The sequence below is a fragment of the Ahaetulla prasina genome, chromosome 3 (assembly GCF_028640845.1).
Source record: "Ahaetulla prasina isolate Xishuangbanna chromosome 3, ASM2864084v1, whole genome shotgun sequence".
Classification (NCBI taxonomy): Eukaryota; Metazoa; Chordata; class Lepidosauria; order Squamata; family Colubridae; genus Ahaetulla; species Ahaetulla prasina.
The window spans coordinates 34,358,667-34,502,845 of record NC_080541.1 but is presented as its reverse complement, the minus strand read 5'-3'; the positions used below and the strand labels follow the sequence as shown (position 1 = coordinate 34,502,845).

The 144,179-nt window shown below is 38.0% G+C and overlaps 1 protein-coding gene across 2 annotated transcripts; it reads right to left on the bottom strand.

Moving 5' to 3' along the window:
- Positions 1–50,227: 50,227 nt before the first annotated feature.
- TRIQK (triple QxxK/R motif containing) lies at positions 50,228–124,187 on the bottom strand. 2 transcript variants are annotated; one of them, XM_058176993.1, is made up of 5 exons: positions 124,076–124,187; positions 121,528–121,572; positions 100,555–100,634; positions 65,678–65,763; positions 50,228–54,291 (listed from the first exon to the last, which is right to left on the bottom strand). In XM_058176993.1, exons 3-5 carry the CDS (start codon positions 100,613–100,615, stop codon positions 54,178–54,180), a joined length of 261 nt encoding a protein of 86 aa, XP_058032976.1. In that variant the 5' UTR covers positions 100,616–100,634; positions 121,528–121,572; positions 124,076–124,187; the 3' UTR covers positions 50,228–54,177. The 2 variants fall into 2 exon arrangements, with proteins under 2 accessions (XP_058032976.1, XP_058032977.1); XM_058176994.1 differs by lacking the exon at positions 124,076–124,187 and adding an exon at positions 123,861–124,047.
- Positions 124,188–144,179: the final 19,992 nt, after the last annotated feature.

Sequence of the window (144,179 nt, the reverse complement as noted above, 5' to 3'; positions counted from 1 at the left end):
TTAAGAAAAGCACTGCCTAATAATGAAATTTTCATTACTTCCTGCAATGTATAATTATGGCACTAAACTGTTAGCTATAACCCAGATCCTTTGGGGGGGAAATTTATTGAATAATCTGATTTTAACTCAATTGTTTTTTCCTGCCCCAAATTCTTGCTGATGAATGAATCCATTAAAAAAGAAAAAGAAAATTAGAGAATGAGTCACTTACTAAACATAGAACTGGAATGGAATAGTTGATACAACTGTAGAAGTAATAAAGGGGTTTGATGCATGTCAATAGATCTGGCTATCAAAGCAAAGGGCAACTTTTGGGTTCATGAGGTCAGCTGGCCTCCCCAAAAGGTAGGGTTATATTTTAAGCTTAAGTCACTGTTGGCAAAAAGAGCAGATCAGATGCCATTTGGGGACAGAAGGACATTTGGTTTCATAAAAAAAAAAAAAATAGCATAGCTATCGGGGTGAAATCAAGCAGGTTCTGGAGAACTGGTAGCAGAAATTTTGAGTAGTTGGTAGAACCGGCAAATACCACCTCTGGCTGGCCCCAGAGTGGGATGGGAATGGAGATTTTGCAATATCCTTCCCCCAGGAGTGGGAGGGCATGGGGATTTTGCAATATCCTTCCCCTGCCACATCTGCCAAGCCATGCCCACAGAACCAGTAGGGGGGAAAAAATGCATTTCACCCCGATAGCTAGGCTTCAGATATACGCACAAAGGTAATTTAGCTTATAATGCCAGAGTTTCAATTCACAGCCTAACCTTCAAAAAATTAGACTGATATTTGAGAAGCTGATCTTTATGCTGAACTTTTGCTTTAAGGGTGGGATGACTTCAGTATATGATGGGGAGGGGAGTTGACACTATTAGTTAATTTCCCCCACTGGCACTGCCCACTTAATCTTTCCACTCTTCCCTCCCCGCATCCAGAGAATCAGGATCTCATCTTATCATTAATTCAAAACCAGCCTCTCATGTTTGTTTAATGGTAGCAGTGAGGCATCTGTTATTGGAAATCTTGCAGCATCTTATTGAAGTGATTCTGTAATTCTTCAAAGGCATTGTATGGTCCCCATATATCCAAAGTTTGGCAGCACCCTTCTCCTTCGATATTATCCTCAGAGAGGCCGTATGAATAATGCCACAACTGTCTTCAGGTTCAAGATGGAAAATGAAATGAGACACTCTCCCCTTTCATCTTGATCAATTAAATTTTAATATGTTACAAGATGAGATAGCAGCAGGTTGCACTATTCGGCTTAATACGCCTGTTCAAAATTCCACAGTAGGTTGTGGGTGAGAGCAGGAGGAGAGGAGCACATCCATCTACAGCATGCAGAACAATTTTCTTTTCAAACCTCCTTTGCCATTATGTGGCATTTTGTTTTGCGCAAGGCTGTGTTATGAGAGGCACGCTGTAAAAATGCAAAGATATTGCCAATAATTAGGGGGCTGGGTAGCCCACAAATCTTCTCAATTACACTCTTGTTTCCTTGCCAGTTCTCCATGTTCTCTTCTGAAAGAGTGTTTACACAGCCTTTGCATGCAGAATGAATAAAAGGATGCCCCACCCAGCTTTCCCAATGTACAGGCTTTATTAGAAAGATATTCATTTTTCATATTTAGATACTTTGCACTGGAGGGGAAACTGGAAGGCTCAGTTTGATGTGTCATTAGTTGATAGTTCATCCGCCCAACATTTGAACTTGTGCCCAGTTCTAGAACAATTAACTTTTAGAAAGTAAAGGTTTTCTAAATATAATTCTAAATGAATGATTTTTTTTCATTCATTTGATTTACTATAATATAATAACAAATAGCTGTGCAAGAACAGATGAAAAGATGATCTAGGCCAGCATTTTGCTCCTAGATGGGCCAATCACATGCCCTCGGAAGCCCCCAAGCAGTGATAGTATGTGATGAGAAAAGAAGCACCCTCTCATTCATAATATTAATTCCATAGCTTGGAACAAATATATCACTTTGTTGCTGATAGCCAATAAAAACCTTATCATTCATGCATTTTTCTAATCCTCTTTTAAAGTTATCCAAGCTGATGGCCACCTCCATACCAATTATACATTGTGTGAAATATTTTTCCCCCAGCATTCCACATCAATGGATGCACTTCAAATTGTAGTACTGTAAAAAGCTATACATACATACATATATAGATGATATATACATATATTTATATATTCAAATCATACATATATTACATACATACAGGTCAGTACATGTATGTATTTGTGTCTTCCCCTAAGTCATGTCTTTCAACATAAATTCAAACATACTGTAAGTTGTGTCACCCCTTGATTACTTAGTCCAGGGGTCTCCAACCTTGGCAACTTTGAGCCTGGTGGACTTCAACTCCCAGAATTCCCCAACCAGCAAAGCAAAGCTGGCTGACAAATTCTGGGAGTTGAAGTCTGCCAGGCTCAAAGTTGCCAAAGTTGGAGACCCCTGATTTAGTCCACTCTTTTCTGCAGCTTTGTTTTTGAGATGTAGAGACCAGAAATAGAAATAGTACTCCAACTTTAGCAAATCAAGAGCTGAAAAACAAAGTTTTCTTATTGGTTCTGAAAACTGGAATGTGTCTTTCATTTAGCACATCAACTCATGATAAGATGCCACTCCCTGTAACCTGCCACTACATCTGTTCAGTACAAAAGCAATGCTATTCAGGATGTGGTTTAAGGCGGTGGTCTCCAACCTTTCTGGCTCAGTGGACCGGCAGAGGCGGTAGTGGCGGAAAAGGGTATGGTTTCAAAAACGAAACTTTTTGTGTGAATAGCTACAGCCCGGTACGAGATCACGGACCGGAAATTGGGGACCTGTGGTTTAAAGCAGGGGTCTTCAACCTTGGCAACTTTAAGCCTGGAGGACTTCAATTCCCAGAATTCCCCAGCCAGCAGGAATTCTGGGAGTTGAAGTCCTCCAGGCTTAAAGTTGCCAAGGTTGGAGACCCCTGCTTTAAAGAGTTCTCAATCAAATGTTCCTCCTGCCTTAAGGATTTCACATAATTTGAGCCATATTGGGAAAGTGACTGTTTTTTGGGGGGTCGTATAGAAAGTTTTAAGAGACTCGAATAAAGCAATATGTAATCTCAAAGAGCTCCTTCTGTTTTATGATTACAGGGAACAATCTTCAAACTAGGTACAAGCATATTCTGAACTGCCGTGTTGCCCAGCATCTGGGCCACACACACACACACCCCGCAAGACCTGCAAATGACATGTTTCAATTTATAGGTGAGGTTTCTTGCAACTGCCTTAACATGGCCAGTGACAACTACTGTAACTGTTTTCCTAAATCATAAAAGCATCAGTTGTCATGATTAAATTGGTTGGGGGGGAGAACTACTCTTCTTCAAGAGTCCTATACCAAGAATGATACTTGAGTTCAAAGACAGCCTGTATCTGTTGAATTCAAAGAAAACAGTGCTGTTTTGACAGGAGAAATAGGATATCTACATATCAGTGTCATACCATTAAACGTGTCAGGTGCTGTTAGACCATTTCATTCATTCAAGTGCTTTTCCTTTTATTGCCTGCCCTATAACAAGATTATGGAAATGATTTGACAATACTCAAGCTGTAGCTATAGATACTAGTTCAAAGTAAATAATAGGAGCATTTTATCAGAATGGCTGTCATTTTCCAGTTGAGGGAGGCAAGTGTTTCTTAAATACATCCCCCCCCCACTATTTGTATGCCTTAGGTGAGCCATTTCTAATTTGCATTGATAGGTGGCAGTTGCTGCTTTCTTCCTACACACATTAACAGATGAAAAGTATAGTAATTTTGGGACAGCACTTTGCAAAAAGGGACAAAATGGATTGGTTTGAGATTGCAGCCTAGTAAGAATGGTTTTTGCAGGAGATTATTGGAAAATGTGTTAGTTATGCAGTAATTTGATATATAAAATACACCTTAAGCAAAACTAATTGAGGGCAGGAAAAATTCCTACAGACCCCTCCCCCCCTGCTAAAATTCTGTTTAGATGATGTTAGATGATTAGCCAATTCCTCAATCTATTGGCCAAATCACTATATCTACAAAATGCCGCTTTTGGGAATGTGGAAGGTTTTTTTTAAGTTTAGGAATACATTCGGAGGAATGGTTTATTACAGTGTTTCTCAACCTTGGCAGTTTTAAGATGGGTGATTTAAACTCCCAGAATTCCCCAGTGAATTCTGGGAGTTGAAGTCCATCCATTCTGGGGAATTCTAGGAGTTGAAGTCCACCCATTTTAAAATTGCTAAGGTTGAGAAACATTGGTTTATTACATCTATCCTCAATCTAGTATCTACTAGATGTGCAGCTATGTTCCTCAAGAAAGGCTGCAGATAATCCAAGATATCTGGAGGGCACCAAACTAGAGAAATTTGGCTTTAGGCTTATGGGAAGGATAATTTTGGTTCCATGAAAAAAAAATGTACAATTTCCACATATTCAATTTTTTTTAAGTCTTTATTTGTGGCATTGTTAAAGATAATTATTGACATTATTTATATAGAGGAATAGAATGATGGACTAAGAAAAACACATAAAGGTATGGTTATTTTATTTAAAGCCATGCATGTTATTTGAACTGAAGGCATCCACTTACGATATTGTAGATGAAACAAAGGGGCAATTTCTACCAGTCTGAGAATCTTACGTAAATGTAAGAATCATGTAGAATGGTTTTTTCAAATCAGATACATTTGAGATACATTGTGATTTGCCCCAATACAACTGGAAGACCAGTTTGGGAAAGAAGAACATAGGAAAGAAAGGAATGGTAGAGTATCAGGTAGCACAAATAGTTCTCTACTTACAACAGTTCATTTAATGATTGTTCAAAGTTACAACAGCACTGAAAGAAGTGACTTATGACCGGTTTTTCACAATTACGACCCATGCAGCATCCCCATGGTCACGTGAGCAAAATACAGATGCTTTGCAACTGGTTTCATATTTATGATGGTTGCAGTGTCCTGGGGTCATGTGATTCCCCTTTTGTGATCTTCTATCAAGCACAGCAATGGGGAATCCAGATTCACTTAACAACCACATAACTAGCTTAACAAATGCAAGGATTCACTTAACAACAGGCAAGAAAAGTCATAAAATGGGGCAAAACTCACTTAACAAATGTTTCACTCAGCAACATAAATTTTGATTGTGGTTGTAACTCAAGGGCTACCTATATTATCAAGAACTGGAGTTTCTGCAAACTAAGGATCTTGTAAATTAAAACAACCTCAGTCTAAATTAGCATACAACATACATTGCAAAAAAAACATTTTAAAATGCTGTGTTTGTCATTCTAATTCAGTGACGTTCTATCCTGTACAATACAGCAGCATTATTTTCCTTTTATACAGAAGATGGGGAACATATTTAATCCATTTAGAGAATTTATGGCATGGGCAAGGTTCCAGCTTGGATTATTATGCTTTGTAGTCGAGTTTCATAGCTATGCTGCATCATTCATCAAATACCTGAAATTTTTGGAGTATGTCATTAGCATGTTGTGCAGCATTGCCTTTTACAGTCTTTTTTTTTAAAAAAAAATTGATGAAAGTAATTGAAAGAGAAAGTGCAACTTGTTATGTCTACCTTTATCCCCTGTATGGGTCTCAAAATTAGGTTTTCCGATTTGGTACAGGGTTCAGTTGCTTGGTATCGTATGGACTGAATGTTCTCATGAAACAGGCCACCTTAGAAGCAACTTCACAATCTTAAGAGCCAGGGTGTTGAAGTTAATACCTGCAGGAATTTAGAGGTAACATTGTTATAGGGTTGTTGTTTTTTAAAAATGACATTTTCTATACACAGGAGACCTTGAACTAAAACCCAGCATTCTATCCTATTCCAAGAAAATTCTAGAAAAAAGAAGTGAAACTGGTCAAAATTCTACTCAGTAATAACTTACCCTAGAGAGACAATTGTTCTAGAACTGTGTGTAAAATTCTCTAATGTATCTAATGAGCAGCAAAATTGAGGCAAACCCTTCAACAGTGTCTCAAAGAATTCAGCATTTCGCACTAAGTACCATTCAACATTTTTCTAAGGGTTTTTTGGGGGGAGGGGAGGGGAAATGGGGTTAAGTGTAGAAAGGCTGGCACAAATAGTAAATCATGCTGGCAGCCTCATCACCATTTTGAATCCTCTATAATAGTCTGGACTTAATATTGTTTCAGGACATTGTGTGTTAGCTATTAGCAAGAGGGAAGAAGGAATAGTGATTACCACCAGCAAAAGGGAAAGTAATTAGAGATAATCTGGGTTTTGTTTTTTAAGAAATGAACAAGAGAGATCTTGGAATTGTCAGATGGATGCTAATAGGCAAAGGGATATGTATGTATACCCCATACAATGGGAAGCAAAGCTAAAAAAAAAGAAGAAGAAAGAAAGAAAGAAAGAAAATTCTATAAATTGGATGGCTACCCCCAAATCAAAAACTTTCCTGTGGCCCCACGTACAGGCAAGCCAGTTGGCATGATGAGATGGGGCTGAGCAGAATGGAGTTGTCCTTATTAAATCAAGTTCTAATACACGTGGAAGTGGTTGCTACATGCCTGGAAAGAATGGAAATGAATAGGTGACACAGTTATTAAATGCTTATTATTCAAGTACTGGTACAAAGAACAAACTGACAACCAGGCAACAAAATCCTGTCTTTTAGATGTACAGACACGGATCCAATTGACTTTGCAGAAGGCTTGCATGCTACTAAACTTTAAACCACATGGCCACTTTTCTTGTGTTTAAAAGAAGCAGAAAATAAATGGGCAATTTGAGCAAAAGTTTTTCTTTTAAGTAAGTGTGGCCTATTCGACAAAAGCATACTTTCACGGATACTATCAAAAGTGTGTTAAAAGTATCTTTGTTGTGGAGCCCACATATACTAATGAGCTTTCCTCAACCGGGTGCCTTCCAAATGGATTGGACTTCAACTTGCATGATTCCCAGCCAAGATGGCCTTTGATTAGAATGATAAGAATTGACATGTCTAGATGGAATCAAGTTGGAGTTGCACACTTTTCATTCTTTTTAACAAGCATTTTGCAGAACAGCAGATTTCTGTCTGACATTCAACTCAACTCTCACACACTTATTCATTATCTCTAGGGCTGACCTTTTATTCTTAAGAGCTCGAGGTGAGGGGGAGTCCTTTTCCATGTTGCCCTGGCATCAAGTAGGTCAAGCTGACAAATACTGAACAGCATCTCTGAATTGGGATTGGTTTTGCCTTCTTTTCTTTAGAGCTCAGAAGCCTAGCAACTCAAGGTAAACTGCTCCAAACTCGATTGCAGAAAATATGACTTCAGTAACAGAGTGGTCAATGCCTGGAATGCACAACCTGACTCTATAGTTTCTTCCCCAAACCCCCAAAACTTTAAGCTTGAACTGTCTACTGTTGACCTCACCCCATTCCTAAGAGGGGCGTGCATAAGTGCACCTGCGTGCCTACCGTACCTATCCTAATATTCCTTTTTACTTACTCTTTTCATGTATCCAAATTATGTTTATACTTTTATCTGTTAGTAGGTCTTTGGTTATTCGGGTTTTCTCCCACGTAAAATTGGAAGTGTCTTGGCGACGTTTCGACGAAGTCTCATTCGTCATCTTCAGGCTTCAGCTTCGTGCTTCTGGGAGCAATGTGTGATTGCAGCTATTTCTTCCTTTTTAACTGCTAGTAGGGGTTTGAACTGATTGGGTGGGAGCTTGGCTGTGCTCTGATTGGATGGGGTTTTTTTGTGGTCTGATTGGCTGGGGGTGTGTCCTGTTTGGATGGGGGCTTGGTTGTGCTCAGATTAGTCTGAGTTGCAGGGGGATTTGAGCTGGTGAGCTGCATTGCTGTTGTTTAGCTTTGTGTTTGTGGTCGTGCTACATCTTCATAGTGGGTGTCAGTCTGCTGCATGTATGGATTGGAGGGGTTTGAAATGGCTAATGTTGCAGCTGCGGTCTGGCTTCTAATCCTGTATCTTATATATCTTATATATAAAATACAAGATCTGTTATCTTATATATGATTGACACATAAATAAACAAACTCAAACCAATGTATCTAACCATTTCTTTATCTTTATTACTTTGATTCATTTTAACCATGCTCCAGGTCAGCCCTAACTTGATAAATAGAATAGAATAGAATAGCAGAGTTGGAAGGGACCTTGGAGGTCTTCTAGTCCAACCCCCTGCCCAGGCAGGAAACCCTACACCATTTCAGACAAATGGTTATCCAACATCTTCTTAAAAACTTCCAGTGTTGGAGCATTCACAACTTCTGGAGGCAAGTTGTTCCACTTATTAATTGTTCTAACTGTCAGGAAATTTCTCCCTAGTTCTAAGTTGCTTCTTTCCTTGATTAGTTTCCACCTGTTGCTTCTTGTCCTTCCCTCAGGTGCTTTGGAGAATAGCTTGACTCCCTCTTCTTTGTGGCAGCTTCTGAGGTATTGGAACACTGCTATCATGTCTCCCCTAGTCCTTCTTTTCATTAAACTACAAATTAAACGTAACAGTCTGCATTTCTTGCCACCATCCACATCCCTTCCCAAAATGATTCTAAAACCTGGTGTTTCTCACCTTCGTGGGTCTTTTTGTTCAAAATATGCCTCAGGAAGAACTGGCCATTTTGCAACAATGCCAATGGATCCAAAGGCCAAGTCTTTTAAAAGGAAGAGATAGCAGTTCACAACAGAACAAATACTGTCTCGAGGTAAAATGCTGGCAAAACAAGCACAGGACTTTTAAACCTCATTCTTTGTAACTTAACTAGAGAATAAACAGCACCGCTATTATTCCATTATCTAACAATATAATGAGCATAAGTACCTCTTTCATTACCCTAGTCAATAGGAAAGGAACCAATGTGACTCAGCTTTAATTGAAATTTGAAGCATAACTCTTAATGAAGAGTAAATATCCTCTTGTGCCCAAAGTAATGATCTGCTCATGGTTTTCACTGTGGGGAGATAGACATGTATTGATGCTTGCATTAGAAACCATGGGATGAGGGCTGCAAACAAAGGTAGAAAAGCATTTAACCATGCATCGCCATTTTTATTGGTGCAATTTTATACATGCCTTTATTCCCATGGGTGACTTGCTGAGCTCAGGTAAACGAGAGTAGCTTTACTCTCAGGTAAATGAATACAGGAGCAACCCAAAGGGAGTGTAGGAAAGATCTCATTTCTCTTTTTTGAAAATAAAGCAGGTGCTCTTTCCCATCTTCAGTGGAATCTCTCTCAGTTTCAGTGGAAATAAACCATTCCTTTTCACTCTGAGATTGGAGAGACGGAAAGGAGGTAGATTGGGAATATCAGACAAAGTTTATATTTGAAGGAATGCAGATCTCCTGGCTTTCAGACTGCCCCCACCCACCCCCAAAAAACCAGGCTTTATATCCAAATTAGCCCTAGAATACCACCATCCATTGGCTGTGATAGAAGTGTAAGCATGATCCTGATTCCAGTTGAGATGGATGGCCCATGTTGTCAACCCTGAAGCTGACCTGCCATATTGGAGCTACTCTTTGAAGAATTCACCTGCGTTGGAGTTTTGCTTGCTATGGGTTTATTACTTGGAACCCTGACACAACTTTTATATCCAAGGGATACTTTCCTACAATTCCATCATCTGTCTGGATAATGATGAAAAGGTTAAAAAAAGGTTGTTGAAATACAGTGTAAAAATACAGATATTCATGGAATTGTAGAATAAAATAGAGTAGAGTAGAGTAGAGTAGAGTAGAGTAGAGTAGAGTAGAGTAGAGTAGAGTAGAGTAGAACAGAACAGAACAGAACAGAACAGAACAGAACAGAACAGAATAGGAGTAGAATAGAGCAGAGCAGAACAGAACAGAACAGAACAGAACAGAACAGAACAGAACAGAACAGAATAGAATAGAATAGAATAGAATAGAATAACAGAGTTGGAAGGGACCTTGGAGGTCAACTTCAGACAAATAGTTATCCAACATTTTCTTAAAAATTTCCAGTGTTGGAGCATTCACAACTTCTGGAGGCAAGTTGTTCCACTGATTAATTGTTATAACTCTCAGGAAATTTCTCCTTAGTTCTAAGTTGCTTCTCTCCTCGATTAGTTTCCACTCATTGCTTCTTGTTCTACCCTCATGAGCTTTGAGAAATATATAAATATAGTATTACATATAGTATTATACTTATATAGTGCTTATATACTATATAAGTGTAGTATTACATTTGGGAGGGGACTTCTTTGTGCATAATTCATAGTTTAGAATATTTAAAATGGAAGCAGCAGGAAAAGTTAATGTGTGTAAATTTCATAATAGATAAAATGCATACAGTGTAATTCAAAATTTAAATATTCCATGACCATCCTCCTAAAATGAGAACCATGAGCCTTTAAGTGCATTTGTGTGTGTGCATGTGTGTGCCTGTGGACATACATAGAGACATACAAGAATATTTTGTGGGATGGGCCATCGTCCTTTCTATTAAAACTCTTGGATTTAGAAAGCTATGAATTTGCCTTACATTGGCAAAAGTATCATAAAATACCACTGACTTTTGATTTAAAAATTACACTTATTTTATTTATGTAATGAATTTTAAAAATGAAATACAAGTTTAAAATACTGCATAAAGTTAAAATCCTTATACTAACATTGGCTGAAATTTTTGTCTCCTTTGTTTTTTTAAAAAAAGATTACAAACTGAGTGTAAGAGAATGCTAATCTGTTTTAACATCCTGACAAATTCATATCAAGATGGGTGATCCCAAAAATAATCAGGACCAAACCTATTTAGAACTTTACTGTAAATAATTAAAACTGTAAATAATGCTCGAGGAAAAAAAATATATGTTTATTTTCAATAATAGTGTGAAATTATCCTGGAATCCTACAATACCAATTTTAAGAAATAGAAGACATTTTACTTATTTTTTTTCCTCCAACTTGAACTTAATATACTCCATATTAAAATTCTTCCTTCAGATGCTACTTCCTTTAGGTAATTAATTAATTCAAATTATTAGATAATTAATTCAAATAATTTATGTATTAATTCAGTGCCCTTGAGGAAAAGCTTATGCTGTTTGCAAAAGTCATAAATCCTCCAGGGCAGATATAAGAATACAACGGAAGGAGGAGTGATAAAACTTCACTCCTCTCATGGAAAGATGATCTGGTAAGCATTTAAAAAAAAAAACACCCTGCAAATGTATTTGATTTATTTTGTTCTAAGGGAAAAAATGCTAACAAATTCCCATACTTGACAAGATATTTAATTTTATACCTTTAATGTGGCCAATTATAGTATTCATCCATGATAATTGCTGGATATTAGGGCAAGAGTTTAAATAGAATAGAATAGAGTTCAATACAAAACCAGGATTAACTTGGAGAAGTAGGAAACTTTCCGGAGTTACAAGGGAAAAAAATTTCCCCAACTTTCCCTGTCTGGAAACCATTTCTGTTCTCATCCAATGCATATAGGTCTGTTTGTGTCATTATTAAATGAAATAATGCTTTTTACTAATTACTTTGTGCAGCTATACCACTGAAGGACATTGTTAAAAAGAATACATTTATCAGAATGCTTTCTTGGTTTTATAAAACTTTCTTGACATAATGGAGTAATCCCTAAAGCTAACCACTTTGCCATTTAAGATTGCCTCTCCTTTGGATCCCTGGAACTAATCCCAGAGGATCTTCTTTCATTAATATCTATAAAATAAAGAGTACTCAAAACAGTTTTAGTACAGATTGTTTATTTAATATATATATTATTTATTAAATTTGTCTGCCACCCATCTTACACCCACAATGTAACTCTGGGAAGCTTATGTGCTTTGAAAGGTTAAGTTGATGGGCTATATGGCACATGAGAGAGACAGTGAGAGACAGTGATTAAATAATAGAATAGAATAGAATTTTTTATTGGCCAAGTGTGATTGGACACACAAGGAATTTGTCTTGGTGCATATGCTCTCAGTGTACATAAAAGAAAAGATACGTTCATCAAGGTACAACATTTACAACACAATTGATGGTCAATATATCAATATAAATCATAAGGATTGCCAGCAACAAAGTTACAGTCATACAGTCATAAGTGGAAAGAGATTGGTGATGGGAACTATGAGAAGATTAATAGTAGTGTAGATTTAGTAAATAGTTTGACAGTGTTGAGGGAATTATTTTTTTAGCAGAGTGATGGCCTTCGGGAAAAAACTGTTCTTGTGTCTAGTTGTTCTGGTGTACAGTGCTCTATAGCGTCGTTTTGAGGGTAGGAGTTGAAACAGTTTATGTCCAGGATGTGAGGGATCTGTAAATATTTTCACAGCCCTCTTCTTGATTCGTGCAGTATACAGATCCTCAATGGAAGGCAGGTTGGTAGCAATGAATGGAGATTTATTGGAAATCAGAAGTGGAATATTGCAAAATTGTTTAATATCTTTTTTGGATAAATCCAATCTACCCATAAAAGACTAAATACCAATCCTGAAAATAAAAAGCTACCAAGAAATTGTTCTTAGGGCATTTTAAAATGATTACACACCATCAACTCAATGTTGACACTTAGTGGCCACATCACATGACACAATTTGTCCCAAACCTGATCCTTCAGGTCTTCAAATGATGCACTCATCAATGCAATAATTAAGTCTATCCATCTTACTGCTATTCTTCTTCTTGTTGTTCCTTGCATTTTCCCCATCATTACAGCCTTCTCCAGAAAAAAATTGGCTCTTCACATAATGTGTTATATATGAACATTTGACCCTGGTCATTTATGTCTGGTCATCCGTGCCTTCTCACAAGAACTCTGGGTTGATATGGTCAATCATCCACATGTTTGTTTTTATCCACTAATATGATATGCTAACCTTTCTTGTATGTTTCAGAAGTCAGTAATCTCTGGACTAAAATAGCATAATTGATGTTGCTTGTGACCTAATTTTAAAAACCTTCTGCAAGGCCATTGGTAAAAGTTATCTCTTCTTTTCCCACAGCTTGTTGCTAGTGTGTGAAGGAAGGAAGGAGCTATCAGAAGAATGTGGTAGAGACAGAGGTGGGTTTCAGCAGGTTCTGACCAGTTCTGGAGAACCGGTAGTGGATATTTTGAGTAATTTGGAGAACCGGTAGTAAAAATTCTGACTGACCCCGACCCCATCTATTCTCTGCCTCCCAATTCCCAGTTGATCAGGAATAATGGGGATTTTTGAAGTAACCTTCCCCTAGAGTAAGGTGGGAATGGAGATTTTACAGTATCCTTCTCCTGCCACACCCACCAAGTCACACCCATAGAACCAGTAGTAAAAAAATTTGAAACCCACCACTGGGTAGAAAGGCTCTCAACACTAATGATATATAGTATTATGCAACCAATGTTATTGGATGAAACATTACTAATACCCACTGACCTTACCTTGCAATAGATAATAATATAAATCATTGGGATGGATCACCTCCAAAGAGGCGGGAGAAAGTGTCAGATCAAGATTTTCTCATATCTCCTTCTCTTTTTGACTCTGAACTTAACAGCTCCTTAAGTTGCCCCACCAGTATGCAGCCCATAATTAATTGCCTCCTGAGGAACTGTAGCATTTGATTGGAGAAAAAAACAATTGCTACCTCCTATTCTAGAGCATGGAATATTCTACTGTTCCTGGCTGCCATCTTGAAATTCACAACTTGTTCCACTTCAGGAATGGAACATTAAAAGAAATTCCTTGGAAGAAAAGGCATTGCTGGAATTCATTGAGTGAGGTGTAGATAGATAAATGGAATGGGAAGAACATGTGTCGATAATACTCAGGAGGGATCTTCACTAAAAACCTAAATGCTATATAAGCTGCCCAGATCATTCATTATTTCAGACTGAAAACATATCCACAAAGCCATAAGTTCTACTTTGCAACCCATCAAAGAACTGTGCGGATGATCAGATATAAAAATAATTGTTATACCTGAAATGCTACAGAAGAACCCATGTAATTCCTGCACTCCCCATTCTACAAAAAGGAGAAATAAAATAAATTGCTCACATACATGAATACACCAATGTTCTCCATGTCAGACATTTTTTCCTGTTAATATTATCGTTAATTTGATATTTTTAAAGTCAAAACTCAGGATGGCGGCAATGCCAGTATGACTAAAACTTCAATCCTTGCACTACAAGCGAATTGCCATGCACATTAAAAAGAGGCAGGGATTCAGTTGTGCATTGTTTTTTATATATTCCAGTGCTGAACTCAACATCTTTATCACAGAAATCTTGCTTTCCAAGGTTCAAAATCAAAACCCTTTCAGAATAGAGAGACAGCTTATCGCTTCTTTAAAAAAAAAAACCTAAGAGATTTACAATCTGGTATAAAGTTAGAAGTTTTCCATTTATGATTTAGTTTCTGAACGAAGTGTGGACATTTCTCCATGATTGTTCTCTAAACCATTTAGGATATTTAATATACTGATTTAGTCCTATTACTTTTACCAGTAATGCACATTTTCCTAGTGGGTTTTAAAATTATATTTCACAAAAATCCACAAGCTACCTTTTTGTTGCTACTTTTAGAATTCTGGTAAATGGCTGTCAAATATTCCCTCACAAACTTCAAAAGGAGTGTAGACAATAGCATCTCATAGAGGGCTCAGTTTTTAACAATAGGAAGAAAGAGAAAAACGGAGAGATAAAAGGACTGTGGGCCGCTAGCATAAAATGATATTATATGAGGCAAAGTTGTTTCTGCAGAGAAATGTTCTGAATAGATTTCATCATTCTTGATACAAATTTGTTTTTGTGACACTTTAATTATGAAGAAACTATGCCTGAAACACATAAAATGAGCTGAAACTGCCATAGACTTAAGGCTATCGTATTTCCATATGACTAAACTCACTATTCAAATTAAATAGCTTTTTACTGTGGTTGAATAAAATGAGTACTTTAAAAATGAAAAAAAAGAGAGAGAATATGCAAGTGCAAATCACAGTCTAATCATTTTATTTAATATTTTTTTGAAAATCACAGCTGGTGAAAATAAGATGCCAAGAACCTTGCAAAGATATTGAAAATATTGTTTCCCCGTACACAAAATACTTTATTTGCAAATGTACTACAATTTACCATAGAAATAAAGTGACAAACCCTTTATTAAAAGAAGGGGACTGACAGAAACTTACCTTAGCTATAAATATCACATTCTTATGTATTAAGCATTAGATGTACCATATAGTCCAGTGCAGGGGTCTCCAACCTTGGCAACTTTAAGACTTGTGGACTTCAACTCCCAGAATTCCCCAGCCAATCATAACTGAATTTTGCAGACAGGCTCTTTTTCTGTATATACTTAGCTTCAGTAAAATACTTTGCAGCTACAGTCCTTTAAATTTGGGGTGGGTGTTGTTTTTTGGCAACACACAAAAGCATGCATTATTGATTAGGAGATTAAAAAAAAATCTTCCTCAGTTGCTCTGTGGCTTTTTTGGTGAAAAAAGAAAGTGCAGGGAAGACATGCATCAAACAGATAGGCTGACTCATGGTAGATATGTTTCTTTAAGGCCTGCTGGAAATTCAAGATAATGATGGAGAGCGGCAAAGCTTGGGTACCCTTCTTTTTTAATATATATGTACCCCACCTTTGCTATTTTTACAAATAACTTACGGTTATTTGGCAAATAACGCCATCCACCTTCTAGTTTCCTCACAATAACAAAAGCTCTGTGAATTGGGTTGGATCAAGAGACAGTGAGTGGCCCAAGGTCACTCAATTGGCTTTCATGGCCAAGGCAGAATTTGAACTCATGGTCTACTGCTTTCTAGCCTGGTGTCTTGACCACTAGACCAAACTGGCTCTCATTTTCCTTCTTCATTTCCCCAAAGTACTGCAACTAAACGTTAGAAGGTAGAGCAGTTCGTGACTTTTTCCACTCCTTCCATACCTGTTATTTTACAAAACAAGCCAACATATTTAGTTCAGCATTCAATACCATCATTCCAGACATTCTTCTAACTAAGCTAAACCAGCTACAGGTACCGGAACAGACTTGTAAGTGGATCACAAGCTTCCTAAAAAACAGGAAGCAGCAGGTGAAGCTAAGCAAGATCTCCAATGATCCATCTGTTAAGCTACTGAAGTTCGCAGATGACACAACAGTGATTGGTCTCATTCGAGACAATGACGAATCCGCATATAGACGAGAGGTCGAACGACTAACCTTGTGGTGCAACCAAAACAATCTGGAACTGAACATACTCAAAACCGTAGAAATGGTGGTAGACTTTAGGAGAAACCCTTCCATACTTCCACCTCTCACAATACTAGACAACACAGTATCAACAGTAGAAACCTTCAAATTTCTAGGTTCTATCATATCGCAAGATCTAAAATGGACAGCTAACATCAAAAACATCATTAAAAAGGACAACAAAGAATGTTCTTTCTGCGCCAACTCAGTAAGCTCAAACTGCCCAAGGAGCTGCTGATTCAGTTCTACCGAGGAATTATTGAGTCTGTCATTTGAACCTCTATAACTGTCTGGTTCGGTTCTGCAACCCAACAAGAAAGACACAGACTTCAGAGGATAATTAGAACTGCAGAAAAAATAATTGCTACCAACCTGCCTTCCATTGAGGACCTGTATACTGCACGAATCAAGAAGAGGGCCGTGAAAATTTTTACAGACCCCTCGCATCCTGGACATAAACTATTTCAACTACTACCCTCAAAACGACGCTATAGAGCACTGCACACCAGAACAACTAGACACAAGAACAGTTTTTTCCCGAAGGCCATCACTCTGCTAAAAAAATAATTCCATCAACACTGTCAAACTATTTACTGAATCTGCACTACTATTAATCTTCTCATAGTTCCCATCACCAATCTCTTTCCATTTATGACTGTATGACTATAACTTGTTGCTGGCAGTCCTTATGATTTATATTGATATATTGACCATCAATTGTGTTGTAAATGTTGTACCTTGATGAACGTACCTTTTCTTTTATGTATACTGAGAGCATATGCACCAAGACAAATTCCTTGTGTGTCCAATCACACTTGGCCAATAAAAGTTCTATTCTATTCTATTCTATATAGTAGCATACTTTTTCAGATTGCATCAACCAACTTTCTACCAGTGTATCTGCAGTTATGGTAAAAAATTAAGTCAAGATGGCACTTGCAACAATGGGATTGAAGCTCCGGGAAACAGTGAAAATATGAGATGGAAAGTCAGGATGGATTCACTCTAATTCACTTAGATAAAAGAGGGAGTGAAGGGAAGACTGACAGGTTTCAAGATTCTGTTACCCAAGCACATATCAATAAAATACAGTTCAAGTTAAAATTATGGAATCTGTTTCCTGACCTGCCATATTTTGAACAGTTAATATCAACCTAGTTTTTGGTCAAATCTTCAATCTTGACTTTTTTATTACTGTAACTTCTGAACACCCCTGTGGTTTCCATTTCTTCCCACGACAATTTTTTTTAGAAAAATAGCTTTTTAATAGGTGCATATCTCGAAAGCCCTTGGCTGTAGACTCAACCAAGAAGTTGAGAAAAACCTACCAGATGTTTGCAGTGATAAATGTTGTCAAATATAAATTTGTTTCTTTTAAATTTTAACTTTTTAATACTGTTTTATGTTTCAATATTTCATTGTATGCTGGCCATAGTCCCTCTGTGAGAGAGATGGGAAATTCCAAAATATAATAATAAATAAATAAAGCAGGTATAACACATGATATGGCCATATGGTCATCAGTGAGTATGGTCAGCTCAAGACCCTTTTTATACAAATAAGTGTGTGTGTGTGTGTGTGTGTGTGTGTGTGTGTGTGTGTGTATTCAAGTATAATAACAGTCCTCAACAGAACAAGCCCTGAAATTCAATTATTTTATCAGTACTTTCAAACATAAACAATAAAATAAGCACACATTAATCAAAGATATTGATCAACTCCAAATGATAGCCTGTGTGAATACATAATTGCATCATAAATCAATCACCCCCTGTATGAAGGTACAAATTCAATACTGTATGCAAGAAGCAGCAATTATGTTTCTAAATGTTGGACTAGGAATGGAAATAATTTGGGGTCAAGCAGCCTGTTACAAAGAAATTACTTATGCTATAACAGTCTCCTGATACTAACTACAGTTCATCATCTTTCCTCTGTCACAAAACCTAGCACACTCAATGCCTGCATATGATTTAGGCAGCTTTATATGTTTTTGGACAAGAGATGTTTCAGCCTCACTGCCTACATTAAAAGATTAATGTTTCCAAAGTGTTATTATTTTGTGCAAAATATTGACATATTAGTTGTGTTTACAGAACTGGAACTTAAAGGGATAATATTATTTGGACATTTTAACAATAGGTGCCACAAGGAAGAACAAGTCTTTATGCAAATCAGTTGTAGCTTTATGTAATCCATGCCTATCCTTCATGGAAGATGTTGCTCCAGCTATATAAAGAGCCACATTTAGCCATGGGAATAGAATCATGTTTGGAAGCACGTTGTGGTGTGTACATGTCCCTTGGCTGAAGAACGAAAGTCAAGGTATGAAGCAGTGCATTGATAGGAACACGAGTAGTTGTATGAAGAGAGACAGTGAATGGAGTTTAGTTAGATTATTTTACTTCTTAGCACTAATTTACTACTTACTCCCTGCCTGTGCTCTGCATAACTTTCCTTAAACTGAAAATAATTCATGTGTTAGATAAAAATGTATGCATATATGTTTGTTTACACCCCTAGCAAGATCAGATTTAAGTAATCCTTGTTCAAGAAATACATTTTCTAATTGGCTGTGAGGTATCCAAGCAACATTGCCCAGGTGCATAGATCCAAATATCAATATTTTCCCTCCAGGATGATCCTTGGAGAGAAAACCACTACAATATCGGCTAGACTGAGATGTAGAAAAACGTAATAAAGGCAATGACAAATCATTTCCATACAGTTGCCAATAAGAGTCTATGGACATATCCACAAAGCTATCAAGAATTTACCTTTCAAGCCAAGAATACATTAGATGTAGGTGTAAGGGGATTCCCTTGTTGATGTCCCACTAAATATTTTGAGGCCAAGATCAATGGTTGTATAAGGTAGGTTACTTTTTTATTCTTAAAACAATAACCAAAGTTACTTGCAAAGTCCAAAAATTTAATAGTCCTTCAAAATTAGATACTTGGAAAGGAATGAAAAAAAAATGAAAACATTACAGAAATGCAATGAACAGTCAATTTTATTAGACTTTCCTTGTTCTCTTCTGATCCTTTTCTTCTTCTATAGATATATCTATAGAAATAAAGATCTGCTAATATTCTAACAGTAAAATAAAGATAATTCTCAATTTATGACTACAGTTTGGACCAGAATTTCCATTGTTTAGCAAGGTGGTTTTTAAGTCTTTTATGACCTTTTTGTTACCGTTAAAAAGAACCACAGCATTTGTGAATCATGCAAGTGTTAAATGAATCCAGCTTCCCTCACTGAGTTTCTTGTTGGAAACTAGCTGGGAAGACTGTAAATGGCAATCACATGGTTCCAAGACACTGCAAATATTGTGAATACATGCTAGTTGCCAAACACCAATAGTTGATAAACAAATGGTTGTAAGTTGACCACTACCTGTATATACAAACATCACTTTGTTTTTTGATCTTTTGAATAATGAATTTTGTGGACTTTGTGAAAGTTTACTATTCCTGCTGCTTGGCTCTCATGATTTTCTAGATTCTAGTTTAGTTCACATTAAGGAACTTTAGGTATGTGTCTTTAACAACAAGAGCAATGTTAAAAATGTTAAACATCAGGTGAAATATGTCACTAGCTCACACCTCTTGTTTTTTATTTTGAAAAGTACTAATTGACAGAATTATTCAAAATCTTTTTTATTGTTGTTAATTTGCATGGGCTATGCATCTGTTTATCTCTTGGTGGAAATTTTTAAATCATTGCAATCTACAATTATCTCAAATTAGGTATGGAGAGTTTCCAAGAATAAATATCCACTTGGGCACATGTCATTTTCTATATTTTTAAAGATAATATGTTGGTGCAGAATGGGTGGCTTATTTGAATAATAAATTTTAAAAAACTAATTTAGAAATAATTATGAACATTCATTGCATAATAACCTTCCAGTTTAGCAAGGAGAGATTCCAAGAACATAGTAGTTACTTAGATTTGATTTTATTGAATACATTTTCTAATATTTGTTTGTTTATACATGTACAGATGAGCATTGTGGTACAGTTTATAGATGGCTACATTCTCTATTCTTATGTCACTGTCATCCAGCTTAGTCAGTTTTTTTTTTTCATTTATTCTTCTACATTAAGTACAACATATTCTGTTGTGGAGAAGCTATTTTCTGATCATTTCCCCCCCCCCCATTTAGAATGTTTATGAGGGAATATACCTCATAAATATTTTAAATAGAACAATCATTTATCAGAATTCTAAAAGCAACAATAAAAAGGAAGCTTGTCAAATTCTCTGGAATATAATTTTAAAACCTATTGGTAAAGTTAATATTATTAAATCAGAATATTAAACATCTTTAAAACGTTTTAGGAAAAAACTATTGTCAGAAACAACTACACTTCATTCAAAAACTAAAACCATATGTGGACAATTTCCAACTTTGTACCAGAATGTAAAACTCTAATGTCTTTCTTTTTTAAATAAAGCAGATAAACACTCCTTATTTTGAGTGGAATTACTAATTTTGAACTTTGGAAAGGATAGGATTTCTCTGATAAAGATGTCTAATTTTGCATTAGAATATAAGATAAATGTGTACTAAGTTAGACTACGGAACCATTGAACTTCCGTAGTTGAAGTAGGCAATCCTGAGCATCTGTGGTTTCAGACAAGTGAAGCCTCTACTGATAGTTTATTTCTACCTGGGCAAGAACAAAATCTGGCACTTTATGAATGCAAAGCAGGTACTCTATATTCGGGGCATCTTGGATTTAGCTTGTTTCAGTTACAGTTTCAATGTAACTCAGGGGTAGTCAACCTTTTTATACCTACCGCCCACTTTCATGTCTCTGTTAGTAATAAAATTTTCTAACCATCCACTGGTTCCACAGTAATGTGCCGTGTATGGTCGTCTGCTCATGCCTCTCGCGCATCGTGGATTGGGTTGGGGGGGTGCCAGCTACCAGCTCTGCTTGTCTGTTATAGCTGGGTGGTGTGGGGGGAGATGCGCAATCTATTCTGGGATGAGGCTCTTTTGTTTGCGGTCGCACTATAGCGCCATTTCACTTACATAACGTGAATTAAACTTATGCGCGGGCGATATAAATAGTATATTTTCAGAAATTTAAATTGTCACGGGGAATTTTATGAAAACCTAATGAAAATGTTTTTAAATAATGCTATGAATTTTTTTTTAAAAAGTCAATTAAATTTAAAAAAAAAAGGAAAGTGCTTCAGTATCGGACAAAACCCCTACCGCCCAACATGAAAGCTGGAATGCCCACTAGTGGGCGGTAGGGACCAGGTTGACTACCACTGATGTAACTTATGTTTGATTTTCTGGTATGATGGCCTAGTAGTGAAGACGCTTGCCTCCCACTCAGAAGGTTGAGAGTTCAATCCTAGGGTAGCAGCAGATTTTTCTCTCATAGGGAGTAAAGAATATCTCTTGTGAACTGATGTAGTATTCAAAAGGGCATCTGGCCATAAATACTCAGCTCCATCAAGTCACCCGATTCTACCATAAAATAAGGGATTACAGGATGGTAAAAAGGAAGTTTAGATTTGATTTTCTTGAATTAATTGTCTAATATTCGTCTTTGTTCATACATCTATAGGTGAAACATATAGGAAATCCCTGGAAATGTGGAATTAAGACAAATAAGGCATCAATAGACATAATAATAATAATAATAATAATAATAATAATAATAATAATAATAATAATAATAATAATAATAATAATAATAATAATAATAATAATAATAATAATAATAATTTAATTTATAGACCGCCCTTCTCCCGAAGGACCCAGGGCGGTGAACAGCCAGTTAAAATACAGGAAAACAGACAATATTAAAAACAACCCTTAAAAAACCCATTCAATTGGCCAAAACTAAAACACAGTTACACCCTATAAATTACTAAAAATTTAAAACCCCAATTAATCAAATTAAAATTTTAAAAAATCAAGCCAGTCCAGTGAGACGGAACAAATAGGTTTTAAGTTCGCGGCGAAAGGTCCTAAGGTCAGACAATTGTCGGAGTCCAGGGGAAGCTCGTTCCACAGGGTAGGAGCCCCCACAGAGAAGGCCCTCCCTCTGGGGGCCGCCAGTCGACATTGTTTGGCTGAGGGCACCCTAAGGAGTCCCTCTCTGTGAGAACGCACCGGTCGCTGGGAGATTGAAGCCGGCAGAAGACGGTCCCGTAAATATCTCGGTCCTAAGCCATGGAGCGCTTTAAAGGTCATCACCAAAACCTTGAAGCGCACCCGGAAGACCACAGGTAGCCAGTGCAGTCTGCGCAGGATAGGTGTTACGTGGGAGCTACGTGCTGCTCCCTCAATAACCCGCGCAGCCGCATTCTGGACTAACTGGAGTCTCCGAGTGCTCTTCAAGGGGAGCCCCATGTAGAGAGCATTGCAGTAGTCCAAGCGAGATGTAACGAGAGTATGAGTGACCGTGCATAGGGCATCCCAGTCCAGGAAGGGCGGATCAGGCGAACCTGATAAAAAGCTCTCCTGGAGACAGTCGTCAAATGGTCTTCAAAAGACAACCGTCCATCCAGGAGCATGCCCAAGTTGCGCACCTTCTCCGTCGGGGCCAATGACTCGCCCCCGATGGACAGCCGCATCTGCAGCTGACTATACCGGGGTGCCGGCATCCATAGCCACTCCGTCTTGGAGGGATTAAGCTTGAGCCTGTTCCTCCCCATCCAGACCCGTACGGCTTCCAAACACCGGGAAAGCACTTCGATAGCTTCGTTGGGGTGGCCTGGGGTGGAAAAGTACAGCTGTGTGTCATCAGCGTACAGTTGGTATCTCACCCCAAAACCACTGATGATCTCACCCAGCGGCTTCATATAGATGTTGAACAGGAGAGGCGAGAGGATCGACCCCTGCGGCACCCCACACAGGAGGCACTTTGGGATCGATCTCTGCCCCCCTGTCAACACCATCTGCGTCCGGTCAGAGAGGTAGGAGGAGAACCACCGATAAACGGTGCCTCCCACTCCCAACCCCTTTAGCCGGCGCAGCAGGATACCATGGTCGATGGTATCAAAAGCCGCTGAGAGGTCTAATAGGACCAGGGCAGAGGAGTAACCCTTATCCCTGGCCCTCCAGAGATCATCCACCAATGCGACCAAAGCCGTCTCAGTACTATAACCAGGTCAGAAGCCGGACTGGAACTGGTCTAGATAGACAGTTTCATCCAGGTACTGGGGTAGCTGACATGCCACCGCACTCTCTACAACCTTCGCCGTGAAGCAAAGATTGGAGACTGGACAGTAATTACCTAAAACAGCTGGGTCCAGGGAAGGCTTCTTGAGAAGAGGTCTCACCACCACCTCTTTCAAGGCAGCAGGAAAGACTCCCTCCCGCAAAGAAGCATTTGTAATCCCCTGGAGCCAGCCGCATGTCACCTCCTGTGTGGCCAGCACCAACCAGGAGGGACACGGGTCCAGTAAACATATGGTGGCATTCAACCTTCCCAGCAACCTGTCCATGTCCTTGGGAGTCACAGGATCAAAGCTATCCCAAACAGCCTCAACAAGACGGGCCTCAAAACCCTCACCTGTATCTACCCAATTTTGATCCAATCCGTCCCGAAGCTGAACGATTTTGTCGTATAGATAACCGTTAAACTCCTCGGCACGCCCTAGTAATGGGTCCCCCCGCCCCTCCTGTTGAAGGAGGGAGCGGGTCACCTGAAACAGGGCGGCCGGGCGGTTATCTGCCGACACAATGAGGGAGGAAAACGCTTCGCCTCCCTCAATGCCACTAGGTAGGTCCTACTATAGGACCTACCTAGTGTCCGGTCAGCCTCGGAGCGGCTGGATCTCCAAACACTCTCTAGGCGTCTTCTCCGGCATTTCATCTCCCTCAGCTCCTCAGAAAACCAAGGAGCTGCTTGAGATCAGCGCCGGGTCAGAGGCCGCAAAGGCACGACACAGTCCAAAGCTCCAGCCACGGCCTGTTCCCAGGCCGCGACTAGTTCTTCAGTCGTGCCATGGGCCAGATTCTCAGGAAACAGCCCAAGCTCTGTCAGGAACCTCTCAGGGTCCATCAAGCGCCTGGGACGGAACCAACGTATTGGTTCCATCTCCCTGCGGTGGTGGGTGGCGGTCAGAAAGTCTAGATGAAGGAGGGAATGATCTGACCATGACAAAGTTTCAACAACTAAATCCCTTAAAATCAGATCATTCAACCACTGGCCAGAGATAAAAATCAAATCTAGGGTGCCACTTCCGATGTGGGTAGGGTGGTCAACTAATTGAGTCAGGTCCATGGCCGTCATGGAAGCCATGAACTCCCGAGCCGCCGAAGAGCCCGTGCCAGTTGATGGCAGATTGAAATCCCCCATGACCAACAGTCTAGGGGTTTCAACCAGCAATTGGCACCCTCCCTGACGGGTTTCCCCCCCACCCATCCTCCCCCCCAACCCCAACCTGTCAATTTCCCTCCCCCCTTTAAAATCCCCATTAAAACCCCCTTAAAAAAAACGATTAAAACAGTTTGTTAAAAATCCCCTAAGCCTCCTAGATTTAGCATGCCAACTCTCGGGGTTCCAAAACCCTTCCTCAAGATGGACCCTCGATAATATTTTCTCACCATTCAAGAGGTGAGAAGGTACTTATATGAGGCATAAGTACTGAAGTGGCTTCCAAATCATATTAATAGTTTATATTCTGAACATACGGATCAATTGAACCACTCAGTTCTTTCAGCTTCTGTTAGCTGAATAAACGTGCTGTCCTCCATTAGAACAAGAGGTATTTTGGAAAACTTCAGGAAAAGCCCAGTTATGATCTCAATGATTTACTCCTTTGATCACATTCAGCAACAAACCATACAGTCTTCATCTAATGAGTTAATTTGGACAAGGTGTCCTTGTTAATATTAAATAATTAAAACAACTGAATTTTGTGTTATTGTCTTCCTGACATCTCCTCTAATGCTGACAATCCATAGAAATCTAATGGGTGGCAACATATGCTCTAGATGTCTTTGTAGAATATGTACAAAATGAACATTTGTCTCATGAATGAAGGCAAATATACATATCCCAGGACGCATGCTGGAGCCCATCTTCAGGGGACTTCTATGTTCTAGTAATGAGAAGTTCTCTGAGAATGGGCTCCAGCATGAGTCTGAAAGCTCTGAAGACTAAACCTCTGGTCCTGGTGACCGACCCAGATTTGATCCTGAATGTTTGGCTATTGCCCCAACTTCTGAATCTCTTCCTTTACCGCACATAAATTATTGTGTATTTTTAAAGCCTTTTTCAAGATCTTTGTTTTTGTTCAGATTTTATGAGATGTTTGATATTGTTGAAATGGATGGGTTTTAACTTGGTTCATTTTGCACCTGGCTATCCTAATGTCAGGGACGTGGTGGGTCAGTGACTAAGATGCTGAGCATGTCGATCGAAAGGTTGGCAGTTCAGCAGTTTGAATCCCTAGTGCCGCGTAACGAGGTGAGCTCCCGTTATTTATCCCATCTTCTGCCAACCTAGCAGTTCGAAAGCACGTAAAAAATGCAAGTAGAAAAATAGGGATCACCTTTGGTGGGAAGGTAACAGTGTTCGGTGCACCTTTGGTGTTTAGACATGCCAGCCACATGACCACAGAGACATCTGGCTCTTCAGCTTTGAAACAGAGATGAGCACCCCCTAGAGTTGGGAGTTACTAGCACATATGTGCGAGGGGAACATTTACCTTTACCTTATCCTAATGTCAAATATCTTAAAGACAAGGGTATCTTGTAGACACTGTTAGCACTTTGACTATTGTTTTTTTATTATTATTACAACTAAAGTTCTGAGAGATACTTGTTGAGTCTAGACTGAAAACTGGTAGTGGATCTCTCTGATTTAAATCCAACATTTAACCACTACCCTAAGAGAAACACATTTAGCTTCTTTATCCATTTGGCCAATAGTGATCAACAACTGGGATTTGTGGCATTCATGTGGATGTGAATATCAAATACTTCCTTCCAGGAATCCTGTCACTTAAAATAGTACTGTCAAAAGCACTTGGTCCCCAAGAGATTTAAATAATTGGACTTCATTCATTCAAAAGACTTTTGAATGGCATAGTTTTTAAAATAGCACTCGCAGGCAAACAAATTACACATTGAAACTGATTTTATTTTTTAATGAGTTTCCAGGGATGATAACAACCATCCTGTCTAAGCAGCAGAAGCTGATATCTCAGCCTTTTAAGGTTCAAATGACAAAAGGAAAGAGCAGGACAGAGGAGCAGAATATAAAGGGATTGATGTCAAAGTTCACCTACTGAACACCTGGATGTCAGAGACAGATATAATGATGTGCCACCTGCTTTCCTTCCTCAAGAAATATCTGCTACAAAATGCCTCCCATTGTTGGTCTCCCTACATACCTGGCAAATTAACCAAAAACCGATGCCTCACAGCCTGGAGGAAAACAATAATGACACACAAATGACCTTGCTTTGTGTCAGAAAGGCAAAACAATCTTCTTGGGAAAACCTAATTAAAAGCAATTAAGTCATAGCCAAGTGAAATGGGTAATGCTCAGGTTGTATTTGCATGACATGGCTACCCATGTTTAACTGAACTGCTATATACTGGCTTAACCCCCTTTTGTGGGTCTATGCAAACACCCTGTGAATTGAACAGGCTGAACTCACAAAACAAATCAAGATAAAATATAATTGTTCAAATGCTATACAAATGATTACCCCCTGCTTGTGTTAGCACTGTGTTGATTGAAAGAATAGAACTCAGTTGTTGAGTAGGAAAAATTGTGAAATGTAATAGAATTTACTTCCAAGCTAGGTGAGAACAAACAATCTGTCCAGAATAGTGGTATTTTTCTCTCCTATTGGCAATGTCTCATATCATGTCTCCACTCATATCAGTGGAAGTGATGCTTTCTTGCAGCTTGTAAACATAAAGTATACACCAGTTTTCCCATACCTGCCACTTTCCAGATATGTAAAACCAATCTTTCTTAACTACAGATATGCAGAAACAGGAAGGAAAGAGATTTTAAAGTGATTCCCTTGCAAAGAGAAAGATAAATATATCTAGAGGAGCAGAAAAAGTAGTTAAGCAGAAGTTGCACAAGGTCACAAAAAATGACTGAAATGAAGCCATTCTTGGGAATGATTACTCCCCAAAATTTAGTTATGTGTTTTAGAATTAATTTGAATGTTGACTTTGTATACACAAAATAACAAGGCACCAGTGCTATCTATTATATCAGCTGCAGCAAGAGCCATCTTTCTTGTTTAACTACTCAAGCCAATACACATCAGCAAAAGATTATCTAAGACACAGGTGTCAAACTCGTCATGTTGCCATCACATGACATTTCGTGATGTATTTTCTCTTCACGGAGCTGGGGTGGACGTGGCCTGCGTGTGATGCATCCAGCCTGCGAACCGCCAGTTTGACACCCCTGATCTAAGATGATGCTCAAAACCCTACTTGTATGACATGGAACATAGAATGATAGGTTGAAACCAACCTTGGAGGTCTTCTAGTCCAACTCCTTGGTTGAGTAGGAGACTATACCACTCTGGACAAATGGCTGCCCAGTCCGTTCTTAGAAACCTCCAGTCATGGAGCACCTTCTAGAGGCGAGTTGTTCCATTGATTATTCTAAATTATCACTTAATTTTTTCTTTAGTTCTAGGTTGGATCTCTCTTTAATGATCTTTCACCTTCTCTTCCAGCCCTCAGGTGCTTAGAGAATACATCAATCTCCTTTTGTCTGTGACAGCCAGTCAAGTACTGGAAGACTGCTATCTTACCACCACCACCCCTCAATCTTTCTCTTTGTTAGACTAAATTAGCAGGGATATCACTAATATCAGCCTTCCTACACTCTCATGTCCTCTGCAATGAAGTGATTCTCTTATGCATTGGATGCAACTGGGGGTCACACTCTATCAAATACCATACAATTGAGAATGCAGGCACCAGAGGAACTGCAGCCATGAGATACTATACACAGATGGATATGCACTGAGCTTTTCCATATGACAGTAGTCTCTTAGCAGGAGGATTGATGATGGATAAATAGGTTGAGTGGCAGCAAAATATGTCGCCAGTGATATTAAGGTTAACCTGTGGCCATAAGATCCTTTTGCTAATATAAGAAAAAACACAAGATAGAATGCCTTTTTAAAGCAGCAGCCGATTTTTGTCATAACATAAAGTCTGGCCCCCAAAAGGGAAAGACATTTTGTGAACAAATATATTATCTTGTATTTAATATAAAACAGAAATCCAATTTGAGGAGTTTATAAAAAACAAGTTGCTCTCCTACTGAGCACATTTATACACACAGCTTACTGTGCCCTTGGGTTAAAAAAAGCAGGAGTATGTGTACGGATTTAATAAAAATTAAGGGAATTAAATAAGCTGCATTTTCACATGAACTGTTTTATGCTCAATGTCTCAATATTTATGCAGCATGTTATTGATTTATTCTCATGTCAAAATTCAGGCTTTGTATCTTTCATTTCATCCAGTGTTTCAGGTCTAATACCCAGGAGAATGATACACCCACATAATTTATGATGTGGCAGCCATTATATAATGAAAATGGGGGTAGGGGTACCTTTAAATTAAAGATAGCTTTAATTTGCAATTGTAATACAGTGTAAAAAGATTATTACATGGCAGTTGCATGCTGAACGAGATCTATAATTTCAAAGTGAAGAAGGTCTACTGTGAATGTGACATGAGAGAAGCAAAATAGAAAAATCAAATCAAGTTATGAATATATAATTTCATACCTCATAAACTCTTCTAGACAATTATCAATTGATTTGTTTTAGAACAAAGCCTTTTAAAACTAGTAGAGATTGCCCCAAATACAATAGTTTGATGTAGCGTAGTGTAAACCTCTATTGTATTGGTGAATTTACAAGTGTTTGTAAATCAAAGTCTTTCTTGGGTAAAATAATGTTATTTATAATAGCCTCAATTTCCATTTGTGTTTAGGAGACTTTTGAAGTTTGCAATTCAATATATCTGAAGGTTGCTAAGTGAGTGTGTAAATGTAGGTCATATATGAGAAACAGTTGCTGTAGGATATGTACAATATTGTGAGACCAATGGCTATAGCAATAGCACTTAGATTAATATATTGCTTCACAGTGCTTTAAAGCCTCTCTAAGTGGTTTACAGAGTCAGCATATTTCCTTCAACAATCTGATTCATTTTACCGACCTCGAAAGGATGGAAAGTTGAGTCAACCTTGAACCGGTGAGAATCGAACTGCTGGCAGTCAGTAGAATTAGCCTACAATACTAACCACTGCACTGCTATGGTATGGTTATAGTTGATGTTGGACAACAATTTAAAGGTACAGGATATCCATTCAGCCATGGAGATTGTTATGTGACTTTGAACATATCACTTTTTCTCAACTCAACAGGGTTGTTGTAAGAATCAAATGAAATCTGTTTCCAGGTATGTCTGGAATATTAAGATTACTAGAAAAAAATCTGGATATTAATATAATAGGTAACAATGAAGGATACACCAATGAAGGCTCATAATTATCACCTCATAATGAAGCTCATAATGCTCATATGGTAAATATCAGAAGGTATTTGTAAAATATGACAATCCAAACTGGAAAGAATTCATACTTTTTTCCATCTGCCTAATGTTTAGGGAAATAGGTTCATTAAATGAAAATTATTTAATTCACATTTCCTGTACCAATATGCAAACAAAACTGTTATTTGTACTTCTTTGAATCGTGCAATGTAATTTTCCAATCAAAATTTATGTGATTATTAGTAAAAAGAGCAAACATGTATAATGAGAAAAATGGCAAAACTGCATATGTTAAGCCAAATTACATAGAAAAAATGTACATGTTTGTAAGAATATAAAAAAATACAAAATTTAATGGAGATTGCATCAAATGAACACACATTAGGAGAAATGAGAAAGCATAATTCAGTTTTACCCATTTTCTCTTAATGGTGCTCAAGATTGTGTCCATCAATTATTTCTTGATTATGATGCTTCTGTTATTTTCTTTTTCCAATATATATTGTAAACATTCTTATTTCCACTTTCCTCCTTATCAAATTCAGTTGTCAACTAAGCCCAGAAGTGCTACTGTCAGCTGGTGCTTCAATTAACACCTTATTAACTTCCAGCCGTTCTACCAGGAGCCCTGGGCTTTTCCTTTTCTTTTCTAATTCAAAATTATAAATCACATCATACTTTTAAAAGGTACCTTTCCGAGAACACCCCAGTTGGGCAAACTGTACCCAGCTATTGTTCAAACCGGTATGTCTGCTTTCTCCCTTTGTAAAGGAAGCACCTGAAATATTCCAATTAACTCTTTCAAAGCATGTTTCTATTTCAAAAAATATTACATAAAATAAGACAAAGCCACCTTCGTAATATCACCCAGGAAATTCTGAATGGAAGAATGATCTACATTTAAAATAACAGGGATGCTTACATTTTGTTTCATTTCTAGAATCAACAAACTCAGTTTTTTGTCTTTGTTTCTTTATGTGACTAGATCTTTATGAAGCTCCTGTAGGTTAGTATGAAGAAGCTCCTGTAGGTTAGTCCTGTTTGTGACTCACCAAAATTAACTGTATAGCAGTAAATTAAATCATAAATAAATGTACATTTACAGCGAACAGTTTTCAAGTAAAACAACTATTTTGAACTCTATGTTCAATTAACAATACAATATTTTCTTCCCACAAAGCACTCCCGATTTTTGTTTCCTTTGCTTTTGTCAATATATAAAGCTGAAATTGCTACAGATGTTACTTTTGCAGGACTTACCTACAATAATACAAAGGCTTATTAAAGGGCCTTGAATTATACTTGCCGCAGCGTGAATCTTTTGCTCACAGGCTCTTGGGATATTCTAAGTATTGACCCAGTCTTCTCACATGATGTAGCAATATTTCATGAGAAGCCCTGGAAAAGTGGGTATTACATTTATCTAGAAAGAAAGGGAAATGGGATCAATGTAATAAATCCCATTTAAAAAACTTGTCTCTTTAGCCAGTCTTTTCGCCCTATTTACAGGGACAGCTGCAATGCCAGAATTAGTCCACTCGGCTTAGACCAGGGGTCTGCAAATTTGGCTCTTTTAAAACTTGTGGACTTCAACTCCCAGAGTTCCTCAGCCAGCAAAGAGCCAAGTTTGCAGACCTCTGGTCTAGACCAAAAACGCCATGTTCATGGGTCTCAAACTTACGGCATCACGTTGCCATCACGTAACGTATTGTGACATTTTTCCCTTTCACAGAGCTGGTGTGGGCATGGCCTACACATGAAGCAAGCTACCAGTTTGATATCCATTAGGGTCTGAGCTGCAGACTTCTTTCCTCAATTAGCAGATTCCTGCCTTCTTCTTCTCTGCCTCTCTTCCTTACAAGTCTTCTGAAGGAATGGAGATGCTAGGTGTTGCTGCTGATTTCCTTGGCAGCATGCAAATCTCATTAAAACATTAAAGGAGCTTTGAATGATCCAATTTGGATTTCTGAATCAAATAGTCACATTGGGTCAATCTAATTCAGAAAGATGATCTGAGTCAGAAACGAAGCCTTCTGTATATGCAAAAAAATATATTAAATCATAGAATTGGTTCAGAAAACTGATTCAATTTAACTATTCAATTTAAATCTGATTTAGAAAGTCAATATGATTGAAACATTCAATCAAATCAACTTTGAATTTAATCATCACATCACCCTCATGTGTAACTCTCTCAAAAAACATCTTAATCAGGTTCCCCTCAATCCTAGTAGTGTTATTAAAGATGGAGAATTATAATCAAGACAACTGCAGAAGAAGCAATGCTCTGAAAGCCAGAAGTTTAACCAAACAAAGATTTGATCTTGACTAGGAAATCCCTCAGTGTGAATCTCATACGAGAAACCTGAACCAGTTACCAATTTTACTTGTAAGCAAACCCACAGGATTGTTTTGAGGCTGAAATTTAGAACAAGTATTTAAAGAAAAGAATACAATTATAGTAAACAAACAAGTATAGATAAAGGAGAAGGTATGGAAAAAGGTGAAGGAAAACATTGCAATTTTCATTGGACTTTGGGGTTTGTTTCTGCTTTTTTAGTGCTAATAAATAAGATGGTATTCAAATAAAGACGCCAGATTTGATTAAGTAAATATGAAGATAGTTTTCTTACAAAGCAGTGGATATATAATAGTTAGAAGCTCAGAAGGGTTTTGTTTTACAGGTCATACATCACTGCCATACCGAGTACTGTTCAACCTACATAAATACTATGTATGTGTATGGGATTTCAGATGTCGTTTGAACCATATATTTAATTTTTTAGCAATACTTTAATTGAATTGTTTCCTCTGCTCATTTACTTACTAAATGTACCAATAGAAAATGAAGAAGCTAAAGTGCTCTGGGACTTTAACAATTGTTGATTAAAAGAAGACCAAAAAAAGTTTGGAAAAAGTAATTGTGGCAGTACCCGGAGACTGCAGACTAGAACAGAAAGAATTGGAGAAAATCACAAAATGCAAAGATCTGCAAACAGAGATTAACTAGAAGTAGAATAACGACTGGCAAAAGAAAGCAAAGAAAGTATCAATGCTAATAGGCACCTTGGTGCAATTGAAAAAGATCTGGAACACCACTTGAACACCACTGGCATTGACAAAATCACTATCAGTCAATTGTGAAAGATAGCTTTCTTGTAACAGTGTACTTCCTGCAACAATACCTTTATCACTATCAAACAATAATTTTATCTATCCCAGATCCTTGTCAAGGACTCAATAGGTGGATTAAAAAAAACCCAAATCCAGTCTAAACATCAAGTTGACTGTGCAACCAACCCTAATACTAATATAGGTATTTAAAAAGAAGACAGTTGCTCTTGGCTGAAAAATGTACAACAGTAGCGAATCCCCTCAGGAAAAGCTCTGACACCAAGGACTTTTACCTCACTGACAGCCCATCACAGTCTGCGTGCTTCTCTTAGGAATTGAAATGGCAAAAGTTCAGGCTGTTAAAGGAGAGATTGATGGGTGCTGTCAGACTCTACCTGTCAGTGTGCTGTAATGGCAAGAATGAGCTACCCTCCCTTGGGATTTATCCCTTCACAACACAAGCAACCGTCCCTTTCAATGAGAACATAATGTCCTGTTGCCACTCCCTACAGCTTCCTCCATTAAGAAACAGCCTGCTTTAAAGGCCCCACACTCAAGAGCTCAAAGTAAAACATTAGTTAGGCTTATTCCTGACAAGTCCCATCTTCTGTAATACTACTGCTTCCAGAAGCTGACGGCCAGCAGATGAACAATGGACCTACATTGCAAGGGCTGCCAAAACCCATTACCTTCTGTCTGCTTCAAGAAACCATAAAATGAGTCTTGAAACTGTACTTCAACAGTGTAATCCAGATGGACGCAAGCCATAGTGTTGTGGCCTCTTGGCCACCGCCCCCTTCAGCAGCTGAATTAGAGGAAGAGGAGGCTTGGGAGTCAGGGTCAGCATCAAGGCAACCTGAGAGCTCTGAAGGGGAAGAGGGAATGGAGTTGACAGAGAGAGAGAGAGAGAAAGAGAGAGAAAGAGAGGCTGAGCCTGGGCTTCTGTCAGCCCTCAGAGTCAATAGTCTTCAGGTCTGAAGGTGGTTGATAAAGAAGAGGAGGAACAGCTGGGTCCAGTGCCTGACATGCGGCTGCGCAGAAGACAGAGGAGAGGAGAGCAGTGGAAATCTATGGGCTGATCCTGGGGAAGCAAGAGACACTGCTGCTAGCAAGGCCCCACCCTAGCTCTGGGGATAAAAAGCAGGGGGGTGGAGATGAATAGGTGTAGCACACAACTATTCATATTCCGGACAGACAGACTTGTCAGCCTGAGAGAGAAACTTTATGCCGGGGCTGCTGGCACTCCTAATAAAGGAATCTTTTGAGTTCAGTTCGGAGGGTTCATTGTATTTGGGAAGCTGGGACAGAACACATAGTCTCACCACCACTGATGCAAGGTACATTTTTAATTAAATTACATAATTTTTCAAAAGTTGTCATTATATACAAATAAACTAGTTCCTAAGTGTAATGCAAGTGGGTATCAGTTGTCCTTTCTTTTGATGATACATAAATGGCCAGCCACATTGGGAATAGATTCAAGACAAAGTAAAAGGTTTTCCCCGCTTTACCATTCACATATAGAACTTCAGAGCACAAGATATGGTAATGGCTGCTAGTCTTATAATCTCTTATGAAAAGGATTAAATAAATTCATGGAAGATAAATCTGACAACATCTATTATACAGTATGATAGAGCTAGAATCATTCAGATTCAGAAGCAGTGTATTAGTTTTGGGATTTTATATTCCTGTCCTTGCAGACTTATTGAATTTACTGAATTTTTCTCTCATGGAAACAGGATGCTGAATTAGTTAAACCTATGATTAGGAGTTTCAGCTGCTTTTTAAAAGGAAGCACAATGCACTCAAGAAGGAAATTGTACACAGAAATGTTAATTCACCGATAAAATGAATAGGAAGAGAAATCAGATAGATATTGAAAGGGTGCTCCAGTGTTCCAGCTATAAGCTGCTAATGTCAAAGGGGCAAAACCAGTCTCGTGTTATAATTATATTAAATAGTACTGCACTGAGATCATCCTTAAACTTTCTCTGTGAAAGATACTTCTCAGAACTTCAGAAATTCTTTTGCTGTTTTTAAATTGGATAGCTGATATGAAAAAGTCCAAGGGAATAAATTGCTTCACATCTTTCTCTGGGTTTTAAATGAAAAGTGAGAAGCTAGGATGACTGAAGGCCCAAATGACATAATTTGCATCATAGCAGGACAATCGCAGAGAGCCCTTGGCCTTCTCATAGTTAAAGTAAAGTCAGCCTATCCATGAAAATTTTATTGAAATTTTCTTGTCAACATTTGTCTTTGCCAAAGTTTTTCCCCCGATCAAACTGTATTAAAAGGATTGGAATAATGCAAAGGAATATTCAGGGCCATATTCTTGTCCTTTGCTCATCTAATCACAGCATGAACATAGTCAAGTATTTTTTTTTCTTCCATGATATTCTGCTAATTTCCTCATTTCCTCTCCAGTCTATGAGTCAGAAAACGTAACCCACCTTTTTCTATACCAGGGTTAGGAGAGCTCACCTCAGACCTTAATCTGAGTTTCCAACAGCAGCCTTAAGGCATATAAAATATGTTCAGCTTTGTGACCTCCTGGTTTGGAAATATAGGTGTCTGGCAGTAATATAGAATAGAATAGAATAGAATAGAATAGAATAGAATAGAATAGAATAGAATAGAATAGAATAGAATAGAATAGAATAGAATTTTATTGGCCAAGTGTGATTGGACACACAAGGAATTTGTCTTGGTGCATATGCTCTCAGTGTACATAAAAGAAAAGATACGTTCATCAAGGTACGTATACCTTGATAAGATATACCTTGAAAAGATAGGTTCATCAAGGTGAAATGCTCTCTAATATAGCAGTGACAATAAAAGCAGGATGGGGCTTTCCTGCAAATGTAGTTTCCTGTTAATCAAGAAAGGGCAATAGAATTCATTTCAAGAGTGGGGAAAGGCCATATCATTAGATTCTTCACAATTTGGCATTCTTGAGGTTGGAAGTAGCTCAGATTAAGTGTAAACCTGAAAATGTTAAAAAAACAATGTTTTCTTCTTGTTATCATGCAGATATGGGTAAGTGGACAGGATATTTAATTCTTCTTGTTCCTAAACCCAGAGTTATGATTATGACTGCCTGGTTGCCTGGCTGCCTTTTCCTAAAGTCAACTCCTCTGGACATCTGGAGTGTCTTATTCCATATAAAAAGAATGAGATTTTGAAAGATACAAATAAGTCCTGCATAGCAAGAATTCCATAGATCTCTAAAGTTAATTAAAGGCTAATTTTCCAGCGAGGTGACAACAATGGTAGGGGACTTGTGATCAGCATGGTGGCTGATGCCAGCAGCCAGTGAGAAGGCCTGTGCTATTATTCAACATTCTTCCTACATTAATTACCTTCACAGCTGTATTGCTTAGAAGTGGGACAGCAGTGTGGATGGTAGTTAAGGAAGAAAAATATACATTATTAGCAGTGGCTTTGTGATAGTTATTGTTTCTGTGACCTTGTTGTTGTCAAACCCTGAATGTTTGCATTCCTGTAGTATTGCTTTAGAAAAAAAGAAAGCTATCCTCACCATAGGCTTCCTCAGGGGCTTGAATGGATCCCTCAGTGGTCCTAAAATAACTCTTTCAGATACTTTTCTCCCTGGGGCAAGAAACCTACTCCTGCAGTATTTCCTGCTCCTGCTCCTGCCCCACCCCGCAATCCCCAACTCAAAGTTGAAAGTTTACTTCTAACATTTCATTTCCTGGAAATTTTCTTTCTTGCTCACATATTGGAAAAAAGAACCCAAAGTACATACTTGATGGACATTACCTTACAGATGACCCCCACCTCGTTAAAGACCTTGGAGTTTTCATGTCAAATGATCTAAGTGCCAAAGCCCACTGTAACTACATAGCAAAAAAGGCTCTAAGAGTTGTAAACCTAATCTTGCGTAGCTTCTTTTCCAAAAACACCACTGTTGTGTCTTGCCCGCTCTCACCGCAGCCGGGGTCTGCTTATCTGCTTCCGAACGCTGAAGAATGTCCTCCCGGCCCCAGCCCTGGCTCCATGCCCAGACAGGCTGAGGAGGGGGCATCTCCCGGCCCCAGCCCTGGCTCCATGCCCAAGCAGGCTGCAGAGGAGGGAGTACCCCCCGGCCCCAGCCCTGGCTCCATGCCCAGGCAAACGGAGCAGCTAGACCCCTCCTCCTCCTCCACAGCATGTGAGCCTGAGGAAAGTTTATTTCCAACAGCTGTTGATTGGAGTGACTCTCGCATCAGAAGACTGGATTGGCGGAGGCAACAGAAGGAAGGGAGGGGCAGGCCTTAATGAGTGCTGAGTCATGGAGCCACACCCCATGGCCTATATAAAGGATCTGCTTTCTGGCAGTCTCTGAGTCAGGCAAAGTCGAACTTATCTTGCTGAAGTCACTTTCTGGTCTCCTGCCTGCTCTGAGGACTTTGCTAGGACTTTGGGCAGAGCTGCAGAGGCAAGCCTGATTCGGATTTCCCGGACCCAGCCGTCAGCGGAGGAGTGGGACACGACAACCACACTACTAACCAGAGCATATAAAACATTTGCTAGACCAATTCTAGAATACAGCTCACCTGTTTGGAATCCTCACCACATCTCTGACATCAATACAATTGAACGTGTCCAGAAATATTTTACAAGAAGAGTTCTCCATTCCTCTGAAAACAACAAAATACCTTTTCCCACTAGACTTGAAATCCTAGGCTTAGAAAACTTAGAACTCCGTCACCTTCAACAAGACTCATAGAATCATCTATTGTAAGGTCCTTCCTGTTAAAGACTACTTCAGCTTTAATTGCAATAATACAAGAGCAACTAACAGATTTAAACTTAATGTTAACCGCTTTAATCTAGATTGCAGAAAATACGACTTCTGTAACAGAATCATCAGTGCTTGGAATACTTTACCTGACTCTGTGGTCTCTTCCCATAATCCTAAAAGCTTTAACCAAAAACTTTCTACTATTGACCTCACCCCATTCCTAAGAGGACCATAAGGGGCGTGCATAAGCGCACAAACATGCCTACCATTCCTGTCCTATTGTTTTTCTTTTCTTCTTCCTATATATATATATATATGCTTATACCTCCTAATATTTACTCATATATATGTTTATATACTATATAATCTTTTTGTATGATGTTGTGACAAAATAAATAAATAAATAAATAATTTTTTTTAAAAAGCTTATTCCATCGTATTCTTGTGCTCTTTTCCTTCGGATGTGTTTCCCAAAAGGCTGAAAGAGATTCAAAGATCCCTTTGCACTTTGAAAACAACAGTGAGACGTCTCACCTTCCTTCTGCACCACTCCTGCACTCGGCTCCGATTGGCAGCAGAAATGAGAGCCAGAAAAATATCTTTCTACAGGGACAAAATGCCCATCCGGATGTTTGCAGTTCAGGGATGGCAGCTCTGTAGAATGTTTAGGGGACAAACAGGCTGGCTGGCCACTGATCAGTTTGACTCTATATTTATGCCTCTGGATTTTGTCTTCTAAAACTTTTTTAACAGCCCCTAGAGCCAAGAATGAGTGGAATGTTAATTAAAGGTCAGCTGTTTTCCAGAAATGTGTCCATGTGGGACAAAACAATTTTGGAATAGCCCCTCATTTTCCCCCCACAATTTATGGGCAGGGCAAAATAGCGATTTGTTATGTATATCCATGCAAGCTAGAAAAGCACCTTCAACAACAACAACAGCAGCAGCTGCAATTACTTTTATTATTATTATTGACAAATTTGCCATCAGTCAATTGCAGAATGTGGCTTTACTTGGAACTGCTTCCATTCTGCCATGATATCTGTAACACCCTCAAACATCCAGATTTGCCTATCCCAGGTCCTTGGTAAGGATTCAATAGGTAGACAAAAATGCCAAATCCAGTCTGCACATCTGACTGACTGTGCGGATCATCATCCTCATCCTCATCCTCATCCTCCTCATTCTCATCATCATATTCATCATATTCATCATCATCACCTTGGCTGCAATCCCCAAACAACTGGAGCACCACTTGAACACCTTAAGCCTGTGATGGCAAATCTATGGCATGCCATCTTTCTGAGCATGCGAGCTGTTGCCCAACTTATCTGCAGCTGTGCATGCATGCACACCCCAGCTGATGTTTGGGTCTCTGGTGCACATGCATGCACTTGGTCAGGGGACCCAAGTGGTCTTCAGAACTTCCCATGTGCATTTGTACATGTGTACAAGAGTACTTGCGCACAGCACACAGATAGCGTTCATGCACATGCATACACAGATGGTGTGATTGCGCACACAGTACATGGGGGAGCCATGTGAAACCTGCGTGTATGCAGAGATGGTGCAATTGCACATGCAGTGCACGGGGGGGGGATTCATGTAAAAGTCATGTGCAGGTGCCGATGGTGTGGTTGCATGCATGGATGGCACGTAGACGCGCAAAGCGCGTACCTGTTCAGCACTTGGTGAGTAAAAGGTTCGCTTAGAACAGCTTCCATCCTGCAATGATATCTGTTAACTCTGTCAAACATCCAGTTTTGCCTATCCCAGGTCCTTGATAAGGACTCGATAGATAGACAAAAATGCCAAACCCAGTCTGAACATCTGGCTGACCGTGTGATGATCAATAATAATAATAATAATAATAATAATAATAATAATAATAATAATAATAATAATAATAATAATGACAATAATAATGACAATAATAATGACAATAATAGTAATAGTAATAGTAATAATAATAATAATAATAATAATAATAATAATAATAATAATAATAATAATAAAACTTACTATTAATATTCTACAAATGAATACTCTGACTATAAGAAAAAGTGAAAGATCCTAGGTGTGATGCTTTTCACATTGGCAGAGTAAATAGTTGTGGTTAAAGACAAACAAAACAAATTATTTCTACCTCCTGGGATATCCTCTCAGAACCACAAGAATGTAGCCTTAAAGTGTCCCACTCTGTAATAAATTTAGGAAATAATTTTCATCTTCTCTTGAAAAGGTTTTTTTATCCCCCTCTGGCATTTCTCTGAAATAAAAGGGAATATCCGACATCAGAGTGAGATAAACGTGATTCTACGTGGTATTGTAGAGCAGGGGTCTCCAACTTGGTCCCTTTAAGACTTGTGGACTTAAACTCCCAGAGTCCCTCAGCCAACTGACTTGACTTGTAGAACTGAGTCCTCATTGATTGAAAGCCCCCACCCTGCTTTCCAGAGTGCAGTGCAACATTTCTCAACCTAGACAACTTAAAGATATGTGGACTTCAACTCTCAGAATTTCCAAGCCATCTTAATGTGGTCCAAGTTGAGAATCACTGATGTAGAGGCTGGATGCTTAGCATAGATGGGCTTCATGTTGCATGATGAAACTGTTTATAGCATTTTACAGGAAGGATTAGAACTGTGGTTCTTAACCTTGGCGAGTTTAAGAGAATTCCCAACTCCCAGAATTACCAGCCAGGATGGGAATTTGGGGAGTTGAAGTCCACTCTTCTTGCCAAAGTTGAGAAACACTGGGTTAGAAAGAGGGGTGTCAAGTGCCTCTTTCTAACCTAACACTTGATTTGTTGTGGCAAAGACTGGTGAACACTGTAACTACGAAAGAGTAAGGACAGGATCTTGGAAGTCACACCCATCACTTTTAGAGGACACAAGTTGGGATGGAACATAAACTGGATGTTTTGAACTACAGCTTTAAGCTTCCCTCATTATTGACTATAGCAGAGACCTCTCTCAAAGCAAAGAGAGATGTTCTCCCTCACCCTACTATTTGGTTCAGTTGTTTTACACAGGTTATTAACTGTGTATAATTTAAATCACATTGTATACAATGTAACCGAAAGTGATTGAGCTGGACATCTAAACACTGGAATTATAATATAATACCTAGTATTATATCAATCTACCTGTCTTTCTTGAAGCATTTTGTGTGTGTGTGTGTGTGTGTGTGTGTGTGTGTGTGTGTGTGTGTATCTTGGGCGAGTGCTGATGATAGGAGAAAGAAAATAAAGGAAAGAATGTGCAGTGTTGATTTTACTTTTGTCTCAGAGAACAACTGAAGAATATACCAAATATGGAAAAAGAAGCTTTGGAGACATATCCAAATGTTATTAAAGTTATACAATGGAAACCATTGTATTATAGAATAAAAAACTTTTATAAAAACTCACCTTTCAGTTAATAGCAAATTGAACAATTAGAACAAAAATCGCCATGTTGTTAATGTGTTTTTAAAAGTTTGTGTACAAAATAAAAAGTGGTGGCGATTGCAAATAGACATCAACACTTTTTGGCAGGGAGGCTTTTATTTCACAGAATCTAAAGGCATAATTTCAAAAATATATTTTATTTGAAATAAATTATAGTGAATCTACCTCGGGTCTAAAAGAAATCTTGGGCCTAGATTTAGACAAAGATTTAGATAACAGTCTTTGGCAGGATGAGAGATTGTTATCAGCATCTATACAGAAAATATGTCTTAAACTTTTCCATTGGTGGCATCAAAGTCCAATCAAAGTCTCACATATTTTAAAAAAATATTCAGTAAATTGCTGGGGAGGCTGTAAATTGAGGGGAATGTTATTTCACCTCTGGTGGGAATGTGATAAAGATTTAGATTATTTTGGAAGAAGGTGTTTAATGACATGTCACATATAAACATGAGATTAAATTCTTTCCAGGATCAGATGCTACATATATTTGACACTTGGAACAAAAGAATGCAAAGTATAAAAATTTAGTTTTTATAAGTAAGTTTCTATCTTACTTAGTTATTCCTAAATAATAAAACTATATAAATCATGTGTTGGATGGCACAGTAAGTTCTATAGGTTAGCTTGAGAACGTTTCTGAAAAAAATCGAATAAAAAATTATGGGGCAAATTAAACTGTACCAGTTCAATGTAACTTTTCTTGATTTAAAATAAATAAATAAAAGAAACAAGGGAAGGAAAAGCTTATGTTAGCATCACCTTTGGAGTTTCTTTTTAAGTATTTGCCAACAGATGTACAAGATAATCTGTGATTGAGTCAGTAACATTTAGTGATTCATTGCTTTACAGCTTGAACATGTGTGAGATATTTGCTATTTATACCAAGCAACAAACACAGATGCTCCAGAAAATAATGTTTGAACTTTAGTGTTGTGTGTTAAAAATTAAATTAAAATTTAATTGACCTTTTAGAAGGAAAACTGAATTTTTGTAAGTGATATAAATAACACACATTTGAATTTATTTTTAAATGTGAACAATAAATCACTTGCTAGTTATAGAGGTGGAAAATAGTAGTCTTTCATATGGCACCCCAAAATTTATTGGAAATTTTTCTCAGCTTCTCCTGTGACTAGTAAATTGTCTTTTGACACTGGGAAATTTCAGTCCTATTTCTGAAATTGTAAGAACCAACAAAATGCTTTCTGTTTTTAAAACAAAGACGAAACTTCCCAAGGTGATAGATATTAGGGAGATCATTCAACTCACCACCTGTGCAGATATATCCAGAAAACAAAGTGTTACCTTGATTCAGTAATACTGGAGTATCCTTATTTATCCATTTATTTGATTTATACCTCACTTTCCCAAATTGCAGGATCCCATGGAGAGCAGCTATTTGAAGCTTATTTTTATGTTGTCAAGAGCTTCAATTTCTTTCATTGTTCTTGCTCTCTTACCAACAGCTGCACTAAGGAATTCATTTATTCTATCAGCTTCATGATAACCTAGTTACAAGGTATATTTTTATGTTTGCAGTGGCAGAACACGACAGATATAAGATTGTAAAGCCTGACTGTTGGGTGTTTCCTTTATACTTGATGAGAATTCATGTTGGGGATATCTTAACAGGTCTTGTAACAGGTCATTTCTTTTCATTTTTTGTGCCTTCAGTTCAATGTTTATTCCTGCCTGGCGCCTGCTTTTTTCTTGATATGATTTCTGAAGTGATTTGCCATTGCCTGCTTCCTAGGCCTGAGAGAATAACTGCCCAAAGCAATCCAGCTTTCTCTGTGCTCCAGGTGAGAGTAGGACTCACAGTTACCTAGTTTCTAGCCTAGTGCCTTAACCACTGCATCAAATTGGCTCTCACTTTTAATATTGGTCTTGCAAAACAAAACCAATATATTTATTGGCCCTAGTGCCTGAGAGGCATTATCCAGCCAGCTGCTGGAATTCTGGCAAGTATAGTTTTCTCTTTGGAGATGCTCGGTTGGGAAAACTGCCAAGGATGGAATGGGAAATATATCCAAAAGCCCAGATATGGGGAATGTGCCCTTTGGGAGCCTAGTCTCATCTGGGCTAGGAGACCACCAACAAAGTGCTTCTTTCTTTTGGTGGAAGCTGACATTCGGGAATCTACCTGGAGAGCCTGTCCATGTGGTTGTTATGTAGATGTCCCATGTTCTCCCATCAGAAAATTCTAAAAGCATCCATGAATAATGACAACACAAAGGACATTGGTTTTACTGCTCTTTCTCAACAACATCAGCAAATTCCAAGATATCAAGATGAAAGGCTTTGCTCTTTAACTAAAGGGATTTTGCTGGGATGTTGCATTTACCGTATTTTTCAGAGTATAAGACGCACCTTTTTCCGCCCCCTAAAAGGGGGTTTGGGTGTGTCTTATACACTGAATGTAGCCCCACCCACCCATTGGCCCCCACCCTTTGGCTTCTGCCTCTCAGCAATTTACCTCCTTGCAGCAAGCAGCAAGAAGAAACAGCTCATTTCAGCTTCAGCACAACCTAATTAGCACAAGTTGGATTGGCCTCTGGACACTCCACTGTTTCAGGCTGCTGGGATTGCCATTGCCTATTGCTGCACTCTGCTGCTTGCTGCAAGGATGTAAATTGCTAGGAGCAGTTTTTTTTTGTCTTGTGTTAACCAAGCTATGCTGAAAACGAAAATGAAAGTAAAGCAGGCTATTTGCTGCAACGAGGCAAAATTGCTGGGAGGCAGAGCCAGGTTTCTTTTTCTTGTTTTCCTCACCAAAAAAGATAGGTGCCTCTTATCAAAACAAAATGCACTGGTACCGTATATGCGGTACCTTGCTCAATAGTAGTACCTGTGAGAGGGATCTTGGAGTCCTAGTGGATAACCATTTAGATATGAGCCAGCAGTGTGCAGCAGCTGCTAAAAAAGCCAACACAGTTCTGGGCTGCATAAACAGAGGGATAGAATCAAGATCACGTGAAGTGTTAGTACCACTTTATAATGCCTTGGTAAAGCCACATTTGGAATATTGCATCCAGTTTTGGTCGCCACGATGTAAAAAAGATGTTCAGAGTCTAGAAAGAGTGCAGAGAAGCGCAACAAAGATGATTAGGGGACTGGAGGCTAAAACATATGAAGAATGGTTGCAGGAACTGGGTATGTCTAGTTTAATAAAAAGAAGGACTAGGGGAGACATGATAGCTGTGTTCCAATATCTCAGGGGTTGCCACAAAGAAGAGGGAGTCGGGCTGTTCTCCAAAGCATCTGAGGGTAGAGCAAGAAGCAATGGGTGGAAACTGATCAAAGAAAGAAGCAACTTAGAACTAAGGAGAAATTTCCTGACAGTTAGAACAATTAATAAGTGGAACGACTTGCCTGCAGAAGTTGTGAATGCTCCAACACTGGAAATTTTTAAGAAAATGTTGGATAACCATCTGACTGAGATGGTGTAGGGTTTCCTGCCTGGGCAGGGGGTTGGACTAGAAGGCCTCCAAGGTCCCTTCCAACTCTGTTGTTATGTTATGTTATGTTATGTTATGTTATGTTATGTTATGTTATGTTATGTTATGTTATGTTATGTTATGTTATGTTATGTTATGTTATGTTATGTTATGTTATGTTATGTTATCGTCCGGAGCACCAAAAAATACAGTAAGTCAGTGTTGACTTCTGGTGACTGCCTGAACAACAGTCCCTGCAGCTTTCTTGGCAAGATTCTGGAAGTGGTTTGCTTTGCCTGGTTTACCAGCAGGCTAGAAACCAGATTTCTGGTTTCCCTTGTCAAGGATGAAAACTAGGGAAGACTTTCGGCCAATCATTGTCCCTCAGCCTCACAGGGTTGTTGTAGGAAAAAACAGGAGGCGGAGTATTAGGTATGTTTGCCACCTTGAATTATTTATAAAAATAATAAAAGTACAATTAAAAGGATTAAAAGAAAGTGACTGGCCCAAGATTACCCAGCTGGCTTTGTTCCTAAAGGGGGACTATAACTCAGTTTCTAGTCTGCTGCCTTAACCACTATTCCAAAGTGGCTCTTTAACTATAGCTATGTTTTAAAATAAAGTGAAACATTTAATCACCAATGTACAAATTCTGTAGCTTAATAACATTTTGGGATGTATAGTAAATGTGCTTACCCAACAGAGGAAAATTACTGCATCGTTTAATTTGTAATTGGTTACATTAAAGTTTAAACACAGAATTCCCATCCCCATCTCCAGTTTAAAGAATAGGTAAGGTTTTTTTTTTAAGCAATTCCTTAGGCTCAACTTTTAAACACAGACATTCCGGGGAAAAAATGTGCAGTTTTTAAAGCTACATCCTTGGCTGTCATGCAAGAAGCGTTTTTTATAAATGTGGCCAGAGATGCCACTGGTCCCTCATCAAAGCAAGGCTGTTTGTAACAACTGTCTCAAGAGTTCTAGCTGGCTTAATGAGCTGGTAGCTGCCTGTGCTGGAAAGACAGGCAATCATATGTGTCTTTATCTGTTCATTAATCTTCACTATTCTCAAGCTGCTCTTCTCTGGCAATTCTTCGCATGGTCTCTCCCACAACTGACACAAGTTGTGATAAATAAAATACAGGAGTTCCAGGGCTCGGCTGTATCCTCATTAAAGACTAATAATGAATCTAAAATCTAAACCACATACCCTGAGAGGAGATTTCAACATAATAGGGCAGTTTTGTCTTTCCCCTGTGTCACTTGAGAATTCAGTACCTTCCGAAACCTGATCTGCAGAGATGTATTCACTTTGACAAAGTATTTGTCACAGAGAACTTGCATTAACAAAGCTAAGGCACAATTCATTTAGGCACAGCTTCTATTTGGCCTTCTTTTGAGTTACAATAAGAAGTTTGGTTAAGCTACACATTTGCTCCAGAGCAGGGGTCTCCAACCTTGGTCCCTTTAAGACTTGTGGACTTCAACTCCCAGAGTTCCTCAGCCAGCTTTGCTGGCTGAGGGACTCTGAGAGTTGAAGTCCACAGGTCTTAAAGGGACCAAGGTTGGAGACCCCTGCTCCAGAGCCTATATAGAACTCCATTTTAAATTTCCTTGGCAAAACTTAATGCATATGGCTGATATATGGCGAAAAATGGAGCTTTGATTACTTTCATTAACCACAAGTTCCTTGCCTGAGTGTATAATATTGGTTATTATTTATTTATTTATTTATTTATTTATTTATTTATTTATTTATTTATTTATTTATTTATTTATTTATTTAATATACCGCCCTTCTCCCGAAGGACTCAGGGCGGTTTACAGCCATGGTAAAAAATACAAATCAAAAAGTTAAAAAAGCATTAAAAAAACTGATTAAATTAAAGGCTCAAAGAATTATAATAAAACTATATTAAAACCCCAATAAAAAGCTTCATTAAGCCAGCCCTGCACGATGGAACAGAAAGGTCTTTAGATCGCGGCGAAAGGTCTGGAGATCAGAAAGTTGACGTATCCTCAGAAGCACTTCATTCCAGAGGGCAGGAGCCCCCACAGAGAAGGCTCTCCCCCTGGGGATCGCCAGTCTACATTGTTTGACCGGCGGCACCCTGAGGAGACTCCCCTCTATGGGAGCGCATGGGTCGATGGGAGGCTATTGGTAGCAGCAGGCGGTCTCGTAGATAACCTGGTCCTATGTCATGGAGTGCTTTAAAGGTGATAACCAACACCTTGAATTGCACCCGGAAGACCACCGGAAGCCAGTGCAGCTTGTGCAGGATAGGTGTTACATGGTAGCCTCGAGTTGCTCCCACTATTACCCGAGCGGCCGCATTCTGAACCAGTTGGAGCCTCCGGGTGCTCTTCAAGGGGGGCCCCATGTAGAGAGTGTTACAGTAGTCCAGGCGGGAAGTGATGAGAGCATGAGTGACCATGCATAGGGAATCCCAGTCCAGGTTATGCAGTTCATATTATTATGTAAACATTGCTTGATATGCAGTGGTGGTCCAAGACTAGGGTTTATTGCATTTCCCAATCTGGTGCCCAAATACATTGAACTGTAATGTCTAACATCTATGAGCATAGATGGTGGAGAATACTGCAGTCCATTGGATCTGGAGGCAACCTGTTTGAAGAAAATTAGACTTGGCTGATCTTAAAAACCCAAGCAGAGTCATACCTAGTTACTATTTGGATGGGAGATGATCAGGAAATACCATGTTGTATAGTGTTGTTGTTGTTAGTTGCGAAGTCATGTCTGACCCATTGCGACCCCATGGACAACGTTCCTCCAGGCCTTCCTGTCCTCTACCATCCTCTGGAGTCCATTTAAGCTCATGCCTATTGCTTCAGTGATTCCATCAAGACTCCTCGTTCTCTGTCGTCCCCTTCTTCTTTTGCCCCCAAAAAGCTCTTCTCCAGTGAGTCTTTCCTTCTCATTAGGTGGCCAAAGTATTTGAATGTTGTGGAGTAGATGTAAGTAAATGATTTATCCAAATCAAATCTTTTAAATTGTTCTAATTTTTGGTGTACTCTGTAGGGAGATGTTCATGTACATGGATATCATTTTGGTGTTTGAAGACTGTGTTAAATATGGAACAATAATTGATAGAAACTGGGACGTCATTCTCCTGCTGCTTAATTTCAATTTCCTTGGCCAGGTTTTAGTTGAACTAGTTTTTCCTCCTTCTTTCCAACCTTGAATTCCAGTCTTCATACACATCACATTGTCAGCCTCTTTTTCTGCCTCACTGGCTGGAGCATAAACTTGGATAATCATTATGTTGGAGTTTTCAACAAACTCTAATTGACCTTTCAGTCCTTGATTACATTGTACAAAAGCATTGTCCTTTCTACATTCTTCTCATGAACGCAATGCTATTCCTTTTTTTCATGTCTTAAATGGTAAACAGTATGATCTTCTGAAATTCTCCATCTATAGTCTGTTTCAATTTACTAATGACTAAGACAGTGATGGCAAACCTTCGGCACCGAGTGCTGAAAAGGGAGTTTGCGCTCATCTTGGCCACAACCCGGAAGAGGAGCTGCCCAGGGTGCATGCACGTGCCCAAAAATGAACTTCTGGTTTCCAGTGCACCAGCCGGTCTTCTGGTTACTGTTGTGCATGTGCGCGTAACGGCGCGCATGCTCACACAGGAAAACGAAAGGCCAGTTCTTCCAGTTTATGGCACTGCTGCACACACAAAGGCCAGCTGATCATCATGTGTGCATGTGCGTCAGAAACCAGAAGAGGAATGAGCGACGTCGTGTGTGTTCCGCGTGTCACTTTGGGCACAAGTGCCATAGATTCACCATCATGGGACTAAGATATTAATGTACAGTTGCTTCATTTCAGTGTTACGCTCTCCTCTATTCATGCTTCTTACATTCCATGTTCCCACTATAATCCTATTTTAGCAGCTTTAGATTTTCTTTCATGTATAGAAAGGAATCAACCACTAGACTTTCCAAAGGTTTTAATTTAGCCACATCATAAGCACCATTAGTACTCTCAAATATACTCAACTGCTCCCCAGTAGCATGTTTTACTATCATCTGATTTGAGCGGCCCATCATCTAGCATTATATTATCAATCGCTTTAACTTACCCATAATGTTTTCGTAGTAAAATTAGGAATTCCTTACTATTGCCTTCTGCCCTGTACTATGAAATGTGCCTTTGTCATTGTCACAAAACTGATCAGCATCTTCTTATTTATCAGCAGCATATTATTGCCTGCTTATTTTATCTGGGCACATGGAATGAGTCTGCTGAAAATAGATAATCTTGTAATATAGTCCCAGCATTGTTTGCTCATCCCTCCCAGGATCCCCAGCCCAACAAATGATGAGACAACATTACAAGATTCGGGAGGGTAGGTTAGACTACAAAAGATCTGATGATAATAGTGGCATTCCACTTTTTTACTACTGACAAGATCAATATATTGACATAGCCAAAAAATCACAGGAGTCAAGCTCAATTCTTTTTAATATTTTTAGTACAAATCTGAAAAATTAGTTGCAGCAAGCTTGATCAAGATTGATGGCTTTATTTACAAACTTGGTCTTCATTACTTTTGCCAGGTATAGATTTAGCCAAAGCTGGACTGTTGAATTGTTTAAAATCACACCCTGCCAAATATCTTCAGGAAACAGGTTTATATTAATAATAAATTCCATGTGCTAGGTAGTAAACTTGGAATATTCATGCATGGCTTCATCTTTATTCTCGAATCCAGAGATAATTTTTTTTAAAAAAGTAGAATGTACAGAATATGTTAGAGAGAATAATCTCATATTTTTAACAATGGCATATAGCCATGATGGCAAACATATGGCACACATGTGATGGGTGGCACACAGAGCCCTCTCTGCTGGCACACCCGCTGTTGCCCCAGGTCAGATCTCCGTGCCGTTTCTTTTGTGAGTTTCTATTTCCCTGCAAACAATGAAACAGAAGCTCACAAATGAAAAAGATCTTCTCTTGCCGCACTGCCAGTGTTGTGATGCCCCGCCTCCTGCTGGTCTTCAGGTCTCTGCTGCGCATATATGTTTGCACATGTCCATGCATGCGGATGTTCATGCATGTCCACGTGTGCGCATGCACACATTCGTGCCCTCATGCACACCTTTCCATTTGGACATGTGCACGCCAGGGGTGAAATCCAGCAGGTTCTGGAGAACCGGTAGCGGAAATTTTGAGTAGTTTGGAGAACAGGCAAATACAATCTCTGGCTGGCCCCAGAGTAGGGTGGGAATGGAGATTTTGCAATATCCATCCCCGAGGAGTGGGGAGGGAATGGATATTTTGCAATATCTTTCCCCTAGGAGTGGGGAGGGAATGGGGATTTTGCAGTATCCTTCCCCTGCTACACCCACCAAGCCACGCCCACAGAACCGGTAGTAAAAAAATTTGGATTTCACCACTGGTACACACGCACAGTTTGGGCACTCGATGTCTAAAAGGTTCACTATCACTGGGATATAGTCTTTAAATTGGCAAACAAAATGCAGTAAATTATATAGTAATTCCAATATTTAGCCTATGTGAGTTCTTATAAAATTCCTAGCTATTTGTTTCATCCCAGTATATAGGGCAGGGCTGCTATCGCTTCCAAAAACTGGCAAAATCCGATATTGATATTTACAGAACTGGAAACTATTAAAATCAAGAAATAAATGGCACCTACAGTGTAGTAATTCAGAATTATGCACGTTTATTCTTCCAACCATGTGACAAAATTATGCTGAGACATCTGTTTGACAAATACTAGCACCTAACATTTTGGCTGTTTCCTCACCAATTGGGATTTTTAGTAAACATGAGGAGAAGCTGTTGTTAATATACTGGTGTGCTATGTGAAATTGTTTTCATCTTCTCAGAAAAAGACATATCTATAAAATGCATTTACTTTACAACCCATGGAATTCTGAATTACATTAAATAAGATTTGCATAAAAAATGATCATATCCAACTGGGGCCCAATCACATAAACTAACAGACCAGTGGTCATGGGCACATATGCAAATACATTTCCCTCCTTGACCATAGAAAGTGACCAAATTATGTAGCCTAATCACCATAAATTGCTTTAGGAAAGGCAGAGATTGTGCAAGGTGGAGGTCAACATGATTGCATACTGATAAAAGTGGCCTCTTCAATGAGATGAAACATTTGCCAGTCAACTGATTTACTAGAATGAATTCAAGTGTTCATTCTCCGTAATATCAGCAGAATTTATTAGCAAGGTATCGGAGAAACATTTCCAACATTATATTTTTTTTCTGTCTCAAAGAATTGTATTATCATTTGCTTAATCATAACAATGTTTTGTGATTGTGCAAATCTACATATATACTCCACACATTTTTACTGTTTAAAGTAAAACAGTTGCTTTATGTTTGGAATAATCAGCATTCTGTCAGCATTCCAGAAAAAAACCCAACTCCAAGTAAAACCTCTGAAGCAAGCATCTTGCAAAGTTCTATTTACTAGGATAGGTAAACTGGCACATCTGGGGAAACCTGACTCTGAGAGGTCCAGGTTTTCCCTCAGTAAATCAAACCCCCCAAAACCATCCCGACTCCACAGTCTATCACATGCTCCAATCACCATCCATCCCATCTTAAGGCAGCACTCCGACCACTCCTTCTCCAGATGCAGGATCGGCCTGACCTTGACCGACAGGAAGAATGCTATTATGTCTAAAGACAAACCCTCTATTAAATTCCCCCTCCTACTTTCCCATACATGAGAAAGTGGCAGCACGGAAGCTTCCGGTCTAATATGGCTTCCAAAGCTGACACATTCTCTCAATTAGCTTGTAGATAGAACTAAGAAGTATTGTGATCCCATGCTAATCAACGAAGTCCAACTGAAACCTTATTTACTAAACTTCCTAATTCTGATCAATAATTAGGGTCATGTTAGCACCCCAATGCTATTTGGTTAGTGTAAGCATCCGTGTTTGTGGACCTCGTTATAACCTTTGTAGCCAACATTTCTGAACAGAAAATCACCAATCAAATACTTTATTCATATATATTTTAAAATAATATTTCTTTGGAATGAAGGTTATGGAGAGAGGGCGGTCGTGATATAATGTAACTAGAATAGTATCTTTCAACAAAGTGTAAAGAAACTCTACTGTTGTTTTCTGTACCTGAAAGATTTCAGAGCCAATATTGAGATGAAAATTGTTTTAAAACTACCATATATTTTGTATTTCTTGCTGATATTGCATGATACGATTAAAGTAGAATTTTCATCTTTATGTTAATGAAGCAGTGTACTAATTAAAACCAACACTGAGTGAACTTTCTATTTACACGCTTTCGGTTAGCCCAAGAGGAAGGAACTTTGCTTCAGAACATATGTGAATCCTAGTGTTTCTATCATCCAGGTGCCATTTCTGACAGAACACATGTGCTCTGAACAGTTGGCAGTGCACAAAAAATATGACTGCTGATACCCAGCTATAGAGGAGTCAGGAGGATGCTGAAAATAAATTTGCACCACAGTGGTGATGAGATGGGAGTGATTTTTTTTTCCTGAGCAGAGAGATTTGATGTAGCCCCCCATATAGATAGTTTGAAATTAAAAAATGAGTAATATATGACTATTTGATCTCTTCTTTTAACTACTCTTGAAAACATGAAGGTTTTATTTCTTACCAAGGTGAAACTTTTCACTTTCCATAAAAAGACGTAGTAGAACATGAGTCAATGGTAGCTTGACGTTGCTCTTTCCGTGAGACCGTATTGCATAGTGCCCATCCCATTTTTACTAGAGGGTTTGGAATAAATTTCCCTTGTTATTGATTCTGGGTTTTTCCTCAAACAGCAGTATTCAAACATTGTTTAATTTGGTGTTAGGATATACATTCAAATATATTGCACATCTCTGATATCTTCTTGGTTTTCGTTTAATGTAACTATTCTTCTAATAGAATCCCCAGTTGTTGTTTTTTCTAAAAGAAACTTTCAACTCAAGGTAGCCATTGTAAATTTTTTTTAAAATACATAAATAAAAAGTACTTTGTTGACATCTGCACTTGCAGAGATGCAACCAGCTTGGTAGAATTTTTGAACATGCTTATTTCAGTGGTTTCCACTTAAGTCAAAGGCCTTTTATTTGAATTAGGCTGTGCTCTGTATTCTACTCCTAATAGACCTACTGTGAAAATTTTTGCTTTCTAGGGCTTTGCTACAGGGCTAATATGCATGTTTGTCACATAATATTAACATCAATTATTGTGTTCTACAAAAAAGAAAGTTTAAAAAGATTCCTAATGAAGTGGAATGTAGGCATGTGGTTTGCTGTCCTATTAAAACCAAAAGTATATGAAATGTGGTTTTGATACATTGGTCCTATGGTACAAGAAGGAAGCCCTTATAATGTTGTAATGATAGAACTATGCAAAAGACACTCACTTCTCAGCAAATCAATTTAACTTATAAAGCAAAGTATGCTACAGGTAATCCTCAATTTATGACTGGTCATTAAATGACCATTAGAAGTTATAATGATCAATCGTGGTGGCGCAGTGGTTTGAATGCAGTATTGCAGGCTAATTCTAATGACTACCGGGGATTTGATTCTGACCGCCTCAAGGTTGATTCCACCTTCCATCCTTCCAAGGTAGGTAAAATGAGGACCTAGATTGTTGGAGGCAATATGCTGACTTTTTAAACCACTTAAAGAGGGCTGTAAAGCACTGTGAAGTGCTTATAGGTGAGATATAAATCTAAGTGTTATTGCTATGATGGACTTCTCCAGCATTTCTTATGACCCAGTTTTGCAGTTCCAATAGTCATTGCCCCCCCATCGCCACAGTCATATGATCACATTTTGGTGCTGGGCAACTGGCTTGCATTTGGAGCATCCCATAGTTACATCACCAATCACATGGTGATTTATGTTTTTTGCTTGAAACCAGCATTTAAACTGGCATTTTGGTAGAAATTGGTTTCTAGCAAAAAATGCCCATTGGGTACAATGGGATTGCTTAACAATGGCAGCATTCACTTAATGACATCTGCAAAAAAAATTGAGTGCATGCACACTTAAAAGGTGGCATGACTTACGATTCTAATTTTGGTGTTCAATTACAATCTGTATAGAGTTTTTGATCCAAAAAATATCATGCATGACTCACATACATTCAGCACGCATAAATTCATTTTGTGTTGGATATAAGAATTAAAAATGCGCTGAATCACTCATACCAATTAGTCCAACCTGGAAGTAATAGAAATATGTGTACAGATATCACAGATTATATTGATTTGTGTTTGAGTCGTATCTGTAATTTGTATTTGTTTGCCAGGCTCTAAGGAAATCTAATTCTTTTCGCCCACATAATAACACTAGTGAATATAGAAAATTGTTTTCTGGAATGAAGTATTTCCAGTTTAAAAAAGAAATGAGGAAAAAGGTCAACTTTAGCCAATAAACTACAGTTTGAAAAAGAGAAGAACCTCATTAATATCCATAAGGCCGGCTGAGAGAGTCTCAAGCGTATTATTAATTTCAGAGTTGCAGGAACTGATTCTCATTTTGTCCACTTTCAAGATGAGCAGCTGTTCATGGCTGAAGTTGACAAGAGTAATGCTTTTCTAGAAGAAATCTTCAAAAACAATTTGGCTAATTTCCATCCTTTTCCAGACCCAGGTCGTCTTCTTCGGAAAGGTTAAGATAAAAGAAAGCATAACATGCCAATAAGAATACCAATATAGCCACAAGGACAAGGCTGACTTCCTGTATTAAAAAGAAGAAGAAAAAAAAAAGAATTCAGCATCACTTTAAGTTAAGTAAGAGCTGATGTGATATTTACATTTATAAATATAAAGATTATAATCAGTAATAGCCAGGGGGTTTGGGGAAGAAACCACAGCGTCAGGTAGTGCATTTTAACACAGACCCTAATCCTGCAATTTAAGATATATGTAAGTATTGTATTGGAAGTTTTTTTTTTGTTTTTAATCTTGTACCCAAGAAAACCATAACACATGGCAATATCTATCTAGATAAAAGATTATGAACAAATTTAAGGAATATAAATTGCACTACTACCCTGTTTCGGGTCACCCGCTCTCTCCTACATCAGGAGGTGCGGGATGACCCTTTGCAGGGACGAGCCGAGGAGTTTAGCGGTTATCTATACGATAAAATCGCTCAGCTGAGGGACGGTCTGGATCGAATTTGGGATGATCCAAGCGAGGGAGATGAGGCACGTCTTGTTGAGTCCATTTGGGATGAGTTTGACCCTGTGGCTCCCGAGGACGTGGACAGGTTGTTGGGGAGGCTTCACGGCACGACATGTTTACTGGACCCGTGCCCTTCCTGGCTGGTACTGGCCACTCAGGAGGTGACACGAGGCTGGCTCCAGAGGATTATCAACGCTTCTTTGTTGGAAGGGGTTTTCCCTGCCGCCTTGAAAGAGGCGGTGGTGAGACCCCTCCTTAAGAAGCCCTCCCTGGACCCAGCTGTTTTGGGTAATTATCGTCCAGTCTCCAACCTTCGCTTTGTTGCGAAGCTTGTAGAGAGTGCCGTGGCGCGACAGCTACCTCAATACCTGGATGAAGACGTCTATCTAGACCCGTTCCAGTCCGGCTTCCGACCCGGATACAGCACAGAGACAGCTTTGGTCGCATTGGTGGATGATCTCTGGAGGGCTCGGGACAGGGGTTATTCCTCTGCCATGGTCCTATTAGACCTCTCAGCGGCGTTCGATACCATCGACCATGGTATCTTGCTGCGCCGGTTGGGGGGATTGGGAGTGGGAGGCACCGTATATCGGTGGTTCTCCTCCTATCTCTCTGACCGGTCGCAGACAGTGTTGACAGGGGCAGAGGTGGGCGCGAGGGGCCTCACTTGTGGGGTCCCTCAGGGTCGATTCTCTCGCCTTCTGTTCAACATCTACATGAAACCGTTGGGTGAGATCATCAGTGGTTTCGGGTGAGATACCAGCAATGCGCTGATGACACCCAGCTGTACTTTTCCACCCGGACCACCCCAATGAAGTTGTTGAAGTGCTGTCGGTGTTTGGAAGCCGTACGGGTCTGGATGGGGAGAATCAGGCTCAAGCTTAATCCCTCCAAGACGGAGTGGCTGTGGATGCCGGCACCCCGATTCAGTCAGCTGCAGCCGCGGCTGGCTGTTGGAGGCTGTTATTGGCCCCAAAGGATAGGGTGCGCAACTTAGGTGTCCTCCTGGACGATCGGCTGTCGTTTGAAGATCATTTGACGGCCGTCTCCAGGGGGGCCTTCCACCAGGTTCGCCTGGTCCGGCAGTTACGCCCCTTCCTTGATCGGGATGCCTTATGCACGGTCACTCATGCGCTCGTTACCTCTCGCTTGGATTACTGTAATGCTCTCTACATGGTGCTCCCTTGAAGTGCACTCGGAGGCTTCAGTTAGTCAGAATGCAGCTGCGGGTTATAGAGGAGCTACACGTAGCTCCCATGTAACACCGATCCTCGCAGCCTGCACTGCCTGCCCCTGGCTTTCCGAGTGCACTTTAAGGTGTTGGTTATGACCTTTAAAGCGCTCCATGGCTTAGGACCTGGGTACTTACTGGACCGCCTGCTGCTACCACATGCCTCCCACCGACCCGTACGCTCCCATAGAGGGACTTCTCAGGTGCCGTCCGCCAAACAATGCCGGCTGGCGGCCCCAGGAAGGGCCTTCTCTGTGGGGCACACTCTGGAATGAGCTTCCCCGGGTTTATGTCAAATACCTGACCTTCGGACATTTTTCGAACTAAAAACACATCTTTTTATCCGCGCGGGGCTGGCTTAAATTAGTTTTAAGGGGAAACTTTATTAATTTTAAATGGGGTTTTTAGTATGGAAATTTTTAATCTCAGGCTAATTTAATAAGTTTTTAAATGGTATTTTAATCTGTATATTGTGTTGTTTTATTTTTGCCTGTACACCGCCCTGAGTCCTTCGGGAGAAGGGCGGTATAAAAATTAAATAAAATAAATAAATAAATAAATAAATAAGAACAATCCTGAAAGAAGGCAATGGCAAACCATTTCTGTATTGCTATCAAGTAAACTACCTTAATACATCTACATAATCAGAAGATTTGATGGAGTTTGTGTTTTTACTTTGAACTTCAGAGCCTATATCTTAACACAATATTATTTTGAAATAGCTACTTTTTGCCAATATTTTCTAGACCATAGCTATGAAATTGGTTAGGAAAGCCGGGAGATTGGTTAGTAACTCTTGAAAATAGTCAGTGGTGAGGGGATTTGGGGTGTTATACTTCAGCACAAAGCTATTTCAGATTATGGCTTCCAACCTGTTCTAGACTATGAAATGGCATGTCATAAGCACACCTGAAATATTACGTAGAGATCTGGAGAAACATAAGTCAGATGGGGAATTTAATTCTTCCTGCCACAATCTTAATGAAACTCATTTCTCACCTCCCACTAGACACACAATTTGTCAGAGGATGCTGTTTCAAACTGGAATAAAAGCTCTTATTATTGCCAGTCTTTATGGTAACAAGGGATGTTTTTGATTGAAATCAGGATCACCCTCATTGTGGTTTCAGTCTTGCTTATTCTCTGCAGAGTGGTTATACCGTTATATTAGGGATAAGCAACATTTTCTATTGGTGAGCATCATCGTGATACATGTGTATAAGAGGTTATGTGGTGTACTGGTTACAGTACTAGATTGGAGTGAGTAGACCCAAATTCTATTCCTCATTTAGGCATGGAAATCAGCTGTATGACTTTGGGCCAATCAATCCCACTTAGGTTTAGAGTAAAAAAAAATATGAAGAGGCATTCATATATGCAGGATATGGAGATTCTCAGTCATCCAAGTCATGGTTGTCCCAAAGGTGCTTTTTCAAGAAGCAACTGGACTTACTTTGTTTTTCCTTGAGGACGTTTCCCTTCTCATCCAAGAAGTGTCTTCGGTTCTGACTGAATGGTGGAGAATTCCCCATCATTTTTTTTTATTTGAATTTATATCCCGCCCTTCTCCGAAGACTCAGGGCGGCTTACATTGTGTAAGGCAATAGTCTCATCCATTTGTATATTATATACAAAGTCAACTTGTATTGCCCCCCAACAATCTGGGTCCTCATTTTACCTACCTTATAAAGGATGGAAGGCTGAGTCAACCTTGGGCCTGGTGGGACTCGTACCTGCAGTAATTATAATTGCAGGCAGCTGTGTTAATAACAGACTGCATAACCTGTTGAGCCACAAGAGCCCTGAAGAAGCTTCTTGGATGAGAAGTGAAACGTCTTCAAGGAAAGACAAAGAAAGTCTTTTTGCCTCTTGAAAAAGCACCTTTGGGACATTCATTCTGCAGGGGACTGATTCAGGTTGGTGTTGGTGTTGGTGTGTGTGTGTACACACATGCATACATGGAATATACATATGGTAGTTTTGATTAAGTAACTGTTTAGCCTAGAAAGTTTCCTTCTGAAAAATGTTTTCAACAATGGGCAATCATTCTAATTTGTGAGAGGCAGAATTCACAAAAGATTTTAGGGTCATTTAATATTTCATGCCATCCAGTCATAAAAGAATATGGTTCTTTAAATTCTTTCAGCTTTAAAAAGCAACTTGCCTACTGTATTTGCAAAACAACTAAAATCCATAATAGGTACGTAAAACTTGTTGAAAGGCATGAATTTTATGGAGGGTATAATTATCGCTCAGTTCTCAAACTTGCAGCATGAAGCACTTGAGAAGATACCATATGCAATTTTTAAATAAAATAAAACACCATTTTATCAATAATGGTTTAGATAAAGTAACAGGAGGCGGAGAAAAGAGATAAATGGGATTTGGAAACAGATTTCTTCTGCATTACATAAATCAGAGTGGACTGAATGGTTTTCTCAAAGCAATGATTTTCTTTTCATTAACATTAAAAAAAATTACCCAAACTTAAAAGGATAAACATTGTACTAAAGCAGGGGTCTCCAACCTTGGTCCCTTTAAGACTTGTGGACTTCAACTCCCAGAGTCTTCTTCTGCTTGTTCTTCTTCCGTTTCAAGTTTCAATGCATGTCAGCATAATTACATGTTTTCTGTTCTCAGATGTTAGCAGTAAATCTTAACCATTTAATGTTTCCTATGAAGACTCCTAAGTGTGTTCCTGATCCTTTGTAACAACCTTTATCAAGCTGATGCCCTCTAATTGTAGAAATTCCAGTTTCTCGGATCAGTGGATATGTTAAGCATTCTTACACATTTAAGAAAATCCATTGGCTTGTCTCCCATATCACATTAAGCCATAGTTACTCAACCACGGCTTTCAATATAAGTTACAACTACTTGGGTTTGCTCAATATATGCCAATAATAAACAAACTACACTTTGGCTTAGTGTGATATGCGCATGAGGTCATTATGTTAAAGCAGATGAGGTATTTAACAAAGAATCTTGTGTGACATGGCATGAAACTGTTCATTTCTAAACTTGGAGAAATTATCAATGATGGCCACAGTTTGGATGCAGGTGTGATTTTTGTTGAATAGATAAAAACAATACCTATGAAACTAACATTTTAATACTGAACTATCAACACACGAATAACTCGTAATATGTATCAAAAAGCATATAAATACAGCAATCAAAAAGTCATCCTTCTTCAGGAAGAGTAAAAAATAGTGGATATTTATTGCTCACAAGTTGCTACATTGACATTATCAACATAGATAAAAATCACTCTTTGGGGAAATTAACAAAGTATTAAATGGCAATGACTAAATGAAACTTTTTTATTTTCAAGCCTACATGAAAATGGCAGGCAATCAAAATATACCAGATTAAACTAATTAACATGCTAGAGATGAAATCAAAAGTATCACACTGGGGTTGATTTAGAAAAGTTTAAGGCCATACTCTCAGGGGGAAAAAACAAACTTTTGCAAACCTTTGTAAACCTACTTCAAGTGCCAGGGAAATCAGCAGATCCAGGCAATTCAAATGAATATAAAGATTTATTGTAAACTTAAACTCTCTACAAGAATCTGAACCACTAATGGTCAAGCAATTTGGTGGGAGATAAAGAATTCACAGTGGGGTGGATTTAGATCTCTTGTAAGCATGAAGGGATTCATGATTGATTACGTGTGTGATCCCTCCCTTGGGCTCAGCCTACACCTCATCTCCTACACCTACATTCCAATTAAAATTCGATCACCGCAATAAATAAAGTAAATGTTGAAGGAATGTTTCACTGAGTATTTTCTGAAACGCAATGAAATTCCATTTTGAACAATAACAGATCATCCAACGTAGTAATAGCTAGCATTTCCTTTCTTCATGAAATTGTTCTCATCCTTTATTTGTCTGTCTCCATACTACCCCAGGTTGTTTTTTCCAATGTATAAATGTATAAAAGTATAAATGGTTTATAGGAAATGCATGTCGTCACTACATAGCTAACAACACCCTGTGTAATACTTGCTCTTGTTGGGATTGAATGGAAAGCTCTCCTAAACTAGCAAACTGATTTTAGGATTTTAATACCATATGTACAGGTAGTCCTTGACTTACAACAGTTTGCTTATTGACCATTCAAAATTACAATGGCACTGAAAAAAAATGACTTATGACCATTTTTCGCACTTATGACCATTGCAGCATTTCTATGGTCATGTAATTTAGATTCGGATGCTTGACAACTGACTCACATTTATGACGGTTGCAGTATCTCGGGTCATGTGACAACTTCTGACAACTTTTGCAACTTCTGACAAGCAAAGTCAATGGGGGAATCCAGATTCACTTAACAACTGTGTTACTAATTTAATAACTGCAGTGATTCACTTAACAAATGTGGCAAGGAAAGTCGTAAAATGGGGCAAAAGTCAACGAATTTCTCACTTAGCAACATAAATTTTGGGTCCAATTGTGGTCATAAGTTGAGGACTACCTCTATTTGGATGTTTGAAATTACTCAAGAACATTACAGTTGGTTTTAAGATATCATACCCAGAGTAGTAGGCTGTTAGCATTAATACCATGCTAGAATTTATATATCACATCACATTAAGAGTATCAGATGTAACATTCTCTGTTTGGTTTGGCTAAACAGGACAATCCTTGCTCTTCTTTCCTGAAATTCAATTTCATTCTTCTTTTTTTTAAAAAATTCACACCTGTATTTGGTGTTATATACAAACTAACCAGTTGTGACTTGAGTTTTCCTCCAAATCATGGTTTGCAATTTTAATCTAGAGATTAAGTACAAAACATATATATTTTTGACTGTTACCCTAGAAAGCCCAGCTGCTGTGGCCTAGAGGTGGAGCTCTTGCCTCACAATCAGGAGATTGTGAGTTCGATCCTAGGTAGAGGCAGATGTAGGATCTCCTGCTTGGGCAAGGGGTTGGACTAGATGATCTGCAAGGTCCCTGCCAACTCTGTTAATCTGTAATAGTAAAACTAATTTTGATTCTAACTATTGCTGTCTGTGATACTCAATAGGAAACTAAATCTGAATATTTATGGCCACCTAGATTTGTGCTCAGGATTATTCACATAACATTAAATCACTTTTCATTACATGTGAATTATTTGAATAGTTGAACATAAGTGCTTGTTGTGGAGTGCATTTACAGATTCAGTAGACAGTCATAGACTGCTATGTTCAAATGCCCAGAAATCAAATGATATTGGCAAGCATGTGTGAAGCAGCCCAAGTCTTAAAACATTGGGGAAAGTCTTTCCTTTGGAAAAGTTTTATTATTAATCACACTTAGATAAAGTGTTCTAATTTTAAAGACTGATTCTATTTTAAAGTTCATTAATTTTAGATCTTTCCAGTGACTTTGTTGGAAATCAAAGCTTCACAATTTCAGGTCAATTTCAATCTATGACAAAGTATTTCGTAGTCCTGACACCCTGGAATTTTTTTCAGGGGAAAAAGAGATTTTATTGTAACTTACAGTATTTCATATAATTTTTTTCTGACTGAAGCTAGTTCCAAATCTGTCATGCAATCAATCAGAAAACAGGACAGAAGGGGTAGAACTCTTTTTAAAAAAGAAATGGGAATATATATATATATATATATATATATATATATATATATATATATATATATATATATATATATATATATATATATATATATATATATATATATATATATAGGTCTTTGGTTATTCGTAAAATTTGAAGTGTCTTGGCGACGTTTCGACGAAATCCCATTCGTCATCATCAGGCTAGGTGCTTACAGCTTCCTATTTGTAGGAGAAATGTATGATCGCTGCTGTTTCTTCCTTTTAACTGCTAGTGGGGGTTTGAACTGATTGGTTGGGAGCTTGGCTGTGTTCTGATTGGGTGGAGGTGTGTTCTGATTGGTTGGGAGTTTGGCTGTGCTCTAATTGGATGGTGGGGTTGGCTGTGGTCTGATTGGCTGGAGGTGTGTTCTGTTGGGGGGCTTAGTTGTGCTAGGTTGGTTTGAGATGCAGGGGCCAATTCAAATCCCCTGCATCTCAAACCAACCTAGCACAACCAAGCCCCCCAACAGAACACACCCCCAGCCAATCAGAGCACAGCCAACCCCACCATCCAATTAGAGCACAGCCAAACTCCCAACCAATCAGAACACACCTCCACCCAATCAGAATACAGCCAAGCTCCCAACCAATCAGTTCAAACCCCCACTAGCAGTTAAAAGGAAGAAACAGCAGTGATCATACATTTCTCCTACAAATAGGAAGCTGTAAGCACCTAGCCTGATGATGACGAATGGGATTTCATCGAAACGTCGCCAAGACACTTCAAATTTTACGCGGGAGAAAACCTGAATAACCAAAGACCTACATACAAACACCCGCGAAAACCTCAGAAAACATATATATATATATATAGCAACTTAATAGGTTAATACCCTGCCTTTTATATAAACGAGGAAAAAAGAAAATTATTTTTCCCTCATTAAATCCTGGCACAGCACTGATGGAGGAGCTTACTTTAGGAAAATAGTCTGCATTGGGTGGCAATGCTTGGTGACGATCAGCCATGAGAGAACAAAAAGAGAGAACAAAAAAAAGAGAGAGAGAGAGAACAAAAAACAAAAAGAGAGAACAAAAAGAAACAAAAAGAAAGGGATAGAATCAAGATCACGTGAAGTGTTAGTACCACTTTATAATGCCTTGGTAAGGCCACACTTGGAATACTGCATTCAGTTTTGGTCACCGCGATGTAAAAAAGATGCTGAGACTCTAGAAAGAGTGCAGAGAAGAGCAACAAAGATGATTAGGGGACTGGAGGCTAAAACATATGAAGAACGGTTGCAGGAACTCGGTATGTCTAGTTTAATAAAAAGAAGGACTAGGGGGAGACATGATAGCACTATTCCAATATCTCAGGGATTGCCACAAAGAAGAGGGAGTCGGGCTGTTCTCCAAAGCACCTGAGGGTAGAACAAGAAGCAATGGATGGAAACTAATCAAGGAGAGAAGCAACTTAGAACTGAGGAGAAATTTCCTGACAGTTAGAACAATTAATAAGTGGAATGACTTGCCTGCAGAAGTTGTGAATGCTCCAACACTGGAGAAATTTTTAAGAAAATTTTAAGAAACAGCATTTTTAAGAAAATGTTGGATAACCATCTGACTGAGATGGTGTAGGGTTTTCTGCCTGGGCAGGGGTTGGACTAGAAGGCCTCCAAGGTCCCTTCCAACACTGTTGTTATATTATATTATATTATATTATAAATCTCAGTTTCATGATTATAATAGCAAATTCTGGATGAATAGCAAATACATCATGTGGTAGGTAAACAACCGTTACACCACTGGAGTGCTATATTTTCATTTCCTCTAAGTTTAGGTGGGAGAAAAAAAAATACTCCTCCTCTGCCAGAAACAAGAAACAAGAAAATGTTCTTCTTTGAGTATGACTGAAATTCCCTTCAAGGGAAACACTAATTTCTGAATGTTTAACTGCATTTTTCTGTCAGCATGCATTGCTTAACTGGCTTTATGTTAATTCATCTTAAAACCACACAAAATTGGGGGGGAAGCAAAGAGATTTAAATAAAGCATGTATGTATAGCCAAGCATGCGTCCTAATACTATTTATATCAAATCCATTTAGGTAATAAATATACTTTCTGTGTTCTGTATAAAATGACATGTCAAAATAATTTAAAGATCACCTTCCTTGCTGAGTCATTGATAACGCATAGTCAATAATTTAGCATATTGGGAGTCACAGATGAAAATTATTTGATTATTTTCTTCCTACAGTCCCCTAAATCCCTGCATAACTAGTGTGGAGGACCAGGGTATACCTGGAATGGTGCCATTCTGAATTTGAGTCAGTTTGGAGGTTCTGACAGGGCAGGGCATTTATTCTGTGCCCTTGACCTAAAGCATAGTACATCCTTCTATCTAAATTGGTCATCCTCTTTCTCCAACTGCCCAATTTTGAGAGAGGAAGAGGACATTCACCTAGCCAGCCAGATCAGTCAAATCAACCCTGGCAATCATTATGATGACAGATGTCATTGCCAGATCAACCAGGGCTGATTTGAGGAGAGGAACATCGGCTGCATACTGGAAGTTGGATTTGGCTCTACAGTTATATATTTTTAAAAGTTGCACTCTTTAGTAACACAAAATATTCCACAGCTCCTGAAGTTCAGGGGAACTGCCAGAGAACTGAAAAAGAGCTATTATGGTTCCAATCTACAAAAAAAAGGGGAAAAAGTAGATCCAGGAGACTACAGACTAATCAGCTTGACATCAAAACCTGAGGAAAATCCTGGAAAATATAATCAAGCAGCAGATTTATGAGGATCTACAAATGAACAAAGTGATTACAGATTACCAGAAGCTAGCATTGGTTTGTTAAAAACAGATCATGCCAGACAAACCTTATTGCCTTCTTTGATTAAAGTGACTAAATTAGTGGATCACGGAAAAACTGTGGATACAGTATACTTAGACTTCAGTAAAGCAGTTCACAAAGTAGACCACAGCCTATTTTTTTTGATCAAATAAAACAATGTGGGATAGATAATACCATTATCAGATGTATTTGGATTTGGCTGACCGACCACCTGTAGTTCTCAATGGAACTACATCAACATGGAGGGAAACAAGCAGTGGGGTACCTGAAGGTTCTGTTTTGGGGCCAGTGCTCTTCAAAATCATCATAAATATCTGGATGGGGGAACAGAGGGAGAGCTCATCAAATTTGCAGATGACACCTAGCTGAGGAATTGCTGATACTTTGAAGGCTAGACTCAAGATTAAGAAAGATGTTGACAGGTCCTAAGGGAAGGGCAAAAAGCAATGGGAGGAAGTTCATTAAAGAGAGACCCAATTTGGAATAAGGAGAAACTTCTTGACAGTGAGAAAAATTAACAAATGGAACAGTTTGTCTCGGGGAGTGCACTATTGCTAAAGGTTTTCAAGAAAAGATTGGACAACTGCTTGTCTGGGATGACATAAGGTCTCCTGCCATGGGCAGGGGTAAAGACTAGAACTCCTTCCAAGGTTCCTTCCAGCCCTATGATTTTATGACATAATGACCGGAATGACTTTAACCCCATACACACAACTTCTCTGTAAATCCTACTGAAGTCAATGGGATTTAGATTTCAATAAATAACTCAATAAGATGTACAGCATTGCATGGTATGCTTGGGACAATATTTATTTTCATCTGCTATAGTTCATAAGTTACTTTAAAACAAGGATGCTTATCAATTATGTGCATGTTGATCCCAAAAATATGTTTCATAAAATTCAAAGTGATTGACTCTCAAGCAAAACTGCAGTTGTTGTTTTTTTATTTTGGTAATTTAGTTTGCTGGATGGCTTAAGTCAATGAATATATATTAGATTCTGGCATTCAGATTAATTAGCAGTGCCATAGACCAGGGGTCTCCAACCTTGGCAACTTTAAGACTTGTGGACTTCAACTCCCAGAGCTTTGCTGGCTGAGGAACTCTGGGAGTTGAAGTCCACAAGTCTTAAAGTTGCCAAGGTTGGAGACCCCTGCCATAGACTAATTCTCAAGCAAAACATCAATGTCATAAACAATCTCCAAAGAACAATATTCACCTAACACTTTTTTCTGGATAAAAGAAACTCAGTATTTATTGGATATTGATGTAAATATATACTAGCCATACCTTTATGCCCGGTGCAGTTTTTTTGGCCTCTGCTTTCAGTCTTGCTGCTTTTAACATTGGTTTGGTTTTCTTATAATCTTGTTTTCCTGTTGAAGAAGGGATCGAAATATATCACTGAATGCCCTCCAGAGTAAATGAGGGACAATAGTTTAATGACTGTGGAGTATCCCAAAAAAGACACAATTGCTATCTTTAATAGCCACAAAGAGCAAATATGGAACCACACTGAGACATTTGCTTAAATGGGGGTTACATGATAGTCTAGTCTGAACAATTCATTATTTTGTGCTTGGGATGATCACATACAATTCTAAAACACTGCAACTATAACATACCACATTGTCGTGCCAATTCCAATCATAATAAAAATGTATATAATGTTTCCATGCAGTGAGGTTAATTCATTAAATTACATTTTGAGGCCACCCAATTGCTTAATAACTCTGGCTCACTTGCAATTAAAAAAGAAAAACAACATATATAGAAAAAATTACAGCAGACCGGAAGGTATCTACACCAGGGGTCTCCAACCTTGGCAACTTTAAGCCTGGCAGACTTCAACTCCCAGAATTCCCCAGCCAGCAAAGCAAAGCTGGCTGGCGAATTCTGGGAGTTGAAGTCTGCCAGGCTTAAAGTTGCCAAGGTTGGAGACCCCTGATCTACACTACCAATAAAAAAACCTCAAGACCATGGAGAGACCATAATCATTCTTTTCCAAGACCCATGGGAAAAAAACCAAATTGTCATTAGGATGGGAGTCATACAAATCTCTTGGGATTTTTTTTTGGGGGGGGAATGTAACTTCACAGCAGAAATGGGCAGCTATGGTAACTTTATGACCTCTGAACTTCAACTCCCAGAATCCCTGAGCTATCCATCCAGAGGGTAGCACGCTTTCTCTGTTTGCCATGAAAAACTACGCTCTTTGGAAATAAGTCTACTGTATATAAAAGATGATTATCCCCACTCCTATATTCAGTCCTTAAAATAAGATGCATTCCTCCTTAGTAATGATAGGTTCTGACAACTTTGAAATAATTTCAACTGCATTTATTGCAGTTTGCTTTTCTGCCTTAGCAGAGTCAGATTAGCTTAAAGCTACACTTTATAAAGTTATTGTTTAGGCTACAATCATAGGCAAATATATTGACAATAAGTGCCATGCCAAGTAACAATGGTAATATACTAATTGGGACAAGAAGTGGGAGATCAGCAAAAGGTATCAGAAAAATCAGTTTCATAATATGCTTTGATGCTGCAGAGAGCCATTTGTCATTTTAAAAAGAAGATTTTCCCATGAATCTACTCTTCAGAATTTTTACATTATAAAAAAAAATGTGTCCTACTCCACAATGAATGCAAATTTAAATGTCATTTCTGCAAATCTACCCTGTCAAATGCTAATCTGTGGTGTTTTTCTTGATTGCTAGTTCCTTTCCCCTCAGATTTTTTTAAAACCAGCTTGAACTTCTGGTATCTTCCTTTTAACTAGGGCTGTAATTTATTTTGGATTTTCCTAAGCATTATTTGGCTAGCATATGAAATGATTGTATGATAGTTTGCTCCTTTCTTTGATATAGATGTATAGGTTAACCTGTTCTAATATGTTTGCCATTGGTTGTTCTCCAGATTTGCTGACATACTTTGGGTTAGAGTCTTTTAGTATTCATCCTTAACAATTTCTTTGATTTAATTCCACAGTTCTTTTGCATCTCCATCAATGAAAAAATATTTGGATTTGCAGAATTTGGCAAGTCATTTCAAGGCCATAGAGTTTAATTATCTTTTCTCCTTATTATTTCCACCCGTCATTCCATTCTCCAGCCACAACAAGGGCAACTAGCTTATTATTTATTTAGCATATAGAATAGAATAGAATTTTTATTGGCCAAGTGTGATTGGACACACAAGGAATTTGTCTTGGTGCATATGCTCTCAGTGTACATAAAAGAAAAGATAAGTTCATCAAGGTACAACATTTACAACACAATTGATGATCAATATATCAATATAAATCATAAGGATTGCCAGCAACAAGTTATAGTCATACAGTCATAAGTGGAAAGAGATTGGTGATGGGAACTATGAAACGATTAATAGTAGTGCAGATTCAGTAAATAGTCTGACAGTGTTGAGGGAATTATTTGTTTAGCAGAGTGATGGCCTTTGGGAAAAAACTGTTCTTGTGTCTAGTTGTTCTGGTGTGCAGTGCTCTATAGCGTCGTTTTGAGGGTAGGAGTTGAAACAGTTTATGTCCAGGATGCGAGGGATCTGCAAATATTTTCACGGCCCTCTTCTTGATTCGTGCAGTATACAGGTCCTCAATGGAAGGCAAGTTGGTAGCAATTATTTTTTCTGCAGTTCTAATTATCCTCTGAAGTCTGTGTTTTTCTTGTTGGGGTGCAGAACCGAACCAGACAGTTATAGAGGTGCAAATGACAGACTCAATAATTCCTCTGTAGAATTGGATCAGCAGCTCCTTGGGCAGTTTGAGCTTACTGAGTTGGCGCAGAAAGAACATTCTTTGTTGTCCTTTTTTAATGATGTTTTGATGTTAGCTGTCCATTTGAGATCTTGCGATATGATAGAACCCAGAAATTTGAAGGTTTCTACTGTTGATACTGTGTTGTCAAGTATTGTGAGAGGAGGAAGTGTGGAAGGGCTTTTCCTGAAGTCTACCACCATTTCTACGGTTTTGAGTGTGTTCAGTTCCAGATTGTTTTGGTTGCACCACAAGGCTAGTCGTTCGACCACTCGTCTATATGCGGATTCGTCATTGTCTCGAATGAGACCAATCACTGTTGTGTCATCTGCGAACTTCAGTAGCTTAACAAATGGATCATTGGAGATGCAGTCATTGGTATACAGAGAGAAGAGAAGTGGGAGAGCACACAGCCTTGGGGGCCCTGTGCTAATTGTACAGGTATTTGATGTGATCTTGCTTAGCTTCACCTGCTGCTTCCTGTTTGTTAGGAAGCTTGTGATCCACTTACAAGTCTGTTCCGGTACCTGTAGCTGGTTTAGCTTAGTTAGAAGAATGTCTGGAATGATGGTATTGAATGCTGAACTAAAGTCTACAAAAAGGACCCTTGCATAGGTCTTTGGAGACTCAAGATGTTGTAGGATGTAGTGCAGAGCCATATTAACAGCATCATCTGTTGATCTATTTGCTCGGTATGCAAATTGCAAGGGTCTAAGCGGATTCGTGATGGTTTTCAGGTAGGAAAGCACTAGCCTTTCAAAGGTTTTCATGACTACAGATGTTAGAGCAACTGGTCTGTAGTCATTCAGTTCCTTGATGGTGGGCTTCTTGGCACTGGGATGATGGTAGGCGTTTGAAGCAAGAAGGAACATAGCACATCTCTAGTGATTTATTGAAAATATGGGTGAAGATGGGGGCCAATTGGTCAGCACAGACTTTTAAGCAAGAAGGAGTTATCTTGTCTGGGCCTGGAGCTTTTCCTGGCTTTTGTCTGTGAAATAGGTCCTGCACTTCCTTTTCTGTGATCACTAGGGTTGTGAACCCAATGAAATGGGGTCAGTTGTAGGAGGCTTGGCTGTTGTTGGTGTGTCTGAGATGGGGTTGTGGAGATAGGTGGCTGTAGTTTCCTTTCAAACCTGCAGTAAAACTCATTCAGGTCATCTGCCAGTTGTTGATTACCTTCAGCCTGGGAAGGAGGTTTGCCATAGCGGTGATATTTTAAGAGTTTTCCACATGTTTGCTGGTTCATTTGCTGAAAATTGATTCTTTAGCTTTTCAGAGTAGCTTCTTTTGCTGCTCTTATCTCCTTGTTAGTGCATTTCTGGCCTGATTGTACAGCATTTTATCACCTTTTCTGTAGGCTTCCTCTTTGGAATGTCGTAGCTGCTGAAGTTTAGGTATAAACCAAGGTTTGTTAGTACTGTGTATTCGCAAGTTCCTTGTAGGTACACATAGGTCTTCTGAAGCTGACATATGATGTTACAGTATCTGTGAGTTCATCCAGGTCTGCAGAGGTATCTTTAAAATATTCCAATCAGTGCAGTCAAAACATGCCTGTAGCTTTAATTCTGATTCCTCCGTCCAGGTTTTCACTGATTTAATTATTGGTTTTATGGCTTTAAGTCTTTGCCTGTAAGCAGGTACAAGGTGAATCATGCAATGATCAGAGTGTCCTACAGCTGCACGTGGTAAAGACCGATAGGCATCTTTTAGTGTTGTGTAGCAGTGGTCTAGAGTATTCTTGCCTCTGGTGGGACAATTGACATGCTGAAAGTATTTTGGTAGTTCTTTCCTTAAGTTTGCCTTGTTTAGATCTCCCAAAACAATGGCCAGTGAATCAGGGTGTTTGGCTTCAGCCTCCATGATTTGGTCAGCTAGAGTTCGTAATGCCTCGTTTACACAGGCTTGTGGTGGGACATAAACAGCAATTAGAAGAAATGAGGAAAATTCACGAGGCGAATAGTAAGGTTTGCAGTTGATAATTAGAGTCTCTAAATTGTTGTCACAGAATTTGTAAATTATGTTAAAATCTTGACACCAGGTTGAATTAATATATAGGCATAAGCCTCCTCCTTTCTTTTACCAGATGTTTCTGGAATCCTGTCTGATCGTTCAATTTGAAATCCTGGAATGTTCAGGCTGCTATTTTCAATTGATTCATTTAACCAGGTTTCAGAGAAGCATAGGACTGCTGAATTGCGAAAATCAGAATAGTATTTGTTTAAGAGGAGTATTTCATCCATCTTATTTGCAAGTGAGCGTATATTTGTTAGGAAAATTGAAGGCAGAGGAGTTTTAGTGCGAGTTCTTAGCTTGATTAAGATCCCAGATCGTTTACCTCGTTTCCTTCGTTTCCGTCGTTTGGTTTTTTTAGTAATCCATGGCTCCGTGGGAATTGCCTCCTCCTGTGTTAGAATCTCCTCCGTGTTTGTAAAGACAGGCGGGGGTGAGATTAAAGAAAGCTGCTCCTTAAAGAAATGTTCCTTAATTTTTAGCAGATGGTCTCGTGAGTAGGAAATCCGTAGTGAGTCACAGAGAACAATTAGAAATAAAGAGACAATTAGAGAGCATTTCACCGAGGCAGCCTTCGTCGGCGCCATCTTAGGTAGCCCTTTGGGAACCTCAAAGAACCTCAAAGAACCTCAAAGAATATGATGATAGCATGGCAAAAGAGGAGTAAACACATACATACAATCCAAGTATATATAAAACTTCTATGGTGATACAGCATGATCTCGTAACTAGATGTCCAATTCAGATATCCTGGTATTGCTTTGCCTTCCATTGAGGACCTGTACACTGCACGAATCAAGAAGAGGGCCGTGAAAATATTTGCAGATCCCTCGCATCCTGGACATAAACTGTTTCAACTCCTACCCTCAAAACGACGCTATAGAGCACTGCACACCAGAACAACTAGACACAAGAACAGTTTTTTCCCGAAGGCCATCACTCTGCTAAACAAATAATTCCCTCAACACTGTCAGACTATTTACTGAATCTGCACTACTATTAATCGTTTCATAGTTCCCATCACCAATCTCTTTCCACTTATGACTGTATGACTATAACTTGTTGCTGGCAAGCCTTATGATTTATATTGATATATTGATCATCAATTGTGTTGTAAATGTTGTACCTTGATGAACGTATCTTTTCTTTTATGTACACTGAGAGCATATGCACCAAGACAAATTCCTTGTGTGTCCAATCACACTTGGCCAATAAAATTCTATTCTATTCTATTCTTTGTGAGATCTTCTAGTGAACCAAAGAACACATATTGTGGGCAATCTTGCACAATATGTTTAATAGTTTGTATTTCAGCACCACAATTGCAATAAGGACAACTATGGTAGCTTGTACGTTCTTTCAACATCATATTGAACTTAACTAACAAAAGTGTGTATACTCAAGGCTATGGTTTTCCCAGTTGCAATGTATGGCTTTGAAAGTTGGACCATAAGAAAGGCTGAGCGCCAAAGAATTGAGGCCTTTGAACTCTGGTGCTCCTGCAAGTCCCTTGGACTGCAAGGTGATCCAACCGGTCAGTCGTAGAGGAAATCAACCCTGACTGCTCTTTAGAAGGCCAGATCCTGAAGATGAAGCTCAAATACTTTGGTCACCTAATGAGAAGGAAGGACTCACTGGAGAAGTGCCTAATGCTGAGAAAGATTGAGGGCAAAAGAAGAAGGGGACGACAGAGAACAAGATGGCTGGATGGAGTCACTGAAGCAGTTGGTGTGAGCTTAAATGGACTCCAGAGGATGGTAGAGGACAAGAAGGCCTGGAGGCATGTTGTCCATGGGGTCGTGATGGATAGGACACGACTTCACAACTAACAACAAAAAAAATAAAAGCTGTCAGCCCCTTATGCGTCAGTGGTTGAAGCATAAACTTGAATATAATAACCATCTTATCAAAGGGTAGTCCATCAAGTGTAATTGGTATTATTTCACCATTGACCCCCACCTAAGTATAATCCTTTTTTTCTTATAAAAGCAACACATCTTTCTTCTTTGTGTCCCAAGTAATAAACAGTCTGAATGAAAGTTTCCAATTGCTGTCCATTTCTATTCGCTAATGCCTAATATGCCAATGTGTAGCTGATTCATTTCATTCTTCATTGGCTGAGCTTCGCCGTGTTCATGCTTCTTACATTCCACATCTCCACAGTAATTCTATCTCTGCAGCTATTGATGTTCTTTTCCACAAAGCAACATCAGCAACTAGATACTCCAAAAGTTTTTCTCTAGCTGTGTTACAAATACCACAGGTTCCTCAGGTGCTCCTCAGTAGCATGTTGAGTGCCATCCAATGATGATGGTGGGCCCAACATGCTGCAACATATTGTCAGCCAGCTTATCTTATCTATCCATGTGATTTTTCCTATTATCACTTAAGGTCATCCATTTTCAACATATTCCTTTATCTGCTTCTCAATAGAGATGCCTACTTGCTTTATTTGACCATTTGGGATAACTTTTACACCTTGGGTGAGTCTGGGGAGTTCTTGGCCCTACTTCCACAATTTCATTGCTCATTCTTTCCAGGAAGACTGTCTCCATGACAATGAGGTAGCATAATAAGAGTTGAGGAGAGCTGCTTTTTAATGAACCTTAATTTTGTTGTCAAGAAGCTACTGGTTTAAATATTTAGTTTAAGTTATTGTTTTAATATGTATTTTATCCAGCCCCTTTTAGTTCACATTTTTAGATATAGGATTTTTAAGCCTTCTTGAAATAAATGTTTAGTTTGAAGGCAATATATAAACATAATAAATTAAAAAATAATAATAGCTAGCACCTGATTTATCATTATCCCTGATTTGCAGGTCTATCTGTAATCATCAAGAATTATTTTGCTCTTTCACGAAAAACCCTTAAATAAGATGGTATTAGGAGGGATATTTGAATCAGCCCTACAGCAATATACCTTCTTTTTCCATTAAGTAGAAAGATATAAAACAAAGTACCTTCTTCTTCCAATAAATCATTCATCTTCGAAGCAATTATGCAGTAGAAAACAATGATATAGAGGAATAATTTCTGCAGCAATAAATTTAAATGCAGATAAAAATAGTTTGGGCTGAAGCACAAGGTCTAAGGACAATTACGTGCTTTGGATGCACATCAGATCCATCTGAGGAGAAGTAATATAAGATTTTAATCGGTATCGTTATGTCTTAAGAAGAATCAGTTGCTTTCAACAAAAGGTTATTGATGTGTTGCATGACTATGTCTAAGTATCCAGAAAGAGCCCATTAATCAGGGCAACATATCAGTAAATGGTTTCAGGTAGTCTGCTGAAATAAATTTTATCTTCTCTATTATTATTTCCTAAATCTGACTGTGAATCAATTTATAATTGGCAATATCTGCAGACGGAATTTAAAGTCAGTGTTAATAACTTGAATCTACATTTGCTGCAAACATAGTTATGAAGAACTGAAAGCACCTTTACTGTAAACAATCTATTTTTACAGTGAATCTACAGCTGGTATATCTCAAAAACAAAGCATCTGCGATTAATTTTTTTTCACTTTCCTTTTTAAGTATTAAAATCAGAAGAGAGAATACAAGTTTGAATCAAGTGTGTGTAAAAATTTACAAAAGAAATAATGAAAGATAAAAGAAAAATAGTAACTTCCTTTAAATACTTGACTCATCTTTTTTTAAAAACAAAAAATAAAAATCCCAAGATAGCCACCTGTATGGCAAAGCTACCAGATGAATCCAAAAGATTGCAAACCAAAATACTTAGCTTATTCAAGCAATGCAAACTCCTTTGAAAGTTCTTCAAACAATACATTTGTTAGATCAGTGTTTCTCACTTGATGATCTCCAGAGGTATCCAACTGAATTAGTGATCATTTTCATTCACCTGGGCTCATCAGGTAAATGAAAGTGATAGTAGTTAAATGTGCAATGTACAGGTAGTCCTTGAGTTGTGACCATAATGCAGAGTCTACCCATCATGCTCTAATTAGTAATGGTCATTTAGGGGATCGGCTTGATTTGATTTTTACAACTTTTTTGCAGCGGTAGTTAAATGCCTGCCAATGTTGTTAAGCAAATCCATAGTTGCTTATGGAACAGTTTTGCCAAAAACTGGCAAAATCGTCATAAATCATGCTCATGTGATCGTACTCATGGCCTGGTTGATGAGCTCCTGAAGTGCAGTCATGTGACTGCAAGTGAGGGTTACCACTGGAACTTCTAATCTGGGTTGTAAGTACCCGGCCAAACAGATCCATCGGAACATTGAACGGTGGCTAAGAGACCAGTTATAAGTCAAGGACTACCAGTGCATAACTACTAAACCACATGCTGTTATGTCTGTCTATCTAACAGATAACCTAACCCCACAAACCACCCTTCAGTCAGTAGTTCCACTGAATTTTCCAGTCCCCCATCTCCTCCAGTGTCCACTGGCTAGACTGCAGAATTATTAATGCCACACACTGCTAAATCAAGTACTTACGTAATCTTCCATTATTACAGTACAACTCTTAATTGGCTTTCAAAATCCAACTTCTCCCATAGAAGTAAAGGAACAAGATCTGTCTAATGTATATGCTACTGAGTCAGCTTCAACTATTAAGTGTGAACAGGGACATTTGGAAGAGGAGTCAAAAAAGACAAGATGATAGTAATGGCATGCTTTTTTTGTTATTCATTTTTCTAGTTCATTTTTGTTAATTTACATAAATATTTGCATTTTTGACTAGACAGACATTTATAAATACAACAAAATTTGAAAAATTGCACGTTTTGAGTGATAAATGCATTTTAATAATAATAATAATAATAATAATAATAATAATAATAATAATAATAATAATAATAATAATAATAATAATAATAATAATATTTTAATTTGTATACCGCACTTCTCCCGAAGGACTCAGGGCTGTTTACAGCCAGAATAAAAATACAGCAATACATACAATATTAAAAACAGACATTAAAAAACTTATTAAATTTGGCCTAATATTAAAATACAAATAACACTAAAAATTAATATAAAATTAAAACCCCATAAAATCAGCTAAAAATTGAAATTAAAATTCAAGCCAGTCCAGCAAGACGAAACAAATAAGTCTTAAGTTCGCGGCGAAAGGTCTGAAGATCAGGTATTTGTCGAAGTCCAGGGGGAAGCTCGTTCCACAGGGTGGGAGCCCCCACAGAGAAGGCTCTTCCCCTGGGGGCCGCCAGTCGACATTGCTTGGCTGACGGCACCCTAAGGAGTCCCTCTCTGTGAGAACGCACAGGTCGCTGGGAGATACAAGATGGCAGTAGGCGGTCCCGTAAATATCCCGGTCCTAAGCCATGGAGCGCTTTAAAGGTGGTAACCAATACCTTGAAGCACACCTGGAAGACAACAGGCAATACTTTTGATTGAAGTATTTGTTCAAATTGGGCTTTCGAATGCCTGGCTGGTTTTATTCTGCTGATCACTGCCCAGAGTTGCAACTGGTGAGATGGTCAGCTATATAAATCAATATAATAAATAAATGCAAACTAAGCATACTCTGTCTGTCTATATCATTGCATGTATTTCCACTCCAAAAAACACAGTAAAGGAATATGATCAAGTGCCTTGATACCTTGCCATCACTGACAATAATCTCAAATTTTCACTTATTAGCCGGCTATGATTATTCACATTGTGGTCTTCGTAGGGATCAAACTTGTTTGACAGTTTAGCCAGATTCCCTACATGTGTCTATTTTGGAAGTATCCTAGAATTTTAGTTGGCTTATGACTGGCCTTAAGTAATCACCTAAACCAGGGGTGTCAAATTCAAGGCCTGCAGGCTGTATGCGGCCCATGATGTGGTTAGATCCGGCCCACCCAACCATCCTGGAAATTGTAAGGGGCTGGTTCGTGTTCCTTCAGCCCGGCCCAAGTCATTTGGGTGGGTGCTCGTGCGCACAGGAGGTGGGTGCACGCCTGCATAGTCCTGGCCCATGCCATCCTACAGGAGGCAGCGGACGCACACGTGCCTGCCGGGAGGGCATGGGATGTGCCTGTGCGGGCATAGACCCGCCTCCTCCTGTGTGCACACACGCCTGGCATGGGCTGGGGACTGTGCACACAGGAGACATTGAGCTAGGTTCACCTTGGCCCAGCCCACCTCATCTCGCTGTGGATGCCACCAGGTTGCAGATAAGCACCACGTCCACTCCAGCATCTCCGGCCTTTCAAGTAAAACAATAGATGCAATCTACATAGACTTCTGCAAATCTTTTGACTCAGTAGTGCACGATAAACTTCTCCTAAAACTAAAATCCTATGGCATTTCAGGACCCCTTCACAAATGGATATCTGCTTTTCTGTCTAACAGACAAGGGGTCAAAATTGGCAATGCTCTATCAAATCCTGTTCCTGTCAAGAGTGGCGTTCCTCAAGGCAGCGTCCTTGGACCAACACTCTTCATACTATACATTAATGATCTTTGTGACCATATCTCAAGTAATTGTGTTCTCTTTGCTGACGATGTCAAACTATTTAACACCACAGACAATACATCTATCATTCAAAAAGACCTTGATCATCTAATCGCTTGGTCTAAAACTTGGCAACTCCAAATCTCAACCAGCAAACGCTCAGTCTTACATATTGGAAAAAAGAACCCAAACACTAAGTATATACTTGACGGACATTACCTTACAGATGACCCCCATCCCGTTAAAGACCTTGGAGTTTTCATGTCAAATTATCTAAGTGCCAAAGCCCACTGTAACTACATAGCAAAAAAGGCTCTAAGAATTGTAAACCTAATCTTGCGTAGCTTCTTTTCTAAAAACACTACACTACTAACCAGAGCATATAAAACATTTGCTAGACCAATTCTAGAATACAGCTCGCCTGTTTGGAACCCTTACCACATCTCTGACATCAATACAATTGAACGTGTCCAGAAATATTTTACAAGAAGAGTTCTCCATTCCTCTGAAAACAACAAAATACTTTATCCCACCAGACTTGAAATCCTAGGCTTAGAAAACCTGGAACTCCGTCGCCTTCGACAAGACCTAAGTTTAACTCACAGAATCATCTATTGTAATGTCCTTCCTGTCAAAGACTACTTCAGCTTTAATTGCAATAATACAAGAGCAACCAATAGATTTAAACTTAATGTCAACCGCTTTAATCTAGATTGCAGAAAATATGACTTCTGTAACAGAATCATCAGTGCTTGGACTACTTTACCTGACTCTGTGGTCTCTTCCCATAATCCTAAAAGCTTTAACCAAAAACTTTCTACTACTGACCTCACCCCATTCCTAAGAGGACCATAAGGGGCGTGCATAAGAGCACAAACATGCCTACCGTTCCTGTCCTATTGTTTTTCTTTTCTTCTTCATATATATATATATATATATATATATATATATATATATATATATATATATATATATATATATATATATATATATATATATATATATAGGTCTTTGGTTGTTCGGGTTTTCTCCGTGTAAAATTGGAAATGTCTTGGAACGTCAAAGTCTCATTCGTCATCTTCAGGCTTCAACCGTGCTTCTGGGAGCAATGTGTGATCGCAGCTGTTTCTTCCTTTTAACTGCTAGTGGGGTTTGAACTGATTGGGTGGGAGCTTGGCTGTGCTCTGATTGGATGGAGGTTTTTGTGCTCTGATTGGCTGGGGTGTGTCCTGTTTGGGTGGGGCTTGGTTGTGCTCAATTTAGTCTGTGTTGCAGGGGGATTTGAGCTGGTGAGCTGCATAGCTGTTGTTTGGCTTTGTGGTGGTGCTACATCTTCATAGTGGGTGTCAGTCTGCTGCATGTATGGATTGGAGGGGTTTGAAATGGCTAATGTTGCAGCTGCGGTCTGGCTTCTGGTCCTTGGTCGTGCTTAATCATCGGTGTGGGTTTGGGTCTGCTTTTCTGTCTAACAGACAAGTGGTCAAAATTGGCAATGCTCTATCAAATCCTGTTCCTGTCAAGAGTGGCGTTCCTCAAGGCAGCGTCCTTGGACCAACACTCTTCATACTATACATTAATGATCTTTGTGACCATATCTCAAGTAATTGTGTTCTCTTTGCTGACAATGTCAAACTATTTAACACCACAGACAATACATCTATCATTCAAAAAGACCTGATCATCTAATCGCTTGGTCTAAAACTTGGCAACTCCAAATCTCAACCAGCAAATGTTCAGTCTTACATATTGGAAAAAAGAACCCAAACACTAAGTACATACTTGATGGACATTACCTTACAGATGACCCCCACCCTGTTAAAGACCTTGGAGTTTTCATGTCAAATGATCTAAGTGCCAAAGCCCACTGCAACTACATAGCAAAAAAGGTTCTAAGAGTTGTAAACCTAATCTTGCATAGCTTCTTTTCCAAAAACACTACACTACTAACCAGAGCATATAAAACATTTGCTAGACCAATTTTAGAATACAGCTCGCCTGTTTGGAACCCTCACCACATCTCTGACATCAACACAATTGAGCGAGTCCAGAAATACTTTACAAGAAGAGTTCTCCATTCCTCTGAAAACAACAAAATACCTTATCCCACCAGACTTGAAATCCTAGGCTTAGAAAACTTGGAACTCCATCGCCTTTGACAAGACCTAAGTTTAACTCATAGAATCACCTACTGTAATGTTTTTCCTGTTAAAGACTACTTCAGCTTTAATTGCAATAATACAAGAGCAACCAATAGATTTAAACTTAATGTTAACCGCTTTAATCTAGATTGCAGAAAATATGACTTCTGTAACAGAATCATCAGTGCTTCGAATAGTTTACCTGACTCTGTGGTCTCTTCCCATATTCCTAAAAGCTCTAACCAAAACTTTCTACTATTGACCTCACCCCATTCCTAAGAGGACCATAAGGCGTGCATAAGAGCACAAACATGCCTACCGTTCCTGTCCTATTGTTGTTCTTTACTTCTTCATATATATATATATATATATATATATATATATATATATATATATATATATATATGTATATATATATATATGTATGTGTATATATATATATATAGGTCTTTGGTTGTTCGGGTTTTCTCCTGTGTAAAATTGGAAATGTCTTGGCAACGTTTCGACGAAGTCTCATTCGTCATCTTCAGGCTTCAACCGTGCTTCTGGGAGCAATGTGTGATCGCAGCTGTTTCTTCCTTTTAACTGCTAGTGGGGTTTGAACTGATTGGGTGGGAGCTTGGCTGTGCTCTGATTGGATGGGGTTTTTGTGCTCTGATTGGCTGGGGTGTGTCCTGTTTGGGTGGGGGCTTGGTTGTGCTCAATTTAGTCTGTGTTGCAGGGGGATTTGAGCTGGTGAGCTGCATAGCTGTTGTTTGGCTTTGTGGTGGTGCTACATCTTCATAGTGGGTGTCAGTCTGCTGCATGTATGGATTGGAGGGGTTTGAAATGGCTAATGTTGCAGCTGCGGTCTGGCTTCTGGTCCTTGGTCGTGCTTTATGATCAGTGTGGGTTTGGGTCTGCTTTCTGGGTGGATGTGCGGTGGTGACATCCTGTGTGGACCTCGTGAGTGTGGGTCTGGTATCATTCCTCGTGTTAGGGACTCGTTTGTCAGTAAGGCGGGTTTCCAAATGGCTGGTAGGCGGAAGGTATCATCTCGTTTGTTCATGCTGTGTGGGCGTTTTTCTATCTCGATGGCTTCTCTAATTATTCTGTTGTTAAAGTGTTCAGTTTTGGTGATAGTTCTGGTCTTTTTAAAGTCAATATCGTGTCCTGTGGCTTTAAGGTGTTGGACCATTTTCCACAGGAAGATTTCTGTACATAATAGAATTCCCTATAGTACTAGGCTCAAAATTCTTAGCCTGGACAACTTGGAACTGTGTTGCTTGCGGTCAGACTTAGGTATTGCATACAAAATTGTACCTAGTAATGTTTTACCTGTAAATGACTTTTTCTGTTTTAATCACAATAATACCCATACAAACAACCATTTTAAACTCAGTGTAAATCATTCTAAACTTGACTGTAAAAAATACGATTTTTGTAATAGAGTTGTCAAAGTCTGGAATGCTTTGCCCAATTCAGTTGTCTCAGCTACAAATTTTCACAGTTTTAGTCACAAATTGACTTCCGTGGACCTCGCTTCATACTTAAGAGGTCCGTAGAGGGGGCGTACATAACTGCACCAACATGCCTGTCGTTGTATTTTTATATTATTCCTGTTTTCGGTTGTGTTTGACAAATTAAAACAAACAAACAAGCAAACATGTTAGCTTCATGTTTTACATGAAGATTTAGTTGACACTTGAGCTCCTGCCCTGGGTCCAGCCCACAGACGTTAATCATTATTATCCTCAGCCAAAGCTGTTCCTTGCTTGCACTTGCAACTCTAAAAATTAATGCATTACTATTTCTTGAGTATCATCACAGTGTACAATGTGTAGGAACACATTATGCTATCAGGCAAACACTCTCTTTCATAGAAAATGCAGCTGGTTCAAATTCAAAAACATTTCTTTTCACCTGCAAATGGACTTGCTTCTAACTTGTTCCTCAATTCATTGTTTTATGGGTGCCTGGAAGTATCTAATTGTTTTTAATTCAAAAATAAAACTAATTTCAGTTCTTTAACTCTCACATGCATGTTCAAGATAATTCACCCTGGGATGATTACCAAGTTCTATTCATTGCTCGATCTCTCAAGCAAAAGTCCATAAATTTATTGCCCATTTATATAGACCACACCAATTATGCCACAACTGAATGACAAAAAAGGAAGAGTCAAAATATTTGAAATGCAAAATGTACAATCTAAATTTAATTACTCAGGCAAAGTATCTGAAAATGAGTTATTTAATGCATGCCAAAAACTGACATACAGTAAAAGAAATCAACATTACAGATTTAAAATCCCTTTCAGCACTTTCTCTCCAATTTATATCTGCCAAGAAACTGCTGTCCTGAATATTTTTGTGCTTGAACCACAGTAATAAAAATACATAGTTTCCTAGACAGTGCAGCTTAGGTTGTCTAATATTTAATTTTTGTTAAGGACTTTTTTAAAAAAAAATCATGATTTTTCTACATTAAGCAGTCCTGTTACATTCCTTTAAGTTTTCTATGCATCCTATTCTGTGAGGTAACTCATTTTATTTTATTTTATTTTACCTTTTATTAAATGGATATAATCCTGCCACTCCGAAGACAAAATAAGCACACATATGGTGTTGGAATAGAAGATAATGTAGCATCAATGCTCAGTCAGCTTTTGTGTTTCCAGCACTGGGAGGTCAGCTGTTATTTCTTTGTCTCTAAATGTTAGGGATAATTTGATACCTACAACACCAATTCCTATGTACTAATTTATTCAATGTGTGCTCCCTTTTAAGTGTGGTTTAATTTGCAGATTTCTTTGCTAAAATTGTGGTTCCCCCCACCCAGTTTTATTTTCAATATCTCTTTCATGAAATACATCAAAGTTGAAACCAAGCACATTCTCATCCATGGTGCACCAAATATCCTTGCTGTCTGAATTTATTATGAGCTCTTTTCCTTGTGTAACTTTGCCTATTTATTTTATTTATTGGATGTGGCATCGTTAAAAGTATTCACAGTGCACAAGGCAAATCTACAGAGAAAGAGATAATCTAAAAAGACACATTTCTGAATTTATCATTACTGTTGAAAATATATCATACATTCCCTATATTTAGTATAGGCCTTTAATATTTGACATATATTTAACAAAAAGAAAATATTTAAAATATATTTAGTGTCCTTTGGGTAGTTTATATCATCACTGACAGCCTATCAGCTTCAAATAAGTTCTTTTCTATTTGGTTTAGTGAGTGAAATAAGGCTTATTATTTGGCAAAGAGATATACTAGACAGACTTAACAGCAATTTACCAGAAAACAATCCATCCATAGTTGCTATCATACTCCATTATACTCTCTCTACTACTTCTATTTAATTTTTATTAATTTTGTGTCCTGCCACAATCATGAATGGATTCTCAATGGCTCATAACACTTAACAGTGCAATATTGTATAATAATAAAAATCAAAAATACAAAAACATACAATCCAAATCAGCATCTTGTATCAACTCTCAACCAGAGTCCGTTGTTTTCAGCCATCATGAGAAGTCAAATAAAGTTGGGGCAAATTGAACAACTTGTTTTTCTGTTTGTTTCCAGAGCAAGTGGATATAAGCATTGGGTTACAGCCATGATTGTTATTTAATAAGAATATGCTTAGTAAAAGCTGAAGGCATTTTTAGAAACAAGGATCATGTTAGAGGAGAGTCCTTTACATCATAACTTTCTATTTTTCAAAAAGAAAAAAGGAAAAAGGAAGAAGGCCTCTGTATGAAATTAAATCATAATAGGGTAGAAAGTTTGTAGGCGTCAAGATAGGTTTCTCTGCCCACCATCTGGGAGTCGTTAATGCTATGAAGTTGAAAAACGTATTTACATGCAAGGGAATTCAACATTTGATATATTTAATATGGGATAGTCCTAGATATGGACAACTTCAACTGACCCTCATACAAGAAACATTAACCTATTTTGCAGTTAATTGACTTGCTAGTTAATCATAATCTATTTGCACATTTCTCGATGCTGGCATGAATACCTTTAAATTAAAATGAAATAAGTTCTCCAAGAAGAGATGATATAAATCCTATTTTTGGAAGTTTTCTCAAAACTCTGATAGAGGAAGAGTTGACTCATTACGGTATCAGGTCCCTGTTTTCCTCCGGCTAATACCATAGGGCTAGGCACTATTACAAAGCATTCTTGGGAAGCCTATGGAGATGGGATGTTAATATTCACAAAGCTAATTGTATTAGTAATATGAAACTTCACACTTCAAATAAAAGGACTCCAGCCACACTAGCATTTAAATTAATAGCAAACCTATCAAACTATAACTTCATCAGCCATATCACAGTGCCCTTTTCATTGGATCTTACTATTAACACCCATAGATATGTGGGGATTTTTCCTTTATAAAAGAGAAAGAGAGATTTGCTTTAATACCGTTTCAATTGCTGTGATTAAAGATGTTTTTGGAGTCTATTGCTAACTGAAACATTTTGATATGCATTGAATATAGTCAGAGAGTAAGTACTTCAAGTGTGCAATGAACCTCCTTCCCAGCACACAGCTCTTTTCTTCTTTTTTTTTTTTTATTCAGGTTTAATGGTAGCTCAAATCATTGGCCATTTCTCAATCTTGAGAGATGGAACAGCTTGACACTAATAATACATTTGCAAAGGACACATCATCATTTAACACAACATTAAGTGCTCAGGAACAACTTTTTTTTTTATAGCAGACACAAGGCATTTTGAGCTCAGGGCTGACATATCATTACATTTTATGCCACAAAGATAATCCAGCCAGGCATTCATGAGAGGTAAATTAATTTTCAAGTAACTGTATTTCAGCTTTAAGCCAACAAGAAGGATGCATTAAAGTGAATAAGTTTCTTTTATGCTATCACCAAGGGTTTCTTTCCCTGAATAAAAGCCTTTCTTGAGTATAGCAATATGTATACCTTCAATTAGTTCCCTTCCCCCTGCAGTTTCAGCTGAGAGATCTGCTTGCACAAGTTAAACTGTAATTTTAAACCCATAAGGCAATCTTTTTCTATATGCTGAAGCCGGCTTCCCCAAACTGATATCTCCCAGTTTTGGAACTGGAAATTCTGGGAGCTGTTTGCCCTAATATATTTGAAGGGCATCCTGTTGGAAAAGTTGTACAAATACAGAAAGCCAAATCGATACAAAGTACATGCAAATCAAAGCAACTTATCATGGGTTCCAAATGGTGTCCCATGATTTAGTCCTGCCCGTGAAACCCTCTATCCTTCCACTGAAAGCATATAGTCCCGCTTCTCATGTCCATTTATTGTAACTCCTCCCTTGATGTTCTTTCCAAGGCTGCTGGTTACACCTTCAAGATCATCTCAATGGTCTGGAACCACCCCTCCCTACAGTCACACCCGTTATATTGGTACATTCACCCTCATGTTCTTATCACGTATGCTCGATCCACCCCTGGTAGTCTTTTTTCTCTCTACCTTTCACCTGACACCCATATATGCTCGTTACTGTTCCCCTCACCGGGGTAGACCATCTAGTCCGGGTGGAGCCATGATAGGTTGTTTTGATTTGCATGTACTTTGTATCGATTTGACTTTCTGTATCATATGTAAATCTTTTCCTGAGGAACAAGTACGTCTGCTGCAGTGGTGGGATTCACATTTTTTTACTACCGGTTCTGTGGGCATGGCTTGGTGGGTGTGGAATGCTGGGCGTGACAAGGGATGGTTACTGTAAACTCTCCATTCCCACCCCACTCCAGGGAAAGGAAACTGTAAAATCTTCATTCCCTCCGCACTCTAGGGGACGGTTACTGCAAAATCCCCATTTCTTCCCAATCAGCTGGGACTTGGGAGGCAGAGAATAGATGGAAGCGGGGCCGGTCAGAGGTGGTATTTACCGGTTCTCTGAACTAGTCAAAATTTCCGCTACTGATTCTCCAGAACTGGTCAGAACCTGCTGAATACCACGTCTGGTCTGCTGCTAACATGGAGATTCTGCAAAGCAATCACACTTTTATTCATGCTTAAAAATAATCCTTGATGTACAAACATTCAACAACAGTGTAGAGTTATAATGGTACTGAAACAAGTGATTTATGACTCATCCTCAAAATTACACTAGTTGCATCACTTCTATGGTCACATGATTGAAATTTGAGAGCTTGGCAACTGGCTTGCATTTACAATGGTTGAAGCATCCCTACTTAGGCCCTTGCCAGCCAGCTTCCAACAAGCAAACTTAACGCGGAAATCTGGATTAACAAGGATATGATTGCCTTAACCCTAACAACTGTGTGATTCACTTCATGATGGTGGTAAAAATAGGTCCAGTTATGTGATGACTTGCAAACCGCCCTGAGTCCTATGGGAGATGGTGTGGTATATAAGTTTAATAAATAAATAAATTAATGACTGCACTGCTTAGTAACCGAAGTTTTGGTCCCAATTGTGGTTATAAGTCAAAGACTACCTCTAGCTCTTGTTTTTATGCTGCAGACTAAAAGAGAGCAACCGGGAAAAGAGATCCAAAAGGCCCACAAATCTCATCGTTGTGTATACTATGTGAAGCTTCCCACCGTTTTCCGCATTCAAGCAGTTTTAAGTATTAGGCATATATTTTTCTATTTACATGTGATGCATTACTTTGTAATGGTCTGCAAAGATTCTTAGTCATCCAGTCATGGTCTGCTGAGACTGAGAATCCCTACAGACTTTTAACTATACAATTTGGGATGAACACCCTTTGAATGATGAGGGAGTAGGAATGGATTTCCAGAGGGGGGAAAGGAACATTGGACTTACCTGAAGGTTCCTTCTAGGTGCGGTGTGTGAGAGTCCAAGCATTTTTTATCCTGACAGGGTGGTTCTCTGTCTGGATCCCACGTTTATCCCTAAAATGGTTCCATAGGGCCCAGGAGGTTATTCTTCCGGATTTTTGTCCACGTCCAACACATTCTAGAGAACGTCTCTGGCATAGCCTAGACGTGCGTAGGGCTCTGCGCAGATGTATTGACTGCACCGCATACTTTCGACGATCTGAATCATTGTTCGTATCTTTCAAGCCTAGTTCCTTGGGAACGAAAGTGTCTTCTTCCACAATCAGTTGATGGATCAAGGCCTGCATATCTTTGGCCTGTGAACAGAAGGTTCAGCCTAGACCATCTGGCATCACAGCTCATTCAATGAGAAGTGCAGCAACTTCTGCAGCTTGGGCCACTCAGGCTTTGATACTTGAAATTTATAGAGCAGCCACCTAGACTTCGCCCTCTCCATTCATACGGAATTATAAGATTGACAAGTTTGCTTCAGCTGAGGCGGCCTTTGGGTGGAGAGTATTACAGCAGGTTCTTCAACCCGAAAGGACCCTGAACTTTTCAATTTCCCGCCCTAGGGATACTTAGCTTGGGTATATCCCACTGCTTGGATTCTCTAAGCAGTGCACCAGAGAAGGAACATTGGACTTACCTCAAGGTTCCTTTTGGGTGCGCTGCATGAGAGTCCAAACCCTCCCTTATTTACTTTCAACAGATCCAGGGTCTGGAAGCGACTGTCTTTTTATCGTTACAGATATCATCCTATCTAGATCCAGACCTTGTTAACGAACTGGAGCTCCAAGGGAGGATGGAGGAGTATTTATGCAAATTTAACTCAGTCTCTGGCCAATCAGATGAGATTAAACCAAGGTGGGAAAGACCTTGGAAGAAGAGGTGAAGAGATGATGCCTAGGCAGAGGTGGGTTTCAGCAGGTTCTGAGCAGTTCTGGAGAACCGGTAGCAGAAATTTTGAGTAGTTCAGAGAACTGGTAGTAAGAATTCTGACTGGCCCCACCCCCATCAATTCTCTGCCTCCCAAGTCCCAGCTGATTGGGAGGAAATGAGGATTTTGCAGTAACCTTCCCCTGGATTGGGGAGGGAATGGAGATTTTGCAGTATCCTTCCCCTGCCATGCCCACCAAGCCACGCCCACCAAGCCACACCCACAGAACTGGTAGTGAAAAAAATTGAAACCCACCACTGTGCCTAGGGAACGGTCAAATAAGAGGCAGCATAACCTGCAGCTGGATAGTGGGTGGGCCAAGAGGCTTGGATGGGACCGTAATGTTTTAGGCTGCAAATGAGAATTGTAGTTTTAGATTTGCAAGGTTCTGTTAATGTAGCTTTATAATAAAGTAGAATTAGCTTGTCATGTTTTCTGGTCTACCTAGTAAGTCCAGCAGGCTTTGCACAGTCATGGCTACCATTCTGATTTGATACCTTTCAATTCTATAATCAGTAGTCTTTGTGGCCAGCTCAAATCAGCTCTCTGAATGAAAGCTCCTATGACAAATAATTTGCCCCTGTATTCTGGTATCAACTACCAGTATAGTCCATTTCTAGTTGGATTTAGAAACAAGGACAAGGTATTGAGTGCAGGTGGCACTTAACTGGAGAAATATTGGTAATATTTTCCCAAAGATGTTTCACAGAGCTCATATGAAATGGATTTATTCCTGCATCCATTTTATCTTTTGTCAAATCTACTTGTGAGGAATAATAATAGAAAAGAAAAATTGTAGTTACATGAGGCCATTTCAGCAAATACAGTATTATACAGCTGAATACAAAAATTCAAATGGAACCATTGTAGACTAATGGCCATCTAGCTTCTGACTGAAGACATGTGTTTCTTGCCATCACATATTCAGAAAATTTTTTTTTCTGCAGCTGTCTTCCATATTTTTCTTCTTCATTGGCATTATTTGGAATTGTGCTTACAGTATTTTTTTCCCCTCATTGCAAACTACTGTATCATCTCAATCTCTCTGAATCACTCATAATTTCTGCACTATATCATCTTCAGGAACTTGTAATTCTAAACTACTTTCCTTCAAAATAAATGTCACTTGACAGGCCTTAACCAGTTCAACCATAAAATAAATGACACCAATATCAGTTTACATAAAAGAATAGAGGCTGTGGATACTTATAACCAGATGGAGCATGAGCAGAGAAATGCAAAACAATGTGCTCCAACTGTATGGAGAATATTAACTAAAATATCAGTCAAGAAAGGGAATGCAGCTTTGGACGGTGAGAATGATTTGTACTGGACATGTTTTATAAAAAAAGGCACAGAATAAGCAAGTGTTGAAAATGATGGATGGAATGCTACCTTTGCAAATTTTAACATATCTCAGATCATGGAAAAGTGACAGCCATGAAAATGTCAGTGTGTGCAGAATGCAAAATAAAAATTAAATATTACTCCGCATCTGTTTACCTAGGTGTTAAATGCCACTCCAAAGTCTTTCTTTTTAGCTATTGGGGCTTAGACTTTGGTAGGGGAAGGGATTTTCAGCAAAATAATTGTCAGAAAGCCACTGGGAAATAGTTACCTGCAAATTCTTTCCATTTGATATACAGCACAGATGGCACAGGAAAAAAGATGTGATGGAATGAAGTCAAGGAGCAATCTTCGACTATTGATTCCAGCAATTCTAACAAGTTGTTTTCTTTCCATTGGCGAAATTTTGGCTCGCCCATTTGTAATTTCAAATTATTCCACTGTTTATTAATTTCCTTTTCAGCAGGCTTCCAATTTTATACTGGGTTGGTTTGATTGGCTGGAACAAGTTTGATCATTTTAGAGAGATTTTACAGTATCTGTTATGAAGGCATTCTTGTTTTTTAACATCCAGAAGAACTTCTGAACTACACAAAATGATAATTTTACTCAGAATTAGAATATAATGGCTATAAGAATCAGGCCCAATGTAAGGAATTCATTACTAAATAATTTCTGACATCTTGCCATCAGCAAAGAGCTTATGCCCTTTGAAGGCCATCTCTTCCATTGCTGAAAAAGCTCTGATCATTACAAAATTCTTCCAACATCCATCTGAAATATACTTCCTTTCAATGTAAATATGTTTATCAGCCACTTCTCTGTAAACGTTGAACAAGTCTGCCCTTTTTTCCACATGATTGCTTTTCAATACTCAGAGACAATTATAATGTCTTTTTCTTCAAGTTAAATGTATCCAGTACTCCAACCATTCATCCTAAGTTTTTCCTTCCTGGCCCTTTATCATCCTGAGTTGGCGCAGAAAGACTGTTCTTTCTGCGCCAATTCAGAAAGCTCAAACTACCCAAGGAGCTGCTGATCCAGTTCTACAGAGGAATTATTGAGTCTGTCATTTGCACCTCTATAACGGTCTGGTTCGGTTCTGCAACCCAACAAGAAAGACACAGACTTCAGAGGATAATTAGAACTGTAGAAAAAATAATTGCTACCAACCTGCCTTTCATTGAGGACCTGTATACTGCAAGAATCAAGAAGAGGGCCGTGAAAATATTTACAGATCCCTCACATCCTGGACATAAACTGTTTCTACTCCTACCCTCAAAACGATACTATAGAGCACTGCACACCAGAACAACTAGACACAACTAGACACAAGAACAGTTTTTTCTCGAAGGCCATCACTCTGCTAAACAAATAATTCCCTCAACACTGTCAAACTATTTACTAAATCTACACTACTATTAATCTTCTCATCGTTTTCATCACCAATCTCTTTCCACTTATGACTGTATGACTGTAACTTTTTGTTGCTATCATTAAGGGTTAAAATGTTGTACCTTTGATGTATTTTATTTTTTTTTCTTTCCTTTTTCTTTTATGTACACTGAGAGCATATGCACCAAAACAAATTCCTTGTGTGTCCAATCACACTTGGCCAATAAAATTCTATCCTATCCTATCCTATCCTATCCTATCCTATCCTATCCTATCCTATCCTATCCTATCCTAGTGCTTTTATCTCATTAACACAAGTTGTGAATTTTCAAATGTGTAGTTCAGGTGGATACAGTGTTTATATATATATATAATATTTTTATTAAAGTTTAATAAAGTTTAAAAAAAACTAATGCAAACTAAGGAAAATATATAGTAAAAAAGTGCAGACAGAAAAAATATTTTTTAAAAGAGGGAAAAATAAAAAAAAATTGTAAACAGTAAAGAATTCTAATAAAAAGAAAAACAAGAAAGATATTTAAAGAAATTATATCCCCCTTCATCACAATAAGTACAATTTCAGAACTTATCACTTCTCTAATATTACAACAAAAGTTCTCTTCTTCCCAATACCTCATCTCCGATCCAATTTTAAAGCCTTATCATTCAGTCCTAATCAGAAAAAGTATTGTTGAGTTACCAACAATAACTTTTACATTTTAACCTTAATCAAAAAAGCCAACTTTAATTTACTTTCCTTTATTTTTAACACCATAACTTATTACTTTCTCTGAAAATACAAAAAAAAAAAAACCTCTCTTCTACCTACCTCGTCTATAAACACATTATTAAAACCTGCTCATTTAGTCCTGGTCAAGAGAAATCCATTAAGAGCCATGAGAAAGAATACCATATCTATTTCAACCTTGATCAGATAAATCAACTTTAAATTCCTTCCTTTTGTGTTTAGATGTTAGAAGAAAATCTATAGTCCCTTTAAATAATGTTCCAAAAGTTTACTTCTTTTCATTTTCTTTTTCTTTGCTCAGAAACTCCATCATAAGTTTAAGATGTGTATTTTTTAAGCCCAAGGTAAGAAAGTTGTCCAAATATCTCTTTTAGTTATTAAAAGATCAGTTGGTTTGTAAATGCAGTGTAGCATCTTTCTCCATTTCATTCTTGTAACTTGACATTTTTAAATCCACATCCAAAACAGCCTGCGTCTCAATTGTATCCTCTTCTAATCTCCTCTTTTAAATCCATTTTTTATGGTAGCAGATAATCTTAAGAGAAATTTTAAGTGTATTGTTCCCAAATATCCTTGAATTCTTCCAAAGTTAAAATGTTTTCTCCATTCTGCATTAGTGGGTCTCTATAGTTCTTACTCATTGCCTCTAGTATTCAGCCTTCAAAGTCTCCTCTTATCAGGTTTTCTCTAATCCACATTTTCCACAGGAAGATTTCTTACATTTAGATTCAAAATATTCATATATATTTAATGGGATTTTAAACAAGCGTCAGGACGGATTCTTATAATTAATTTCAATATCATATTTCCATTCATCTAGCCCCTTAGTCTATTTATGAGTTTCCAAAATCAGTGTTATAGTTATCCTTTTGCTTAAGCTTAAACTTACATGAAACTTTTTTCACTGAGAATTGAAGGAAAGCAATCCAGTATGATAAAACTTGTCATTTTGAAGATTTTTAAAACCCAAACAAACAATTTCCAGAAGTGATTAAGAAAGGAAATGGGGCAAACCCAGTGTCTGTCTCAAGGTTCCAAATCATGGCTTGGGAAAAGCTGGATTTTCTAGGCTCTCAGAATTCTAACATCCCATCAGAGACCACTGTTTTATGGTCTTCTTTGTGGGAAACCTCTATATGGCTCACTTGTGGGAGATCTCAGATCTTCACCCATATCCAGAGAGGAATTTTGAGGTGCTGATCCATTCACTGGCTCCTTGTTCTGCTACGTTGGTTCCACTGAAAACAAAGCCAGCTTCGATCCATCGTTGCGTCCTCAGAAGTCCAAAACTGAATGGTGAATTCTATATGTTGTCTGACCAACACATAATAGAGAAGAAAATTGTATTCTTTGATCTTGACATTATAGAGGCTAGTCTTTGCTTTTATATGAATTATTCTTAAAATTGTAATAGTTATAAGGTGCTTAATTTCACTGCTGTTTAATGAACATAATAAAAATTCTGCTGCTGAAAAACTTTATGAGCTTTGTTGCTGAACTGTGAACTTTTTTGTTTCATGAGTTTTGTTGCTGAAAAACTGAGCAAGTTAGTTTTTATTATTAGAGCAAACCTAATTTAAACTTTTAGGGAAAAACAATGGCAAATAAAAATCCCATTTAATCTAAATATCATCTATATTTTTGCTTCTAAAATGATTCAAAAAGTGCATCTTTTAAATTTTAGTTCTGCCAACAGATAGACAGGAAGTTGGCAATAGTGCACTGAAGATATTCAGGATGTTTAAAAAAAGAAAAATTTAATGAGACAAAGTTCACATTCATTTCAAATAAAGAAAACAACATTAATGGATTTGCTTGCTGTGGTTTCAGAAATCCCCAGCAAAAGCTCTGATTTAGTTCAGTGGGAAATACAAGCAGAAATTAACACACAAGTATCTCTTTTGAGGCTTTTTCAGTGAAATACTAATTAATCCAAACAAATTGTTGGGAAGATTTGTTTACTCCACCAGATTGAACACTATGCTATGCTTTTTTCCATCTGATTTCTATTCCTTTCACAGTATGAATGTATAGGTTTTTTTGGTGTTGAAGCCTGATTTATTTTAGTATATGGATGCCACCATATGGCGCATGGTACCAAGAAGTAAAAAAAAAACCAAAAAAAAAAAACAACCACCCTCCTAAATCGAACCAAAATATGTTTTATTAATAAAACCAGTAGACCCAATAGAACAAATCCAAACAATCCATCTAAGAAGGGACATTAGCACAGCCATTTCAGACCAACTGCCAGGATTCTGAAAAAGGATGAATCAAAGAAAGTTACGCAAAACCAGTTGGAACCCTAAGATGTAACTTACAACCAGGAACTTCTTAACCAGAAACTTGCAAGTGGAACTCTCAAAAATATTCCCAGGAAACCATCTCCCTCAACACAGAGTCTCCCATTCCCCAGCAAAACAAAGCACAAAACGTGACCAAAACTACAGCAGTCTAGCACCTGGAGAAAATCAGCTCTTGAGCTGCATACATATAATAATAATGAGTCTAAAATCCTGACTTATAGAGTCATAATGAGACTTCCTTGTTTGCTTCTGCAGGTCTGTGCAGGCAAACAAACTAGCTGAAAGAACGCAGTCTGATATTTAAAATTGGGAATACGGTTTATTTTTGATTATCATGATTTAAACTAGTTTGTTAGACTTATAATTTTCCTCCTCCCACAGGTGAAACATGTGGACTGACAATGTTTTTGGATTACAATGACAAAGGCGTATTTAATCAGCTGTCATGATGCTGTGTAGATGTTCTTCACATTCATTCTCATAGCGGGACAATTGCTGAGAAATTTCAACTATTGAAGCTTTCCTTTCTGCCATGTGAGGTCTTGCACAAAATTTCCAACATTAGTAGATCATTAGTAATGTACCCTACACATTTCTGTGAAATGCCAAACTTGACAGCAATTTTCTATTGAAAGATCCACCAGTTCAACCTTAATCAGTTCAACCTTTTTCACATGAAACGTGTCAGTTTCTGTCACAGGTCGTCCACTTTGTTCTTGATCACCCAAACAAGCTCTTTCCAATTCACCATCTTCTTCTGGCCCAGTGATACACTTACAACAGCATAATCAATACCATAAACAACTTGCATTTGGCAGTGAATTTCAACTCTTTTGGCAATCAAAATTCAATCATGGCAGGTTGCTTAAACCACACCAATGATTAGTTTACTGCAGGTAAAATGCAGGTACTGCATTTCACAAACAACAGCAATACAACGTTTTCTTAAAACTGTCCACCAACTGAAGTGAAAGAAAAGATGCTAAGGAACATGTCAGAGCTTTTAGCGTATCAGTACTGCCATCTGTTGAATATTTATAATATGGGAGGCATTACTTCGCATTCAACCCTAGTACATAGAATTTCCACAGATGGAAAAGAATTAGATGTAACTGTAAGATCAATATAATAATATATTGTAAAAATATTTCCCTCACAGCACAATATTAAATAAATAAACCTCATAATTTTTATTTGTTCAATAAAATATTTATTTTGCACAATTGCAAAAGTTTCCAGACTTGAAAACCAAGGTATCCTCTCTCTTTCTCTCTCTCTCTCTCTCTCTCTCTCTCTCTCTCTCTCTCTGTGTGTGTGTGTGTGTGTGTGTGTGTGTGTGTGTGTGTGTGTTAGAGAGGGAGGGAGGGAGAGAGAGAGAAAGAGAGATCACTTCTGAAATTGAACAGTTGAACACCAATCACGGCATGGCACAGAACAAAATTTTAAAATAAAGCAAAATGAAGAGAGAATTACACAAAAATTTCCAATAAATGAATGGGATTTCTGTATATGATATGTCAAACTAGGGAAAGACACTTGGAATTTACATGTGGAAATGCCAATCTCCTTATCTGAAGGCAATAAAAAGTTCTTGTAATTACAGAGATGAGAATGGAATTATTTCTAGGTTTCTCTCATGTAGTCTATTGATAGTCTCAATAGACTACATGAGAGAAACCTAGAAATAATTCCATTCTCATCTCTGTAACGGATTGGAAACAAAACATTTAATCACAATATGAAGGTAAACTTATCACATCCTTATTATTACTTCCTAGCAAAAATCCACTATTGTTCTTTTATGTAAGGTTTTTCTTAGACACAGACTCTCCCCACTACATCCTTGCTTGCTAGCTTTCCACCACTCCTCTTTTATAACCTCATGCAGAAAACAGTGGTTATTATCTTTAATTTAGGAACTCCAGCTGCATCAAACAGTAAAGTGTATATTTTGTATGAGAAGATTCTAAATTCATTTTCTGATATTAGCCAAAAAGAATTAGAAAAACTCTTCTGGAAGCCTGGAGATTTCTGTCAGGGTTGAAAATAATGCATTAGGTGAATCAAGGATCTGGCTCAATAAGAACATCTTTTAGTATTTCATCAAATAATGTATTCAATTGGATAGCCCTTTTTTCTACAACAGGTACTGTAGAATCCAGTTTGAAACAATAATTGTTTTAGTAATAGATTTTTGATTATTTTTTCATGATGAACAGTCTTATTGATGGGAATAGTTATCTTTATTCTGTGACATTAGAGCAGTTTCATCAATCATTGTACTGACAAATGAACAAGAGGATATATTTTTGTTTTATAATTCAAACTATATATTATTGTTCATAACTGTCCTGAAGATACAGCAGTGACGCTGAGGTAGCTGACAGGTTAAAAATACAGTGTTGTTACAAAGTGCTGCGTGGAAACAAGCCCATTTCTGCTGTATCATTTTGATAGATGTAGCAGTTCAAGGGACGCTTGGCAAAATTTAATCATAACTATGCAGTCACTCGGCATGTATTTCTTATTTAATTCAACAAAATAAAAGTATTAATCATTCTGTTGTGAATTCTTTTGAACTACACCATTGGTCATGATGAATATAGCATCTCTTCTCCTTAAAATATGCGTATCACGCTTTTGTTTCAATTTATCTGCAGTGACTGTTTCATGCAACCATATCTTGTTTTCTTTTCCTAACTTTTGACCACTGGCAACAGAAAAAGGTAGATGAAGAATGAAGGTAAAGGTAAAGGTTCCTGTTGTGTCTTGTCCGCTCTCACCGCAGCCGGGGTCTGCTTATCTGCTCCCGAACACGGAGGAATGTATGCCTCCCGGCCCCAGTTCTGGCTCCATGCCCAGACAAGCTGCAGAGGAGGGGGCACCTCCCGGTCCCAGCCCTGGCTCCATGCCCAAGCAGGCTGCAGAGGAGGGAGCATCCCCCGGCCCCAGCCCTGGCTCCATGCCCAGGAGCAGCTAGACCCCTCCCCCTCCTCCACAGCATGTGAGCCTGAGGAAAGTTTACTTCCAACAACAGCTGATTGGAGTGACCCTCGCATCAGAAGATTGGATAGGCGGAGGCAACAGAAGGAAGGGAGGGGCAGGCCTTAATGAGTGCTGAGTCATGGAGCCATACCCCATGGCCTATATAAAGGATCTGCTTTCTGGCAGTCTCTGAGTCAGGCAAAGTCGAACTTATCTTGCTGAAGTCACTTACTGGTCTCCTGCCTGCTCTGAGGACTTTGCTAGGACTTTGGGCAGAGCTGCAGAGGCAAGCCTGATTCGGATTTCCCTGACCCGGTCATCAGCGGAGGAGTGGGACACGACAGTTCCCCTCGCACATATGTGCTAGTCATTCCTGACTCTAGGGGGCAGTGATCATCTCCGTTTCAAAGCCAAAGAGCCAGCGCTATCCAAAGACGTCTCCGTGGTCATATGGCTGGAATGACTAAATAACAAAGGCGCACGGAACGCTGTTACCTTCCCACCAACGATGGTCCCTATTTTAAAATTTGCATTTTTTACGTGCTTTCAAATTGCTAGGTTGGCAGAAGCTGGGACGGTAACGGGAGCTCACCCTGTTACGCAGCACTAGGGATTCAAACCACTGAACTGCCGATCTTTCGATGGAGAAGCACAGCATCTTAGCCACTGAGCCACTATGAATGAAAAAGTGCCCTAAATTCCCTTTTTTTTCCAGATTTTCTCCTGTGTCTCTATATTCTGCTGCACTGCTTTCAAAGACAGGGAGAAATAAGATTCTTATAACAGGATTCTTATAAAGTAACAGGAGCTAACTCCATTACGCAAGGGATTCGAACCACTGAATTGCCAACCTTCTGATCGACAAGTTCAGCATCTTAGCCACTGAGCCACTGCGTCCCTCTCTTTTACAGCATACATTTGTCAAATACTACATAAGAACAGGCTACCAGTCCTGTGTCATCTGAAAAGAGAGAATGCCAAGCCAGGATTTAGATTACAAAAAATTATGATCCATTCATCTTGTGACCAGAACTAATGCTGCAGTGGGTAATCTACCATAGCAAAGAATTTGCTGAGAATTTTGCAAATTTCCTTTTTTGCTGTTATATATTTGGAATCCATGCTTCCTTTTAATTGGCATTCGATGGCACCTTAATTTTTTTATCTGCAGAAAACTTCCCTAGAATTAGTCATGCCTAAAGGTATATCACAGTCCAGACATGAAGGGCTAAACATGGCATTTGGGGATTTACTGGAAATTTTTATCTTCTTCTCCAGTACTACTTATAGCTAAGGAAAAACAATGGATAACAGTGGGAGACTTTACAGAATACAATTCTATGGCAGTGGAACAAAAAAATTCAATTTATGATGAAATCACAGATCCACTAGGAGTCCTGACTAGTTCTACCTGAGTTTGGTAAAGAATAGTATATATCCCAACATTCTTACAATGCAGTCTTGCATAATGAGAAGTAATATACTTCTAATTGTATGTGCAAAATTAATACAAGGATGTGAAAAACAGAAGTGGTTTCTTAAAATGTGAATTACTGGATTTATGTTTTGACAAAGAACAGTCAGTTTGTACAACTAGCCATTATCTAGATGTTCGAAAGAATTTTTATTTCATTTAGCTTTGCAAGGCAAAGAACAAAGGCACATTGGACATTTAATTCAGTTTTAATGGTAATAAAAGACATTTTTAAAATATATATTTGTTGTATTACAGCATACGGTATGTATTTTATAAGCAGCATTTTTAATCTACATTTTATGAAGATGACTTCTTATTGTGAAGATGACTTCTATGTTTAAGAATTTGTGTCGATTATTCCAACTTTTGCTTGGTCTACTACTACAAAAGCATCAGTTTCTCCAAGTAATTAAATCACAATATTGGTTAATGGCAAAATTGGACATCAATTGAACACTTTTTGATAATGATTAATTCATTCAGTGATTAATTACAACTTTCTGCCCTAATTAAAGTTCATCAAATAGTTCAATTATTAAAAGTTATTAAGTAGTGTTCCAAACTCATCTATTGTAAAACTCCATTACCAGGGGAGTTTTCTAGACATCGGCATCAGACACTCACACCATTTGCATGCAATCATGCACACCTTTTTCAGGTTGTTATATTTTTATTCTCTTATCAATATTATATGACAATTATTTTCTCTTTTTTAGGAAACAGTCCATATTTATTATATGGGCTTGATAGTCAATCCCTGGCTTTAGCAAGCATTAGGGTTATGCAAATCCTTTCAAAGTGATCCTGCAGAAGCTCATACAAGCACATCTCTTTGAAACACTGAAGCAGCCATATGCAAATTGGTAGAACTGCCTCATTAACTGAATGCAGAGAGAAACAGTAACAGATTATGAAGCAACTGTGCAAGTGTGGAAAAAGATATGGCTGCTTTAATGATCTTAAGAAAGGAGGTTTTTTTAATGCACGGTTGTAGTAGTTCTCAGAGTTGTCTTTTCCACAGCTGTTCACGGAGGCAATTATCTATATTTAGTTTGTGTCTGCTGCTGAGTTAAGATGTAAGAGTGATGATACATAAACAAATATATACAGTATCTCTCCTCAAAGCCATGACACTGAGTTTAATAGACGATAGTGAGTTGGAAATATTTATTCAAGATTTTTGCTGGTAATTTCATCAGTAAAATATGCCAAGATGTGCCTTGGAGGCGAACTTTGACAGCTTATGATGCTTTGCAAAATTACAATTCAGTTACCAGTCACCCAGAACCATCTTTAGTGCATATTGTAATTGGCTAGTGGGCATTTCTCCCACTGTCCTGGTTGCCTTGAAAGAATTGCATCCTAGACACTTAGCAGCTAGTGTTGCCATCAGGTACTTCATGTCCTTGGACCATGGAGTAAGACATCTGCTTCTCCAGAGTAAGCAGTGAGTGTAAACAAAATATTCTAGTCTAAGATAAGAATTAATGCCTTATTTTTCATCATCAATGCAAGTTTCATTTTATACTAACATAGATAAGTAGCCCAACATTTCATGTCAAGTCATGAAAGTACAGTAGAAATGAATATCTCTGTTTCCACAAGTTTAGAGTAGGGAGTCTTTTATTGCCTCAATTTTTTGTTGCTCTCAGTTTACTTCACCATTTGCACACACAGAGTACAGTTCTGATTTATGAAAGATTAATGTTAGCAAATATATCAGTCTTTAAGCTAAAACAAGACATTTTACTTTAATCAAATTAGAGGTGCAAACTCTTGAGTGGACTGCTGAAATTGCTTCCCCCAAATTAGACATGGAATGATGTGTAAAGTGCGGTAAAGGGAACATCTGAACTTGATATGACTAAGTGAGTATTTTCATATCAGAAGAGAAATGATTAAGGAGTTCCAATCTATTTTCAAATTCAAAAACCTAACTCATTTAAAGGCAGCAAAAATGTTGTCATGTTCACTAAGGTTTGTTGTACCTTTTGTAATGCAGATATATAAGCAACAAGTAGTAAATTCAAGGTGGGATTGGCTATTCATTACACAAACATACAAATAGGAAAAAAATCAGTTTTGGGGAAGTATAAATATGTTAGTACAGAAGTCACTATGACTTTTTGACATTCACATCGATGTCTACAGAGTTTCCAAGGAAATCTGACATTAAAAATGGACAACAGAAAACTCCACAGTGACTTGAAACATGTTTCCTAGATCTTAATTGTGCTTTTCAGTTGAAAAGGTATCTGGGAACAAACTGTGGAGCACTTTCTACTAGCACTTGCTAACCAAAGCAAAACCACACAGCAGCCAGAAATAACTCTGTAGATTCAATCCTGTAGTTGCTGAAGCTCCTGAACATTTACTATTAGAACAAAAAAAAATGCTGTGATCTTCTTTTCGTGCAGCATTTTATTCTTTTGCTAGAAAATTTTTAAAAATGGGTTTACAGCCCATAAAGAGGAGACAGGAAAAAGTCTCCTAAAATATCCTCTGACTTTGACTCTGATTAGTAGAAATTCATTTTAAATTTTTGCTACTTTTGTGTTTCCTTATTTTTTTCTTTTCTTTTTGAATTCATATTGGAATTTGGAAGACTGGCTGCCCAATGAAATAATCACTTGTCCATTTTGTTGCTATCCTCAACAGCTTCCTAATTGACCTTATCAGGAAACTGCCCAAGGAGCTGCTAATCCAGTTCTACAGAGGAATTATTGAGTCTGTCATCTGCACCTCTATAACTGTCTGGTTTGGTTCTGCAACCCAACAAGACAGAAACAGACTTCAGAGAATAATTAGAACTGCAGAAAAAACAAGGCTACCAACCTGACTTTGACTCATGCACTGTATACTGCACGAGTCAAAAAGAGGGCTGTGAAAATATTTATAGACCCCTCGCATCCTCGACATAAAACTGTTTTAACTCCTACCCTCAAAACGACGCTATAGAGCACTGCACACCAGAAGAACTAGACACAAGAACAGTTTTTTCCTGAACGCCATAACTCTGCTAAACAAATAATTTCGTCAACACTGTCAAACTATTTACTAAATCTGCACTTCTATTAATCTTCTCATCGTTCCCATCACCCATCTCCTCCCACTTATGACTATATGACTGTAACTTTGTTGCTTGAATCCTTACGATTTATATTGATATTGTTTCCTGATTGCTTATTTGTACCCTATGACTACCATTAAGTGTTGTACCTTATGATGCTTCACAAATGCATCTTGTCTTTTTATGTACACTGAGAGCGTATGCACCAAGACAAATTCCTTGTGTGTCCAATCATACTTGGCCAATGAAAAAATTCTATTCTGTTCTGTTCTGTTCTGTTCTATTCTATTCTATTCATTAATATGTTATATGTTAGTTGTATTTTATCCCAACTGATCATAAAATTAACCTGAACATATAATACCTGGATTCCCTGATAATGCTTTTTGATATGGCTTATTATCACAATTATTATTAAACATGTGTGTGTGTGTGTGTGTGTGTGTGTGTGTGTGTGTGTGTGTGCATGTATGTATATGTATGTATACGGTCTATATTCATTCGGTTATACTTATTTATTTACCATTTTTGTAACCCACCCCAATACAAAGACTTCTGGTATAAGCAGCACTGTAGAAACATAATAGCAATTCTGTTTTTCCATGATTTTTGTTTAAAAAGAAAACTAATTTATATTAACATTCACTATGTTTCCATTGGGAAACTGTATTAATGCAAAACTTTATGTAAGGTTAGATGAGATGAGATAAAATCCAAGAAAGTTTTACCTATTTGTTTTCTGTACTGATCCACAGGTATTTTTGCAGAAGAGGCATCCTTTTTACCCATTTTTCCGTGTTTATGGACTCTATAATAAAAGATTAAAAAATGCTTAAGAAACTTCACAGCCATTTTAAATGCAGGTCTCATGCATCAACATAATTAATCAATCAATAAATTATATACATACAGGGAAAATATAAGGAGGACAGAATTTGGTTATGGAGAAAATCATATAATCTAAAACAGGGGTCTTCAACCTTGGTCCCTTTAAGACTTGTGGACTTCAACTCCCAGAGTTCCTCAGCCAGCTTTGCACAAGTCTTAAAGGGACCAAGGTTGGAGACCCTGATCTAAAATAAGGATTGAAAAACCTCAAGGAACAGCATAGACTGGTGCTGAATGTGTGGTGAAACAAACTAAATCTATCTCTTTCAAGTCACGTATGTTACATAGCTTGACAAAATGAAACTTATCTTGATTGTTATTTGTATTTTCCAATTGTTTCTTCCTAACATTCCTGAAAGGTCCTGCTCTGTCCTCTTTTTCTCAATGACCCAAGCAACAAGTGCTACTTTTTGGAGGTTTTACCAGTCACCTGCCAGCAAATTTTACCCTCTTTAAGAAGAAAAGCATATTTATAAAAGTCCATGACTTATTTTAATCCTTCTCTTGTCAGTGGCGGGAGGCAGAAATCCTATGAAGTTTTAAATAACACAGGGTGAGTGGGGGAATACTAGCAAATCAAGGAGGAATCAACTTGATATGTAATATTTAGTGCCATTCACAAACTTTAAACCATGGAATATCAGATGAATGCCTGCATCAACAAGGCATTTCAACATTATTCTAAAGAATCAGTCCTTCAAAATAACTACACTATAGCTTCTGTGAAAGCGCTAATTATCTTTTAACTCTTCAAAGATACACTACAGATATTAATAGATTTATCCCCTTTTCTTTGAATTGTGAGCATCATTCATACACTATTCATAAATCCTGTATGGAACATTTATAATTGCCCCTGCTGATTCTGTTTCTCTGTCCATCTGTCTACACACACACACACACACACACACAGAGAGAGAGAGAGAGAGAGAGAGGAACTACAGATAATATAAGTACAAAATCAATCAATCTATCTATCCATCCATACGCACACTCACAATGAAACTACAGATAAACAACATAAATGCATTCTTTTTATTTCATGCCTCTTTATCCTTCCTTCAATTTCAGATATGAGGAACAAAAAGAAATAAAAACAGACAATTAGATGAATAGGTATTATATCCAGGTTATAGTTTATTTCATTCATCAAAAAGAGCTAACTTTTTTTTGCCACAAAACATCAGCAATGAAAAAAAATGTTTTAACTTCCAGTAACATACTTAATGGAACACAATGTCAATGTTGTTATTAAAGAAGTAGTAGTAGTTTGGGCTAGTAAGATGAAGCACTTAGATGTGTATGTGCTTCAGACTGTCCCTGATTTTGTAGCAGCCAATACCTCTAAAACTGCTGTGACTTTTCTTTGTTCTTCAGAGCTGCTCAGTAATCATCATTCATTTCAACTGCTTTGATAGTTAGATAGCAAACTCCCAAGAAACCCACTGAGACATTAGCACATGCAGCCACAATGTCTAATAAGACAGCTATTTGCATAAAAGATCAGCCACAATTTAAAATGTCTTGCAATAGATGTGGAAAGGGAATAACGGATCTATATTAGCATGTACAAAACCAAGATTGTTTTCACAATTGAATTCCCAGGGGACCAAAGCTCATCACCTTTTCCTGATTAAAAAAAAAATCCTTCAGGTTGCTATAAGCCTGTTAACTAAAATATGGATTCACAAGGAAAAGAATGTTGATTATTTATTCATCCTGTTTGAGGAACAATTTTGTTGTAATCATGATACCGACTCATGAAATATTTTACAAAGGAAACCATTTCCTCTTTATACAATTAACCCAGCTTCCTTCTTTTTTTCCCTTTCCTTTTTTTTTTAAGAAGGAATGAGTTCAACCCTTTTTCTACTGTATGAACATGAGAAAGTCCTAATGATGGCAAATATAGCAGAAGTAAATGGTTTTCTTTGCTCTGACAACGTATAGTGGAAATAATGATTTTGTATATAAGGGTTTGGCTGGGGATTAAAATATTGCATCAAAATGCCATCGCAAAGAGAAGTACTACCTCCCTGGCCCCACCCTGGCTTTCTAATTTATAAGGAGCAGAGTAGAAGAGCCAGAAACCTTTTTCATAGAGAAACAGTTCAGCTACGACACATTGTCTCCACCAGTGGTGGAATTCAATTTTTTTTTACTACCAGTTCTGTGGGCGTGGCTTAGTGGGTGTGGTGTGACTTGGTGGGCGTGGCTTGGTGGGCATGGCAGGGGAAGGATCGGAGTGAAATCCAGCAGGTTCTGACAGGTTCTGGAGAACCGGTAGTGGAAATTTTGAGCAGTTCAGAGAACTGAGGACCCAGATTGTTGGGGGCAATAAGTTGACTTTGTATATAATATACAAATGGATGAAGACTATTGCTTGACATAGTATAAGCCGCCCTGAGTCTTCGGAGAAGAGCGGGATATAAATGCAAATAAAAAAAACCTGGCAAATACCACCTCTGGCTGGCCCCAGAGTGGGGTGCGAATGGAGATTTTGCAATATTCTTCCCCCAGGAGTGGGGAAGGAATGGGGATTTTGCAGTATCCTTCCCCTGGAGTGGGGTGGGAATCAAGATTTTGCAGTATCCTTCCCCTGCCACGCCCACTAAGCCACACCCACAGAACTGGTAGTAAAAAAAATTGGATTTCACCACTGGCAAATCCCCATTCCGTCCCCACTCCTGGGGGAAGGATATTGCAAAATCTCCATTCCCACCCCACTCTGGGGCCAGCCAGAGGTGGTATTTACCGGTTTTCCAAACTACTCAAAATTTCCGCTACCTGTTCTCTAGAACCTGTCAGAACCAGCTGAATAGCACCCTGGTCTTCACCTTAACATTTCTACCACTCATTTCTCAACACAGTAAACAAAAGAGAGGGAGGGAGGGAGAGGGGGAGAGAGAGAGAGAGAGAGAGAGAGATGTAACTTTTGAAACAGAACATAACTCTGTTATTTTGAGGTTACATTCAAAGCCTGATTCAAGTGACTTTGAAAAAAAATGGTAAAATTGATAAAAGCTTGATTTCTACAAAAAAATGTTCACATTGAATTTATATTTATAATTCATAACATATAAATGCATCAATTCTGTCTCTTAGGAACCAAAGTTATTAAATAACAATAAAGTATCCAAAGTATTATGTGAAGCTAAAGCTATAAAACACTAAGAACTTTACTATCAACTTTAAACATTCAGCAGTAGCAAAACTGAATGTAATATTTGTTCTTCCACATCACAGCCCCATTTTCTGCTGAACCAACACTATTAGAAACATTCCTAGATTCCAAGTATTCATCAATGACGTATTTGGAAATACTTTTGATTTTTGAATTGGGCAAGCACTACCCAGTCTGTGTGTGTAGAAATGCAGTAGAAGTTCATCTGGTTCTTTCTGTAAATCTACATTTGAAATAAACTTTATCAAAGCACTATGGAATAAGGAATTTTATTTCCGAATTTAGAAAAAAAATATATTCAGGCATTGTGTATTGACGGAATTTGGTAGAAATTGGCAATGCCTTGTTCATGTATAAACCATTTGTTTTGTTAAATTTGCACTGTTTTTAATTTCCTAGAAATGTTTAACCAACATTACTGTAAGCCTCACTTGAATAATACCATAAGAACTCTATATTTAGAGAAAATCTTACATAAGATACCAAGTGCCAAGACTGACCTGTTTAATCAGAGATAAGACAATAAGTATTTTAATAAAGGCTGGAAAACTCTTACCAACTTTTTATTGAAAAGGGGGGAGAAATGAACTGGTGATTTGTGGATTTGTTGATTAAAAGTGATTGAATATGGGAAGAAGGGAATTGTGATGTAACTTTAATAAGGGAGCAGAAGAAATAAGTGTTAATTGCTTTAAAGAAGATCAGAAGTTTTTTTTATCTTTCTTTTTTCTTTTTGAATCTCTGCACACTTTTTGTAGCTATTTTCTTTTCTTTATTTTTTCTCTATATTGGTTCACATCACATTTCCTTTACTTTTGTAGTGTAAGTAATGCTATATTACTTCTGTGCTACAAGTAAAATGTGTTAGATCCTGCTTCAAGGCTTAGAAATCCACCCAATTTTCATCCAGTATTAGCCATCCATTATGTATGCACATGTACTTTTCTTCTTCAATCAACTCTCAATAGTAATTATATCCCATCTTTAAAGGAAAGGTTTAAATATGCCCCTGACGGCAATTGTATTAAGTTGCTTATCTCACACTTCTTATACTAACTCAAAAAGTCTATATTAAGAATTTAGGTAATATTCCAATTTATTAGTGCAATCAATGAATAAACTGATGAACTGCTAAAGGCACAGATCAGCAATAAAAATTTCCTTAATTGGATGACCACCCTACTTAAAAACAATTATGCAAACAAATCAAACAATTTGATTTATTATGCAAAATACATAATAAATCAAATTGGTCAGTACTTTTCTTTTCGAAAGCATTTTCCTTCTGGATTTTGGTTTTTAGAGATAAGTCCCATAGTGAGAAGAACTCCCAAGTATTTAATACTGAGCTCTGGCCAATCATATATTTCCTTAATGCAGAAGTAGACAATTTGAGTTCCACAGAGGAATGAACCAAAGAAGCTTATTGGATGAGAAGCGAAATGTCTTCAGAGAAAAACAAAGAAAGTCCAGTTGCCTTTTGAAAAGCACCTTTGGGACAGTAAGACCTGAGCTATTGAGATTCTATTGCTCCAGTATGTCTTTTTTTTTTGGTGAAACTTTTTATTTTTTAGACAAACATAAATAAAAACATCTTCAATACAAATACAAACAGTGTGTCGGTTGGTTGATTACAAATGTTTTGTGCAATTTCACCAAATTCATATCTAATTTTACATTTTACCAATCTAATATATATCCAATTGTTTTGGTCCATTAATCATTTGTTTAACTATAAGTATTTCTTCCCTCACTTCGTACAAAATGTTCTAAATTTTAAATTAATTGTACTACATCGTTTATTTCACCATCTTGAATCAAACCAATGATATTATATTTTATATATTTCAACAATTCTAGCATTATAAAAACCTCTATCAAACTTCATTAACATAGTTTTTATCTAACCATTGATAAAATGAGTCCCATATCTTCCTGTCCCATATCTTCCTGTCCCCTAATTTCAAATGTCAATTTGCTCATTTCAACACATTCCATTATTTTCTTAATAACTTCATCTTGCATTGGTATTTTCTCATTTTTTCCAATTTTTAACAAACACAATTCTAGCCGCTGTTAATACATTCCCAATCAAATATCTCATTTCTCTATTGTAAGTTTCAGGTATGATCCCCAATAAAAAACCCTCTGATTTAAAATCTATGTGGTTTTTTTATCATTTTTTCCAACCACGTGTGGTTTTTAGTCCAATATCTTTTAGCTTCTACACACGTCCACCACATATGGTAATATGAACCCAGTATCTGATGACATTTCCAACATTTTTCGGATTTGTTCTTGAACATTCTGGCTATTCTCATCGGGGGTAGATGCCATCTGTAAAACATCTTGTACAAATTCTCTTTATATGCAGTTGACATTGTCATTTTATAATTTTGTAACCACAATTTTTGCCATTTCTCTAGATCAATCCCATGTCCAAAATTTTCCCTCAAGCAATCATTGTTTCTTTAACTTGTTCTTCTTCCAATTTAACCTCTAATAAATATCCATATAATTTTTTGATTAAATTTTCATCAGTACCTGTTAAAATTAGTATGTCTTCAAATGTATAGTTCTAATCCTACATAGGTTTTCTCTTTCCACAAAAGCCCCATTCCAGTGGAAAACTTATTTATTGGTGCTTTTTATTTTATTCATTTGTTTGTTTACTATTTATTAAATTTCTAAACCATCCAATTCTAGACAGCCCTGAGCAAAGTCAAAGTTAGAAAAGCAACAATTCCATAACGAAAAAACAAAACTCTATAAAATTACCATCCAAGGCAACAAAACCATCTTTTCCCATCCTCCTTCAGTTCAGTTATTCTATTCTGTTCTGTTCATCAAAAGGTCCTCTCCATTTATCTTAACCAAAAACATGGGGGGGGGGGCGAGGAGAGTCTTTTTAAAGAATGCTTCAGTGCAGGCAAAATGGAAACCCACACAGGTCTTTGAGGTGGATGCTGTTCCAAAGGAGAGTATTGCAGTGACCAACGCAGTATTGCAGATAATCCCTCTGCCAATGTTGCTATCTTAACATCTGTAGAAGGAAAGCCTTCATATGTAAAAGTAAAGGTTCCCCTTGCACATATGTGCTAGTCGTTCGCGACTCTAGGGGGTGGTGCTCATCTCCGTTTCAAAGCCAAAGAGCCAGCATTGTTCGTGGTCATGTGGCCGGCATGACTAAATGCCAAAGGCACACAGAACGCCATTACCCACAAAAGGTGGTCCCTATTTTTCTACTTGCATTTTTTATGTGCTTTCGAACTGCTAGGTTGGCAGAAGCTGGGACAAGTAATGGGAGCTCATCCCATTACTTGCGGCACTGGGGATTCGAACTGCTGAACTGCCGACCTTTCAATCGACAAGCTCAGCGTCTTAGCCACTGCGCCACCGCATCCCTAAATATGTACAGAATACTAAAGAGGACTCGGCATTCACATCCTGATTTAAGTGGAAGCCTCTCCACATGTTCTTGTACATGTATACGATTTCTCCTGGAAATGCCAATTGAGACATTAGTATGGGCAAAATTTAACCAGAACATTCAAAGGGTTCTGGTTTCAACAGCATCTGAATACAGCTAGTATTTATGTCATTATTTACAGTGTACTTTTTATAGTCAGTCAGGTATCAATGATCAGTTCCATCTCAGAATGGTCTAACACAGTGGTAATCAACCTGGTCCCTACCGCCCACTAGTGGGTGTTCCAGCTTTCATGGTGGGCGGTTTTGTCCGATACTGAAGCACTTTCCTTTTTTTTTAAATTTAATTGACTTTTAGAAAAAATTTCATAGCATTATTTAAAAAATGTTCATTAGGTTTTCATAAAATTCCCCATGACAATTGAAATTTCTGAAAATATACTATTTATATCACCAGCGCATAAATTTAGTTCACGTTACGTAAGTGAAACTAAATGGGGCTATAGTGCAACCGCAAACAAAAGAGCCTCATCCCAGAATAGCTTGCGCATCTCCCCCCACACCACCCAGCTGTAACAGACAAGCAAAGCTGGTAGCCGGGTCCCACTCCAAACCCAATCCACGATGCGCGAGAGCCATGCGCAGATGACGATACACGACGCATTACTGTGGAACCGATGGGCAGTTAGAAAATTTTACTACTAACAGAGATACAAAAGTGGGCGGTAGGTATAAAAAGGTTGACTACCCCTAGTCTAACAATAGGATCCTTAAGATGCATAAAGGAAACACTTTTGCTGTTTAAGCATTACAAATGGTTGGTTACCTTTAAAAAACTCTCTCACACACACACATATTTTCTTAGACAACATATTTGAACTCACTCTCCATAAAGGACCTATTTTTACATTTTAAGGAAGTTTATTTCCTAATCTCACTAACTCAGAAGTCATTGATTACACACACAGAGAGCTACATATATATACATACACACAGATGCAAATGTACAAGCTATAAATCACACATACTGTTTTCATTCATTGATGGTTCTATATGCACTAAATGATTAATAAGAATAATAATATCCAAAGGGACATTCTGTATACATAGCAATATCTACTGGCATAGAAAAATTCAGGAAATTAGTGGATCTTGTTTAATGCTTTTTGCTTCAATTGCAGAAGATGATAAAATATTAATAAGTGTTTTTGATCATGAAGATAATAAAATTTTAAAAAGTAGTTCTTCATTAGAAAGAAACAAAATTAAGAATCTGTAGCTAATAAAATGAATTAAGATTTTAAGTAATGATCCAGCAACAAATGTTGTATACTGTGTTTAATTACTGTAAGTGTTCAGTTTTCTACATTTTGAGAGCCATTATATAGTGCAGAGGTTAAGATGTTGGAATGACAACAGAGCGAATTAGGTTCTAGTCCTGTCAGGCACCAAAAACCAGGAAAGACATGTATAGTTATTTCCAAGCAGCTTCCTTAATTGTTCCTCATCTATATACAGAAATCTATACTTGCATTATTAAAGATACACCCTGGGTAATTGCTAAGGAGGACTTCTCTTATCCCATTTTCCCCAATCAAACTATCTAAGCGTTGCTATCTCTTGGCCCTTTGAAATGCAGCTCCTCTCTCTTGGGAATCCAGACTACATTCCACCATAAGACCACCCATAGTCACAGTTTATTGTGGACTAAAGGAAAGAAGAATTTCTAAGTTTCTATAGATATCACAGGCAGAATAATGAAAGCTGATGATTTTGCTGGTTTGGTACCTGTGTTAGTAATCAGTTGATTTCCAGATGCAATTCAATGTTATGGCTATTTTTAAGATCTCTCATGGTCCAGACCAGGGGTGACATCCAGCAAGTTCTGACAGGTTCTGGAAAACTGGTAGTGGAAATTTTGAGTAGTTCAGAGAACCACCTCTGGTTTGAAATACCATCTCTGGCCAGCCCCAGAGTTGGGTGGGAATGGAGATTTTGCAATATCCTTTCCCCAGGAATAGGGAGGGAATGGGGATTTTTTTTTTAAATTTGAATTTATATCCCACCCTTCTCCGAAGACTCAGGGCGGCTTACAATGTGTTAAGCAATAGTCTTCATCCATTTGTATATTATATACAAAGTCAACTTAATTGCCTCCAACAATCTGGGTCCTCATTTTACCTACCTTATAAAGGATGGAAGGCTGAGTCAACCTTGGGCCTGGTGGGACTTGAACTTGCAGTAATTGCAAGCAGTTGTGTTAATAACAGACAGCCTTAGTCCGTTGAGCCACCAGAGGCCCTTTTTTTGCAGTATCCTTTTCCTGGAGTGGGGTGGGAATGGAGATTTTGTAGTATCCTTCCTCTGCCACACCCACAGAACCGGTAGTAAAAAACTTTGAATTTCACCACTGGTCCAGACCCAATTATCTGAGAACTGCCTTTTCCTGTATTCATTTGTCCCCATTCAACCAGTTAAAATGCAATAAACTTCCTATAGATCTTGTCCTTACAGGGTTGCCGTAGGAGGGAACAACAAAAGCAGGCATTTCCATTAGCTGCTTTCCCTCTCTGTAAAAATTAACATAACATAACATAACATCAGAGTTGGAAGGGACCTTGGAGGCCTTCTAGTCCAACCCCCTGCCCAGGCAGGAAACCCTACACCATACAGATGGTTATCCAACATTTTTTTAAAAATTTCCAGTGTTGGAGCATTCACAACTTCTGAAGGCAAGTCGTTCCACTTATTAATTGTTCTAACTGTCAGGAAATTTCTCCTTAGTTCTAAGTTGCTTCTTTCTTTGACCAGTTTCCACCCATTGCTTCTTGTTCTACCCTCAGGTGCTTTGGTGAACAGCCTGACTCCCTCTTCTTTGTGACAGCCCCTGAGATATTGGAACACAGCTATCATGTCTCCCCTAGTCCTTCTTTTTGTTAAACTAGACATACCCAGTTCCTGCAACCGTTCTTCATATGTTTTATCCTCCAGTCCCCTAATCATCTTTGTTGCTCTTCTCTGCACTCTTTCTAGAGTCTCAACATCTTTTTTACATCATGGCGACCAAAACTGGATGCAATATTCCAAGTGTGGCCTTACCAAGGCATTATAAAGTGGCACTAACACTTCACGTGATCTTGATTCTATCCCTCTGTTTATGCAGCCCAGAACTGTGTTGGCTTTTTTAACAGCTGCTGCACACTGCTGGCTCATATCTAAATGGTTATCCACTAGGACTCCAAGATCCCTCTCACAGGTACTACTATTGAGCAAGGTACCACATATACGGTACTGGTGCATTTTGTTTTTTTGGCCTAAATGTAGAACCTTACTTTTACTTTTTAAATGTAGAACCTTACTTACTTAATTAGACCATCCCCATCTTTCTGAGACCTCAGGAAAATACTGAAGACCTATGTTGTACAGGAGAAGTGTGTTCTGTGATTTGAATATGGGGTCAGAAGCCTTTATATTTCTTGGTGAGGTTTTGTTTTGTTTTTTTATTTATTTATATGAATTGCAGGCTTTCTGGGATATTTTTTATGTTTGCAGTACATTGTTAGCCATCTAGAGCCTGTGGGAATGGGTGGCAAAGTAAATAAGGCAGGCAAAGGGTAGAAGGAAGAAGAGAACACATGCTTAGACTGTGAAAATGGATAAATTACTATTCCCACTCATATAGAAGTTTCACATTTTAGTTCAGAAAAATGAAGGAGAAAAAAAACCTGACTTTATACAATTCAGCAGCAGAATAATTGTTGAGCTGTGGAATGTCTTTCCTTAGAGATTTTCAAGATGAGGTTGGGCAATCAGCTATGTTTATTAACTTACAGAAATGCACGAAACATATAATTAATTTACAGACCTCATTTGTTCATGGAATTCATTTTCCTGAGATATTACAGTAGTCAATAACTTTGATGGCTTACAAAAGAGACAAATTTAATAGCAGTAAGTATATTCATGCTTATTAGGAATCTAGGTAAATCAGCCCTCCATATTTAGATAGTATTCTGATGTTTATTAGGTGCTGAGAGCAAGCATTATAATGCCTTAATGATAAGACACCCTTTCCTGAGCCATCACCTTTGAAAATAGGGTGATAAGTGTGATACAAGGGAAAATTTAGTGATTCATGGACAGCTTCCAAGTTTCTGCTTTCATTAATTTAAAACATACCGATATGAAATTCTTGTGGGTACTTAACAGAAGGAAGTGCAAGATACTGTAACCACATTGTCTTCCTACATAGTGACTGTCACAGTGTTTAGACATGCTGTAGATGACTCCTGGTTTTTATCTTTTTGAATTACTGGGCCTTTTGGTTTATTTAAGTAGTTTTGGAGAGTTTTAATTGGTTTGTGTACAATGGCGATGCAGAAGGTGATGCAGACAGACAGAAGACTGGTAGGGCACATACTTGAACACAAGTAACATTCAGATGACCCAATGAAAACTCTATCTCATAATACATAGACAGACTTAGCTAGAAAGTTCATAGCTGGGAAGCTATGAACTTCTAGACCAAAATAAATCCAAAAGTTCTAGGAAATTCCTGTGAGTTGTCATTCAGACAAATTAATCATTCACAAAGGAGGCAACAGTTACAGAAATCAGAACTATAAACTAGTAAGTTCAAAACAAGGAATGTGTGAGCAGGATCTGATTGAAACAATTTTAAGATTCCTTCTTCATCCTCCTTTGTCCCAATATGCTCCGTGGAAAACTTCATCCAGACCAGGGATTCTCCAGAGCAACAGAAGTGTCAAGGAAAATTATACCGTGTTTCCCCAAAAATAAGACCTTGTCTTACATATATATTTTTGAACCCTGAAATAAGCGCTTGGCCTTATTGCCAGCCGCTCAAAATCCCGATTGGGTTTATTATCAGGGGATTTCTTATTTTGGGGAAAACAGGGTATTACTTAGCCTGATTCCAGTGAAAAGTCTCTGTTGAATCCTAGTGTTTTCCATAAATGGAAGGGGTACCATCTGTTCACAGAATGACCAATCTGGATCACACTATTAGCCATAAATAAGAACATGTATTAATGGAAATGAAAATAACTGAATAAACATGTGTGCGTGCATATGTGTGTAATTATACATAGAACTTGCACATCAACAACACGAATACTTTCCACTCACTAAAAATATGTTTCATAAATGTTATTCAGCTGTCCTCTTCTCTTTTGCAATGTAGTATTATAGTTTTCAACATCTGCCACATAAAAAAGTAAGTGTTCTTCCAAAGACTTGCTATGCCTGCAAATATGCTTAGGAAGGCTTACATCAATAATTACACTAACATCTGAGGATATAATTGTGCCTGTAAGGGAAGGAGGCTTCTCCTGCTGCCATATTCTGAAATCCTTCCATGAATTTTCAACTTTAATTAAATATATGAATGATATTCTATGTAGAGCATAATGTATTTCTATACTTTCCAATTCTTGTATTCAAGGCAGTCAGGGTACTGGGGAATAAGAAGAGTGACAAGAATTGAGTGAATATCAGCATATTGGGATGATGTGACTGTTTTATATTGATTTTCAGCAAATCTAATCCTGATGTAAGGGTCAGTTCTCAGGCTGATAAGCATTTTGAAAGCAGTTTCCTAAAAAACACTAGCAAAATAAGTAATTACCATAAAAATATACACTTTCTTGTTAATTCTGAGAAAAGTCATTAATAAGAATTTTTTTTAAAGTCTTGAGCCTTTCATTTTAGGTTTTCATTTCATTTTGGTTTTAAAATGGAAATAGTTCAGTTGGAGAAGTCCTTGTTATCCCATTCCTTTCACTTCATTTATCTTGATAGTAGATTTGGTATGATTTGATCCTGGTGAAACTAATTGATTTTGGTTTAAATCTAGATCCAAAGATCATTCAATATTCTAAGGCAGAGTTGTTGCAATAATGTTACTACATTCAGAATTATGCAATCTGACTGTACATATCTTCCCCTCACTGTCTTCTTTCTTCCACCCCACTTGTGTTCTTCAAGTCTGCTCTGGAGAATCACCCAATCTTCCAAAGCAGAATAGGAGCAACCCAAAAGGATACATAGGAAAGTAAAAATCATTTGATCAACAAATAAAATTCTACTAAAAGGACATGACCAGCTTTTTAAAAATTGCATTCGATAGGCCTCCAAAACTGCCAAATTTAGATATGGATTATAGCATGAGCATTTTGTAAGGATTTACAAGAACATTTTATAATCATTCAAGAACATTTTTATTAAAAAATGATGATCCTTGAATTCTTGATCTCTTATCTATTCTAAGCAGGCTTATATTTCTTCAGTGATATATTCAGCTATCCTGAGAAGTGAGAGAGATTTTTCTGCCTTTCCATTGCATCTTAGCGGAACACGAGAGAGTGTTACTTCAACAAAAATTCAGCAAGAAAGGAGAATATCCTTTAGTCCAAAAGACTGCTTGGAATTCAAAGATAATTAACATAACATAATAACAGAGTTGGAAGGGACCTTGGAGGTCTTCTAGTCCAACCCCCTGCCCAGGTAGGAAACCCTACACCATTTCAGACAAATGGCTATCCAACATTTTCTTAAAAATTTCCAGTGTTGGAGCACAGAAATTAATAATTTAATTTCTTTTGCTATGTGATCTTATCTGGTTAAGAAAGACCTGATCTTCTACATACTCAGAAGGGATGCTCCAGTATGATAAGTTAGATTCAGAAGCTTTTAAAAAAAATCCATGAAGAGCAATAGCAAAACATTTTTGTTGCCAAAAAACCCTGCATGAGCTGTGCTTGAAATCACCATAAACTGAGATTGAATTGTAGCAGAGTTTATTTTATTTATGTTAAGAAAAAATGTGTTTCCTTTTGTTGAGCTTTCTACAGTTCAAAAAGTTTAAGCATGGGAGAAAGAGCACATGCCATACTATGGAAGACTGTGCATAGTTTGGGAGAATTCATTCTAAAGCTCAGGTGTGACCATATGTCAGTTCACAGAACACTTTTTCGGTTCACAACTGTTCCATGGCAACTGTCCAACTCAGAGCTGATGGATTCATTGCAAACAACAGACTGGATTGCCAGATGTGCTTTATTTTAGAGGATTATCTCTTATTCCAAAACATCACAATTCTACGAAAACAACAGTTGCCCTTTACTCTAGGCACAACAGCGCAAGAGTCTTATTGCTAAAACTGTGATCTGCCAAACCTGGCTACATACAAACCAGACTGATAAACAGCAACAAAGCATTTTGCTTTTAAATATGGAAATCAAACAGTATATTGCCTGCAAGCCCATATACCTGTAATACATGTTTCATGGCAACAGAAAAACCCCTTGTGCAAAGTAAAAATGAGATAGGAAAGTAAGAGCTTACGCTTTCTCCTTGGTGTTGAAACAGACATAAAAGTCCCATAGGAAGCAGGGACGAGGGTATTTAGAAAGGAAAATAACCACAATACCCAAGCAATTTCTATGTTACAAAAATATTACAAACGTACTAATATATACTATGTATAAAATGTTTCTTCGCTCTGAACTTTAATATTCAGACTTTGGGCAACCAACAAAAAAAGAAATGGGGAAGAATGAATTTGAAGCCCGGAAAGATGAAAATTCTGAATGCCGTAGTTTAGCTTTAAGAATGGATGCAACATAGCTAGGGATTTTCAAGGGAAACTTGGGCTTCCTTGTAAGTCTATCAAACCATTCTCCATGCATGGACATGTTCTCACCGAGACATAAACATGCACTAGCAATCTCCTCTTTTCCTACCCGATCTCCATTATGTTTCCCACATTTGTCCAAAGCCCATTAGAAGGTGACCTAAGCCATCCTTACTTATTCTAATGTTCTAATAGTGCTAATTTTCCTCTTATTCTAACATTGTCCAATGGTAACCTCAAAACATGTAAAATAGGTTAGTTTTGTTTTACCCCATACATTTGGGGGGGGGGAAATCAGATATTGGCAGTCCTTAGAAACCAAACAGAGAGGAGAGACACTAGAATAGAATAGAATAGAATAGAATAGAATAGAATAGAATAGAATAGAATAGAATAGAATAGAATTTATTGGCAAGTGTGATTGGACACACAAGGAATTTGTTTTGATGCTCTCAGTGTACATAAAAGAAAAGATACCTTCATCAAGGTACAACACTTACAACACTTAATGATAGTCATAGGGTACAAATTTAACACTTAATGATACAACACTTAATGATAGTCATAGGCTACAATTAAACATGACAGGAACAGAAAAATTCACAGCAACCTTAGGTTTTGCTGATTCAGGTTTGAGTGGATAGCCTATAATTGTGGGGAAAGATCCTAAAATCCAAAACTGTCATACTTTTCCTATAGTGCAATGGATCTTTCCTGACATTCATTAACAGGCTGGAATATCTGTAACAGCAAAGATCCACAATCAAAGTCCTAACCTGAAGGGGGAGGAGATTTTTATTAGTAGTACTGAGATAGCTATTATAATTCAATTCAATTCAAACCTGTATTGTCAATGCACAACATGTGTACGAGATTGGCTGAGCCTCTCTTAGTGCACCCCCTACAACACAATACATCTCAATAACTCACAGTGAAAAATAGAAAATCCCTAACCCAGTAAAACATACTAACAAACACACAATCCTCTATACATATATGTGCATAACATTACATTATAATATAATGCGCTAATATGAGCATGCTGCACATTGTGCCGGCTGAAAGAGGGAAGTGTTCCATTAAGCAAAATAGAAGGTTCAAAGGCAGAAAAATGGCATTAATATCTTCATGCCTATAACTGGTATATCAATCCACATTTTAATAGTCAGAAGACCATTTGCAGATCCTTTTGCATCTGATTTGGTTTGTATCTCTCACTGAATGACCAGATCAGACCAACAGACTTGTATCAATATGAACTGAACGATAAATTTCAGAATCTTCTAAAAGTACACAACACACAAATTTTGCAATCCCATGGCAAATAACTAGATCAAATGTGAGTTACATCAAATCACTACATAATATTGCAAGATTAAGATTCTTATTACGATTGCGATTTTTCTGAAACGGAGACAATAGTTTCTAACTCCTGGGTAGCATCACTGGACCGAAGTGAACTACAGCTCATTTATTTCCAGATGTAATATATAACTCCCACTTTGGTAATGTGATGTCTAATTTTATTTTGTCTTATCTATTATTTATTGTACAAGGTACCAGAAAAATCCATTTGATATTGATGATGGCTATGTCTAACCATCAAGTACATTAGGTTTCAGTACACTATTTCTATGTCTGCTTTGGGACCACATATAACTCTGGCGTTTCAAATAGTAACTGGCAATACTGCTTAAGCTGCCTGCTAATTCTAAAAGGTAAATATCTAGACTGTTTAGACAGCAACATACAATTCTGAACCTGTTTACATGGGAAACAGCTCACTTTCAGTATTTTAAAGCGTAGATGATCCAATAAATAGGATCAGTTCATTCATGTATTTTATTTTAAATATATTATAGCAGAATTATAGCACTCAAAACATGCAATGATGCACAATCCAAGTCTCCAAGGTTGCATTCAGGCCTTTTAAAAGCCTTGGACAGAGCCCACTGAGATTTCCAAAAGCTACCATGTAAACTGAAGCGGTAAATTATGAAAGAAATGCCTGAAGAAAAGTAGTTTCTACATTTAATTTTAATCAAACGGCACAAAATCAAATTTAGTTTCATTTTTTCCTATTTTTGGAAGTGCAGGCATTCAAAGACTAAAGGAAAACTTCATCCTGAAAAATAAACCAAGAATCCTACCCTTAGGACTTTGATGGGAAACCTATGGCATGCATGCCAGAGGTGGCACACAGAGTCCTCTCTGTGAGCAAGGGCTCTTGCCACCTGGTTTCCAGCATGCCAGCTGGTCTTCGCATGTTACGGAGCCCCAGAAACCCAAAGACCAGGTGGGTTTCCGGGGCTCCAGCACGCACAAAGACCAACTGGCCTGCGAGCATGCGCGCACTGGAAACCAGAAGGTCAGGTGGCAACAGCACGCAGAGAGGGCTGGTCTTCGAGTTTATGGGCTTCCAGGGCAGTCAGTGCCAAAACGGTTCGCCATCACTGCCTTAGGGCAACAGAGTCACAATAAACTACAGACTACACAGTTCAATATTCATAACCCGTTGAAGCTAGAACTGTAAAAGTTAATGATTGGCTCTTCTTAGAGAATATCACAAAGCTAACATACAAGCTGTTTTGCTTGAGAATTGAAATGGCAAATCCTACCACACGGAGCTGAAACAAGTTGATAAAGACTTCTGCTGAACTTCTACAGTTCACGCCATCCCTCTCACCGCTGTTGAACCTAATGTGATTGCTATCTCTTCATCATAAGCACTACATTTGCTGCTAATGTGTTGAAAAATTGTTGCAGGTCTGGCTTCAATTTACAGTTTGCCAAGATCATCTGCTCTGGAAAAAGAAACAAGACCCAGCCAAAGACAGCATGAAATATTTGTAAACTGAACCTGTTATTAGACTCTTGGAGCATTCTTATTACAAACAGAAAAGAATAAGCAATAATACAGCATTTATAATATGCTAAAGGTTATCAGTTCATGGTGGTTTTTCTTTCATTTTTTAGTTCGTTTTTATAATTTTACACATAGTGAATTCTTTTTAGTGCATTTTCATTATTCTTTCTTTTTCATGAATTCTTTTTAGTGCATTTTCATTATTCTTTCTTTCATTTTTTACTAAATGGACTACCGGTAATAAAATAAAAAATTGAATATTTTTTTAAAAAACAAGCATTGAGAATTTTCACAATGTATATTCTTAAAGATTTTTGTATCTAACTAAATTTGTGGATTTATGACAACATCCCTCAATAAATATTAACTCCAAGTAATCTTAACAAAAACTCATTAATATATTTAAAATTAAAAAGTTCAATGGACACTTAACATAAGAAATATTAATTCCTCTATACATATTCATTCCAAGTTTGCCCTGCTCTTTATTTTTAATTTTTCATGTGTGAAGGGACTGACCAAGATTTTCTGCTTTTCTCAAAGTTCCACTAAAGTAGAGAAATATTCTAAATAGACAGGAACAAAAAAACAAACCTAGCCAAAGAAGCTCAGCCAACAATAATACCTGCCAAATGTATTATATATGCATATGTCAGACAGATAAAGTATGAAATATTAGTAAAAGCAAACAAATATGATACATGCATGTCAGAGGTGGGTTTCAGCAGGTTCTGACCAGTTCTGAAGAACTGGTAGTGGAAATTTTGACTATCTAGACCCGTTCCAATCCGGCTTCCGACCCGGTTATAGCACAGAGACGGCTTTGGTCGCGTTGGTGGATGACCTCTGGAGGGCCAGGGACAGGGGTTGCTCCTCTGCCTTGGTCCTATTAGATCTCTCAGCGGCTTTTGATACCATCGACCATGGTATCCTGCTGCGCCGGTTGGAAGGATTAGGAGTGGGGGGCACCGTTTATCGGTGGTTCTCCTCCTATCTCTCTGACCGGTCGCAGACGCTGTTGACAGGGAGGCAGAGGTCGTCCGCGAGGCGCCTCACTTGTGGGGTGCCTCAGGGGTCGATTCTCTCGCCTACCCTGTTCAACATCTATATGAAGCCGCTGGGTGAGGTCATCAGTGGTTTCGGGGTGAGTTATCATCTGTACGCTGATGATACTCAGCTGTACTTTTCCACCCCGGACCACCCCAACGAAGCGGTCGAAGTGCTGTCCCGGTGCCTGGAAGCTGTACGGGTCTGGATGGGGAGAAACAGACTCAAGCTCAGTCCCTCCAAGATGGAGTGGCTGTGGATGCCGGCACCCCGGTACAGTCAGCTGCATCCGCAGCTGACTGTTGGGGGCGAGTTAGTGGCCCCAAAGGAGGTGGTTCGCAACTTGGGCGTCCTCCTGGATGGACGGCTGTCCTTCGATGAACATCTGGCGGCCGTCTCCAGGAGGGCCTTTTACCAAGTTCGCTTGGTCCGCCAGTTGTGTCCCTTCCTTGACCGGAATGCCTTATGCACGGTCACTCACGCTCTGGTTACGTCTGGGTTGAATTACTGCAATGCTCTCTACATGGGGCTGCCCTTGAGGTGCACCTGGAGGCTACAGTTAGTCCAGAATGCGGCTGCGCGAGTAGTAACGGGAGCCGCTCGTGGCTCCCACGTGACATCACTGCTCCGTAGTCTGCACTGGCTTCCTGTGGTTTTTCGGGTGCGCTTCAAGATTTTGGTTACCATCTTTAAAGCGCTCCATGGCTTAGGACCCGGGTACTTACGAGACCGCCTGCTGTTACCCTTTGCCTCCCACTGACCCGTACGCTCTCACAGAGAGGGTCTCCTCAGGGTGCCGTCCGCCAAACAGTGTCGGCTGGCGGCCCCCAGGAGTAGGGCCTTCTCTGTGGGGGCAGTGATGCTCTGGAATGAACTTCCCCCTGGCCTACGTCAAGTGCCTGATCTTCGGACCTTCCGTCGTGAGCTCAAAACACACTTATTCATTCAAGCGGGACTGGCATAATAGTCTTGAATTTTAATTTGGGGTTTTGTTAATATTTTAACAGCCTTTAATTAGCAGCCTTTTATAATCTGCTATGTTTTAAATGTTGTTTTAATTGTATATATCTTGTTTTTTATTTTTGGCTGTACACCGCCCTGAGTCCTTCGGGAGAAGGGCGGTATAAAAATTTAATTAAATAAATAAATAAATAAATAAAATAGTTCGGAGAACCGGTAGTAAACATTCTGACTGGCCCCGCCCCCATCTATTCTCTGCCTCCCGAGTCCCAGCTGATCAGGAGGAAATAGGGATTTTGCCATGGAGTGGGGAGGAAATGGAGATTTTACAGTATCCTTCCACTGCCATACCCACCAAGCCACACCCACAGAACCGGTAGTAAAAAAAATTTGAAACCCATCACTGATGCATGTGGCATTTACATGCTCAAGTTTTCAAAAAGAATAGATACAGGTTTAAAACATCAGCTGGGTTTGGAAATTCCTTCACTCTATCGTGGTCACTAGTGCAAACTCATGAATTCTGAAATCATTGACCTATGTTTCTAAAAAGTACAGACAAAACTTGTTTGGGCAGTTGAATGTTTGTATTGAATAAACACATGCTCAGAGGTCTTGTTCCCTTTTAAAAGCCCAAATCCCATTAGCTCTGCATCCTAAGGCATTGCTCATGTTTAAATTCATTATTTTCTTGTTTAGGGTCTCATATCACAATATGATCCTTTTAGCTTGGCATATATAAATACAGAGTAACAATATTGACCCTCCTTCTTCTAGTTTGATTTTAAAATTTTATTTCTCATTGGCTTCCAATGAAATGTTCCCAGATTGCACCGAGCAATAGCAGTTCCCTCTATAATTTGCCACCAGGCTGAATTTTTATATTCTTGCATACATTTAGATCAGGGCTGTCTTAACAGCATTATGGGCCCTGGGCAACGCAGTGTACTGGGGCCCCTACGACAACTACTCACAAGAATAAAAATGTAAATGGTCGATATTAAACATATATTTGCATGTTAGTATTAAAAAAATGTAGTATATTTGCATGTTAGTAATAAAAAATGTGGTAAAATGTAATAAGTTGCTGTGTTTATATGATACAAGGTGCATTGAAGTATATGGTGTATATGATACAAGATTCATTAAAGGCAGCAGTGAAATGAACTTACCTTTGCTACCAGTTCGGTAGTGTGAGAGCATGCGCCTCTTTTGCGCATGCGCAGAGAGTCAAAAATGAGATGTAATGACGTTCCAGCGGGTGGGCTGAGCTTCCCCTCACTGGCGCTACCAGTTCACCAATTGAAGGGTTAACATACACAGATTAGTATGGGGGCCCTATGCTCGTGGGGCCCATGGGAAGTGCCCATCAGGCCCATGCATTAAGACAGCCCTGATTTAGATAGCAGAACAGCTGCCAACACAATCTGGGATTTGACGGTATAACAGCTATTTACAGGCACAAGTTTCTTAGTATCAAAGGGAGTTTAGTGACACTACTTCTCATACTCATGAATATATTACAAGATATAATATAAAGGTAAAAATGTGAGCTTGCTCGTTCCTCAGCTCCAAAATTACCTAGCCCATTACTCCCACAGCCAAAACAAAAAACCCTTGACAGATCACCCAATATTCATAAGAATACACAACTTTTTAAGGAAAATACTTACTGGAGCTGCAATAGCACCACTGAAGAGTATCTTCAGGAAGATGATCTAGAACATAAGGAGATAATATACAGCTCTTAGACTAATTTTACATGATCTTTGGTTTGGTTCCAAGTACTCTGGCCCCTTCAAAAAGTGATTTTTTTCCCCCTGACAGGTGACTGCATAAGCAATAGACACAAAAAGAACCAGGCTAAATTCATATGACAAATGCAGCTATACAGAAGTTCATTTGTTCTTGATTTAGCACACTGTAGAAGCCCAACTATTGAGTTTTATAGTTTAAGATGAAGTATAATCCCTTATACCTCTGATTTGTCAGGAAATCATGGCTCAAAAATAAAAATGTGAGATCCCATCCACTTTGGGGTTAAAGCCTGTCTAATGATTTACAAGATTATCTGTTGCTGCCATAGTCAGCAAAATACTTTGGACCTATACTTTCAAGGGTCCAATTAAATTGCTTGGGCCCGGTTTGGGACCGGGATATTTACGGGACTGCCTACTGCCACCAATAGCCTCCCATCGACCCGTGCGCTTTCACAGGGAGGGCCTCCTTAGGGTGCCGTCTGCCAAACAATGCCGGCTGGCGGCTCCCAGGGGAAGAGCATTCTCGGTGGGGGCACCTGCCCTGTGGAATGAACTACCTGTGGGGCTACGCATACTCCCTGACCTCCGGACCTTTAAGCACGAGCTCAAGACTTTCTTATTTAATCGAGCAGGGCTGGCCTAATGGGAATTTTAATGGGGTTTTATAGGATTTTTATAATATTTTATTTTAGTATTTTTTAACTTTTTAGCCACATTGAATTAGATTTTTAGTGATATATTGTTTTAATTGTTGTGTTACTGTTTTATTCTGGCTGTACACCGTTCTGAGTCTTCGGAGAAGGGCGGTATAAAATAAATAAATAAATAAATAAATAAATAAATAAATAAATAAATAAATAAATAAATAAATAAATAGAATTTTACCATTCTAGAACTCCACAAACATATTCTATCAACACCAGTCCTAGCACTGATGATGTTACTTAGTCTGGGTAATAAAACATCAGCAAAACAAGCAAACTCGGAGACCCCTCCCCCCCTCCTCAGTCCTAGTGGATTTATATAGTAATGAATAACAAAGTGTGCAATTTGATGGGAAAGGGAGGTAATGAGAAAACAATTTAACATGCTCTATGATCTTCACTGTTTGAGCCATTGTTATCTCTATCTGTGACTGAAAAAAAAGGGATATAGTCTCACAAACTCAATCATCCTGGCCAAAAGCATCCATATTTACATAGATAAACACCACTCCTAAAATAATATATTGTTATTAACTAGCTAGTTATAAACCCAAGGTCATCAACACAAAAAGAAATTAACCTCTCCCTGCTCTGCCCTCTCTTATCAAACTCAAGTGTAAGAGGATAGATGTGGAAAAAAACTTTTAAGAGTTCTTAAGGGAAAAAAAGCAAGCCAACTGGGTAATTCCTATCTATAGCTTAATTTTGGTTTCCAGATGTTTTGGGAACTTATACCTTCTGTGATCCCTATCCAATATATTCAAGAGAAATGTTTGCACATTTGGAGTATCCAAGGCTGGGAGGTTTTGCCAGCCTTGTCTCAAATCAGGCTGAAAGCAGGTAGTAAAATGGGTAGTATTTTTCAAACTTTAAGATCTGTGGAATTTTAACTCCCAGAATTCCCTGGCAAGCAAGCTGCTGATTGGGGAATTCTGGAAGTTGACGTTTACACATCTTAAAGTTGCCACGTTTACAAAACGGCTAGTTGTATTTTCCCAATTTCAATCACTTCTTACCATGTAGCGCTATCTACTTTGGCCACTAGATATAATCAGAATTACTTTGCTCCTCCATCAGCGGATGCAAAGTTGGTATCAACCTATGCTATTTCTAAAAACTGCGGACGAACACAGCAAACTTTGCCAAAGCAATCCCACTTTAGGAAAGCGATCCCTCCAATTAAACGAGATTGGCAAGAAAACCCATATGAAAAAGCAACGTCCTAACAATCAGAGGGATGGCAGAAAGAATAACTGCCCCCCCCCCACTTAAAAAAAAAAGTATTTATTTTCCCTTTGTGAGAGACTTGAAGCTGAATGATGGGTTGCAAAGATTTAAATCAGTGGAGGAGAGTTTACGCTCTCCCTTGCCCGTTCTTCCTCTTTCCACCCCATTGCCCAAGTGATATTGCCCGAAATCAATATGGCGGTTCTATCGCTCTCAAGACAACACCCCCGCCGAAGAAAATACGTATGAGCCGAGACTCTATTTAGATGGGCAGCAAGTTCTAACCAATAACGACCTAAGAGCTTCTTCCCCTACCAATCAGAGAAGGAAGTACGAAGTTTGACTAACGGAATGGTCCGCCCCCTCTCTTCCTCGAAAGTGAGCTATGATTATGATGGTTCTTTCGGGCTTGCCAGGCGCGCGCGCGTTCGTGAGGTTGTCAGGCTAAAGCAAAGAGCGGTTTATTCTCCGTCCCTTCCCGTCCCCCACAGCCGTCACGCTCCCAACCGTAGCGGTTACTGCCTCAGTACCTCCTGAGTCAAGCATATCAAGCGCCGCCTCCGCTGCTCTTCGGTGGCGCAGAGACGCCTCCCCCGTTAGGCGGAAACGACCCGCCTCTCTTGGCTCCCCGCGGGAGGCAAAGGCTGCTCTAGGTAGCGCCGCTGACTGGGGAAGGGCAGTAGCCGCCCTCCCCCGACTCCTTCTCAGATGCTGCCCCGGCTGCTGAGACCTTTTTCCCTGGTTGCCTGTTGTCCGACCCGCAGATGTGTTTGATCCACCTGTACAGCAGTCAGCCTATCAGCTGGTGGGATGAGAATAGAATAGAATAGAATTTTATTGGCCAAGTGTGATTGGACACACAAGGAATTTGTCTTGGTGCATATGCTCTCAGTGTACATAAAAGAAAAGATACGTTCATCAAGGTACAACATTTACAACACAATTGATGATCAATATATCAATATAAATCATAAGGATTGCCAGCAACAAGTTATAGTTGTTATGTATTCTTGTATGTACCTTTAAATATTTGGGCGGAAATCAGGGTCGATTCTCTCGCCTACCCTGTTCAACATCTATATGAAGCCGCTGGGTGAGGTCATCAGTGGTTTCGGGTGAGTTATCATCTGTACGCTGATGATACTCAGCTGTACTTTTCCACCCCGGACCACCCCAACGAAGCGGTCAAGTGCTGTCCCGGTGCCTGGAAGCTGTACGGGTCTGGATGGGGAGAAACAGACTCAAGCTCAATCCTCCAAGACGGAGTAAATAAATAAATAAAATAAAATAAAATAAAATAAAATAAAATAAAATAAAATAAAATAAAATAAAATAAAATAAAATAAAATAAAATAAAATAAAATAAAATAAAATAAAATAAAATAAAATAAAATAAAATAAAATAAAATAAAATAAAATAAAATAAAATAAAATAAAATAAAATAAAATAAAATAAAATAAAATAAAATAAAATAAAATAAAATAAAATAAAATAAAATAAAATAAAATAAAATAAAATAAAATAAAATAAAATAAAATAAAATAAAATAAAATAAAATAAAATAAAATAAAATAAAATAAAATAAAATAAAATAAAATAAAATAAAATAAAATAAAATAAAATAAAATAAAATAAAATAAAATAAAATAAAATAAAATAAAATAAAATAAAATAAAATAAAATAAAATAAAATAAAATAAAATAAAATAAAATAAAATAAAATAAAATAAAATAAAATAAAATAAAATAAAATAAAATAAAATAAAATAAAATAAAATAAAATAAAATAAAATAAAATAAAATAAAATAAAATAAAATAAAATAAAATAAAATAAAATAAAATAAAATAAAATAAAATAAAATAAAATAAAATAAAATAAAATAAAATAAAATAAAATAAAATAAAATAAAATAAAATAAAATAAAATAAAATAAAATAAAATAAAATAAAATAAAATAAAATAAAATAAAATAAAATAAAATAAAATAAAATAAAATAAAATAAAATAAAATAAAATAAAATAAAATAAAATAAAATAAAATAAAATAAAATAAAATAAAATAAAATAAAATAAAATAAAATAAAATAAAATAAAATAAAATAAAATAAAATAAAATAAAATAAAATAAAATAAAATAAAATAAAATAAAATAAAATAAAATAAAATAAAATAAAATAAAATAAAATAAAATAAAATAAAATAAAATAAAATAAAATAAAATAAAATAAAATAAAATAAAATAAAATAAAATAAAATAAAATAAAATAAAATAAAATAAAATAAAATAAAATAAAATAAAATAAAATAAAATAAAATAAAATAAAATAAAATAAAATAAAATAAAATAAAATAAAATAAAATAAAATAAAATAAAATAAAATAAAATAAAATAAAATAAAATAAAATAAAATAAAATAAAATAAAATAAAATAAAATAAAATAAAATAAAATAAAATAAAATAAAATAAAATAAAATAAAATAAAATAAAATAAAATAAAATAAAATAAAATAAAATAAAATAAAATAAAATAAAATAAAATAAAATAAAATAAAATAAAATAAAATAAAATAAAATAAAATAAAATAAAATAAAATAAAATAAAATAAAATAAAATAAAATAAAATAAAATAAAATAAAATAAAATAAAATAAAATAAAATAAAATAAAATAAAATAAAATAAAATAAAATAAAATAAAATAAAATAAAATAAAATAAAATAAAATAAAATAAAATAAAATAAAATAAAATAAAATAAAATAAAATAAAATAAAATAAAATAAAATAAAATAAAATAAAATAAAATAAAATAAAATAAAATAAAATAAAATAAAATAAAATAAAATAAAATAAAATAAAATAAAATAAAATAAAATAAAATAAAATAAAATAAAATAAAATAAAATAAAATAAAATAAAATAAAATAAAATAAAATAAAATAAAATAAAATAAAATAAAATAAAATAAAATAAAATAAAATAAAATAAAATAAAATAAAATAAAATAAAATAAAATAAAATAAAATAAAATAAAATAAAATAAAATAAAATAAAATAAAATAAAATAAAATAAAATAAAATAAAATAAAATAAAATAAAATAAAATAAAATAAAATAAAATAAAATAAAATAAAATAAAATAAAATAAAATAAAATAAAATAAAATAAAATAAAATAAAATAAAATAAAATAAAATAAAATAAAATAAAATAAAATAAAATAAAATAAAATAAAATAAAATAAAATAAAATAAAATAAAATAAAATAAAATAAAATAAAATAAAATAAAATAAAATAAAATAAAATAAAATAAAATAAAATAAAATAAAATAAAATAAAATAAAATAAAATAAAATAAAATAAAATAAAATAAAATAAAATAAAATAAAATAAAATAAAATAAAATAAAATAAAATAAAATAAAATAAAATAAAATAAAATAAAATAAAATAAAATAAAATAAAATAAAATAAAATAAAATAAAATAAAATAAAATAAAATAAAATAAAATAAAATAAAATAAAATAAAATAAAATAAAATAAAATAAAATAAAATAAAATAAAATAGTTGGAGAACCGGTAGTAAACATTCTGACTGGCCCCCATCTATTCTCTGCCGGCACTGGTACAGTCAGCTGCATCCGCAGCTGACTGTTGGGGGCGAGTTAGTGGCCCCAAAGGAGGTGGTTCGCAACTTGGGCGTCCTCCTGGATGGACGGCTGTCCTTCGATGAACATCTGGCGGCCGTCTCCAGGAGGGCCTTTTACCAAGTTCGCTTGGTCCGCCAGTTGCGTCCCTTCCTTGACCGGAATGCCTTATGCACGGTCACTCACGCTCTGGTTACGTCTGGGTTGGATTACTGCAATGCTCTCTACATGGGGCTGCCCTTGAGGTGCACCCGGAGGCTACAGTTAGTCCAGAAATCGGCTGCGCGAGTAGTAACGGGAGCCGCTCGTGGCTCCCACGTGACATCACTGCTCCGTAGTCTGCACTGGCTTCCTGTGGTTTTTCGGGTGCGCTTCAAGATTTTGGTTACCATCTTTAAAGCGCTCCATGGCTTAGGACCCGGGTACTTACGAGACCGCCTGCTGTTACCTTTGCCTCCCACTGACCAGACGCTCTCACAGAGAGGGTCTCCTCAGGGTGCCGTCCGCCAAACAGTGTCGGCTGGCGGCCCCCAGGAGTAGGGCCTTCTCTGTGGGGGCAGTGATGCTCTGGAATGAACTTCCCCCTGGCCTACGTCAAGTGCCTGATCTTCGGACCTTCCGTCGTGAGCTCAAAACACACTTATTCATTCAAGCGGGACTGGCATAATAGTCTTGAATTTTAATTTGGGGTTTTGTTAATATTTTAACAGCCTTTAATTATCAGCCTTTTATAATCTGCTATGTTTTAAATGTTGTTTTAATTGTATATATCTTGTTTTTTATTTTTGGCTGTACACCGCCCTGAGTCCTTCGGGAGAAGGGCGGTATAAAAATTTAATAAAATAAATAAATAAATAAATAAATAAATAAATAAATAAATAAATAAATAAATAAATAAATAAAATAGTTCGGAGAACCGGTAGTAAACATTCTGACTGGCCCCGCCCCCATCTATTCTCTGCCTCCCGAGTCCCAGCTGATCAGGAGGAAATAGGGATTTTGCCATGGAGTGGGGAGGAAATGGAGATTTTACAGTATCCTTCCACTGCCATACCCACCAAGCCACACCCACAGAACCGGTAGTAAAAAAATTTTGAAACCCATCACTGATGCATGTGGCATTTACATGCTCAAGTTTTCAAAAAGAATAGATACAGGTTTAAAACATCAGCTGGGTTTGGAAATTCCTTCACTCTATCGTGGTCACTAGTGCAAACTCATGAATTCTGAAATCATTGACCTATGTTTCTAAAAAGTACAGACAAAACTTGTTTGGGCAGTTGAATGTTTGTATTGAATAAACACATGCTCAGAGGTCTTGTTCCCTTTTAAAAGCCCAAATCCCATTAGCTCTGCATCCTAAGGCATTGCTCATGTTTAAATTCATTGTTTTCTTGTTTAGGGTCTCATATCACAATATGATCCTTTTAGCTTGGCATATATAAATACAGAGTAACAATATTGACCCTCCTTCTTCTAGTTTGATTTTAAAATTTTATTTCTCATTGGCTTCCAATGAAATGTTCCCAGATTGCACCGAGCAATAGCAGTTCCCTCTATAATTTGCCACCAGGCTGAATTTTTATATTCTTGCATACATTTAGATCAGGGCTGTCTTAACAGCATTATGGGCCCTGGGCAACGCAGTGTACTGGGGCCCCTACGACAACTACTCACAAGAATAAAAATGTAAATGGTCGATATTAAACATATATTTGCATGTTAGTATTAAAAAATGTAGTATATTTGCATGTTAGTAATAAAAAATGTGGTAAAATGTAATAAGTTGCTGTGTTTATATGATACAAGGTGCATTGAAGTATATGGTGTATATGATACAAGATTCATTAAAGGCAGCAGTGAAATGAACTTACCTTTGCTACCAGTTCGGTAGTGTGAGAGCATGCGCCTCTTTTGTGCATGCGCATGCGCAGAGAGTCAAAAATGAGATGTAATGACGTTCCAGCGGGTGGACTGAGCTTCCCCTCACTGGCGCTACCGGTTCACCAATTGAACGGTTAACATACACAGATTAGTATGGGGGCCCTATGCTCGTGGGGCCCATGGGAAGTGCCCATCAGGCCCATGCATTAAGACAGCCCTGATTTAGAAAGCAGAACAGCTGCCAACACAAACTTGGATTTGACGGTATAACAGCTATTTACAGGCACAAGTTTCTTAGTATCAAAGGGAGTTTAGTGACACTACTTCTCATACTCATGAATATATTACAAGATATAATATAAAGGTAAAAATGTGAGCTTGCTCGTTCCTCAGCTCCAAAATTGCCTAGCCCATTACTCCCACAGCCAAAACAAAAAACCCTTGACAGATCACCCAATATTCATAAGAATACACAACTTTTTAAGGAAAATACTTACTGGAGCTGCAATAGCACCACTGAAGAGTATCTTCAGGAAGATGATCTAGAACATAAGGAGATAATATACAGCTCTTAGACTAATTTTACATGATCTTTGGTTTGGTTCCAAGTACTCTGGCCCCTTCAAAAAGTGATTTTTTTCCCCCTGACAGGTGACTGCATAAGCAATAGACACAAAAAGAACCAGGCTAAATTCGTATGACAAATGCAGCTATACAGAAGTTCATTTGTTCTTGATTTAGCACACTGTAGAAGCCCAACTATTGAGTTTTATAGTTTAAGATGAAGTATAATCCCTTATACCTCTGATTTGTCAGGAAATCATGGCTCAAAAATAAAAATGTGAGATCCCATCCACTTTGGGGTTAAAGCCTGTCTAATGATTTACAAGATTATCTGTTGCTGCCATAGTCAGCAAAATACCTTGGACCTATACTTTCAAGGGTCCAATTAAATTGCTTGGGACCGGCTTGGGACCGGGATATTTACGGGACTGCCTACTGCCACCAATAGCCTCCCATCGACCTGTGCGCTTTCACAGGGAGGGCCTCCTTAGGGTGCCGTCTGCCAAACAATGCCGGCTGGCAGCTCCCAGGGGAAGAGCATTCTCGGTGGGGGCACCTGCCCTGTGGAATGAACTACCTGTGGGGCTACGCATACTCCCTGACCTCCGGACCTTTAAGCGCGAACTCAAGACTTTCTTATTTAATCGAGCAGGGCTGGCCTAATGGGAATTTTAATGGGGTTTTATAGGATTTTTATATTTTATTTTAGTATTTTTTAACTTTTTAGCCACATTGAATTAGATTTTTAGTGATATATTGTTTTAATTGTTGTGTTACTGTTTTATTCTGGCTGTACACCGCCCTGAGTCTTCGGAGAAGGGCGGTATAAAAAAATAAATAAATAAATAAATAAATAAATAAATAAATAAATAAATAAATAGATAGATAGATAGATAGATAGAATTTTACCATTCTAGAACTCCACAAACATATTCTATCAACACCAGTCCTAGCACTGATGATGTTACTTAGTCTGCGTAATAAAACATCAGCAAAACAAGCAAACTCGGAGACCCCTCCCCCCCCTCCTCAGTCCTAGTGAATTTAACAAAGTGTGCAATTTGATGGGAAAGGGAGGTAATGAGAAAACAATTTAACATGCTCTATGATCTTCACTGTTTGAGCCATTGTTATCTCTATCTGTGACTGAAAAAAAAGGGATATAGTCTCACAAACTCAATCATCCTGGCCAAAAGCATCCATATTTACATAGATAAACACCACCCCTAAAATAATATATTGTTATTAACTAGCTAGTTATAAACCCAAGGTCATCAACACAAAAAGAAATTAACCTCTCCCTGCTCTGCCCTCTCTTATCAAACTCAAGTGTAAGAGGATAGATGTGGAAAAAAACTTTTAAGAGTTCTTAAGGGAAAAAAAGCAAGCCAACTGGGTAATTCCTATCTATAGCTTAATTTTGGTTTCCAGATGTTTTGGGAACTTATACCTTCTGTGATCCCTATCCAATATATTCAAGAGAAATGTTTGCACATTTGGAGTATCCAAGGCTGGGAGCTTTTGCCAGCCTTGTCTCAAATCAGGCTGAAAGCAGGTAGTAAAATGGGTAGTATTTTTCAAACTTGTCAACTTTAAGATCTGAGGAATTTTAACTCCCAGAATTCCCTGGCAAGCAAGCTGCTGATTGGGGAATTCTGGAAGTTGACGTTTACACATCTTAAAGTTGCCACGTTTACAAAACGGCTAGTTGTATTTTCCCAATTTCAATCACTTCTTACCATGTAGCGCTATCTACTTTGGCCACTAGATAAAATCAGAATTACTTTGCTCCTCCATCAGCGGATGCAAAGTTGGTATCAACCTATGCTATTTCTAAAAACTGCGGACGAACACAGCAAACTTTCCCAAAGCAATCCCACTTTAGGAAAGCGATCCCTCCAATTAAACGAGATTGGCAAGAAAACCCATATGAAAAAGCAACGTCCTAACAATCAGAGGGATGGCAGAAGGAATAACTGCCCCCTCACTTTAAAAAAAAAGTATTTATTTTCCCTTTGTGAGAGACTTGAAGCTGAATGATGGGTTGCAAAGATTTAAATCAGTGGAGGAGAGTTTACGCTCTCCCTTGCCCGTTCTTCCTCTTTCCACCCCATTGCCCAAGTGATATTGCCCGAAATCAATATGGCGGTTCTATCGCTCTCAAGACAACACCCCCGCCGAAGAAAATACGTATGAGCCGAGACTCTATTTAGATGGGCAGCAAGTTCTAACCAATAACGACCTAAGAGCTTCTTCCCCTACCAATCAGAGAAGGAAGTACGAAGTTTGACTAACGGAATGGTCCGCCCCCTCTCTTCCTCGAAAGTGAGCTATGATTATGATGGTTCTTTCGGGCTTGCCAGGCGCGCGCGCGTTCGTGAGGTTGTCAGGCTAAAGCAAAGAGCGGTTTATTCTCCGTCCCTTCCCGTCCCCCACAGCCGTCACGCTCCCAACCGTAGCGGTTACTGCCTCAGTACCTCCTGAGTCAAGCATATCAAGCGCCGCCTCCGCTGCTCTTCGGTGGCGCAGAGACGCCTCCCCCGTTAGGCGGAAACGACCCGCCTCTCTTGGCTCCCCGCGGGAGGCAAAGGCTGCTCTAGGTAGCGCCGCTGACTGGGGAAAGGCAGTAGCCGCCCTCCCCCGACTCCTTCTCAGATGCTGCCCCGGCTGCTGAGACCTTTTTCCGTGGTTGCCTGTTGTCCGACCCGCAGATGTGTTTGATCCACCTGTACAGCAGTCAGCCTATCAGCTGGTGGGATGAGAATTGTAGTAGAAGTAGCCCTCCATTTACAATAGTATGTTTAGTGACCGTTCAAAGTTACAACGGCACTAAAAAAAAGTGACATGACCATTTTTCACACCTGGCGCCAGGGGCGGCTTTCAAAACCCATCGCTACCAGTTCGCTTGTGGGTGTGCATGTGCTCGTGCGCAACACTTCTGCGCATGCACAGAAGTGACGGGGTGGGCAGAGCCTCCTGGTGCCGCCAATACCGATTCACCAAAACCAGGGCGAACTGGTAGAATAGAATAGAATAGAATTTTTTATTGGCCAAGTGTGATTGGACACACAAGGAATTTGTCTTGGTGCATATGCTCGCAGTGTACATAAAAGAAAAGGTACATTCATCAAGAATCATAAGGTACAACACTTATTGATAGTCATGGGGTACAAATAAGCAATCAGGAAATAATATCAATATAAATCGTAAGGATACAAGCAACAAAGTTACAGTCATACAGTCATAATTGGAAGGAGATGGGTGATGGGAACAAGAGAAGATTTAATAGTAGTGCAGACTTAGTAAATAGTTTGATGGTGTTGAGGGAATTATTTGTTTAGCAGAGTGATGGCATTCAGGAAGAAACTATTCTTGCATCTAGTTGTTCTGGTGTGCAGTGCTCTATAGTGTCGTTTTGAGGGTAGGAGTTGAAACAGTTTATGTCCAGGATGCGAGGGGTCTGTAAATATTTTCACAGCCCTCTTTTTGACTCGTGCAGTATACAGGTCCTCAATGGAAGGCAGATTGGTAGCAATTGTTTTTTCTGCAGTTCTAATTATCCTCTGAAGTCTGTGTCTGTCTTGTTCGGTTGCGGAACAAAGCCAGACAGTTATAGTAGCAACCCATCAATGCTTCGCACCATTGCACTATCCCTATGGTCACATGATCAAAATTCAGATGCTTGGCAATTAGTTCACGTTTATGATGGTTGCACTATCCTGGGGTCATTTGATCGCCTTTTGAGACTTTCTGACAAGCAAAGACAATGGGGGATCCAGAGTCACTTAACAACCACATTACTAATTTAACGAATGCAATGGTTCACTTAACAAATGTGGCAAGAAAAGTCGTAAAATGGGGCAAAACTCAATGTTTCACTTTGTAACATAAATGTTGGGCTCAGTTGTGGTCGTAACTCAAGGGATAGCTGTATCTGGTTTTGGAGAAGTGGGGTGTTGGACTGAGTTGGGAGTCATGAAAGCCAGTTTGGTGTAGTGGGTAAGGCACCTGGCTAGAAACCAGCAGACACTATGTTCAAGTTATGGCTTAGGCTCAAAGCTTAGGCTCAAAGCCAGCTGGTTGATCTTGGGCCAGTCACTTTCTCTCAACCCTAAGAAGCAGGCAATAGCGGCAATACCTGTTTGTTGCCAAGAAAATTAGGTGTGCATCCATGAAGTCAGCAGAAGTTAGGCTTGACTTAATGTGACAGGATGGTGTAGCAGTGAGGGTGTCGTACCCCAGTTCATGTGGACATTTAGATAAATAAGTGTGCCCATTTCAAGCTCTTGGCCAGCTTCACAAAAGAAAGTGTTTTGGAAGATGTGTCTAGTTGGTGAAAAATAGGGTTAAACATCAAGAGAATAAACAGTTTTATTTACTATGCATTGGTATTTAAGTCCAGTAAATAAATGAATACTTGGCAGAGCCAAATTGAGGACTCTTGATAGGAGCAATTGTGAAATGCATTACTTGCGTAGTAACTGAAAAGCTTTTGATACAGGCAGTTGTCGGCAGAGATTCCAGCAGCTGCTGTAGTAGCAGCAGTGGTAGTAGCAGTCATAGCAGTAGTAAAGCTAAGTCCATTTTCTATTACAATGAAAACAAACACCAGCTTAAGTCTCCATGGCTATAGTCTTCAGGGACAGTGAGCAGATTTTCACATCCTTTGGGACTGTGTCCCCAAGTACTCCTTTTATTTCTTGTCAGGTATATAAATATTTAAAAACCTTTGCCCTTGGAGACATTGTTATCCCAAACAAAACAATCTGCCTTGCATTCAGAGCTGCCCCAAACATTCTTCAAGCCTATTTTCCCCTTTCAGCTGAGAAAACAGAAAATACAATAAATAAATATAAACAGATGTACTTTTTTCCAGAATACTTCTGATACCTTGCTCTGCTTCATGGGAGGACTGGGTTACTGGTTGGTATAGTCCTTGTTTTAAAGGATATTTATTATTTCAATTCCGAAGCTCTCTGACTTCACAACCATGCTGAGCAAATTACAGATGAATATATCAAGATTTTTAAAAAACTAATTGGAAATCAAAACCTGAAAAACCTATCAGTCAGCAACCAACCAAAGGGTATACATACAACAGAGCTTTGCACATTGAGACACAACTTATGAACCCATGTCTCTGCTTTTCTATCCATATCTTCTTGATTCAATGAAAAGATATAGTGACAATGTAAGACTCATGGAGTTGCTGTATGAGTTGCATGGCCATATACATTTATTTAATAAATACTGAATGACTATGTATAATTTGAAGTAGTATATAATAATGTTATTATGTAATGTTCTCCTCACAGGGGAATTCTCTGAAAATAAAGTTGGCCATCAGAAAGTTGTGCACTGTCACTTAAACCTCTCTCATGTGGGGAATAAGGACAAATAGCTTCATATTCCATTATTTGAATACCGAGCCATTGAGTCTATTTCTCACCACCCTTTGCTTTCACCCTATTGATTTTATAGCATTTTACTAAATGCTGTCATCCATACAGTTGTCGGCTATCATTTTGTTGACAATGTGAGTCAATATTTCATTAAACATTGCCTTTTGGCTTTACCCTGAATTGTCTAGAGTATATGATTTTTTTCCATTATTTATTCAACGATGCCACTGAATTATGCATTCTTGATTTTAAAGATAATAATAAAATATTTTGTTTATAGTTATTATTGTTCTGGCATCAACTTTTGGATTTCTATATAAAATAATTAATCTTGTTTTGAGAAGGGAAATGGGAAATGACAGGTCCCAGCTCTTGCTGCCTCAGGGACATAATTATGATCAGAAATACAAAAATGGAAAAATCATAAACTTCCCACAACTGAGGCTCTAGAAAGTTTCATCTCAGCATGAAACTATGTTTTAATTATTACTATTGTTTGCATTGTTTATACTGTCAATGAAACAAACAGAGTAAGAATTTGTACTATTTAATTCTTCGTACTACTTGCTTCACTGGAAGATACTTTTAATTTATTTATTTTTTGTCTCCCCCATGCCAGTACTTACAAACTGTGTTTTATAGCCAAATTCAGAGCACTGATATATAAATGAAAATACAATCTAGCAAAAACTGAATAGGACAAATTGCTGAAGCTACAATTAATCTTCCATATAATTTATTTATTTAGTTATTTTATTTTATTTATCGTATTTGTATACCACCCTATCTCCCTAGGGACTCAGGGCGGTTCACAGGCAAATAAAAGGGTACATATAAATACAGAATAAAATATCAATTAAAAAACTTATTCTACACAGCCAAATAATTAAAAAGAACAATATAAATAATAAAACCCATTAAAACCCGTATAAATTTAAAATCTAATCCAGTCCTGCGCAGATGAATAGATATGTTTTAAGCTCGCGGCGGAAGGTTCGGAGGTCCGGAAGTTGACGAAGTCCTGGGGGGAGTTCGTTCCAGAGGGTGGGAGCCCCCACAGAGAAAGCCCTTCCCCTGGGTGTCGCCAAATGACACTGTCTAGCAGACGGCACCCTGAGAGAGCATTGCAGTAATCCAGACGAGACGTCATGAGGGCGTGAGTGACCGTGCATAGGGCATCCCGGTCTAGAAAGGGGTGCAACTGGCGAACCAGGCGAACCTGGTAAAAAGCTCTCCTGGAGACGGCCGTCAAATGATCTTCAAAAGACAGCCATTCATCCAGGAGGACGCCCAAGTTGCGCACCCTCTCCATCGGGGCCAATGACTCTCCCCCAACAGTCAGCCACGGACTCAGCTGACTGTACCGGGATGCCGGCATCCACAGCCACTCTGTCTTGGAGGGATTGAGCTTGAGCCTGTTTCTCCCCATCCAGACCCGTACGGCTTCCAGACACCGGGACAGCACTATAACTTTTTACTCCAAAGGGATTATTTATATTTTTTAGCTTCCTTAGGAAATGAAAATCAGATTTGTTAACGGGTATGTATTTGGACATTTTACTTTGATCTTTAACTAAAAAGATTTCAGAGTGGTTTACTTAGATTAGTAGTAAGATACTTTCTGCCTTTAGATATACAGTCTAAAATCCTGAAACAAAGAGAGAAAGAGAGAAACAAGCTCTGGCACCAGTTCTTTTTATATATATATATTTTTATATATATATATGTTTTCTGAGGTTTTCACGGGTGTTTGTATATAGGTCTTTGGTTGTTCGGGTTTTCTCCCGTGTAAAATTGTGAAAGTCTCATTCGTCATCTTCAGGCTTCAGTTGAAGCCTGAAGATGACGACGATTTCGAAACGTCGCCAAGACATTTCCAATTTACACGGGAGAAACCCAAACATATATATATATATATATATATATATATATATATATATATATATATATATATATATATATATATATATATATATATATATATATATATATATATATATATATATATATATATGTTTTCTGAGGTTTTCGGGTGTTTGTATGTAGATCTTTGGTTATTCGGGTTTTCTCCCGCGTAAAATTGGAAGTGTCTTGGCGACGTTTGTGAAGTCTCATTTGTCATCTTCAGTCTTCAGCTTCGTGCTTCTGGGAGCAATGTGTGACTGCAGCTGTTTCTTCCTTTTTAACTGCTAGTGGGGGTTTGAACTGATTGGGTGGGAGCTTGGCTGTGCTCTGATTGGATGGGGGTTTTTGGGGCTCTGATTGGCTGGGGGTGTCCTCTTTGGGTGGGGGCTTGGTTGTGCTCAGATTAGTCTGAGTTGCAGGGGAATTTGAGATATATATATATATATATATATATATATATATATAACATAACATATAACATAACAACAGAGTTGGAAGGGACCTTGGAGGCCTTCTAGTCCAGCCCCCTACCCAGGCAGGAAACCCTACACCATCTCAGTCAGATGGTTATCCAACATTTTCTTAAAAATTTCCAGTGTTGGAGCATTCACAACTTCTGCAGGCAAGTCGTTCCACTTATTAATTGTTCTAACTGTCGGGAAATTTCTCCTTAGTTCTAAGTTGCTTCTTTCTTTGATCAGTTTCCACCCATTGCTTCTTGTTCTACCCTCAGGTGCTTTGGAGAACAGGCCGACTCCCTCTTCTTTGTGGCAACCCCTGAGATACTGGAACACAGCTATCATGTCTCCCCTAGTCCTTCTTTTTATTAAACTAGACATACCTAGTTCCTGCAACCGTTCTTCATATGTTTTAGCCTCCAGTCCTCTAATCATCTTTGTTGCTCTTCTCTGCACTCTTTCTAGAGTCTCAACATCTTTTTTACATCGTGGCGACCAAAACTGGATGCAATATTCCAAGTGTGGCGTTACCAAGGCATTATAAAGTGGTACTAACACTTCACGTGATCATATATATATATATATATAGAGAGAGAGAGAGAGAGATATAGATATATAGATATATAGATATATATAGATATAATATAATATAATATAATATAATATAATATAATATAATATAATATAATATAATATAATATAATATAATATAATATAATATAATATATATATAATATAATATAATATAATATAATATAATATAATATATTTGGTTATATATATATTTTATATATATATTTTATATATATATATATAGATATAGATAGATATAGATAGATATAGATAGATATAGATATATATATAACATAACAACAGAGTTGGAAGGGACCTTAGGAGGCCTTCTAGTCCAGCCCCTACCCAGGCAGGAAATCCTACACCATCTCAGTCAGATGGTTATCCAACATTTTCTTTAAAATTTCCAGTGTTGGAGCATTCACAACTTCTGCAGGCAAGTCGTTCCACTTATTAATTGTTCTAACTGTCAGGAAATTTCTCCTTAGTTCTAAGTTGCTTCCTTCTTTGATCAGTTTCCACCCATTGCTTCTTGTTCTACCTCAGGTGCTTTGGAGAACAGGCCGACTCCCTCTTCTTTGTGGCAACCCCTGAGATACTGGAACACAGCTATCATGTCTCCCTAGTCCTTCTTTTTATTAAACTAGACATACCCAGTTCCTGCAACCGTTCTTCATATGTTTTAGCCTCCAGTCCTCTAATCATCTTTGTTGCTCTTCTCTGCACTCTTTCTAGAGTCTCAACATCTTTTTTACATCGTGGCACCAAAACTGGATGCAATATTCCAAGTGTGGCGTTACCAAGGCATTATAAAGTGGTACTAACACTTCACGTGATCATATATATATATATATATATAGAGAGAGAGAGAGAGAGAGAGATATATATATATATATATATATATATATATATATATATATATATATATATATATATATATATATATATATATATATATATATATATATATATATATATATATATATATATTTTCTGAGGTTTTCGCGGGTGTTTGTATGTAGATCTTTGGTTATTCGGGTTTTCTCCCGCGTAAAATTGGAAGTGTCTTGGCGACGTTTCGACGAAGTCTCATTTGTCATCTTCAGGCTTCAGCTTCGTGCTTCTGGGAGCAATGTGTGACTGCAGCTGTTTCTTCCTTTTTAACTGCTAGTGGGGGTTTGAACTGATTGGGTGGGAGCTTGGCTGTGCTCTGATTGGATGGGGGTTTTTTGGTGCTCTGATTGGCTGGGGGTGTGTCCTCTTTGGGTGGGGGCTTGGTTGTGCTCAGATTAGTCTGAGTTGCAGGGGAATTTGAGATATATATATATATATATATATATAACATAACATATAACATAACAACAGAGTTGGAAGGGACCTTGGAGGCCTTCTAGTCCAGCCCCCTACCCAGGCAGGAAACCCTACACCATCTCAGTCAGATGGTTATCCAACATTTTCTTAAAAATTTCCAGTGTTGGAGCATTCACAACTTCTGCAGGCAAGTCGTTCCACTTATTAATTGTTCTAACTGTCGGGAAATTTCTCCTTAGTTCTAAGTTGCTTCTTTCTTTGACCAGTTTCCACCCATTGCTTCTTGTTCTACCCTCAGGTGCTTTGGAGAACAGGCCGACTCCCTCTTCTTTGTGGCAACCCCTGAGATACTGGAACACAGCTATCATGTCTCCCCTAGTCCTTCTTTTTATTAAACTAGACATACCCAGTTCCTGCAACCGTTCTTCATATGTTTTAGCCTCCAGTCCTCTAATCATCTTTGTTGCTCTTCTCTGCACTCTTTCTAGAGTCTCAACATCTTTTTTACATCGTGGCGACCAAAACTGGATGCAATATTCCAAGTGTGGCGTTACCAAGGCATTATAAAGTGGTACTAACACTTCACGTGATCATATATATATATATATATATATAGAGAGAGAGAGAGAGAGAGAGAGAGATATAGATATAGATAGATATAGATAGATATAGATATAATATAATATAATATAATATAATATAATATAATATAATATAATATAATATAATATAATATAATATAATATAATATAATATAATATAATATAATATAATATAATATAATATAATATAATATAATATATTTGGTTATATATATATATAAAACCAAAGACCTACATATATATATATATATATATATATATATATGTATATAAAAAATATAGTTTAATACAGTCCTCTCAGTTTCAGAAAAGCTTGCTATAAATAAGAGAGTGGAACTGCAATTAGAGTAATGCATTGCAATGTCTTTTGGATCCATAGTAATTATTCTATAATTATTTGTATTGTAAGCATGTACCCGTGTGTGCACAAATGTGTGTGCATGTGTGTATATGTAAAAAAAGTACTACGCCTTGTATAAAGAAGGGCATGCAAAAATACATAGATTTTAAAGATGCCTGCTTTATTAGAAGAATGTTTTTCTTTTTCCATTTTATAGCTCTTTGTCTTTCAACTCATTTACTAACCACACAAGTAATGGTATAAAGACTATCTTTTTTTCTGTAAGTTTTAATCACATATATTTCAAGGAGTCAAGCAGAGTGTTCAAATAATGCATTTTAAAGGCCACTATGACACTATGCAGTTGTATGTGATGAGGAGATGCTACATTTACTTTGAGAGAGAGAGAAAGGGAGAAATCTGTATTTCATTTGTTACACTACTAACTTCACTTTAGGTAATTGCATTCAGCTTTATTATTGCCCAGAGCAATAACTGATTGTTAGTTATTGAAGTCTGAAATGATTTTCTCATCTCTCAGGGGAATCTGGAGATTTACATGGTGCACAGCAGTAACTAATAGATATAATCTGGTCATAATGTAGCCAAAGAATGTGTTATTTACTTATTGAGAACATAGATGTTGAGCGTTCTAACATTTCCTCATGAAGTGGGGCAGATTTTATTTATTGTATTTGAGCATCATGCATGTTTTTCCTTTATTTTGTTTTATTTCTTTAAAAATAGATTTAACACATTTTCTACTGTTGAGAGATGCTGATACTTAATTCGTTTTTTCTGTACTTGGGAGAAAGTTCCACTGCACTCAGTGGGTCTTGCAGGATTCAATCTGAGAATATCATAAGAGAAAAAAAGTCAAAATCTGTTCTCTATCATTCCAGTGTGTAGGTACAGATTAATTAAAAAAAATATCAAAGTAACAGATTTCACAGCACTTTGAACAATTCAACAGTGCAATCAATTTTCAAAATGGTGTGGGTTCCTTCAGTATATATGTTCAAGCAGAGACTAAAAAGCCATTTATCAGGGATGTTTTAATTTGTTTCCAGAACTGGGCAATCAGTTTAATTCAGGGGTCTAAATAATATTCTGTTGTTTTATAATAATAAGCCTGCCTCCTATGTTTCTATTAAAATTAGTGCTTTCCCATAACAAAGTTAAAGTTATATCCATCAGTTTTTCAGCAACCAGAAAAGTCAGCATAAATTGTGATGACCCCATTGTTATCTCCACTCTGTTACAAAATAACAAAGACAGTAAATTGAGATATTTCCCCACCTTCTTTTCCACTCCCACCAACCATCACCTATTAATGAGAAAATAACTATTAGCCCCTCTCCCTAAAATGGAGTGGAACAGTGAAGAGCTATTTTAGATTGACACTTAGAACTACAAGTGCCCAATTAATAGGTGACAGAAAGTAAGAGGAGGTTCGGGGTAGAGTGAAAGGGACTTTTTGTTATCATCACAGTCTGTAGTCCATACCTCTTATGTACATCATAGTACATAGAACTATTTCTGAACATGGGGAACATAGGATGATACAAGAGAGGGCTGTTCTGATGCTTCTGCCTGACACAATTCTTTGCAAGGGAATAGCAGTCCTGGTAGTGACCAAGGACTTTTGACATTATGGCCAGTACCTGAAAGTTGCCAGGAAATAGCTACAGAGACCATATGTGTTAAAATTAATTAGTCGAGATTGGTGTGTGCTTGCAATCATCACAATGGCACCTAGTCTTACTGCCAAAATTAAATCAATTACAAATATATAAAGAGCCATTTGGGAATTCTGCCAGCAAAAGCCCCTGAAGATATCAAGTGTCCAGTTTCTCCTGCAGCCAGATCAAAATTATTCCATAAAGCAATCGAAGTACTGTAAAGTGTGCTAGATCCTGTCTGTTGCAAAAAGTGTGTTGATAAACACTTTAAAGCAGCGGTTCTCAACCTGTGGGTCGCAACCCCGTTGGGGGTCGAATGACGATTTGCCAGGGGTCGCCTAAGACCATCGGAAATATGGGAAGTATATTTGTGAGTCGAAGAATCGCAAATTCGGCTTCAGGTGCGATGAATTAAAAAAGAGAGAAATCTTTGCTCTGATGTCTCCCTCTCAAGCCAGCTGCAATCACTTCCAATCGCTAGCCTAATCTGGCTTCAGGCGCAATAAACTTAATAGGGGAGGAGTCTCCGCTTTAATGCCTCCGTCCTCAAGGCAATCGCAAGCAGTTCAGATCACTAGCCAATATGGCTTCAGGCACAATAAATTCAAAAAAACAGTTTGCCACTTTTTTCCCCCTTTCTATGGCTGCTGAGGTACGCCTAAAAAAAATAATTTTACGGTTGGGGTCGCCACATCATGGGGAATTGTATTAAAGAGGTCGCAGCACTATAAAGGTTGAGAACCACTGCTTTAAAGACATCTATAAGCTACTTCTGTTATGGGATGGGGCTGAGTGAGACAAAGGGACTGACATGAAAATGTGGCATTGCATCCTAATCAAAAAACTGAGCCTGATGCTTAAACAAATAATTTATTTATTTATTTGTATTTGTATTTAAACAAATAAATACCAGAAGTTGGCAAATAAAGCTGTTCTGGTAAAGTCATTTTACTTAAGTTTTTTTCCCCTTCAGCCTTCATTAATTTTTTATTATGTTGTTAATCCGTTCCTTTTGGCATTATTGTGGAGTTCAATCTTTTGTCAATGCTATGGAAATTTATGTCTACTCTTCACCTAACAGCTAATGAGTAGTACAATGTCGTGTCCCACTCCTCCGCTGACGGCTGGGTCCGGGAAATCCGAATCAGGCGTGCCTCTGCAGCTCTGTCCAAAGTCCTAGCAAAGTCCTCAGAGCAGGCAGGAGACCAGTAAGTGACTTCAGCAAGATAAGTTTGACTTTTGCCTGACTCAGAGACTGCCAGAGTAGCTCCTTTATATAGGCCATGGGGTGTGGCACCATGACTCAGCACTCATTAAGGCCTGCCCTCCCTTCCTCTGTAGCCTCCCGCTCTCCAATCTTCTGATGAGGGTCACACCAATCAGCTGTTCTTGGGAGTAAACCCTCCTCAGGCTCACCTGCTGTGGAGGAGGGGGAGGGGTCTAGCTGCTCCGTTTGCCTGGGCATGGAGTCAGGGCTGGGGCAGGGAGATTCTCCTTCTGCAGTTTGTGTGGGCATGGAGCCAGGACTGGGACCGGGAGGCATACATTCCTCAGTGTGCGGGAGCAGGTAAGAAGGCCCCGGCTGCTCTGAGGGCGGGCAAGACACAACATACAACTTGTTTGTATGCAAGGATAGAACTGCAGGAAGAAAACTACATGTGTGTGTGTGTGTGTGTGTGTGTGTGTGTGTATGTGTGTGTGTGTGTGTGTAGATATTTGTGTGTGTGTATGTATGTGTGTATATATATATATATATATAGGTCTTTGGTTGTTCGGGTTTTCTCCCGTGTAAAATTGGAAGTGTCTTGGCGACGTTTCGACGAAGTCTCATTCGTCATCTTCAGGCTTCAACCGTGCTTCTGGGAGCAATGTGTGATCGCAGCTGTTTCTTCCTTTTAACTGCTAGTGGGGTTTGAACTGATTGGGTGGGAGCTTGGCTGTGCTCTGATTGGATGGGGTTTTCTGTGCTCTGATTGGCTGGGGTGTGTCCTGTGTTGGTGGGGGTTGGTTGTGCGCAGTCTGAGCTGTGCTGCAGGGGGATTTGAGCTGGTGAGCTGCACTGCTGCTGTTTGGCTTCGTGTTCGTGGTCGTGCTACACCTTCGTAGTGGGTGTCAGTCTGCTGCATGTATGGATTGGAGGGGTTTGAAGTGGCTAATGTTGCAGCTGCGGTCTGGCTTCTGGTCCTTGGTCGTGCTTCCTGATCAGTGTGGGTTTGGGTGTGCTTTCTGGGTGGATGTGTGGTGGTGACATCCTGTGTGGACC

Excerpts from the sequence above, each read along its gene's own strand:
- TRIQK (XM_058176993.1), bottom strand. The coding sequence starts at position 100,615 with ATGGGTAAAAAGGATGCCTCTTCTGCAAAAATACCTGTGGATCAGTAC. Across the intron at positions 65,764-100,554 it reads TCAGTACAGAAAACAAATAG|GAAAACAAGATTATAAGAAA; the intron begins GTAAAACTTTCT and ends CTTCTTCAACAG. Across the intron at positions 54,292-65,677 it reads AAACTGCACCGGGCATAAAG|GAAGTCAGCCTTGTCCTTGT; the intron begins GTATGGCTAGTA and ends TTTTTAATACAG.